The sequence below is a fragment of the Hibiscus syriacus genome, unplaced genomic scaffold, assembly GCF_006381635.1.
Source record: "Hibiscus syriacus cultivar Baekdansim isolate YM2019G1 unplaced genomic scaffold, ASM638163v2 tig00116962_pilon, whole genome shotgun sequence".
Lineage (NCBI taxonomy): Eukaryota > Viridiplantae > Streptophyta > Magnoliopsida > Malvales > Malvaceae > Hibiscus > Hibiscus syriacus.
In genome coordinates, this window is record NW_024063488.1 from 48,951 (window position 1) to 166,613 (window position 117,663).

A 117,663-nucleotide genomic window follows, 5' to 3' on the forward strand; every position below is an offset into this window, starting at 1 on the left:
CCTAAGGGGACTAGGATTTTGGAAACTAATGAATATGGACCCAAAAGAATTTGGGTACCAAAATCAAAAATTAATCTATGTTTGTAGGAAAAGGAGCATTGCTACAAGGCACGGGAAACAAATTCAAATTCATGGTACCTTGATAGTGGATGCTCAAGACATATGACCGGAGACAAAAGCCGGTTCATTGAGCTTAACGCCAAAAATGGAGGAGAAGTGACTTTTGGAGACAATTCAAAAGGTTACATTGAAGGTATTGGTACAATAGGTAATACCTCTTCCATACAAATTAAGAATGTTTTATATGTGAATGGATTAAAGCATAATCTATTGAGTATTAGTCAATTATGCGATAAAGGATTCAATGTCTTATTTGAAATTAATGGTTGTAAAGTCATTGACATTGCATCTAATCGGATTATGCTTGTTGGTCATAGAATAGGAAACATTTACATGGTGCATTTAGATTCTGATATGACTAATTTATGCCTAGTTGCTAAGGATGATAGTTGGTTATGGCATAGGAGACTAGGTCATGCTAGTATGAGTATTTTGCAACGGTTAATTCAAGGAGACTTAGTAAGAGGGTTGCCTAAGCTTAAATTTGATAATGATAAAATCTGTGATGCTTGTGCTAAAGGAAAACAAAAGCGCGTTTCTTTTAAATCCATTAATGACGTATCAACTAGTAGAGTATTACAATTGATCCATGTAGATCTTTTTGGGCCAACTAGGACTACTAGCTTGGGTGGAAAACAATATGCATTTGTCTTGGTAGATAACTATTCTAGATATACTTGGGTTCTATTTTTAAGTACTAAAGATGAAGCATTAGAACAGTTCATCACATTTTCAAAAATAATCCAAAATGAAAAAGGTTACTCTATAACTAGTGTTAGGAGTGATCATGGCACTGAATTTGAAAATCTTGGATTTATTGATTTTTGTAATTCTAATGGTATTAGCCATAATTTTTCAGCACCTAGAACCCCTCAACAAAATGGAGTTGTTAAGAGGAAAAATCGAACTTTAGAAGAAATGGCTAGAACCATGCTTTGTGAAAATAATTTGCCAAAATATTTTTGGGCGGAAGCCACAAATACTGCTTGTTATGTAAATCGAGTAATGATTAGGCCAATTTTAAAGAAAACTCCATATGAAATTCTCAAAAATAAAAAGCCTAACATTAGCTATTTTCATCCTTTTGGATGTAAATGTTTTGTTTTAAACAACGGTAAAGAAAACCTTGGCGAATTTGATGCTAAAAGTGATGAAGGAATTTTTCTGGGTTATTCCTTAAATTCTAAAGCTTATCGAGTATTTAATAAAAGAACTTTAGTTGTAGAAGAGTCTATACATGTTGTTTTCGATGATAATCCCCTTCCGAGGAAGGATTCTTGTGTGAATGATGATGTAGGTATTATAAATTCAAATGACGCTAGACATGAAGTTGGAGAACCATCATCAAAGGAAGAAACGAAAAATGAGGAAACTCATGATCCTCTTGAGAATCCAACCATTGAAGAAAGGGAAATATCTTATCCAAGAGAGTACAACTATGTCAAGGGTGGTGAGATTATAGGTGATCCATCCAAAGGGGTAACAACTCGATCTTCTCTTAGAAATATTTGTGATTATGTTGCATTTATTTCATGCATAGAGCCTAAGAATATTAAAGAAGCATTAAATGATGAACATTGGATTATGGCTATGCAAGAAGAATTAAATCAATTTGAGAGAAGTAAAGTATGGACATTAGTTGAAAGGCCTTGTAATAAATCTACTGTAGGTACTAGATGGGTGTTAGGAATAATCTTGATGAAAGTGGTAATATAGTGAGAAACAAGGCTAGACTTGTTGCTCAAGGGTATACTCAAGAAGGCATAGACTACGATGAAACATACGCTCCCGTAGCTAGGATGGAAGCAATTAGAATGTTATTAGCATTTGCATGTTTCATGAATTTAAATTATATCAAATGGATGTTAAAAGTGCATTTTTAAATGGTTTTATAAAGGAAGAAGTGTATGTGGAACAACCTCCAGGTTTTGAAGATTCAAAATTTCCGGATCATGTTCTTAAATTGACAAAAGCTCTTTATGGTTCAAAACAAGCTCCTAGAGCTTGGTATGAAAGATTGTCAAATTTTTAATTGAAAAAGGTTTTTCAAAAGGGAAGGTTGACACTATTGTTTTTAAAGCATAAAGGTAAAGATTTATTAGTAGTTCAAATTTATGTTGATGATATAATATTTGGTTCTACTAATGATATTCTTTGCCAAGAATTTTCTAAGCTAATGCAAAGTGAGTTTGAGATGAGCATGATGGGGGAGCTCTCATTTTTCTTGGGACTCCAAATCAAGCAAAGAAAAGAGGCATCTTCATTAATCAAGCTAAGTACGTCAAAGATATGCTCAAGAAGTTTGGACTGGAAAATGGGAAACCTCATGACACTCCAATGAGCTCTTCAACAAAGCTTGACTTAGATGAAGGAGGTAAATGTATAGATGTTAAATTATATAGGTCAATGATTGGCTCTTTGCTTTATCTAACTGCAAGTAGACCGGACATTATGTTTAGTGTTGCTTATGTGCTAGATTTCAATCATGTCCTAAGGAATCACATTTACTAGCTGTTAAGAGAATCTTTAGATACCTTAAGGACACTCCTAGTTTAGGAATTTGGTATCCTAGAGACTCTAGCTTTAGCTGCATGCCTTTTCTGATGCGGATTATGGAGGATGCAAATTAGATAGGAAAAGCACCTCCGGGTACTTGTCAATTCCTTGGAAATATGTTGATTTCTTGGTTTTCAAAGAAACAAAATTGGTTGCATTATCTACCACTGAAGCGGAATACATTTCAGCCGGTAGTTGCTGTGCACAAGTTTTATGGATGAAACAACTTTTTGATTATGGAATGAAGTAGGTACCAATCCTATCAAGTGTGACAATACTAGTGCTATTTGTCTCACTAAAAATCCAAACACTCTAGAACTAAGCACATTGAAATAAGACATCACTTCATTAGAGACCATGTCACTAAGGAAGATGTAGTTCTAGAATTTGTTGATACTTTACACCAATTAGCGGATATCTTTACAAAAACCCTTAGACAAGGAAAGATTTTGGACACTTAGGAGAGAATTAGGTTTGACCAACCTATCTTCACTTAGTGTTTAAATAATTTTAGCACTTTTAATAAATCTTGAAAAATGCTTATAATAATAATTTTTGATTGCATTTTGCTATTAGTTAGGGGGAGTTTGTGATTCTTAGTGAAAATTAATTTATGCTCAAAAATCGATTAAAGATTATTTAATTGTTTGAACATAATTAATTTTTGATATATGAGTTGCCAATACCACTAGAAAAGATTAATTTAGCATTTTGTGCTTAAAAAATCGGATTTTAGCATTTTGGTGCAGAGGGAATCGATCCCCCCTGAGGGAAATTCCCCTTTGAAGGGGAACCGATTCCCCCCCCACAGGGGAATCGATACCCCCTGGGGTTCTGTTAAAATCGGGCAGAACACCCCAAAATTCCCAAAACCCTTATATTTCTTCAAACCGTTTCTCACCCTCCTCAAACACTCAAATCTCCTTTCTTGCCTCAAATCATCGATATTAATCGGAATTCGCTTCAAATATATCTTCTAAACCTGTTGGAATCATTAAAATCGTGCAAACAACATCTAAATCCCCTCAATCTTCATCTTTCAAGGTAAATTTTTCTAAACTCTCTATTTCATTGTTTTTGAACATAGGATTAGTTTCAATAGTTCTAGGTTGAAATAGTGATCGGGCATTGCTTATTTAGGGATTAGAAAACTAGATGTTACAACTAATTTCATCAAAAACACAGAATTTTTCAAAATTTTTAAATTTTCGAAATAAAAAAAATGTTATTTTTCAAATTATTGTGTTTTGATTAAATTATGTTGTTGTTATGAAAAACTATACATATATTGTTTCTCAAAACCATATTTTTCAAAAGTTTTTCAAAAACTTTGCCATTAAGATTGATTAGAGAATCTTGAAATATTGAGGACTCATTTGAGTTTGGGATTAATTGAATTGCATACATTTGTTTTAAAATTGCATGTTATTCTATCTATTCTGATTTCCTTCACCATGTCAAATCCTAAATGTCCTAGGTCTTCATCTAGTCATTCTAGTCGTCAACCAAATCCTCCTCCTATTCCTCAAAATCCTATTCCAAATCTTGATCCTAACTTGACTATCCAAAATTCTTGTTTCAATCAACCGGGTCCTAAAGATTATCGTTATTGGTTTTACCAATATTTTGACTCGTATAAGATTAGGGAAGAACGTATCCCATCTCTTCAAACTATGGTTGACATTAACTTTAAATATCTCCCTATCTTGCACGAATGGAAATTTGATAAACTTTTCGAACTTGAACCCATTGTCTATCATCAACTTGTTCGTATCTTCTACTGTAATGCCGTTTGTATCAAAAATCGTGACAAAACCAAAACCATAGGAGTGCGTTCCTACCTCCTAGGTTAATATTTCCATCTTGATCCGGATTATATAGCCAATGCCTTAGGCTTGGATAATGAAGGTTTATCAAACGAAAAACAAGTTTTAGGCTCACGATATAAACGTAATGATAGTGCAAGTGTTTTAGATCTCCATGAGTGTTCCTTCATCTCATGATCACTTGGTGGTTTCGACATCCGGGGGTCGATATTCAACTCTTAGAGCTTTAGATCTTTGGTGGTTGCACTGTTTTGAAAACAATATAAAAATAAACCTCTCCGAGATTATCTTTGCTGAAATTGTTGAAACCGTTAACCTAGTGCCAAATAAGAAACTCTGTTCTTCACTAGTTTACGGTTGTATTCTTAGTAATCTCTTTTCTAAAGCTGAACTCCGAGTTGGTCTAGATGCCTCATTTCCTCTTAAGAAACAAATCAATCTTCTTTCTTTAACAAGAGCGGGATGGGTCAAAAATAAGGAAACCGGGTGCATGGGTTCGATCTTCTACTCGGGAGCTAGTTCTTCACAAGCTCCACCCGAAGCTGACGAAGATCCGAGTTTGAACAATTAATGAGGGATATTGATGAAGCTGAAGAAGAACTGAACAACCCGAGGAGCACGCACAACAATCGACTCAAATGCCTCCATATTTTCAATCCTTTATGGAGACATTTGATTTCCGTTATGCTAATGGATTCACGCTTTTCCTCTATAGAGTCTCATTTATCCACAATGGGAGCTCAACAATTAGAGATTCTTCAGGAGATGCGTGCAAACAATGAAGCAACCAATGCTCGTATTAATGAACTAACTCATGAAATGGCTGCTATGCGAGCCCGTTTTCCTCCTACCGATCCGGATGCTTGATTTTATGTTTAGCTTTAAAACTTTGACACAAAATATTGTTTCAACATTTGAATTGTTTGATTTTGTGGATTGTTGGATTTTGGATTTATGGATAATGTGAACTTATGTTTGGTGTGTTTTATTCGTTATTGCATCATTTACATCATTATTAGCAATATGACCAATTTTGCCATATCACATTATTTATGAATATTGATGAAACTAATGGCTAACCTCTCTTTTGATTGTGATCTTAGTAGCTTAAGCTTATAATTAATAAATCAATTGGCTAAATGATTTCAAAACCTTGTTTTACAATGTCTTTTTGATTTAACAAAAAGGGGGAGAAGAATAGGGTTAAATGTTTTACATAATAAATTGAAGAAGTGTTAAAGTAAGGGGGAGTAATTTCAAAACTTGATTCAAAAATCTTAAAATTACTAAAATGTTTGTTATATCAAAAAGGGGGAGATTGTTGAAACATTTTGATATTTCGATATAACAAATTAAGTTAAATGGATTTTAAGATTTTCCAAATGATTTTCTAAGTATATTCGATATAACTATTCGAATATCAAAACATTACTCCAAATATTTCTAAATCATTTTTAATCCTTAAGTGTAAAATTAAGTTTTAATCATAAAACAATTTCAAAATAATCTTACAAAGTATTTCGAACCAATTCAAAGCCAAAAATTCCAGATTGCTCAGAGGGAACCGATTCCCCCCCATAGGAGGAACCGATTCCCCCTAAATGGTTTTGGCTCCGAGATTTCCAGAATGCTCGGAGGGAACCAATTCCCCCATAGGAGGAACCGATTCCCCCCTAGACAGTTTTGTTCCGAGAATTCCAGTATGCTCGGAGGGAACCGATCCCCCCCAAGGGGGTACTGATTCCCCCTTGTACAACGGTCGAAATATTTGAATTTTACACTTAGGAACCGATTCCCTTCAAGGGGGAACCGATTCCCCCACGCTCCAAGCTTTTATTAAATGTTTTCACACTAAAACGGCTATAATATCTTCTCTAATCATCCCCAACGTTCAGAAGTGATCCAAGGTGTATTTAAGCAAGCTTAGAAGCCATTGATCAACAACAAGAAACATCAAGCAACTAGAATCAAGAGAGAATCAAAGAGAAAGCATCAAACCTCAAGTTTGAGCATTTCAAGCCTATTTTCATTCAATATTCATTTTGCTTTCAAGAACACTTTTTGTGCTCAATTGTATTCATCTTTGAGTGTTCTTTTCTTTATTCTAGAATTGTGCAAACATCTTACCTTGTGAGGTTTTCTTGTAAGTTTGCAAATTTGTAATCTTCTCTTTGAGAAAAGAGTGTTCTCAAGAGTTGGGGTATACTCTTGAGGGAATCGTAAGGTTATCTCTTTGGCCTCAAAAGAAAGAACAAATTAGTGAATTTGTTGGAAAATCCTTAGTGTGGATAGCTAAGGTAGTGGACGTAGACTTTGTTTGAGAAAGTCGAACCACTGTAAATCGCTGTGCAATTACTTTCAATTTTCTGCAAAAGCTTCCACAAAATTTTTTATTGCCAATTCACCCCCTCTTGGCCAATTTCGGCATTCGATTAACTCAACACTTTGATTAACACTTAAAGTGGATAATGATGTAACAATAATAATATTTTTTAATTTTATAAAATTTTATATATTTTATCAATTTAATCCTAATTCAAGATAATTTAATAAATTTAACAATTAATATTTAAAAATCCTATCAGTTTGATCCTTCTCATATTTCTCTTTGTTATTTTCATTCATAGAATTCATCATTGACCACCATATCAATCATCATTTGTGACTTTCATCGATGATCGTTAGATCCTAAAATCTATTGATCCTTTTTGACCTTATAAACATGAATTTAACATATGTTTCATTGAAAAATATTTAAATTTTATATTCTTTTATAAAAAAAATAAATTATAAAATAGGATTTTTCAACTCGATTAGTCAAAATTTGTTGACTTTACTCAATTCGACCAAATACTCACCCATACTTCATAGTTGAATCATTGAGGCATAATTCTTCCCCAAAAAATAGTTAGTGATTAAAATAATTTTTTTTTTGATAATTTAGTGATCAATATGTTATTTTACCCTTATTTTTCCTAATCTGTTCTTTTTTAAAATAAATAAAAATAATAATATAGGACGATAGCACTTAAAACTATTTTCTTGTGTCAACTACCTCTCTTCCCTTACCTACATCTTCTCAACGAACTCTCTCCATTCTCCACCTGCCTCTCTCCCCCGATCAATCAATCCTTCCATTTGTTCACCCTTTTCCAGAGCTTCAATGTCAGATCACAACCCCAAAGAGCCTAACATCAACACCCTTGGCATCGATCTCACTGAGCTCATCCTCTCTTCACTCCCTATCCCTTCCCTCCTCCGAGCTTCCTCGGTTTGCAATCTTTGGCGCTCTCTCATTTCCTCCCCTACTTTCACTTCCCCTACCCTTTCCTCCCCTTGGTTCTTCCTCTTCGGTCTCCACAACACTTCTTCTAGAAACAACCAGTCTTTTGCCTTCGACCCTTTATCCAATTCCTGGTTTCGTCTCCCTTCCCTCCATGACGACTCCTCTTCCTCTTCTTTTTTGGGTTCCGGTGGCTTCCTTTTCACTACCACACCTAAATTTAGCTACACCCCACTTCTCAAATCGTCTTGGCATTTAACCTCGCCGTTGAAGTACTCTAGGGTTAATCCTCTTCTGGGTGTTTTCCATGACGGTTCTTCTGGTGTCCGCGTCTTCAAATTCATCGTCGTTGGTGGGGTCAGGTTTATTGGTGGCTTGGTCGATATTGAAGATAGGCTGGCTGTTGAAATCTACGACCCGAATCACGATTCTTGGGAGTTTTGCCCTGCTTTGCCGGCCGATTTCAGGTCCGGGAACTCCAGCCAGTCCCTTTCATCAGCTTTGCTTAAAGGCAAGTTCTATGTCTTTGGGATCTACTCTGGCTTTGTTTCCTCTTTCGATTTGCAAAATCACGTTTGGAGCGAAGTTCAAACTCTGAGGCCACCTGGGGTCATTTTTTCCTTCATGATTTCGTGCAATGACATGCTTGTTTTGGCCGGGATGTGCAATGCGCCGCGTGGGCCGTCGTTCAATATATGGAGAATCAATGAAAAGACGATGGAATTGAGTGAGGTCTCCCTCATGCCTCAGAGCCTGTTATACAGTTTAGTTGATGACGAGGAAGATGACAAGTTTGCGAGCTTGAAATGCGTGGGGATGGGTAATCTTATATACGTTTTCAATGAAGAGTATCACCAAAAGTACCCTGCTTGTCTCTGTGAAATCAGTGCTGATAATGGGAAGTGCAGTTGGAGGAGAGTGCCTCAATTGCCATCACCCGTTAACAAGTTTCATAAAGTTATTAGCTTTTGTTCAACCGTTTCTTTGACCCATATTTTTCACTGACCCATTTCCAGAATTACTTGGACTTTTGGTAAGTTTGAACCTTGAATTACCTTTCCTTAGCTTATTGTATGCTTGATGAAGTGTTATTTGCATTTAGCTGTGTTATTTGAGTGATCATAATTGTGATGATGATTAGTTAAACCTTCTTTCTTTTTAAGTGTTCTTGAATGAATAGGTTAGCCATTAGTGTTGCTGAAGTGGTCTTGAATGAATCTATCAAGTTTATTAATGGATGCATTGGGTATTTAGCAACTAAAAGAAAAAGAAAAACGGTAGTTAACTAAATATGGTGCATAGGCATGTAAGTTCTAGCAACTAATTGCAGATTTGGCTTGGTAACATGCATTAAAAATCAAGTATGAATGTTCGTCATTTAAACACAAGTGAATTTTGTCAGATTCTGGTTAATTGTTTTCTCATTCTCTGGGTGACCAAGCTTAATGTGAAGTTATCAATATTAATTATAAAAAAAATATTAAAGTTCATATTGTTTTTCATACTATAGTCTTAATTGAGCCTTCCCATCTCATTCATGAGCAGTTGACTTCATGATTGTTTCATATATGTATCAATCTACTCAAGATGCCATAAAAATATCTCAACTGAAATTTCTGTGTTTTCCATTTGAGGCTAAGGTGTCTTCGTTTTTTGTCTTTCATTTCTTTTATTACCTTGGTAGGTGCAAATCTAAGGTACCTATTGAACCTTCAACCGTGAATCTAATTACTAGAGTCAAAGACAATGATGCCTCTGCCAATAGTTTATCTGAAAACATTTGATGATCAATTAGCTGATTTACTTCTAGAAATGAGTTTCTTCATTATAGCAAAAGAGAGAAAACAATGCAGGATAAAATATCTATGTATGGTATTTGCATGACTATCAATTACCAATCTATAGCCCTGAGAAATATTGTTTCTCCTAATCCAATTTTTGGCACTTTAAGCTGTTCAAATGGTTGATATTACCGGCTTTTTTATCTTTCGACAGCTTGCGCGTAGTAGCGAGTGTTCAAGAATCCAATATGGTGGCCGTGAAATTTAGAGGTTTTATGAAGAGAGGAGACGAGATTGCAGATGGTGGTACTGTATACTTGTTCATCCTCCAACCCTGGCATGTTAATATTTATAGAACACTGAGAGGGAGTCTCACAAGGAAACAAAGGTCACAAAGTCTTTCTTTGATTGATCATCCTTTGGGATTGGTCCTCTTATTACAGTTAATCATGTTGGTGTCTGTTTATATTGAAGATATGAAGTTGTTCTTAAATCCTTAAGAATATCAGTTGAGTAAAATTTGCATAGCGTTCATATTCAGAACTGATGATATGAACAATCAATGGTGCAACCAGATGTATAATTAAAACTGAATTTAAACATTAAATAAATTTCAAAAATAATAATATTCTATAAGAAATTTGCATTTGATTAAATAGTATTGCTGTTTATAAGTTGAAAATTTTAAAAATTATTTTGACTGCTGAATTCTTTCGTTGCCTCCGTTCGATTGATATCAACTTCTAAAGAGATGTAGGACTCTATCAAAGAAATATTCTCAAATGATGGTAACAATTCTTGATTTCTTTCTTTCTTTGTTTTAACAACTTGTGGACTCTTATCAGAATCCTAGGAGATACTGAATTTTGGTGAGAGTATGAGAAGTGGGAATGGGAATTTGTTTTCAGGGGATTCTTCCCCCTGATTCTTTAGCACCAAGAATTGCCCCCAAAACCACAGAAGCTTCAAGAAAACAGTCTTATGGACATGAATGAATTCTAAATGATCCAACCCCACATCTGTTAGTCCTTCACTGTTTATATCCACAACTTGACCAGCCACTAACCCTGGTGATTAGTCGGTTTTCCTCTTCGAAGATCATCGTTGTCCATGGACGGGAAATCATCATGGATCAGACATGGTGTGAATCATTTCAACAACACAAGCTGCTGGCAAAGCCTTGGATTCCTGGCTGCTAACAAGCTCACAAGCAGCTAAACAAAGCAATGGACGGACCCTTTTGTTGCCTGCTAAAAGTGAGTAGCGGATTGCTGCATAGATTTTAATAGGGTCACGCAGTGGAACAACCAAGTCCAGGGCCTGGTTTATCGTAGTGGCCTTTTGAATCATGTAAGATTTGAAATCAAAGCTTGGATTTTGAAGGTGCTGCTCTTCTTTCTTGACAGTGTCTCCTTTGATAAAGACAGCTGAAATTGAAGGAAGAGAAGTAAAGTCGTGAGCTTTTGGGGTCGAAGATGACAGATTCAAAAGGAGGTTGAATGTAAGAATCTCCAGGCAGACGAGGAAACTCAGAATAACAAACTCTTCTATAATATAAATCAGAGGAGAAAGTCGAAGGAGGAGAGGGAGAGGAGAGACACCTTATAGGCGGGGAAAAACGACTCCAGAAAAAGTTCTAATGGTTGGATGAGGAGGTCAAACTGACCAGAGTCAAAAGGGGTCGAGAAGGGATTAGAGGGTGGTATTTAGGTATTTTAGAGATTTTAATTATTAGGGTAAAATATACGAATGATCCCTCAAGTATAAAAGTTATAAAATAGTTCATGATTATAAGATGTTTTGTTGAGTCTCATAATTATTAAATGTTATAAAATTGTCACTTGACTATTCATAGATTTTAAACTCATATTTTTCATTAAAAATTGACGATAGTCTGCGGTGGATGATAACCTACTTACCAAGATATGGTAATATCACATTTTAATGATGTCCACTAATACCGCTGCATCTTTCAAGCGATGGTTCTAAAAAACAATTTTTAAGCATTGGCTCGATGACAAAATGTAAACTTTTCAAATTTTATCATATCTCAGTCAACGAGTTAATGTTCAGCTCAGACGACTACCAAAAGGATAAGTTTGAAATATATGAGTAATCAGATAACCAATTTATAACTTTTAATAATCGAGAGACTCAAGAAAACAACACCCTATAGTCAGGTGACTATTTTATAATTTTTAATAATTGAGGGACTCAACAAAGTAACGTCTTATAGTTAGTAAATTATTTTATAACTTTTAATAGTCGAAAGACTAAATAAAATAATATCCTATAGTCGCGGGACCATTTGTATATTTTACCCTAATAATTATTATTATTTTAAATTATATTTACCATTAAATATTAATAAATGTGTCATATCATAATAATAATAATAACAATCCATGATGAGTCATCAAAGTTTAATGATTAAATTAAAAAATTAAATTTCATGATCAAAATATGAGTGAGAAAATAATTTAATGATGAATGGTGTAATTTGTCATTAAATGTCACACACACACACACATATATATATATATATGAGTTAAGATCTACTTACACAATGTAAAACGAGTTTTACATTATTTATACTTTCTACACTATATATATATATATATATATATATATATATATATTTGTAACTTTTAATGTTAAGATAGATTATTGTGTTTGATAATGGATTAATAAATAAAAAATAAAAAACGAGGATTCAAAATATATATATATATATATATATATATGCAACTTTTATGTTTTATCACTTCTCTTTAACATATTAAATTAATTTTTATAATTATTTTTCCAAAATAATAGGAATATATGTACTCCCTTGTGTCGTGCGGCTTAATATATCCACCTCTGAATTCTGATCGTGGTGTCATCAGTTTCACTTTCTAAACGTCAAGTCAAAAGTTTATTTAAATATAGTAATTTAATTTTGAATGTATATGACAATATTATTGAAAAAATGACATATATAATTATATTTATGGAAAAAAATATTCGCACGATTTCAGTTCTAGGTTAGTTCATAATGCTTCATTCTTTATAAGACGACGCATCGTTTTCATTAATATTAAAAATAAAAATGAATCAACTATTAATTATTTAATTTTGAATAAATCCTTGTCTATATCAATTTTAGGAAATATTATATACAAAGTCAACATATTAAAATATTACGTTTTAATTTTTCAACAACATTATTGGGTAACCATATATATATATATATATATATTAAAGTAAGGTACACACATAGATAAAAAATTATATAATATGTCGTTACAAATGTACTTTAATTTAATATATTAGATTATTATAAATGTGAATTATTTTAATGAAAATATCAATAAATTTTTTATTATAGTTTATATTAATTTTAAATTTTATAATTTATTAAGTGATATCGATGGTAAAAGAGTGTTTTTTTAAGTTTTGGGTTTAAGCAATTGCGTTCAAGGATGAATGCATAATTTGATGTTGTGGGGGTAAACTTATAAAATTTTAGAAGATGACAAAAAATAGATTTTCAATAAAAAATACAATTAAAAAATCTAAAACATATGGTATTTTAGATTTTTGGAGGCGAATGTCCCTGTTTGCCCTTTCTCAGTCCATCTCTACATATGCCTATAAGATGTGTACATTCATTGTCAATAAATTAAGAAAACTCTAAACATATATTATTTTATATTTACCTAAACTAATAAAAATTAAAATTTTCATATTTCTAAGATTATAAATAAATGAAGAATTTATTAAAGCCAATGGTTCAAGTGTTGAAAAGTCAAGCATGGAAGGTGGCACAAGTAGGCCAAAATTCGGTGATTTAATGCACCGAATTCGGTGCTATTTTTTTAAATAGAAATAGAAATATTGTAACTTTAGTCATTGCATTTTTAGGGTATTTACAAGATTAATCTCTAAGCTTCAACTATAAATACCCTAACCCATTTAGCTTCAAAATCATCCCAAATCATTTCATTCTCCCAATACTAAAGAGTTTAGAGAGTTTTCTTGTGAGTTGTGAGTGTTTTGTAAACACCTGTAATTTTTCTCTCTTTAATAAAAGATCTGCAGCAGTCCGGAGACGTAGGCATAATTGGCTGAACTCCGTTATCAATTTCGGGTATTATTTTTTCACTTTTATTTCGCATTCTCACTAATCTGGTTATAGGAAAATTACTCATTCTCATTTTATTTCCCAACAACTACTATCATAGCTTTTGGTTGTGAATTTTGTCAATTTTTCTGTGAGGTTATTATTCATTATTATTCATAACTATTCACGTAAATAGTAAATTTCGTGAATAGTAAAAAAATTATCGACGATACGAATTTGTCGACGAAGATGTTCTAATACACGGTGGTTCGCAAGAATTGTCAGAAACGATCCAAACGAAGCCAGATTCGAGTGGGAGCCATGGTTGCAGATGAAGGGAAGGTGAAAATTGAAAAGTTTGATGGTGCGGACTTTGGCTTTTGGAAGATGCAGATTGAAGATTTTATGTACCAGAAAAATCTATATCAACCTCTATTAGGAAAGCAACCAGAGGGCATGAAGAATGAAGACTGGGCTCTTCTCGACAGACAATCCCTCGGAGTTATCCGACTGACGTTGTCCCGAAATGTTGTTTTCAACATAGCAAAGGAAAAGACCACGGCAGGTCTTATGGAGGCTCTCTCCAGTATGTATGAGAAGTCATCGGCCTCAAACAAAGTTCATTTGATGAGGCAATTATTCAATTTGCGGATGGAGGAAGGGGCACCAGTGACTCAACACCTAAATGAACTCAACACAATCACAAGCCAGTTGAGTTCCGTGGAAATTGAATTCGATGATGAAGTTCGAGCTTTAATTCTTTTGTCATCTCTACCAGACAGTTGGAATGCTAATGTTACAGCAGTCAGCAACTCATCGGGAAACAATAAATTAAAATTCGACGATGTTTGGGATCTGGTATTGAGTGAAGAAATTCGACAGAGTCTAGAGGGAGAACTTCATAAAGAAATTCAAATCGTGGCAGATTGAAATCCAGAATGGAAAAATCAAGAACGGGAAAGAAAGATTTTACCTGTTATAATTGTGGCAAGAAGGGTCACTTTAAAAGAGATTGTCGAGCACTGAAGAAAGATACCGGCAAACAGGAATCTGCCAACATAACATAGGAGACAGGTGATGCCATGATTCTAAGCGTCAACAGTCTGATTTAATCATGGATCTTGGATTCAGGGGCATCTTTCCACTCCACCCCATGCCAAGAAATCATGGAGAATTATGTAAATGGTGATTTTGGGAAGGTTCATCTAGCTGATGATGAAACCTTGAAGATCTTCGGAAAAGGAGACATCCGACTAAAGTTGCCAAACCAGACCACCTGGAAGCTGAAAGGAGTGAGACATATTCCAGGCCTCAAAATAAATTTGATTTATGTAGGACAGCTTGATGGAGAAGGATATATCACAACCTTTTCAGGCTGTGAATGGAAGATTACCAAAGGAGCACTCGTCATTTCTCATGGTAAGAAGATTGGTACTCTCTATATAACCTCAAATTTAGACAATATCATTGCTGCAGCAGACGCTGATGGAAAATCAAACCTATGGCACCAAAGGCTTGACCATATGAGCGAGAAAGGGATGAAGACACTTTTGTCAAAAGGGAAGCTGCCGAATCTAAAGAATGTAGATGTCGGACTATGCGAGGATTGCATCTTTGGCAAACAAAAGAAAGTCAGCTTTGCAAAGAATGACAAGACACCCAAGGCAGAAAAGTTAGAGTTAGTTCATACTGATGTATGTGAACCATCTCCAGTTCAATCTCTTACAGGCTCATTATATTATGTCACCTTCATCGATAATTCTACAAAGAATGTGTGGGTTTATTTTCTGAAGAATAAATTAGAAGTCTTTGATACCTTCAGAAAATGGAAGGTCATTGTGGAAAATGAGACTGATTTGAAAGTTAAGCGGTTGAGGTCTGATAATTGAGGAGAATACAAAAATAGTAGATTCAGAGATTTCTACGCAAATAATGGGATCAAGATGGAGACAACAGTTCCCATGACACCGCAGCAGAATGGCGTAGCAGAGAGTATGAATAGAACTCTGAATAAACGTGCCAGAAGCATGAGGATACATGCCGGATTGCCCAAATTTCTATGGGCTGAAGCTATCAACACTACAACTTACCTGATCAACTGTGGGCCTTCAGTTCCTTTAGATGGAAGAATACTAGAGGAAGTTTAGAGCAAGAAAGAAATAAACCTTTCACACTTAAGAGTGTTTGGTTGTATTTCTTATGTACACATAGATTTTGCTGAAATAAGTAAACTTGATGCCAAGTCCAACAAATGTGTCTTTGTTGGTTATGGTGGTGATGAGTTTAGTTACCAATTTTGGGATTACGAAAATTGAAAGATCATCAGAAGTAGAGATGTCATTTTCAATGAAAATGTGATGAACAAATACAGGGAAACCATATAATCAAGTAGCTCCAATACCGAAGCTGAAACAAAGGAATTTGCTGAGTTCGAGGAGATTTCTAGAAATGATGCTCAAATCAGTCCTGAAGCAGTTCAAGAAGAACCAGGCACACCGGAACTAAGACACTCCTCTAGAATTCCTAAATCAACCCAGCGTTATTCGCCTTCTCTACACTACTTGTTGCTGACTGACAATGGTGAACCAGAGTGCTATGATGAAGCAATGCAGGTAGAGGATTCAGTCAAGTGGGAGTCTTCTATGAAAGATGAGATGGACTCGCTTATGTCAAATCAGACGTGGGAATTAGCTGAATTACCACCAGGCAAGAAAGCGCTCCATAACAAGTAGATCTACAGGATTAAAGAAGAGCACGATGGGAGCAAACGATACAAAGCAAGATTGGTTGTCAAAGGTTTTCAACAAAAGGAAGGTATTGACTACAATGAAATTTTCTCTCAAGTTGTAAAACTGTCTACAATCAGTCTGGTGTTGAAAATTGTAGCTGCAGAAAATTTACATCTTGAGCAGTTAGATGTAAAGAAAACTTTCCTTCATGGTGATTGGGAGGAAGAAATCTATATGATGCAACTAGAATGCTTCATAGAGGCAAACAAGAAAAACCTGGTATGCAGGTTGAAGAAGAACTTGTATGGTTTAAAACAAGCTCCTAGACAGTTGTATAAGAAGTTTGATAGCTTCATGGGTAGTAGTGGTTTTACCAGATGCCAAGCAGATCATTATTGCTACATCAAGAAGTTCGACAACAACTTCATTATTTTATTGTTGTATATTGATGACATGCTTGTTGCAGGTTCAGACATGCAAGAGATTATAAACTTGAAGCAAAAATTGTCGAAGCAGTTTGCAATGAAAGATCTGGGCACTACAAAGCAGATTCTAGGGATGAGGATCAAGAGATACACAAAGTCGGGGAATTTGACGTTATCACAGGCTGAGTATGTAACCCCCTAGACCCGGTCTGTGAGTTAGACTCAAACCTAAGTTGTCACATATCCCATTCAGAGGTTTTTTTTTTTTTTATCTTACAATACATTATATTAATAATACAGATATGTCCAAAATTATAGCAAATACATGTCACCAAACATAACTGAAAAACATATAGAAATATATGTTCGTACAAAATAAGTAGTTGATTTCCACTGATGCCAAATCTACTAGCTTACTGTCTGCTACTATCTGAAAAAGGGTAAAAACTACAGAATGAGCTAAAAAGCTCAGTGTGCTCCATACAGTATATAAGAAAAATATACAGATAAAATCTTTCAATGAAATCGGTTTATGCAATATGTTTTTATTTTTATTTTTAAAACATGAACACTACCCCCATCCGTTCACATCATAGTTGTGTAGGTTCCCCAGAACCATACACCCAACCGCACATGCCATTTAGACCCTGAGCACAAAGCCGAGAAGTCTGCAGATAATCTTCCTTCAACAATACCCCCCCAAATGACAATGAATGTATTAAATTGAAAACAATGATTAATCACTTAAAACATAACAAATATTTCATACTTAGAAACCATATGCAGAAATACGGAAATCAGAATTCAAATCAATAATTCAGATATCAGATAAGCAGATCTCAGAAATCGATATGAATACCTTAATTCAGAAGTTATATCAGAATATACAGCAAATCAAATATCAAATACTCGGTATTCAGATAAATTATTTAAATCAGTAATATAATACTGTTAGGAAACACACCTGTAACAGTCTGGGAAATCAGATAGGGAAGCCTATTACTGGGTATGTCGATCACGTTCTGCTGCAGCGCTAGACCCTACGAATTGGAAAAATCCTTATTGGAATCCTAATATAAATAATCTAAATATTATTTAAATAATATACTGAAACCTACGGGTAATTCTCGTATTACGCGGTTCAGACTGATCTGACGAATGGATAACACCGGACCTAATTGATCCTTGCTCAGGTGAAACACGAGTACCTTCATAAAATATTTTGTCGAATCAATTCCTTAACCAAAACTCTTAAAAATAATCAAAACATTAAGATACTAAGCCTTTTTGAGTTCACATGCTCGATTTGGGAATTTTGGGTCAGAATTTGGCAAAAATAGACTTCGGAATCAAACTCAGGACGTTGAAAAATATAAAGTATGACCTTTCGAAATTTCGAATTCTTGGTCAAAATTAAAGTCAACGAGGTTGACTGACGATTTGGAGACTTTCGGGTTTGAATTTAGCAAAACGGACCCCAAAAACGGATTTGGAACGTCGAAAACTATCAGGATAGGTATTCTTGGTCAAAAACAAAGGTCGTCTAATAGCTGGTCAAAGCCGGTCAAAGTTCTGGTCAAAGGAGGTCAACAAACTGTCAAACATTTTACACAAATAGAACCCTTTTTAAAAAAATTACCAAAATAGCACCCATTTCGAATTAATTCCCAGAATAGCACCAAAACCGAATTAATTCCCAGAATAGCACCGGTCAACGGTCAACGGTCAACGGGTCGGGTCGGGTCAACGGGTCGGGTAAACGGGTAAACGGGTCGTGACCGGTCAAACCGGTCAAAACCGGTTCAAAACCGGTTAAACCGGTCAAAACCGGTTTCCAGCGTTCACTCGCCTGCGGCGGCGCGTGTGGGCGCGTGCGACGTCCTCCGGGGCTCTAAAAATCACGGAAAAATTTCTAAAAATTATTTTGAGCGATTTCGAGATACTTACAAAGATCGGTTCAAATTTTTGAACGGCGGAGAGCTCGATTTCGACTCGGCCGAATCTTTGACTGATCCACCTCCCCACGCGCTGCCGTCAACGGAGATCGAGGATGACACCGGCGGACTCGGAACGGCACAAGGAACACGATGGTGCGGGAGGTGTTGTAAAAGGAGCAACGATCGACGATGAATTTAGGATTTTCTAGGCGATTGAGCTTAAAAAAAAACGTCGATGCTTTGACTTGAAATTCACGACGTTTGGCAGCGTTTCGCTTCAATTAAATTGAGGGGATTGTTCCTGACTCGATAACGAACACGATGGTACTTTCAAAACGACGATCGGAATTCGGACGGTGTCAGAATCGTCGTCGGAAGTTGAGGTGCGTGGGGTAAAAACTTAGCAAATTGTTCTGGTATGAAACCAGAATCAATTTGCACGCATATAAGAAGAAGAACAATCTGCCGACACTCCTTGGCATTATTCAGTGATTGGTCACTGAATTTTCTCCACTTTTTAAAACATGCTACAAGTTTTAAAAACTTCCAATTAAATCCTCAAATTTCACCAATTAACTTAATTAAAACCTCAATTCCCAATTAAATATTATTTTAAAATTTTCGGGTTGTTACAATTCTCCCCCTCTACAAGAAATTTCGTCCTCGAAATTTACCTTATGAAAACAGATGAGGAAATTGGATCTCCATTGACTCCAATGTCTCCCAAGTAGCTTCTGAGGGGCTACTATTACTCCACTGAACTTTGACCATTGGAATACGCCTATTCCGAAGAACTCGCTCATCCCTCTCTAAAACCTGAACAGGCTCCTCCTCATATGACAAATCAGGTCTCAGCTCTACCTCATCAACCTGAATGATGTGATCTGGATCTGGACGGTATCGCCTCAACATAGAAACATGAAAAACATTATGAATACGACTGAGCTGGGAAGGCAACTCAAGCTGATAAGCAACAGGTCCAACTTTCTTCAGAATACGATACGGCCCAATAAATCGCGGACTCAGTTTACCTTTACGTCCAAATCTCAATACCTTCTTCCATGGAGATACCTTGAGAAAAACCTGATCTTCAACCTCAACTCGATATCCTTACGTCGCTTATCTGCGTATGACTTCTGCCTATCAAATGCCTCTCTTAAGCGATCACGGATCAGTCTGACAGTATCTTCAGTTTCTCGAACCAAATCTGGACCCAAAGTTTTTCTATCATGTAACTCTGTCCAACATATAGGAGTACGACATCTACGTCCATACAGAGCCTCGTACGGTGCCATGCGAATACTTGCCTGATAACCATTATTGTAAGCAAACTCAGCTAATGGCAAGAAATCTTCCCAACTACCACGGAAATCAATCACACAGCCCCGTAACATATCCTCCAACACCTGAATCACTCGCTCAGACTGTCCATCAGTTTGAGGATGAAAAGCTGTACTGAAATTCAAACGAGTACCCAGAGCCTCGTGCAAAGCTTTCCAGAACCTGGAAGTGAATCTCGGATCTCGATCAGATATGATAGACAACGGAACACCATGAAGTCTAACGATCTCAGAAATATACAACTTAGCCAGTTTATCCAGAGAATAATTAACCCGAATAGGGATAAAGTGCGCTGACTTGGTGAGTCGATCAACAATCACCCAGATAGAATCCTTTTTGGAAGGAGTTAGAGGAAGACCAGTAACGAAGTCCATCGTAATACGCTCCCATTTCCACTCAGGAATCTTAATTGACTGTAATAATCCAGATGGATGTTGGTGCTCTGCCTTAACCTGCTGACAAGTCAAACACCTCGCCACAAAATCTGAAATATTTTTCTTCATACCAGTCCAAAAGTAGCGTTCTTTGAGATTATTGTACATTTTGTCCCCGCCAGGATGCATGGCATAAGGACTACTATGAGCTTCCTGAAGAATAACCCGTCTCAACTCATCATCTTTAGGGACGCAGTAACGACCGTGAAAACACAAAATACCATCCTGATCCACAGTATACTCCGAACTCGATCCTTGCTTAACTTGTTCAATAATGGAAAGCAACGAGTTATCAAGGAGTTGTTTAGCCTTAATCTCCTCGGCCAAAGTAGGTTTAACCTGTAACTCTGCTAACAAACTATTATCATCAAATAAGCTCAAGTTGGCAAATAAGGCTCTGAGATCTGATATCGCCTTACGGCTCAAGGCGTCTGCCACTACATTAGCCTTCCCTGGATGATATTCTATCTCAAAATCATAGTCCTTTAAAAGCTCCAACCAGCGACGCTGTCTCAAATTTAATTCTTTCTGAGTAAGTAGATACTTCAGACTCTTATGATCAGTATAGATATAACACTTTTCTCCGTAGAGGTAGTGTCTCCAGATCTTTAAAGCAAAAACCACAGCAGCTAATTCCAGATCGTGAGTAGGATAGTTACGCTCATGCGGCCTTAACTGACGTGACGCATAAGCGACAACTTTCCTATCTTGCATCAAAACACATCCTAATCCAGAATGAGAAGCATCACTGTAGACAGAAAAATCCTTCCCAGATTCAGGCTGAATCAACACTGGGGCTTGAGTTAGAACAGTCTTCAATTTCTCAAAGCTAGCTTGTTGGTCCTCAGACCAGACAAATGGAACATCTTTCCTTAATAGTTTCGTCAGAGGAGCTGCAATAAGGGAGAACCCCTCAACGAAACGACGATAGTAACCAGCTAAGCCCAAGAAACTACGGATCTCAGAGACGTTTCTAGGTTGCTTCCAGTTCAGAATAGCCTCCACTTTGCTTGGATCCACCTGAATGCCATCAGCGGAGACGATATGTCCAAGAAAAGTCACTTCGCTGAGCCAGAACTCACACTTGCTCAACTTAGCGTATAGCTTATTCTCCCTTAGAGTCTGAAGAACAATTCTTAAATGCTCCTCATGTTCTACTTCACTTCTAGAATACACCAGTATATCATCAATGAATACAACTACAAACCGGTCCAAATAAGGTCGAAACACTCTATGCATCAGATCCATAAAAGCAGCAGGGGCATTAGTTAACCCGAATGACATCACTAAAAACTCATAGTGCCCATATCGAGTACGGAAAGCAGTTTTCGGAATATCCGAATCTTTCACTTTGAGTTGATAATAACCAGATCGTAAGTCTATCTTTGAAAAGATAGAAGCCCCTCGAAATTGGTCAAATAGATCGTCGATTCTGGGCAGAGGATATTTGTTTTTCACCGTGAGCTTGTTCAGTTTCCTATAATCGATACAGAGTCTCAACGTCCCATCTTTCTTCTTGACAAAGAGAACTGGGGCTCCCCACGGTGATACACTAGGTCGAATAAATCCCCTGTCCAACAACTCCTGAAGTTGAACTTTCAGTTCCTTAAGCTCCTTTGGGGCCATACGATAAGGAGCCATTGAAATCGGGGTGGAACCAGAATAGACTTCAATCACAAACTCGACTTCTCTATCAGGAGGTAATCCAGGCAACTCCTCGGGAAAAACATCAGAAAATTCCTTGACAATTCGGATGCTTTCAATATCGGATTGCGATCTCCTAGTGTCCAAAATATAAGCAAGAAACGCCTCGGAACCCTTCCTGATCATCTTCTCCGCTACCAAGGCAGACACAACATTCGTCAGAAATCCCCGTCGTTCCCCAATCATTACAATCTTTCGATTATCTGGGGTCTTCAGAACAGCTCTCTTAGTCTCAAAATCAATATTTACTCGATGTTTGTCCAACCAATCTACGCCAAGAATCAAATCGAACTCTTCAAAGGGTAACTCCATCAGGTCAGCCAGAAAAATCTCCCCATTGATCTCTATAGGGCACTCTCTAAAAATACGATCCAACACAATAGATTGACCTAAGGGACTTTGAACTATCACTGAACGCTCAGTATTCTCAACAGGAATATTTAGACCCTCAGAAACGGAATGTGATACATAGGAATTTGTAGAGCCACTATCAAACAATGCAAAGTATGGAACTGAATGAATAGTAACAGTACCTGCAGTCACATTAGGCCCATCTCGATCTTGTCGAAGTCTAGCAGTGTAAACCAATGCAGGTTGTCTAGCCTCAGATCTGACTGGACCCCTACTCTGAGATGCTCGGCCTCTATTAGCCGATCCAGGTGCTCTCTCCTGAGTACGACCACCTACAGGAGTCTGAACAGTACTCTGAGTACGAGCGGGAGTACGAGCTGGTGTTTGAACTGTAGAAACTGACACTGTGCAATCCCTTATAATATGGTCACTAGAACCACATCTAAAACATGTGCCAAATTTTCTTCTGCATTCCCCAAGATGATGTTTCCCACAGTAATCACATGTCTGCAAAGGTTGCAACCCAGAAGATTCACCATGTCTAGTAGACTGAAAAGTTGAAGCACCAGATGCAACAGGTCTGACACTCGCACCGCCTCTCTGAAAGGAATCACCCCTGCCTCTCTTGCTAGGATGTGCAGAAGAATTAACAGAACCAGAAGGCCTCCTGAATCGGGTTTGAGCTCGATCACTATCTCTCCGATGCTCCATACCCAGTCGCTCTATTTCCTCAGCAGTCTTGGCTATCTCAACCAAAGCATCAAAATTCCTCTCTCGGTGAGTAGCGACTCGACTCCTGATTTCATACCTGAGTCCATTCTCGAACCTCAAGCATCGATCTGTCTCAGTATCCACAAGTCCAGGAGCATATCGGCTCAATCGGATGAATTCAACCTCATAATCCATAACAGACATATTACCCTGCTCCAGATTCTGAAACTCCTGGCGTCGCTCCTGCAGATATCTCTCTCCGATGTAGCGACTTCGGAAGCGCGTCTTGAAAAGATCCCATGTTAATTGGTTCCTCGGAATACTACCAGAAATAGATTGCCACCATCTGAAGCTTTCTTTCTTCAACATAGTTAGGGCCCCCTTTAACTTTTGCTCAGGTCTGAGGTCCATCTCATCCATAATCCTTTCTGTGTCCTCCAGCCAATACTCAGCGTCTGTCGGAGGTCCACCAGTAATACCCTCGAATGGTACTACACCAGCAGCAACCAGAGAATTTGAAATCTCCACTGCAGTCATGTTACTAGGGGCTCTAGCAGCTCTCTGAAACATGCGGAAGATAGCTCTATTAATGGCGTCTTCATTCATCTCAGAATCCTCATCTTCAGTGACGGGAGGGTCTCTCACAGGAGTAAACTGATCATCATGAGAAAGAGTCGTATCTACTTGCTGAACAGGAGGATCACGTGGTGACATCGGATCATCTATCGTAACAGAAGGTCGAGTGACTCGCCCTCTACCACGTCCACGTCCTGTCCTACGACCTCTAGCAGTATTCATCGTTGGATCTATAAGGCTCTACAGAAGAATTTGAAACATATGTCAGATTAGCATCAGGGATCTCGATAAAACTTTAAATCATAACATAAGGTGACATTTTTTTTTTATTTCTTAAAAATTCAAAGTTTAGGACCCATATATAGTCCGAGTGTTTAAAACCGAAAGCTCTGATACCACCAAATGTAACCCCCTAGACCCGGTCTGTGAGTTAGACTCAAACCTAAGTTGTCACATATCCCATTCAGAGGTTTTTTTTTTTTTTTATCTTACAATACATTATATTAATAATACAGATATGTCCAAAATTATAGCAAATACATGTCACCAAACATAACTGAAAAACATATAGAAATATATGTTCGTACAAAATAAGTAGTTGATTTCCACTGATGCCAAATCTACTAGCTTACTGTCTGCTACTATCTGAAAAAGGGTAAAAACTACAGAATGAGCTAAAAAGCTCAGTGTGCTCCATACAGTATATAAGAAAAATATACAGATAAAATCTTTCAATGAAATCGGTTTATGCAATATGTTTTTATTTTTATTTTTAAAACATGAACACTACCCCCATCCGTTCACATCATAGTTGTGTAGGTTCCCCAGAACCATACACCCAACCGCACATGCCATTTAGACCCTGAGCACAAAGCCGAGAAGTCTGCAGATAATCTTCCTTCAACAATACCCCCCCAAATGACAATGAATGTATTAAATTGAAAACAATGATTAATCACTTAAAACATAACAAATATTTCATACTTAGAAACCATATGCAGAAATACGGAAATCAGAATTCAAATCAATAATTCAGATATCAGATAAGCAGATCTCAGAAATCGATATGAAATACCTTAATTCAGAAGTTATATCAGAATATACAGCAAATCAAATATCAAATACTCGTATTCAGATAAATTATTTAAATCAGTAATATAATACTGTTAGGAAACACACCTGTAACAGTCTGGGAAATCAGATAGGGAAGCCTATTACTGGGTATGTCGATCACGTTCTGCTGCAGCGCTAGACCCTACGAATTGGAAAAATCCTTATTGGAATCCTAATATAAATAATCTAAATATTATTTAAATAATATACTGAAACCTACGGGTAATTCTCGTATTACGCGGTTCAGACTGATCTGACGAATGGATAACACCGGACCTAATTGATCCTTGCTCAGGTGAAACACGAGTACCTTCATAAAATATTTTGTCGAATCAATTCCTTAACCAAAACTCTTAAAAATAATCAAAACATTAAGATACTAAGCCTTTTTGAGTTCACATGCTCGATTTGGGAATTTTGGGTCAGAATTTGGCAAAAATAGACTTCGGAATCAAACTCAGGACGTTGAAAAATATAAAGTATGACCTTTCGAAATTTCGAATTCTTGGTCAAAATTAAAGTCAACGAGGTTGACTGACGATTTGGAGACTTTCGGGTTTGAATTTAGCAAAACGGACCCCAAAAACGGATTTGGAACGTCGAAAACTATCAGGATAGGTATTCTTGGTCAAAAACAAAGGTCGTCTAATAGCTGGTCAAAGCCGGTCAAAGTTCTGGTCAAAGGAGGTCAACAAACTGTCAAACATTTTACACAAATAGAACCCTTTTTAAAAAAATTACCAAAATAGCACCCATTTCGAATTAATTCCCAGAATAGCACCAAAACCGAATTAATTCCCAGAATAGCACCGGTCAACGGTCAACGGTCAACGGGTCGGGTCGGGTCAACGGGTCGGGTAAACGGGTAAACGGGTCGTGACCGGTCAAACCGGTCAAAACCGGTTCAAAACCGGTTAAACCGGTCAAAACCGGTTTCCAGCGTTCACTCGCCTGCGGCGGCGCGTGTGGGCGCGTGCGACGTCCTCCGGGGCTCTAAAAATCACGGAAAAATTTCTAAAAATTATTTTGAGCGATTTCGAGATACTTACAAAGATCGGTTCAAATTTTTGAACGGCGGAGAGCTCGATTTCGACTCGGCCGAATCTTTGACTGATCCACCTCCCCACGCGCTGCCGTCAACGGAGATCGAGGATGACACCGGCGGACTCGGAACGGCACAAGGAACACGATGGTGCGGGAGGTGTCGTAAAAGGAGCAACGATCGACGATGAATTTAGGATTTTCTAGGCGATTGAGCTTAAAAAAAAACGTCGATGCTTTGACTTGAAATTCACGACGTTTGGCAGCGTTTCGCTTCAATTAAATTGAGGGGATTGTTCCTGACTCGATAACGAACACGATGGTACTTTCAAAACGACGATCGGAATTCGGACGGTGTCAGAATCGTCGTCGGAAGTTGAGGTGCGTGGGGTAAAAACTTAGCAAATTGTTCTGGTATGAAACCAGAATCAATTTGCACGCATATAAGAAGAAGAACAATCTGCCGACACTCCTTGGCATTATTCAGTGATTGGTCACTGAATTTCCTCCACTTTTTAAAACATGCTACAAGTTTTAAAAACTTCCAATTAAATCCTCAAATTTCACCAATTAACTTAATTAAAACCTCAATTCCCAATTAAATATTATTTTAAAATTTTCGGGTTGTTACAGAGTACATCAACAAAGTACTCTCCAGGTTCAACATGCAAGATGCTAAACCAATAAGTACACCTTTAGGTGTTCATTTTAGACTCTCCAAAGAACTATCACCAAAGACGGAGGAAGAACGTGCAAACATGGTAAAGGTGTCGTATGCCTCAGCAATTGGAAGTCTAATGTATGCCATGGTTTGTACTAGACCAGATATTGCTCATGCAGTGGGAGCTGTTAGCAGGTACATGAATAATCCAGGCAAGGTATACTGGGAAGCAGTCAAATGGATCCTCAGATATCTGCGGGGTACTACAAACAAAACACTTTGTTTCAAAGGTGGAGATACGATACTGACAGGTTATGTAGATGCTGACTTAGCTGGAAATGTTGACATCAGAAGAAGTACTACAGGGTATGTCTATACTCTATGAGGAACTGTAGTGAGTTGGGTTTCTCAACTACATAAGATAGTTGCTCTCTCCACAACTGAAGCAGAATATGTCGTTGTTACGGAAGCCAACAAGGAGATGGTTTGGCTCCAAAGTATCTTGGAAGAGTTAGGCAAGAAACAAGAAAATAATGTCTTGTATTGCGATAGTTAAAGTGATATCCATCTAGCAAAGAATTCGTATTTTCATTCCAGAACGAATCACATACTATTGCGATATCATTTTATTCGGTCTCTTCTGGAAGATGGGATTTTGAAACTTGAAAAGATTAGTGGAGCTCAAAATCCGAAAGACATGTTGACAAAGACGGTGACCACGGACAAATTGAAGTTGTGTTCAACTTCAGTTGGCATGCTAGACTAACAAGACCAGAAATGCTGCTGCATCGATCGAGGTGTGAAGACAAATTAAAATGAATCTTCAAGTGGGAGATTGTTGAAAAGTCAAGCATGAAAAGTGGCACAAGTAGGCCAAAATTTTTCAACAAATTTGGCTGAGATTTCGGTGATTTAATGCACTGAATTCGGTGTTGTTTTTTTAAAGATGGAAATGGTAATATTGCAACTTTAGTCATTGTATTTTTAGGGTATTTATAAGATTAGTCTCTAAGCTTCAACTATAAATACCCTAACCCATTTAGCTTCGAAATCATCCCAAATCATTTCTTTCTCCCAATACTAAAGAGTTTGGAGAGTTTTCTTGTGAGTTGTGAGTGTTTTGTAAACACCTGTAATTTTTCTCTCTTTAGTAAAAGATCTGCAGCAGTCCGGAGACGTAGGCATAATTGGTTGAAATCCGTTATCAATTTCGGATATTATTTTTCCGCTTTTATTTCGCATTCTCACTAATCTGGTTATAGGGAAATTACTTGTTCTCGTTTTATTTCCCAACATCAAGATGTAGCCAGATATAAGATATAGTTATATTATACAATATTATATAATGTAGTGGCAATGCTAATACTTATTTTGGACACGATAGGACCACTATGGAATGATATTGTTTGCATCCTCAACTTTCTTTCTTTTTCATCATATTGTTTGCATATCATTATCGTCTGTATTTTGTTGTATTATTTATGTCAAACAACTTATGAAATTGAACTCAGAAAAATATAATTTATTGAATGCTTTATTGATCTTGTAAAAAAGTAAATATGTACAATGATTTTTTGCACTTTTAATTTGGCTCAAATTTAATTAATCAATTATTTAAAGATTTTTCAGACTTGAAACCTATTTAATCAACGCAATCATTTTAAGTCATAATAAGGTTGAATCTGGTAAGTAATCTTAGTAGTGGTTAATTAGAGTGTTGTTTTATTTAAAGATTATGGATTCGAACAACTACGTCTGTAGGTGTGTATTCGTTGTTAATAATTAAGAAATATTTTGAATAGAGATATAAGCAACTATGATATATTAATATTTATTTCATACACATCATTATTAAATAATCTATTTCACAATAGTAAAACATCTTACAACTATCTCCATAAATTAGAGATCAAACCATCCCATTTATTGGGGATGGCTTTTAGTTAGAATTATAATCGTGAAAAGGTAAGAAGTAGAAGAAAAGAAGAAAAGCACCGCTTAAACAAAGCTAAGAGGCAAAAGAGAACGGAAATTGTATCGTTCCTTACGAATGTGTTTTTCCAAAACGTACGTCCGTCGCTATTTGTAAACAAACAATTTAGTTTTCAATTTTTCTCAACTGCCAACAATTCGATGACTTTGGAACACCAATTCCTCCATTACTATCTTCTATTATTTATCATAATTTATTTTTTTAGTGAAATAAATTTTTAGGTTTAAATTATGATCCTTACGTGTTGAATTGATTGAGGCAGCTGGTAGAAAAGGATCCGGAAGCAGCAATAGTTAGGGGTGAGCAACGAAATCGAGAAAACCGAAAAATCGACACGAACCGAGTAAAACGGTTCGGTTCGATTCGGTTTGGCTTTAAACTGTTCGGTTTTCGGTTCGGTTTAAAGGCTTATTTTTTGATTCGGTTCGGTTCGGGTTTTCCATATGGAACCCATTTGTTCCATATTAAACCGAATAGGCAATTCTTGTAAAAAAAATTATAGTTTCAAGTGATTTTTTCATTGAAAAACCGAAAAACCGAACCGAACCGAACCGAAAAATCCGAACCGTTAAAAAACCCGAACCGAACCGAAAAAACCGGTTTCGGTTTTTTCAGTTTTTTAACTATTCGGTTTCGGTTTCGGTTTAAATATTAAAAAATCGTTTATTTCGGTTCGGTTCAATTTTTGATAAAAAACCGAACCGAACCGAACCGAATACACCCCTAGCAATAATACTGTTCTGGAAGGCGATAAATGCGGGGGACAGAGTAGAGAGTGCACTGAAAGATATGACGGTGGTGATGAAGCAACTCAACCGGTGTGAGGAAGCCATTGAGGCCATCAAGTCTTTCAGAGGCCGTTGCCCCAAACAAGCTTAGGAATCACTTGACAATGTTCTCATCGACTTATACAAGGTATTTCCATCCTTACCGATTCTGATTCAAATATTATTAATCGTTGATAGGAAAAAAATGAGATTATTGCAATTTTAACGGTTTATCCTTTTTGATTGTAATAAAAAATCACGATGGGTTATTATAAAGGAGAAAGAAAATAAATAATTTGAAAAAGATGATGAACAATGTGATATTATGAAAGAAAATAAACGATAAATAATCAGAATGAATTAAAATGAATAACTGAACAAAGTAATTATAATATTATCTTTTTCATCAATAAATATTATTACTCAACTCCAAATTTTAATTTAATCATAAAAAATATAATTTAGTTTAATCCTATCAATTGAAACTTAGATATAATCTAGATCAGGTACTACAGAGAACCTCCCAATTCAATTTATTCCCTTTGCAAACACCACAATTCGAACCATGACCTTCAAAACAAAATTTAAAATGATACAAATAAAGGATACGAGTGTGGAAGGATCTTAATTGAAATGATCGAATAATTACATTGATCATGGCAGAAATGTGGGAGAGTAGACGAGCAGATTGAGTTATTAAAACGAAAGCTAAGATTAATATACGGGGGGGGGGGGAGATCTTCAATGGAAAACGCGCCAAGACCGCACGCTCCCATGGCAAGAAGTTTCAAGTATCAGTTCAGCAAGAAACTTCAAGATTACTGGTATGATTTCCATTTCCCTTCCCATTTTCTGAGTGTCTTTTCCTTCTCAATGGAAAACTTCAATGGTGGAATATCACAGGGAAATTTGGGGTGGGTTTACATGAAAAAATCAAACTACTTGACAGCCGAGGTGGTGATTCGAAAAGCGCAGATGATCGACCCAGATGCCAACAAGGCCTGCAACTTGGGTCTTTGCTTAATTAAACAAGGCAAATACGATGATGCGTGTAATGTGCTCGACGAAATACTCAAACGAAAAATTCCGGGTTCGGAAGACATTAGAGCCAGGAACAGAGCTACGGAATTGTTGATGGAAATCAAATCATTCGAGCCACCGGCATCGGGAATATCAGATACTCTGGGACTTGATGATGATTCCGTCGATGGGCACCGATTAGATCAAAGAGATTGCCCATTTTTGAAGAGATCTCCTCATTTAGAGGTCAGTTAGCTTGCTAATATGATTAATTATACTTGTTACAATGTATGGCTTAGTGTATTTATGGTTGGATTAGTGCTTTTAGATGTGTAGGAATAGGGTGTGCTATAAATAATGATACCATTATTTCCGAAACCTATTTGACTTTTTTTATGAAAATTGATCACATTAGTCCTTACTACTTAACTAATAAATAAAGTAAATTATTTTATATATAATTTGTATAAAATTTAACTTACATAATTTTATCTATTTTAATATTAAATCACAATGAATGGACTTAATGGTTAAAAGAAGTGTCGTTTTCCCTTAAAGTTATGAGTTTGAACAGTTACGTGTGCAGAGTATATATGTATTGCAAAATAATTAAAAAATATGAACATATATTACCTTATAATCACCTCATACTATTAAAAATAATATTAAATGACTTTTGATGATGATCTAATTTTTAGGATGTTTTCATTTTTTATAATAAAAAGAATCCTTTCAACTTAGTCACGAGAAAATTATTAATTTTTTGGTATAACTATTGATATTCTATTTATTAACCTACCAATCCGAATTAAGTATTACAGAGACAATGACGACCCTCCTGGTCCAATTTACTCCATTTAATTATTTGTCAATTTTAATCATTTGAAGCACTAGATTTCTAACAACATTAATTATAAATTATTCAGTTGGTCATCCAACTTTTAAAGTGCTTTTATTTTGGTTAACTTTTTTTTATATTTTAATCATTAAATCATTAAATCCTTTAATAAATATTAGAGTAAACTAAACATTTAGTATCTAAACTATTATTTTTGTTCTGTTTTGATACCTAAATTTTACTTTTTAAAAATCATACTTAACATTTAATTTATGTTCCAATTCGATATCTCCCCCTTTAAAAACTTAAAACTTAACAATAAGATTGACATGTCATCATAAGGTGATGCAAAGTCATCAATTGAAAAAAAATAAAAAAAAGTGTCACGTCAACAATTCTGTTAATTTTTTAACGATGAATATCGAATTAAAACTTAAACTAAACGTTAAATATGATTTTAAAAGAAAATAAAATTTAAATACCAAAACAGAACAAAAGTAATAGTTTTGATACAAACCAATTATCGTCCGATATCATAATTAGGGTTAATTCACCACAATATTGGAACCACCAAACCTACTTATCTACGTTTGTGACCCATTTTATCCGTCACCGATATAACACTTACGATGATAAAAAAATTCTTATTGTCGAAATTTAATAATCACCTTAGTTTTTTTTCTCTATGGTTTGTTTTCCTAAAATTTTCAAGCGAATCAAATTAATCGCAGTGATTTTCTTTGACTTTCATGTTTTCTTTTTTTTACTTTATGCAATTATTTTTATTAATTTTATATATATTTTCTTATATATATATATATTCTTCTTATGGAGCTATTGATATTTGAATTTCAAGTCTTTCATGGGTTCTGACATAAAATATTTTAGAAATTTAATTATTGTTTTTTATTAGATAAGACTTTTCTTCATTTTTTTATTCAGTATATTTATAAAAATTCTTAGTAGTTATTGTTTATTTTAATAAGAGTATTATGAAGAAAAAAAACTAATACTTTACCAAGTTAGTTGTTTAATTAAGATTGTTATTGGTTGTAAGTGATTAAAAGTTTGTTGTTTATATCTTCTTTTTTCCCTAAATTAAGAATGTTGAACTCCTTATAAGTCTTAGATTCGAGCAGTAACGTCTGTAATGTGTGTATTATGTTAACATGTTAAGAAATTTTAGTTTTTTTATTGTTAGCTCTTCGATCTATCTAAATATGTCAAGAAATGGATGAATTGACATATTTTTCTCAAATCCACTAAATTTACTAATACAATAAACAGTGACGGATTCAGAAATTAAAAAAAGAGAAGTACAAAATTTTAATATACATTTTTTCAGAAAAAAAATATATGCAAATTTTCATATTTTTTTCTCCTCCCTTAACATTTAAACTAATTTTTACAACTTATATAAGTGATTAGCTTTTAGACTCCTTTCTAGGCGTTTTAGGTTTAAATCTTAATCAAAGTTATTTTTTTAAATATCATTTTATAAAAAAAATTACATTAAATAATAAATATTATTACTGATTTAACTGTCGTATTTTAATGAACGTTTTCGATTTTAATGATTAAAATAAAAGTATCTAAATATTTAACGATTATAAATGTAGTTTATCTATTTTTCTTAAAAATCCATTTTCCCTTACACATCATTATTTCTGTTAAACTAATGATCAAATTTTACACGTAGTTTAATTTATTTTGTCTGTTCCCGGTGGAGTTGATGCTGTTTTTTGTCCTAAGAATCTGTATGACTATAGCAATGATAGTGGTGAGAAGCAAGAGAGTGAGAATTTGGGTTCTGGTTATGCCAGTGGGTTGGTTTCCTGTGTAGAGGATAAGGGGAATGGGCATGAAACATGGGTTAGAGTTGAGAGATTGGAGAAAGGATTGTGTGGGAAACGTAGGCCTGTTTTCTTTAGAGGGGTTGCTACCATTGTTACCAAGTTGTTTCACATTGTGGAACCTGATGTTGCTGTTTTTGGTAAAAAGGATTATCAGCAGTGGAGGATTATACAACGGATGGTGAGATTTTTTTACTCTCTTAATCTCCTTTGTTCTAATTAGATTTTGAAATGGTTAGTTCATGTTGGTGTGCTTTCATTCACTACAGGTTCGAGATCTCGATTTTGCCATTGAAATCGTGGGGTCTGAAATAATGCGAGATAGCGACGGCCTTGCAATGAGTTCACGAAATGTGCATCTCTCCCCTAAAGAAAGGGAAAATGTTCTTTGATTGTTTTAACCCTTTGTTCTATTGTGATGTGATTCTTGATTTATAGAGGTTTCCAGTGATATGTTTGATGGAGATGATATACATCTAGATGCTTAAGTCTCATTATATAGTGCCTTGCATAATGGATCAAATGCGTTAATCTAATGTGCTAACTGTTACAAATAAGATTCCATGTAAATGCGACTGACTTAGTTCATTTTTGTGTTGCAGGCATTGTCTATTAGCAGAGCGTTGTTGAAGGCTAAGTCCGCTGCTAAAGACGGTCTAGTTAAATGTAGCGAACTAAAGGATTTGACTATCCTAACAATAACTCAAGCCGGGGGAAGAATCGATTATGCTGAGGTTAGTACAATCTGTCTTCCTTGATCTTCTGTGTAGATTGGAAATATTAAGTAATTAAGTAGCCAAATGGCATTCCTATTTTGAAGCTATTAAAGAGCATGTTCAGTGATCCCTGACCCCATCTCCACCCTTAGTGCCAGTGCTGTGTAGCCCCCCCCCCCCCCCCCCCACGCCGTCTATGGTGCTGAGTCCCAATCTTAAAACATAATACAATTGCCTTATCGACCTCATATATTTCGAGTAGCATGTGTGGTTGAAAACATATCCTAGTTGATCCAAAATGCCTACCTTCTCTGATTCTGTGCATTCTTTTCTGTTTCCTTAGCATTCATTTATTCTATTGTCTTTTTCTTGTCATCATCATTACTAATTTTCTATTAGCTGTTTCGGAATAAGGTCAAGTTACTACCAACAGGTTCGTCCTGTGTCAGCTGTCAAACAGCGGAGTTCATATCCCCTGTTATCCCTCTTTAAGACCTTGACGTAACATCCAGAGGATTTGACGTTCATATTAGAAGCTTATGATCTCAGAATCCGTGTATGCATATCATGAAGTTCATATTAGAAGCTTATGACCTCGGAACACGTGTATGCACCGTGTATTTTTGTCAGTCATGTAAAAATAAACACAACAAAAAATTTAATGTGCCATTTTTTTTGTGTATTAATCCTGTCATGCAAATCGTGGTTATTCAAAATGTCGTGTTCATGTCATGTATTCATGATGTGGATGGGAAAAGTTAAGTCGGCAACTCCTAATTTCGATATATTTTTGCTTTGGATGCAGATAGTAGACCAGGACAGTTTGAAGGCAGAGACAGAGATCAAGAGTCCTGCTGTGTTCTGCATTGCTGCCTGGTTTGGCAAGGTTAGGCTGATAGATAACATGGAAATCAGCATATGAAATGAAACTACATCTTCAGCCTAGACCCACTTATTTAATTAAATAATTTTTCCATATGGGAAGAGCAATAAACAATGGTGTGGGATTAACGTGCATTAGTCTAACTTTTATAAACTAAAGTGAAATTTTTTTTGGCTCATCAGATTAAAAAAAAAATTCAAATTCAAGGATCTTTCGAATGTTGGATTAATGCCTCACACTTCTCCGAGATGTGATTTTCTCACTCACTCAATCTTGTGCTGATGATGTTACAGTTGTCTACCTTGCTTACCTCTTTTTGATACACTCAATGTGAAAGTAGATTGTGAAAAGATCTTATTATAGAATATTAGTCCTCTCAAAAGACATGTCTCATAGAATATATAATGTCACCATTTTTATATTTTGGGATCTTTTTTCTTTACGACATGAGATGAATGTTCTCTATCTTTTCAAGATGTAATATTATTGTTTTTATGTACTTTTAAAGTGAAAAGTAAACTGAATGATTATTATCGAAATATACGTTAAACATCAATGCTTAAAAATGAATTTCCACACATCAAGGAACTTAATGTAATCAAACGAACCCAAAAATACAAATTGTAATATACAGCACATTTTCTTGCAATTTACACAACGGAAAAGAAAGAAAAAGCACGTGGAATCAAGAGATGTGTAACTAGACGATCATCAATACGGTTGCGACTGCAACAATACCAATGCATGATGATGGTATTCTTCAGCAGTTGAAGCCACCACAAATGGAAAGTACAATTATGAGAATCAAGGCGATCAGGATTCCCAAAACTATCAGTTTCACCTTCATGTTCTGCCACCACATCTTTCTCCTCATCCGAGTTCCTTGTTGCCTGAAATCTTGTGCCTATAATACCAAACCAAAAAGCACCCATGTTATATAAAAAAAAATCCTTTAAATTAAGGCAAACATCCCAAATCCATTGCCTATAGTTTTGAATCGATGGTAGAAGAATCCTGGGATGAAAATTTTGGGTTTTCAAATTTGACTATCCAGCTAACTCCCTTGAACTTCTCAGAAATGGTGTTGATTAATGCTTTTAGAAACGAGGGGAAAAAATAGAGGAAGGAACAGTTGACCCGAGGACACTGCCCATATTATAAGGAAAGGCAATATGTGATAATATGTTGCTGACCTGAGAGCGAAGGTTTTCTGTTTTATCTACCAGAATGTCGATTTTTTCGCCACGGTCCAGAACCTGTAAAATAAAGTTGTTCATGAAGAAAACAAAATAAAAAAGATCCCAAGAAATTTGTGAAGTGGACTCCTAGCTAGCACACTTCAGTTATCATTTAGTAAGGCAACTATGAAAATAACAACCTTTTCAATGTTTTCTATCATTACTCCTTTGACTTCTGAAACTTGGGCTTTCACTTTGGCAATCTTACTAATCTCCTCCGGATGATCAATGCAATATTGCATATGTTCCTTTAATTTCGGCCTAGATCAATGGTAATAAATACATAGCATCAATGTACTTTATAACAAACAAGGCAATGTAGTTAATGGTCAAGAATAGAAAATACCCAAACTCCTTGCTCAGGCTGTTAGCAGGAGCAGTTGCAGCTTTTCCACCACCGTATCTCTTGGTAAAATCATCCTTAATTCTCTCAAGAAAGGCAATTGGGACCTGTCGGCCAGCAGATTCAACAGCAACCACGCAGTAGGCTGCAAAGAGGAAGGAAGGAGGCTTAATTCAAGAAAGGAATGATGTAGCCTCGTTTCGTAGTAGAGATTGTAAAAAAACTTTTGAAGTAATAGGAAAACATCATGCAAGCACCAAAAAGAAATTAACACTAAAGTAATAGGAAAACATCATGCAGGCACCAAAAGGAAATGAACACTTAAACTTTCAGTCTTTCAATATACAAGCAAACATTAAAGGACCAACCATGGCTCTTCTTCTACAACTATAGTGGGTGTGACCAAAGGGCATTAAACATTGGCTGAAGTTATGCATTTACATAACGTAAAAAGTATGTATATTAGAAACACTCAATAATAGACTCAAGTGAAATTGAAAATTTGCAAACATGTATATTTTCTGTTATGCTACAAGATTTTGTGATGCAAGTGTATTTATAATATGGATGTTCTAAAATTAATGTTTCTCGTCAAAGTAAAATAGATGTACAACTGTTGCCTTTTTAACATATCATAATTTGAGCAAAAGAAAATTCAGGGGAAATTATGGACCTGGAAGGATGAATTCAAAACGAGCAGGGTTCTAACCATTATAGCTACAGTTCATGTTGGTTCTTCAGAGCTTATGCATCATAGTTATGGAGAGGCATGCGAAAAGACAACAGACTTTAAAATGATAAAGGGGTAAAAGAAAATAAAAGAAAAGATAAACAGCAGAAAACTTTATATAGGCTTGATTACTATTTACTTTTTGCTTCTTCAAGAGTAAATGGTAAAAAGTAAAATAATATTTTATAAGAATAAGAATGACCATGTGATCAAATTATAAAACATGTACATATATGATTTGCTTATATAAAAATCTAAATTTCGGTAGTTGAAAAAAATTTACATTTCCTATTTTTAATTATTCAGAATATAATGAATTTGCTTTTGCTTCTAAATATGGCTAAGAAAGCCTTTGTCACAAGATATTTATGCAGATTCAGTTCATTAGAATCAGCCAAACATTAAATCTTTCGCTTTTTATTCCAAGTCAATTCTGGAAAGTTTCGTTTATAAGTTAAATTAAACCATCACTTTACATTTCATTAACTTTCGAATTAAATATCGCCGCAAAAGATGCATACTTCATTTAGTTTACAATCTTAACATGCTCTTTCCTTGAAACTAAAAGAATCCAAAACCGATTCTATCACTTTCCCAAATCACTTGAAACAGCCAAATAAAAATCATGTAATAAACAGAAAAAAAAAGCGCAAGCAGCGAAGAAAAATCGACCATCAACAACAACAACGAGAACAAATACAGAAACAACTTCTTCTTGGATCAAATAAGCAATAAAAAGGCAGATCAGAGAGAGAAATTAACGAAATAAGAAAAAATAACGAGAGAGAGACAGAGGAAAGTAGATTACTATAGCCGTTATCGACGAGATAGTTAAAGGTGTGGCCATCGCAGTTGTAGGTGAACTTGTTATTGGTAGCAGGAAGTTTCTGAAGGCACTGATAAGCTATGGCGGTGAAGTTGCCGGTGAATTCGGTGTAGTCGGCTATCACCACGGTGCCCCGTGCCACGAAGGCGTAGATCAGCGATTCTTGCCCCATCTCACCGACTCCTTAACCCCTACTTATGTGATGGAAACAAATGTTTGTGTATTATACAAGAGAGGAATTGAGGATTTTGCTTTGAGGGAAATGAATTCAAAGGATTTTATTGCGAGAGCTTCCTTGACTTTTTCTTTTCAAATTTTGTTTATTTAACTGGCCGGGGCTGCCATTCCACGGAGTCTCTGCTTTGAAATTCAAATATATTTTTTCAATTTGAAATATGTAAGCGTTTTTTTATTTATGGTTTTGGACCCTAAGTATGCTCACATTTATAATATAATCCCTCCAATTTTACATAATTTTATCATTTCATGTTGGCTTAAGAGTCAGATAAAAAAATAATTGAGCCCTCACGTAAAATTTGAAATCAATTAAAAATTTATCGATAAAAGAAGTACAATAAAGTCCCATACAACAACTATAAATATAACTGACATCTATAAATATAAATATTTTCAGTATCTATAATTGTAGGACGAAGATAAATCACATCCCACTCCATTCTCATATTTACTTCCAACTTATCATGCTGACATGCTTTTTTATATCGGATGTTTTGATGAACTTTTCATATAGTATTTTAACTAGAATAATTAATTAACATTTTATTAGTGTGACTGATCATAATATAGTACTTCTTCAAAAGACTCTTAATCATTTGACATTGAATATTCAAAATATTTATAGACATCGACTCGAATCCGAGACCATCATAGATAACAATCATCATTTTAACAACTAAATTCGCTTGATTCGTGTAACTATTTGAAGTAACTTAAAACAATATAAAAGAAGGGGTTGGTAAGTAATAGTACAGTTGTAGGGGCTAATACCATAATTTGACCAAATAATATATATATATATATATAAGGAGGGCAATTTAGCTTTGGGTTTGTGCTGTGTGTTTCTAGAATAAAAAGTTTTGTAGTATCTTATTATTATTATTATTATTATTATTATTATTATTATTCATTGTCAAGGGTAGGCTATTTTCATTCTCCTCACACATTTTTATCTATTCCGGTTTGAAAAGTATGTTGTCCATGGCGACGACCCTTTCTTTATTTTTATTATGTTTTTAATTCCAACAGCAAGGAAAAGTCAAAAGAAAGCACTAATTATTGCATTTTATTTATTTAGTTTAAATAAAAAAATTATTAGAGGCAGTTCTGCAAAAGATAAAAGAAGGGTAATCACAAATAGCTCTTAACAACAATGATTGAACCAACAAAGGAAAAATAAACCGTTTTCCCTCGCAAGTAGTTTATCAGCATAACAATATATGTAACCAATTAATTATGTATGCACCGAACATTTGATTTGATAAATATTAATCGAATTGGATCAAGCATGGATTATTACGAGGTTTAATGATATTTTTAGCCCATGAATTAGTTATACTTAGGGTAAATTACACTAATTTATTGAGTAAATTTTCGTTTTTTCTACTGAAGTTTCAAAAATAATAAATTAGTTACTAACGTTATCGACTTATAACAAATTAGTCACTAACATTATCGATTTATAACAAACCAATCAATATTTTTAATGAACTTAAGTTAAATTAATTTTTAAAATTAAATTTCTACGAACTTTTAATATATAATATAAATATAGACAATAAATGTTACATCTTTATTCGTGGGTTAGTGTTGCGTACATGTTTAGTGGGCCGGGTGATACAATGAAATCAAAGAGATGAAAGAACAACTCTATGGGCCTGATGACATAATGAGATTTTAATACTAAAAAGAAGGGCATTATGTCAAAAATATATTTAACATTTGATAAAATAATCAATTTGTTCCTTATTCTTTTTTTAGAATATTTTATCCCCTAATATTTTATTTCAAGAAAAAAATGATTGATGATTGGATGGAAACTGTTAGTTTATGGTTAACACTTGTCGGTAATGTGAAAAGTTCTTTGTGTCCAAAATAATGATCCGCCATGTATACATAAATGATGATTTGATATATGCCACGTATTCAAAGGGTTAGTGTGGCACATACCCAATGTGCATAAGTAAAAATATATATTACATCATTATTTTGGACATATAAAACTTGTCATGTCAGTGATAATTATTTATCGTTATCTACTAATGGTTTCCATCCAATCATAGGTATTTCACCCAAAATTAAAATGTTAGGAGGGACAAAAATGCTCAAATAAAAAAGAATATGAATCAAAATAATAATTTTATCGAATATTAAGGGTAAATTTTATCATTATATCTAAAAAGAAACCTGACCATTACCCATTAAAATATTCTAAAATTTGAAGATGAATTTCAAATATAGGCATAGAACAAAACCCGTTTGCTACAATTAAGTCCAAAAGTATAATTTTTTAAAAAAAAGGTCCAAAATATATGTGGGAGAGCCGGCTGTTCCTTAGCATCCAAGTATCAAACAAAACAAAAGCTCCAAGCCCAGTCAGTTGGATTTAAACACCAAAACCCAAATCCATTTTTATTGCAAGAAAATCTACTAGATTTATGGCAGACAAAGGAGGTAGAGAAATATCAAAAATGGAAGCTCAAGCCTGAGAACTCAGACAGACTACTACCGAAGAAGAAAAGAAAGAAAGCACATAGATAGTAGCAAGTTACAGAGAATAAGCATGAGTGGTCTGGCTTCAGCTCCAACATCCACTTCTACTTTCCCCTCGATTCAACAATCTAAGATCCAAAGCAGGCGTTGTATTAAGCCTTGTAACTCTGCTGTGATTCCTAGTACCAAGTTATGTCCCTCAGATCTCGGTCGTACAAGTTTTAGCTTTGGTGGCACCGGAGTGATTCGGAGACGCAGTGTTATCTCCGGAAGTAGCACCGGACCTGGGGCTCCTGGTTCAGGTGTAGCTCCCTTTTAGTTTCTTGCTGTAAATTCCCTTTTATGCTTTTTCTTTGGTGTTCAAATTCATCACTGTTATGTGGCTTTTGGGGTTACGATCCTAAGTATCTGGGTTTATCTTTTGCCTTGTTCGTTCCTGAATTTCATGCTCCATAAACTTTAATTTTATCGAGAATATGTATATTAACATAATAATTAAAATCTTTGATTCCTTGAGTTGAAATTGGATTTGGGTGCTGTTGTGAAAATATACAATAGAGGGTATATTTACACATGAACGAATCCCCCCTATTTTTTTATATTTACAATGTAAAAACACAGATGAACTCATCAAGATAGCATCATTAAGCTCGTTATAATCGAGGTAATAAAGCAAAAATCTTATCTTGTTTTGAAAATTAAGTACGAACGATAAATACTGGTCTAACATGGTTACAATTGTGTTCAGGCTCTGTACCTGTGGGATTAAGGCATTAATTGTGTATTTCTTGAGAAAAGTAAAGAACCATTGTAGCTATGATCCTTTTGTTTTTCTTCCATTCTTTTATGTGCAACTGAGTGAGATACTTGGTTTTGCAGGAGATAATGAAAGCAGGAATGTGCTGGATGCTTTTTTCTTGGGAAAGGCTCTAGCTGAAGCATTGAATGAGCGAATTGAGTCCACCATTGGTGAGTTTTTGAGTGTTGTTGGTAGGTTGCAGGCCGAGCAACAGAAGCAAGTGCAGGATTTCCAGGTAGTGACACTTTATTCTTTAATCCAATACTTGATGAATTGATGGTTTATGTCAAGGATTTTGTCTTTGTACGATCACCTTTCTGGGTTTATTTCAAAAGGGAATAAGCTTATTTGCTAATATACACAAATTCCACCAGTGGAGAGTTTTTTTTATTTTTAAATTTGAGATTTGGATTAAGGTACTTGTGTTCTGCTGAGCCATTGTGTCTGTTTCTGCTTCATAGTGTTATGGGAACCTTATTGGAAAAAATGACAATAATTTTAAGGCATTTAAACAGGAGGTTTCTCTCTGCTTTTGACATCTGTTCTTGGAAGCCTTACAACAAAATTGCAGTCATCATTTGTTTTAAATTCCTTCTTATGCTGGTATATTTTTTCCTTCTCTTACAAGGAAGCATTAAATGTTGATGCGAGAAACATTTTTTGAGAACTGTCACGTTCATGTTCTCGAATATATTGTATCAACGGCACTTTTGATAACCTTTTACCTCTTCTCTACCTTTACCTCATGGATAATACATTAATCCAACTTCTTTGAATCTTAGGGAAATCCTTTTTTATTTCCCAAGTAAATGCAATTGGGTATCAATATTTTCCTTCTTTTCTGGAATTTGAATTTGTGCATCTGCAAGTTTTGCTGCATTTCTCCATTGTATCCCCTTAATTCATGCACACAGGAGGAGGTGTTCGAAAGGGCAAAAAGAGCCAAAGAGAAAGCCGCGCGCGAGGCATTGGAGGCACAAGGGCTGATTCCTACATCAGTAGGCCAAGGCGCTGCACACAATGGTGCTGCATCTAAAGTTTCACCCTCAACCACCAATGATGGAGCTTCTGCCACCCCTGTTGCTAATACAGACCCTGGTCCAGAATCCAACTAGAAATGAATGATGCCGATTGCCAAGTATTTGCATATGTACCTCCTACTCATTATCAGATACAAAACAATAGATTTATATAGTACCAAATAAATATGTAAGGAGTATGACCCTTTTCTATTAAATCAATTTATATAATAATCAAATATCCTCCGAAGTTCTTTGAAGCCTCCAAAATTATGTGTCCGTCAAACAATTACATATTTTGATGAGGTTGAACATATCTACTAAGGGTGCGTTTGGTTCACGGAATATAAGATTACCTCCGGGAATAGGATTACCGGAATATAACATTACCTAATACATTATTGGAAATGTTACATTACTGTGTTTGGTTTGTTTGGCAAGAATATAAGATTATTGTGTTTGGTTGAATGAATAAAAGATTACTGAAATGTATATTTTACGAAATTGTCCTTGTTATATATTTTTTAACAAGTGGAATTTTAAATATTTAAATGAAAATATTTATATAAAAATTATTCGAGAATATATTATTTTATTATTTTTAATATATATATATATATATATTTTTTAATAAAATTTATATATAATTTTTTTATAAAATTTAAAAGATAAATGGTAGAATAAAAGAGTAAATATATTATGTATTATTTTAATTTTAATTAATATTAAATTTTACATAATTTATCTAAATATATATTAAAATTTTACATCAACATTTAAATAAATAAGCATATAAACATTTTAATAGATGAACCATTTTACTCATAGCAAAATGTACAAAGATGATTTTATTAAATGAACATTTAACTAAATAATCAAATTCTTTATCCATGTCAACCAATGAACTCTTTTTATGCTATCATCTATATTTTATCATCAAAATCCATTATTTTATAAGAGTGAGCATTATAAATATATTATATAAATTTAAATGATATTTAATTTACTAAATAATATTACAAATTTTACTTACACATACGAAAAATTATATGAGAAAATCCGCATATGTATATTGCATATAATTAAAGAGAGTTGTTTAAAATGGAGTAAGTTAGTATTATGATATTATTATATTTGTGTTCAAATTTTAGAGGGGAGATGAGAAGAAATATGAGAAAAATACGAGTTAGATTAAAATGTGTATTTTACAAAACAAAGTTTCATTTTTTAATTCTACCAAACAATTTTTTTTACATCAAACCAAAACATTAATAAAGCATTGAATGTCTAAGGATTAAGACTGTTGAAAACATTTTGATATTTCGATATAACAAATTAAGTTAAATGAATTTTAAGATTTTCCAAATGATTTTCTAAGTATATTCGATAGAATTATTCGAATATCAAAACATTACTCCAAATCTTTCAAAGATCATTTTTAATCCTTACTCAAAGTGTAAAATTAAGTTTTAAACTTAAAGCAATTTCAAAATAATTTTACAAAGCATTTCGAACCATTTCAAAGCCAAAAATTCCAGATTGCTCAGAGGGAACCGATTCCCCCCCAAGGGGGTACCGATTCCCCCTGAATGGTTTGGCTCTGAGAATTCCAGTATGCTCGGAGGGAACCGATCCCCCCCAGGGGGTACCGATTCCCCCTTGTATAACGGTCGAAATATTTGAATTTTACACTTAGGGAACCGATTCCCCATAGGGGGTACCGATTCCCCCCACGCTCCAAACTGTTTTATTAATTGTTTTCACACTAAAACGGCTATATTATTTTCTCTAATTATCTCCAACGTTCAAAAGTGATTCAAGGTGTATTTAAGCAAGCTTAAAAGCCATTGATCAAAAACAAGAAACATCAAGCAATTAGAATCAAGAGAGAATCAAAGAGAAAGCATCAAACCTCAAGTTTGAGCATTTCAAGCCTATTTTTCATTCAATATTCATTTTGTTTTCAAGAACACTTATTGTGCTCAATTGTATTTATTCTTGAGTGTTCTTTCTTTGTTCTAGAATTGTGCAAACATATTTGCCTTGTGAGGTTTTTCTTGTAAGTTTGCAAATTTGTATTTCTCTTTGAGAAAAGAGTGTTCTCAAGAATTGGGGTATATTCTTGAGGGAGTTGTAAGGTTATCTCTTTGGCCTCAAAAGAAAGAACAAATTAGTGAATTTGTTGGAAAATCCTTAGTGTGGATAGCTAAGGTAGTGGACGTAGACTTTGGTTGATAAAGCCGAACCACTCTAAATCGCTGTGCAATTTCTTTCAATTTTCTGCAAAAGCTTCCACCAAATTTTTTAATTGCCAATTCACCCCCTTTTGGCCATATTCGTCAATCGATTAACTCAACAATTGGTATCAGAGCCTAACTCATTTGAAGGTTTAATCGCCTCTTGAGTCGATTCGGGAAGAGTTATATCGATAATCAAAGTCATCAATGGCCTCCGCTTCAAACTTCGACTCCGGTCTCGACTCGATGCCCGTCAACAAGCCTCCTTTCTTCAATGGAGCTAACTATACCTATTGGAAGAATAGAATGATGTACTTCATTCAAGCAAGTGACATGGGAGCATGGAATACTGTAGAAGAATGATACATCAAACCTCTCACTAATCCAAGGTTGTGGAGTGAAGGAGAGACAAGAATGTTCCAGCTCAACTCCAAAGCCATCCATATCATTTTTTGTGCTCTTAGACCAGATGAATACGGAAGAGTTTATTGTGTACAACCGCCAAAGAAATATGGGACAAACTTCAAGTCACTCATGAAGGTACCGATGAGGTAAAGAAATCTAAAATTAGTATTCTAACGCATATCTATGAAAATTTCATGATGAAACCAAATGAAGATATCAAAGCTATGACGGATAGATTTTCAACGATTGTCAATGGTCTCAAATCATATGGAGAGATCATTTCAAATGAAAAGCTTGTGAGGACGTTAGTCTACTCCCTCCCAAAATCGTGGCAATCAAAGAAGACATCAATCATCGAGTCTAAGGATTTAACGTCCTTAACTCTTGAAGAGCTAATTGGGTCACTCCTCACTCATGAAATGATGCTCGAAGATGAGGTGGACCTCGACAAGATTGACGAGACACCAAAGGAGAAGGAGAAGAAGAAAAACATTGGAGTTGCTCTCAAATCCACAAAAGATGAGAGTGATTCGAATAATGATGATGATGACGAGGAAATGGCATTGTTTGCCAAACGATTCAGAAAAATGATGAGACCTTATCGAGGAAGAAAATTCAAACGAAATGAAGGCCTCAAAAATGAACCGAAAGAGAATAACCCAATCATTTGCTACGAATGCAAAAAGCCAGGGCATGTTAAATATGATTGCCCACAATTGAAGAAAAAGGGTCAATCAAAGAATAAGCACAAGGCTCATGTGGCTACATGGAGCGATGAAGAAAGTTCCGATGAAGAGGAACAAGAAGTAGCTAACTTGTGCTTGATGGCATTTGGGGAAGATTCTAAGGTAACCTCTAACTCATCCGATTTTGATGATTTATCCTATGATGAGTTATTAGAGGAATATAATGGGTTGGCTTCGGATTATGAGAAATTATTTTTAAAATATAAAAATGATGTTTCAAAATTGAAAAATGAAAACAAACTCATATCCAAAACCAACAACGATCTTGAAAGTAAAATCAAAGATTTGCAAATCAAACTAGAAGAGTTTGAAAAGAAAAATTTAGATTTGCAAAATTTACTTTCAAAGATCAATGATGATCATCAAAAGAAAATTGATGATCTTAAAACTTCTTTTGATAAAGTTGGAACAAAACATTTTGAAAAAGGTGGAAATTCAAAATCCAACTTTGTTAGAAAAAAGTTTTAGAAACTACAATCATAGAGGTCCCCAAAGAACCTCTAATGGAAAAATCGTTAGAAGTATGTGGGTTCCTAAAGAACTCATTACTACTAAAGATAAAAATATCCTACACAAATGGATACCTAAGGGGACTAGGATTTTGGAAACTAATGAATATGGACCCAAAAGAATTTGGGTACCAAAAATCAAAAATTAATCTATGTTTGTAGGGAAAGGAGCATTGCTACAAGGCACGGGAAACAAATTCAAATTCATGGTACCTTGATAGTGGATGCTCAAGACACATGACCGGAGACAAAAGCTGGTTCATTGAGCTTAACTCCAAAAATGGAGGAGAAGTGACTTTTGGAGACAATTCAAAAGATCACATTGAAGGTATTGGTACAATAGGTAATACCTCTTCCATACAAATTAAAAATGTTTTATATGTGAATGGATTAAAGCATAATCTATTGAGTATTAGTCAATTATGCGATAAAGGATTTAATGTCTTATTTAAAATTAATGGTTGTAAAGTCATTGACATTGCATCTAATCGAATTATGCTTGTTGGTCATAGAATAGGGAACATATACATGGTACATTTAGATTCTTTTGATATGACTAATTTATGCCTAGTTGCTAAGGATGAACATGATAGTTGGTTATGGCATAGGAGACTAGGACATGCTAGTATGAGTGTTTTGCAACGGTTAATTCAAGGAGACCTAGTAAGAGGGTTGCCTAAGCTTAAATTTGATAATGATAAAATATGTGATGCTTGTGCTAAAGGAAAACAAAAGCGAGTTTCTTTTAAATCCATTAATGATGTATCAACTAGTAGAGTTTTACAATTGATCCATTTAGATCTTTTTGGGCCAACTAGAACTACTAGCTTGGGTGGAAAACAATATGCATTTGTCTTGGTAGATGACTATTCTAGATATACTTGGGTTCTATTTTTAAATACTAAAGATGAAGCATTAGAACATTCATCACATTTTCAAAGTAATCCAAAATGAAAAGGTTACTCTATAACTAGTGTTAGGAGTGATCATGGAACTGAATTTGAAAATCTTGGATTTACTGAATTTTGTAACTCTAACGGTATTAGCCATAATTTTTCAGCACCTAGAACCCCTCAACAAAATGGAGTTGTTGAGAGGAAAAATCAAACTTTAGAAGAAATGGCTAGAACCATGCTTTGTGAAAATAATTTGCCAAAATATTTTTGGGCGGAAGCCACAAATACCGCTTGTTATGTTGTAAATCGAGTAATGATTGGCCAATTTTAAAGAAAACTCCATATGAAATTTTCAAAAATAAAAAGCCTAACATTAGTTATTTTCATCCTTTTGGATGTAAATGTTTTGTTTTAAACAACGGTAAAGAAAACCTTGGCAAATTTGATGCTAAAAGTGATGAATGAATTTTTTTGGGTTATTCCTTAAATTCTAAAGCATATCGTGTATTTAATAAAAGAACTTTAGTTGTAGAAGAGTCTATACATGTTGTTTTCGATGATAATCCCCTTCTGAGGAAGGATTCGTGTGTGAATGATGATGTAGGTGTTATAAATACAAATGACGTTAGACATGACGTTGGAGAACCATCATCAAAGGAAGAAATGAAAAATGAGGAAACTCATGATCCTCTTGAGAATCCAACCATTGAAGAAAGAGAAGTATCTTATCCAAGAGAGTACAACTATGTCAAGGATGGTGAAATTATAGGTGATCCATCAAAAGAGGTAACAACTCAATCTTCTCTTAGAAAAATTTGTAATTATGTTGCATTTATCTCATGCATAGAGCCTAAGAATATTAAAGAAGCATTAAATGATGAACATTGGATTATGGCTATGCAAGAAGAGTTAAATCAATTTGAGAGAAGTAAAGTATGGACATTAGTTGAAAGGCCTAGTAATAAATCTACTGTATGTACTAGATGGGTATTTAGGAATAAGCTTGATGAGAGTGGTAATATAGTGAGAAACAAGGCTAGACTTGTTGCTCAAGGGTATAATCAAGAAGAGGGCATAGACTACGATGAAACATACGCCCCCGTAGCTAGGATGGAAGCAATTAGAATGTTATTAGCATTTGCATGTTTCAATGAATTTAAATTATATCAAATGGATGTTAAAAGTGCATTTTAAATGGTTTTATAAAAGAAGAAGTGTATGTGGAACAACCTCCAGGTTTTGAAGATTCAAATTTTCTGGATCATGTTTTAAAATTGACAAAAGCACTTTATGGTTTAAAGCAAGCTCCTAGAGCTTGGTATGAAAGATTGTCAAATTTTTTTAATTAAAAAAGGTTTTTCAAAAGGGAAGGTTGACAATACATTGTTTTTGAAGCATAAAGGTAAAGATTTATTAGTAGTTCAAATTTATGTTGATGATATAATATTTGGTTCTACTAATGATGTTCTTTGATAAGAATTTTCTAAGCTAATGCAAAGTGAGTTTGAGATGAGCATGATGGGGGAGCTCTCATTTTTCTTGGGACTCCAAATCAAGCAAAGAAAAGATGACATCTTCATCAATCAAGCTAAGTACGTCAAAGATATGCTCAAGAAGTTTGGACTGGAAAATGGGAAACCTCGTGACACTCCAATAAGCTCTTCAACAAAGCTTGACTTAGATGAAGAAGGTAAATGTGTAGATGTTAAATTATATAGGTCAATGATTGGATCTCTACTTTATCTAACTGCAAGTAGACCGGACATTATGTTTAGTGTTTTCTTATGTGCTAGATTTCAATCATGCCCTAAGGAATCACATTTACTAGCTGTTAAGAGAATCTTTAGATACCTTAAGGACACTCCTAGTTTAGGACTTTGGTATCCTAGAGACTCTAGCTTTAGCTTGCATTCTTTTTCTGATGCGGATTATGGAGGATGCAAATTAGATAGGAAAAGCACCTCCGGTACTTGCCAATTCCTTGGAAATATGCTAATTTCTTGGTTTTCAAAGAAACAAAATTGTGTTGCATTATCTACCACTGAAGCCGAATACATTTCAGCTGGTAGTTGTTGTGCACAAGTTTTATGGATGAAACAACAACTTTTTGATTATGGAATTGAAGTAGGTACCATTCCTATCAAGTGTGACAATACTAGTGCTATTTGTCTCACTAGAAATCCCATCCAACACTCTAGAACTAAGCACATTGAAATAAGATATCACTTCATTAGAGACCATGTCACTAAGGAAGATGTAGTTCTAGAATTTGTTGATACTTTACACCAATTAGCGGATATCTTTACAAAACCTTTAGACAAGGAACGATTTTGGACACTTAGGAGAGAATTAGGTTTGACCAATCTATCTTCACTGAGTGTTTAAAATAATTTTAGCACTTTTAATAATAAATGAAAAATGCTTATAATAATAATTTTTGATTGCATTCATTGCTATTAGTTAGGGGGAGTTTATGATTCTTGATAAAAAATTAATTTTATGTTCAAATATCGTTTAAAGATTAATTGAATTGTTTGAACATGATTAATTTTCATTATATGAATTGCCAATACCACTAGAGGAAATTAATTTAGCATTTTGGGTGTTTAAAATCGGATTTTAGCATTTTGGTGCAGAGGGAATCGATCCCCCCTTGAGGGAACCGATTCCCCCTTTGAAGGGGAACCGATTCCCCCCACAGGGGAATCGATACCCCCTTGGGTTCTGGTTTTAACACGGGCAGAACCCAATATTTGCTCAAACCTCTCTTATTTTCCTCTCTTCCGCCGTTCCCTCTCAACTCTCTCCCTATCTCCATTCTTGCCTCAAATCATCGATTTTAATCGGAATTCACTTCAAATATCATCTCCTAAACTTGCAATCATCATTAAAATCGTGCAAACAACATCAAAATCCACTCAATCTCATCCTTCAAGGTAAAATTTTCTACTCCCTAATTTATTGATTTTGAACATAGGACTTGTTTTAATTAGTTCTAGGATGAACTTTAGATCGGGCATTGATTGTTTAGTGATTAGAAACTAGATATTACAACAAATTTCATCAAAAACACAAGAATTTTCCAATTTCTTTTAAATTTTTGAAATTAAAAAAATGTTAATTTTCAAATTATTGTGTTTTGATTAAATTATGTTGTTGTTATGAAAACTATACATATATTGTTTCTCAAAACCATATTTTTCAAAAGTTTTTCAAAACTTTGCCATTAGGATTGATTTAGAGAACCTTGAAATATTGAGAACTCAATTGAGTTTTGGGATTGATTGAATTGCATACATGTGTTTTCTAAATTGCAGGTTATCAATTCTATTCCGATTTCCTAAACCATGTCAAGTCCTAAACGTGCTAGGTCTTCATCTAGTCGTTCACACCGTCAACCAAATCCACCTCCAAATCCTCCACCTATTCCAATTTCTAATCCTAATCCGGATATATGATTCAATGTTTTGCTTTGAACTCCAAACTTGTTGTTTTAACATTTTGAATATTTTGGAATGTTTAAATTTGTGGATTGATTGACTTTGAATTTGTTTGGACTAATGAATAGTTAGAAATTATCTATTTGGTGTGATTAAATTTATTCATTATTGCATCATTTACTTCATGATTAGATATATGACCAATTTTGCCATTTCACATTAATTATGAATATTGATTATGAAACTAATGGCTAACGTTTCTCTTGCTTGTGATCTTAGCAACTTATATTATATATAATCAATTGGCTAAATGATTTCAAAATCTTGTTTAAATTCTTTAAAATGTCTTTTTGATTTACAAAAAGGGGGAGAGTGTTAAAGGTGTTTTTAAATGATAAATGGGAGAAGTGTTAAAGTAAGGGGGAGTAAATTTCAAAACTTGATTGATTTCAAAATCTTAAAATTACTAAAATGCTTTGTTATATCAAAAAAGGGGAGATTGTTGAAAACATTTTGATATTTCGATATAACAAATTAAGTTAAATGATTTTTAAGATTTTCCAAATGATTTTCTAAGTATATTCGATAGAATTATTCGAATATCAAAACATTACTCCAAATCTCTCAAACATCATTTTTAATCTTAAAACAATTTCAAAATAATTTTACAAAGTATTTCGAACCATTTCAAAGCCAAAAAATTTCAGATTGCTAAGAGGGAACCGATTCCCCCCATAATGGTTTGGCTCCGAGAATTCCAGTATACTCGGAGGGAACCGATTCCCCCCAGGGGGTACCGATTCCCCCTTGTATAACGGTCGAAATATTTGAATTTTACACTTAGGGAATCGATTCCCCATAGGGGGTACCGATTCCCCCCACGCTCCTAACTGTTTTATTAATTGTTTTCACACTAAAACTGCTATATTATTTTCTCTAATTATCCCCAACGTTCAGAAGTGATTCAAGGTGTATTTAAGCAAGCTTAGAAGCCATTGATCAAAAACAAGAAACATCAAACAATTAGAATCAAGAGAGAATCAAAGAGAAAGCATCAAACCTCAAGTTTGAGCATTTCAAGCCTATTTTTCATTCAATATTCATTTTGCTTTCAAGAACACTTATTGTGCTCAATTGTATTTATTCTTGAGTGTTCTTTCTTTGTTCTAGAATTGTGCAAACATATTTGCCTTGTGAGGTTTTTCTTGTAAGTTTGCAAATTTGTATTTCTCTTTGAGAAAAGAGTGTTCTCAAGAATTGGGGTATATTCTTGAGGGAGTTGTAAGGTTATCTCTTTGGCCTCAAAAGAAAGAACAAATTAGTGAATTTGTTGGAAAATCCTTAGTGTGGATAGCTAAGGTAGTGGACGTAGACTTAGGTTGATAAAGTCGAACCACTCTAAATCACTGTGCAATTTCTTTCAATTTTCTGCAAAATCTTCCACCAAATTTTTTAATTGCCAATTCACCCCCTCTTTGGCCATATTCTTCAATCGATTAACTCAACAAATACCTACTAAGCTGAAAGACCACCAATTTTCTTATCCCATTTTATTCTTCCTTACCTAAACTTGTATCAACAAATCCAAGTGTATATTTTGTAAAATAAGAAATATATTGTCAAGTGCTACACGTAGCCGAGTGCTTCAAACGCGTAGGAACCATGTAACACCCCCAACCCGTATTAAAACCGAATATGAGTCCGAGGTGTCACATTGACTTTTCCAAAACATTTACTTGTATAAAATAGTGAGTAATTTAAATATAACATATAACTTATTCAAAACGTTTACAAAACTATTCAGAGCTTATACAATATATTCTTTTGAATACATGACAACTAGAACTTTATATATTAAAATACATATTATTCACCTCTCTTCTGATCTGACTTTAAGTAAGGAGAACTGACCTGTCTTGTTCCCCATTGTTCTTCACTATTCTTGAAACCTACATGTAAATCACTTACACGCAAAGTCTATGACTTAGTGAGGCAATAAATATATAATATAAACTATAACTTATAATCATGCATGAACAATTACTGCTATCACATCATACCCAAACATATATCCATTCATATATCAAATCCACACATGCATATAATTATCTTCTTTCTTATCATTATTATATTAATACCATTTATATTTCTATTATCTTGTTTATATGATTTATTATGTTCATATCATATATCTTATAACATATACAATAATCACTAACACACATATATTCTGTCATATAATTCATATCCCAAAACATACACTGTATTCAATATCATCTCTTATTAGCCCATGTACACATGTGAGAACTGTAGATATGTGAGTCTATTGAGGTTGTGCACTATGTTGTCACCACAGCTCGTATAATTCCCACTAGGGGCACGTAGAATTTGTCCCGAATAACCACGTAGATGTCCAAAAGGACTACATATAACACATATGTCCCGAAGAACCACGTAGACACTCGACTCTTGGCATGCCAACTATACCTCTAGCTCTCAATACACAAAATATGGGCATTTTCACTTATATCATTTCACATATACACTTTCATATCACCTGTTCATATAAGCTCATAACTTCTTTCATATATACATGTAGACATATAACTTCTTTTCATGTAATTCATATCACTTTTCATATAATTCACATGTTCACATATATCTTTTCATATTCTCATAGGATCACATATCTCATATATATATCACATAGCACATACTTCTCATAGACATATAAAAACATAGATCCTTATCACATAACTTATATTACATGTTCATATAATCATTTATATCTATACCACATAGCTTATATCACTTTCTCTTGTCATTACATAAGTCATTATTATTTACATAGTTTATGATCATATAACTTATATTACAGAGTCACATAATCACATAAATCATATCACATAGAAAAGAACATAACAATACATATCCACATACTAACGGCTACCAACTATACTTATTTTCATGCATTCATAAAATAAGGACATGGAAATAGACTCATTGCAAGTCTAATTTCTATATAATAATATACTATAATCATATGCACTCACCTTAGCCTTGTTTGATTTGAATCAATCCTAATCCTTCGATTGTTTCGGAACAAGATTTCCTTTTATATCTACATAGTAATACATTGATACATAGTAGTATCCAATTGATATATTCTAATCTATCATTTCTTAGACCAAAAGAAATGTCTATTTCAATTTCCCCTTGAAGTGCATCGATACATTCTACAGTGCATCGATGCATTCTTTAACATGTGCATCGATGCACTACCCATGCATCGATACACCAATCACCTTCGATGTTTTCATTTTAAGGGGGGTGCATCGATGCACTAATTGCATTCGATGTTTCCATTTTTAATGGGTGCATCGATGCACTTCCTGTGCATTGATATACACTGAACAATTTTTGGAAATACCCTTGATGCATCGATACACATTGAATGTGCATCGATGCACATAGCCCATAATTCATTTTTATGCCCAAAAACCATCAACTTTTCACTCAATTCTTCTATTTTAAGCCCTATCATGTCATTAAACTCAATTACCATTACATAAACTAACTTATATCCATATAAACCATCTTTATCTTCCATGTCTCATCATGATTCTCAAAATTTAAGAATCTTGCTAAACTTTCAACTTTGTTATTAATCCTTTCTAACTTCATATATCTATTATTCTTAGTGATGACAAGTCAAATTCCTTCTCAAATTTCATTTATTAACTCCTTTCCAGAAATTCATCTAAAAACTCATTTTCTTTAATCTCTTTTATATCTTTATCTTGTTGTTTTAGAACAAATTAAGCTTTCCTTAAGCTTAATTATCATCTAATGATCATAACCCAACCTTAAATCAATAATTAATCAACAAACAAAGAACTCACATTTGAGTCAAACCTTCACGTATGAAGAAAGAAGAAGAGAAGAGAACTCTGGAACCTTTCTCTCTTCCTATGTGGTTCCAAAAAATCTTCATTGTCAAATGACCCTTTTGCCCTTCAATTCATCTAATAATTACTAACAACTTTTATGATTTAATTCTAAATAAATCATTGAACTAATCCAAGATTCTACTCTAGTCACCAAATTCTGAAAATTTACAATTTGATCACTAACCCGGTATTGATGTTGTTACAAATCTCCCCTCCTTTAAAGAAAATTCGTCCTTGAATTTTCACTGAACATATCAATAAGAACATATCTTCTAATGTTCTCATGCTACTTCCTTTACTTAATCTTTCATTCCTTTATTTCTTAAATTATCTATTTCCTTTATACATTTATCTATTATCACTTATCATATACACAGTAACTCATAACCTCAATCTATTTATGTCTTTTATCTCTTTCGATTCTGCATTTTCCTTTGACCTTTCTAAATTCCATATAATGTCACTCATTAAGATAATAATTCATTTTCACACTCAACATCTAAATCCATCTCTAACTACCTTATAATACCAATTCGTTTTCCATCACCATTACCAAGACGACCTTAAATCTTCTTTAAATATGATTCAACATACACTTTAAAGAATCTTTTCACATCACCTTGCACACTTTTCTTACTTTTATATCAAAATTATCATCTACACTTCCATATAACCTTTATCGTATATGATCCTTTAATTCAATCCCTTTCATTTCTTTATTCTATTTTTGGTTATCATATCCTAACAATATCTTACAATCTTATACTTCCAGTACATTCCCATCACATATTCTTGTTAGCCAACGCTAACTTTTTCCTTCTAAAATGCAATCTCTTATCATATCCACACTTTTGCTTACGTACAACAATATTCTTTGTTTCAACTCATAAACTTTGGCTTTCTATATCTTATACTCTTGTCACTGATGCACTTATTCTTGAGCTCTTCTATAAGTACTAACCACGTCATTTGATCTTTTAACATTCTTATGGTGACACTGTTCCATATTATCTTATCCACATACTACAAAACTAATTCATCACTTTTCCGATTCAAACAATAAAGATCTTCTATCACTATTCTAATATGATTTCAACTTTCTGAAATCAACCTTTAATCTTATAAAACACTTTCTGAGGTTTTCGCTCTTCATTCTGCCTGGCCAGGGCAGGTGAATTGCTATCACCATCAGATTTGTCAGCTATCGATTTACTTTACTTTGATAATTTCTATAATTAATTCCTACTATATCATACAAATCTTATTCTATTAGCAAGACATCATACTCCTTACACTACCATATCAGAATTTTTCACTTTTAGTTGGCATGTATATATTTCTAAACCTCATTTAACTTTGATTTAAGCCTAGAATCGGCTAAACCATAGCTCTGATACCATTAAATGTAACACCCCCAACCCGTATTAAAACTGAATACGAGTCCGAGGTGTCACATTGACTTTTCAAAATATTTACTTGTATAAAATAGTGAGTAATTTAAATTTTTTATAACATATAACTTATTCAAAACGTTTACAAAACTATTAAGAGCTTATACAATATATTCTTTTGAATACATGCCAACTAGAACTTTATATATTAAAATATATATTATTCACCTCTCTTCTGATCTGACTTTCAGTAAGGAGAACTGACCTATCTTGTTCCCCATTACTCTTCACTCTTCTTGAAACCTACGTGTAAATCACTTACATGCTAAGTCTATGACTTAGTGAGGCAATAAATATATAATATAAACTATAACTTATAATCATGCATGAACAATTACTGCTATCACAATCACCCAAACATATCCATTCATATCAAATCCACACATGCATATAATTATCTTCTTTCCTATCATTATCATATTATTACCATTTATATTTCTATTATCTTGTTTATTGATTTATTATGTTCATATCATATATCTTATAACATATACAATAATCACTAACAAACAGATATCCTATCATATAATTCATATCCCAAAACATACATTTATTCAATATCATCTCTTATTAGCCCATGTACACATGTGAGAACTGTAGATATGTGAGTCTATTAAGGTTGCGCACTATGCTATCACCACAGCTCGTATAATTCCCACTATGGGAGCGTATAATTTGTCCCGAAGGACCACGTAGATGTCTCAAAGGACTACATACAACACATATGTCCCGAAGGACCACTATGTCCCGAAGGACCACGTAGACCCTCGACTCTTGGCATACCAACTATACCTCTAGCTCTCAATACACATAACATGGGCATTTTCACTTATATCATTTCACATATACACTTTCATATCACCTGTTCATATAAGCTCATAGCTTCTTTCACATATGCATGCAGACATATAACTTCTTTTCATGTAATTCATATCACTTTTCATATAATTCACATGTTCACATATCTCTTTTCATATTCTCATAGGATCACATAGCTCATACATATATCACATAGCACATACTTCTCATAGACATATAAAAACATAGATCCTCATCACATAACTTATATTACATGTTCATATAATCATTTATATCTATACCACATAACTTATATCACTTTCTCTTGTCATTACACAAGTCATTATTATTTACATAGTTTATGATCATATAACTTATATCACAGAGTCACATCATCACATAAATCATATCACATAGAAAATAATTACATGAATATCATACGGCGTACTACTATACTATATTCATGCATTCATAAAATAAGAACATGGAAATAGACTCATTGCAAGTCTAATTTCTATATAATAATATACTATAATCATATGCACTCACCTTAGCCTTGTTTGATTTGAATCAATCCTAATCCTTGGATTGTTTCGGAACAAGCTTTCTTTTTATATCTACATAGTAATACATTGATACATAGCAGTATCCAATTGATATATTCTAATCTATCATTTCTTAGACCAAAAGAAATGTCTATTTCAATTTCCCCTTGAAGTGCATCGATACATTCTACAGTGCATCGATGCATTCTTTAACATGTGCATCGATGCATTCTTTAACATGTGCATCGATGCACTACCCTTGCATCGATACACCAATCACCTTCGATGTTTTCATTTTAAGGGGGTGCATCGATGCACTAATTGCATTCGATGTTTCCATTTTTAATGGGTGCATCGATGCACTTCCTGTGCATCGATACACACTGAACAATTTCTGGAAATACCCTTGATGCATCGATACACATTGAATGTGCATCGATGCACATAGCCCATAATTCATTTTTATGCCCGAAAACCATCAACTTTTCACTCAATTCTTCTATTTTAAGCCCCTATCATGTCATTAAACTCAATTACCATTACTTAAACCAACTTATATCCATATAAACCATCTTTATCTTCCATATCTCATCATGATTCTTAAAATTTAAGAATCTTGCTAAACTTTCAACTTTGTTATTAATCCTTTCTAACTTCATATATCTCTTATTCTTAGTGATGACAAGTCAATTTCCTTCTCAAATTTCACTTATTAACTCCTTTCCAGAAATTCATCTAAAAACTCATTTTCTTTAATCTCTTCTATATCTTTCATCTTATTGTTTTAGAACAAATTAAGCTTTCCTTAAGCTTAATTATCATCTAATGATCATAACCCAATCAATAATTAATCAACAAACAAAGAAACTCACCTTTGAGTCAAACCTTCACGTATGAAGAAGGAAGAAGAGAAGAGAAGAGAACTCTGAAACCTTTCTCTCTTCCCATGTGGTTCCTTATCTTATATAAAAAATCTTTCTTTTCAAATGACCCTTTTGCCCTTTAATTTATCTAATAATTACTAACAACTTTTATGATTTATTTCTAAATAAATCATTGAACTAATCCATGGTTATACTCTAGTCACCAAATTCTAAAACTTTACAATTTGATCACTAACCCGATATTGAGGATGTTACAAACCATAATTCATAGGATTAAAGTTGGTGGACTTAAGTGAAAAAGAATAACAATAAAAGCTGAGGTTACTCTTATAAAAGATAAGAAACACTTAAGAAGATCAATGATGCACATCAATGTTATAACATTTATCATTCCACAAATCTAAACATCCAGTTTAGGCCAGGAGAAGTAAAATATAAAAGCTGAGGCTACTCTTATAAAAGATAAACACTTAAGATTAATGATGCACATCAATGTTAGAACATTTATCATTCCGCAAATCCAAACATTCAGTTTAGGCCAGGAGAACTTTATTTTACCTAACAGGGCTTCACCTTACAAGAACCAAATCATACAATATTAAACATGACAAGAGAAATATACACATTTCTTAGTTTGATAAAAAAGAATACTCCTTAGCAATACACTTATGTCGTTATATGAAGCCTCAACCTACTACATGGTTGTTTTATTCCTTTCCAAGCAGCTTCTTTGGAAGCTTATCGAAAGAGGTAAATTTTAGCAAGAAAAGACGGGTAGCTCGCTCTTGCAATGTACTACCACATTTAAGCCCGCGTTCTTGCAGTTCAGATTTCAGCCGCTCCAATCCAAGAACCTTTAAAAATGATAAAAACAGTTAATGATGTATCATCGTTAAACATTATACAAGCAACTGCATCACCACGAGGCCCATGACAATTCAATTCATATGTTGATTTTAAATTTCACTCCATGATATCTTTTCTTCAATTATTCAATTTGTCTGGTCCAATAACTTTGTACACAAGAACATGAAGACAAAGCTAAAATAATATCAAATAGCTATGGCCAAATTTACTTGCACTAAAGGAAAGCATTTGATAAAATTGCAACTACAAACCGTTGAATATCCTATATCATCTAGGTATGCAATCATTGAGTTAGTTGAAAGCAGTATTTTTTCTAACGATGTATCAATGATATTGATCTTTATTAATATTAAGCTCAGGAAAAAGGTAAAGAACTTCAAGTGTTAAACCATACCTCCATCTCTTATGAAGAATTGAAGTCGTTAAAGTTCAATGGCTTTTCTGGTTCTGTAATGTTAGCATTTGAAACTACTGTTTCTTTTTGAACTTCTGATTCTGGTTTAGAAGTGCAATTGACCTCATTATTTAGTTCACTTCCAACTCCTCCATTTTCTGCAAGTAGAAAACTGGAATGTTTACCAAATATTTCCACTGGATCTTTCATTTTAGTTCCATTATGTTCCAGCATCCCATCAGTTTGAACTGCTTCACTTCCGCAATGGCATCTGCTTCAACCATGGCAGGAGCATCTTCACCACAAGATTCTGAGCTTTGCTGTAGAACAACCTCTTTCTCTTCCTCAGAGCCAGACTCACTTGAGGCTCCACCTAAAAATTCCATATCCTGATCCCCCCCGAAACCAAACCAGAACTCCCCTCAGTTCCCTTGCTAGAATCAGAATGATTCCCATTGTTTAAAACTACATATTTCTCATTCTCTTCTTCATCCAGACCGCTATCATCATTATCACTATCACTATCACTCTCATCCACTTTCCTTTTCTTAAAATTTTTGGGGTCAGTTCCTCCTGGCACCTCCTTCCGCTTTCCATTTTGGCACGCTACCCTAACGGACTCTTCAACCACCGCCACACACATTGCTCCCTATACTTTGCCACATACTTCTCAGCCTCTCCATCTCCAACTCTTTTTTTTTTCCAGTTTTTGCTTTCTTCTTAATAAAGTCTTCCGCGATCTTCTCTAACCTCCTCTGTTCCTCATCCGCTTTCCACTCCTCCAACCTTTTTTAATTCCGTTCACATGCCTCAGCCTCCTCCCACTCATGTCTCGACACGCCTCGAAATTGCTCGTCTTTTTTTGCCCGACCTTCGTGGTTGCACCACGTAACAGCGATCCGAAACCTCTATTGCCACCAATAAGTCAGAGCAAGAGATTGAGGGTAGCGTTGGAGTGGGAAATCTATGAATCGTCATTGAGTTAATGGCTTCCAATCAGGCACTGGAGGTTGATAGGGATTTTGGTAATTTCATAAATTCGGTGCTTGACATCACCGACTTGGATTTGAGGGGTTGGGAATTAGAGCGACATAGTCCCACCATTTATAAGTTTAACGAATAAATGTAGTTGCCTTGGGTTAAGGTTCTTGTTGTTGATATAATTTCCGCTAATTTGATGAACTTCCATAACTGATACGAACAATGTGATCTTTGAAATCGGAAGAGGAATTATACTCTGAGAGATTCTCTCGCCAAATCGAAGAAGACATTTTTCCTTCGCAGAATCAAGCTTACTGGAGAAGGGTATTTTAGCCAACAGAGACGGGAAAAAACAAATACCTAAGGGAGGGGCGGGACTAACATTCCCAGTAAAACAGAACAAAAGTATTATTGTTGGTATTGAAGTTTTACATTCGCTTGGGAATGTGATCTATCCAAACATGGGTATTTTAACCCAGAAAAAAAGATTCCTCTCAATAATGCAAAAGTCCGTGAACCAAACACCCCTAAGAGTCGGTATGGAAATCAACTTGTACGAGGACTCTTTTTTCTTTCCGAGCACTTTATTGTTCATTTTCTTGAGCTCTTCATTCTTTATCTTTTACACAAAAATCGTTAATTTCGATTCTCTATTTAAACCATAAGACCTGAACTTTGGAATTAATAATTGAAAGCAAACCAAACTGAAACAAGTGCTCATTCTTGTAGTTTATGCTAATATTTTATAGAAACCCATTAATTGAAACCATCTAAAAAAAATCCAAATTATAATACGAACAAGGACTTGTTCATTGTGGACTTTCGGATTTGTTGGCCTGATAATCATAGCCCATTGGGTCTTACGTGATTTAGAAGCTCTTTTATATAAACCCTAATTTTCTCTTCATCTCCTCCAGCAAACCCTAGTGCCACTCGCTTCCTATCTACAGGTCCCCTTCTCTCCTCCAGCAAACCCTAGTGCCGCTCGTTTCCTCCTCCACCTTTTTCATTTGTTTTGTGTTTTTATTTTACTGATTTAGGGTTTAGAAGGGGTTGAGGCAACAGTAAACAATGGCTCCCAAAGGTATTTGGATTTTAATATGACTATATTTCTTTGCTCTTACTCCTTTTCCTTTTTATATTGGTAATGCTTGTTCTAGTTTTGATTCGTTTACTTATTCTCTGTTTGTTTGTTGATTGCTACAATGAAAATATCTTCTATCTTCTTTACCGTTTTACTTTATAAATAATCGAAATGAGCTTCAAATTACTTTATTTTGTGCCGTATAGTGGTGGTGGTTGTTGTTGTATTTACTTTTATGAGCTTTCTGCTATTGTTAATTCTGATTTGATTTATTATCCTTTACCTTCCTTCTCGTGTTGGGTATACGGGTATAGAATATTGCTAAATAACTTGCTTTTCCCATAACATGAGTTTTCATTTCATTGCTCTGGGAAATTTTGATTTCTCCCTTAATAGGTTAACCGTTTTCATTTGAACCGATATGAACTTAGTGATGTCTCTCAAGCTAAATATATCACCTTGGCTTAGTTATATATTGAATGATCATTTGGTTGTTATGGTTTATTTTTTGCATTCCACTGAGCCATTTGAATATGTCAACTGAGACAGTTATTTAGAATTTATTTTAAGTTGTATTTAGGATAAAGTTTTCTCCCAATGGTACTATGGACACATTGCTTAAATTTCTGCGAGAATTAGAACTTAATCTTATCATTGCATTTATAGTATCTGCTAGAATTTATTTGTTCTGTTTAGAGATTGTTGTTCTTTTATTGCTATTTTTTGTAAACTCTCGTTATATTCAACAAAATCCTAACACTCCAAGTAAAATTTATATGTGAAATAACTTAAAATGCTATATGAAAAACTGATGAACCAAATCAATCTAAACCTAATTGATCAGTTTTTGTTATGCGTTCATGCTGCAGGTTCATATCAGGTATATAATAATCAAATAAAGCCATTACCATGAAAAAAAATCACGTAGAACAAAGTTTCTCACATCATGCGTGCATCAATTACATTCAGTGTCTACATTCTCACCAAGTATAAAAGCAAAGAACTACAAACATAACATTTTATAGGCATTTTTATTTCTCGTCACTCATCAACATCAACACTGGAAATCGGCACTCCTCCAGTAGTTTGATCTTTTCCCTTGACATATTCCACACCAAAGTCATAATCCTCATCATCATTCATAGCATCATCCCCTAAGCTTAATTTATTTTTTGTTTTTCTCCTTTTCTTATTCTCTGCTCATTTCATCTTTATGTTGAGCATACCTTCTACATAGTTTTTTCAGGCAAAATGAGAAACTATATGTGGTAGAAAGTATGCTCAACACAAATATGGAAAGAGAATAAGAAAAGGAGAAAAGTCATAAATAAAATATAATGCTAGATATAAATTTTACATGTTAGAAAAAATATAAACAAAAAAGTTCAACCATCAATCTAAGGCGGCCTCTCACTCTCAAATCCTAAGTTCAAACCAAGCCGCCACACTCTGCATATGAATCCACCACTTCTATTTCTCTAAAAAAAACAAAAATAGTTAACTAAAGAACACAATTTTTTTTTTACTTTCTGATTGCTTCAATCAAATGGCAGGTAAACACCCATTGATAATAACAGGCAAAGATGAGATGAGAAAGTGGTCGAGACAGATGAGATCCCAAGGCAAAACAATTGGATTAGTTCCCACCATGGGTTATCTTCACCAAGGTCACCTCTCACTCATCCAAGAAGCACACAACCACAGCAACCTCATAGTTGTCTCAATCTATGTAAACCCAGGTCAGTTTTCTCCTTCCGAGGACCTTTCAACATACCCATCTGATTTCCATGGTGATATGCTTAAGCTTAAGTCTGTTCCCGGTGGAGTTGATGCTGTTTTTTGTCCTAAGAATCTGTATGACTATAGCAATGATAGTGGTGAGAAGCAAAAGAGTGAGAATTTGGGTTCTGGTTGTGCCAGTGGGTTGGTTTCCTGTGTAGAGGATAAGGGGAATGGGCATGAAACATGGGTTAGAGTTGAGAGATTGGAGAAAGGATTGTGTGGGAAAAGTAGGCCTGTTTTCTTTAGAGGGGTTGCTACCATTGTTACCAAGTTGTTTCACATTGTGGAACCTGATGTTGCTGTTTTTGGTAAAAAGGATTATCAGCAGTGGAGGATTATACAACGGATGGTGAGATTTTTTTACTGTCTTAATCTCCTTTGTTCTAGTTAGATTTGAAATGGTTAGTTCATGCTGGTGTGCTTTCATTCACTACAGGTTCGAGATCTCGATTTTGCCATTGAAATTGTGGGGTCTGAAATAATGCGGGATAGAGACGGCCTTGCAATGAGTTCACGAAATGTGCATCTCTCCCCTGAAGAAAGGGAAAAGGTTCTTTGTTTGTTTTAACCCTTTGTTCTATTGTGATGTGATTCTTGATGCGTAGAGGTTTCCAGTGATCTGTTTGATGGAGATGCTATACATCTAGATGCTTAACTCTCATTATATAGTGCCTTGCATAATGGATCAAATGCGTTAAACTAATGTGCTAACTGTTACAAATAAGATTCCATGTAAATGTGACTGAATTAGTTTATTTTTGTGTTGCAGGCATTGTCTATTAGCAGGGCGTTGTTGAAGGCTAAATCCGCTGCTAAAGACGGTCGAGTTAAATGTAGCGAACTAAAGGATTTGGCTATCCTAACAATAACTAAAACAGGGGGAAGAATCGATTATGCTGAGGTTAGTACAATCTGTCTTCCTTGATCTTCTGTGTAGATTGGAAATATTAAGTAATTAAGTAGCCAAATGACATTCCTATTTTGAAGCTATTAAAGAGCATGTTCGGTGACCCGTGACCCCATCTCCACCCTTAGTGCCAGTGCAGTTTAGCCCCTCCCCCCCACCAAAACACACACACACACACACACACACCATCTATGGTGCTGAGTCCCAATCTTAAAACGTAATACAATTGTCCGATCGACCACATATATTTCGAGTAGCATGTGTGGCTGAAAACATAACCTAGTTGATCCAAAATGCCCACCTTCTCTGATTCTGTGCATTCTTTTATGTTTCCTTAGCATTCATTTATTCTATCGTCTTTTTCTTGTCATCATTATTACTAATTTTCTATTAGTGGTTTCGGAATAAGGTCAAGTTATTAGCAACAGGTTCGTCTTGTGTCGGGTGTCAAACAGCCAAGTTCATATCCCCTGTGATCCCTCTTTAAGACCTTGACGTAACATCCAGAGGATTTGAAGTTCATATTAGAAGCTTATGATCTCATAATCCGTGTATGCATATCATGAAGTTCATATTAGAAGTTTGACATCGGAACACGTGTATGAATCGTGTATTTTTGTCAGTCATGTAAAAATAAACATAACAAAAAATTTTATGTGCCATTTTTGTGTGTATTAATCCTGTTTTGCAAATCGTGGTTATTCAAAATGTTGTTTTCATGTCATGTATTCATGATGTGGTGGGAAAAGTTAAATCGGCAACACCTAATTTCGATATATTTTTGCTTTGGTTGCAGATAGTAGACCAGGACAGTTTGGAGGCAGTGACAGAGATCAAGAGTCCTGTTGTGTTCTGCATTGCAGCTTGGTTTGGCAAGGTTAGGCTGATAGATAACATGGAAATCAGCATATGAAAACTACTTCTTCAGCCTAACCCCACTTATTTAATTAAATATTTTTTCCATATGGGAAGAGCAATAAACAATGGTGTGGGATTAATGTGCATTAGTTTAACTTATATAAACTAGAGTGAATAAAATTTTGGCTCATCAGATTTTAATTTTTTTCAAATTCAAGGATCTTTCAAATGTGGGATCAATGCCTCGCACTTCTCCGAGATGTGATTTTCTCTCTCAATCTTGTGATTAGAGGTGTACAAAAAATCTGAATATCTAATTTTATGCAAAAAATATTCGAAACCAGATTTGGTAAAAATCGGTTTTTTTTAAACCGGATTGGATATTTTAAAACCGGATAGTATAATCGGTTTGGGAAAAAATTGGACGATTGGATTTTTTACCGGATTAAAAACCGGTTTGAAAAAAATTGGATAAAAAATTAGTTTTTTATCCGGAAAAAAAATTCGGTCCGGGTTTAAAAAATTGGATGATCGAATTTTTTACCGGATTAAAAATCAGTTTTTTTTAAAAGCTGATTTTTTTTCAAATCGAAATCGATTATACCGGTTATATCATCTGGCCCTTCAAATCGGTTTTTTTATAAATCGATTTTTTAATTTAGTGAAAAAATTGGATCGATTTTTATCCGATTTAGATCGAATTTAAATCCGGATCTCTACTTGTGATGATGATGTTACAGTTGTCTACCTTGCCTACCTCTTATTGAGACACTCAATGTGAAAGTAGAATATTACTCTTATCACAAAAGACATGTCTAATAGAATATATAATGTCACCATTTTTAAATTTTGGGATTCTCTCATCTCAAAAGACGTCTCATAGAATATATAATGTCACCATTTTTAAATTTTGGGATTTTTTCCCTTTTCGACATGAGATTAATATTCTCTATCTTTTCAAGATGTAATATTATTATTTTTATATAGTGAAAAGTAAACTGAATGATTATTATCGAAATATACGTTAAACATCAATGCTTAAAAATTTCGAACGTGCAGTCGTATTATATGTGATAAAAATTCAGTTTCATAAGATGGGAAAATGAATTTCCACACATCAAGGAACTTAATGTAATCAAACGAACCCAAAAATACAAATTGTAATATACAGCACATTTTCTTCAGATTTACACAACGAAAAAGAAAGAAAAAGCACGTGGAATCAAGAGATGTGTAACTAGACGATCATCAATACGGTTGCGACTGCAACAATACCAATGCATGATGATGTTATTCTTCAGCAGTTGAAGCCACCACAAATGGAAAATACAATTACGAGAATCAAGGCGATCAGGATTCCCAAAACTATCAGTTTCACCTTCATGTTCTGCCACCACATCTTTCTCCTCATCCGAGTTCCTTGTTGATCTTTTATACTTGGTCAGAATGTAGACACTGAATGCATGCATGATGGCAGAACATGAAGGTGAAACTGATGCGAGAAACTCGTATGAGGAGAAAGATGTGATGGCAGAACATGAAGGTGAAACTGATGCGAGAAACATTAAACGACTGATGATGATCCGAGTTCCTTCTCTTACAAGGAAACATTAAATGTTGATGCGAGAAACATTTTTTTACAACTGTCACGTTCATGTTCTCGAATATATTCTATCAATGGCACTTTTGATAACCTTTTACCTCTTCTCTACCTTGACCTCATGGATAATATATTATCCAACTTCTTTGAATCTTAGGGAAATCCGTTTTTATTTCCCAAGTAAATGCAATTGGGTATCAATATTTTCTCTTTTCTGGAATTTGAGTTGTGCATCTGCAAGTTTACAGCATTTCACCATGGTATCCCCTTAATTCATGCACACAGGAGGTGTTCGAAAGGGAAAAAAGAACCAAAGAGAAAGCCGCGCGCGAGGCATTGGAGGCACAAGGGATGATTCCTACATCAGTAGGCCAAGGCGCTGCATCTAAAGTTTCACCCTCAACCACCAATGATGGAGCTTCTGCCACCCCTGTAGCTAATACAGACCCTGGTCCAGAATCCAAGTAGAAATGAATGATGCCGATTGCCAAGTATCTGCATTTGTACCTCCTACTTTTTATCAGATACAAAACAATAGATTTATATATTACCAAATAAATATGCAGGGTGTTTAATCCCTATGATCCTTTTTTATTGAATCAATTTCTGCTCCCTTTATATTCAACAAAAACCCAACTCTCCTAGTAAAATTTATAAGTTAAATTTGTGAAATAACTTCAAATGCTCTACGAAAAACTGATGAACCGAATCAATCTACACCTAATTGATCAGTTTTTGTTATGCGTTCATGCTGCAGGTTCATATCAGGTATATAATAATCAAATAAACCCATTACCATAAAAAAAATCACTTAAAACAAAGTTTCTCACATCATGCATGCATCAATTGCATTCGGTGTCTACATTCTGACCAAGTATAAAAGCAAAGAACTACAAACATAACATTTTATAGTCATTTTTATTTCTCATCACTCATCAACTTCAACACCTGACATCGGCCCCCTCCAGTAGTTTGATCTTTTCCCTTGACATAATCCACACCAAAGTCGTAATCCTCATCATCATCCATAGCATCATCCCCTGAGTTTAATTTATTTTTGGCTTTTCTCCTTTTCTTATTCTCCGCTCTTTTCATCTTTGTGTTGAGCATACCTTCTACCGCATATAGTTTCTCATTTTGCCTGCTTGTAGCAGATTTCGACTTTGCTTTTTCAGTATCCTCTTCAGAAGCCATGGGTTCATCATCATTATCACCCTCATCAAATGTTTCATCTTGCTTTTCATTACCTTCAGTTGATGGCAAGGGTTGGGCATTATCCTGAGTTCCACAAAATATCCAACACATTTAAACAAAAAACAACCTAGATTCAAGCTATTCGAACTATTAACATGCAAAAAGCTAAGATCAACTACAAAAGAGTCCAGAAAGAGAGCAATTACAAACCTCTAGCATAGTCTCATCAAACTTGAGAGGGTGGCTGGGAGGAACCTCAATGGAATGGAAATCATTGGTCGACTTGAGACTTCCAATGAATGAAGATTCTGTGATATAAACCTCATCAACGTTAAACTCCTTCCCAAGTTCTGTAACAATCCTTGCCTCTGAAGGTTCTTCTTGGTTTCTAACCGGAGGCATGGTGTAATATGGAATTTTACCTGAAGTATGCCGGAAAGCAATGTATTAACTTGGTACAAAAATCTACTTTTCCTCATTAATTAATTTTTCATCTTTTGGATATTATAACAAAGTTAATGGAGAATACCTTCATTCCAGTCATGCAAAATGATCCTTGCAGCAGCTTCAACATCCACAATACCACCCTTTTTTAGCTTACCCCTTACAGTGGCAACATTCTGAAGGAATTCATCTACTGATTGAAAACCTGGGATCTTGTATATTGTTACCAAGAGTCTTTCTGGACAAAGCTTGAGAATCTCTTTCACTGTTTTAGAACAAAGAAGAATTACTAATTAGTATTGCTAGCTCATATTTGTCAAGACAAGTCAAGATATTGCCAATAGTTGAGATCAAACAATCTCCTAGGCAGGAATTCCAGCCTCTTGCAATGCACTTGAATTTCCGTTAACGTATTTCATCAGACAATCTTAATATTGAAGGAGAATTTGATGTCGGTTTAATGCCACAACTAATTCAAACTCTCACCTAACTTTTATTTTCTCCTATGTTGCCTCTTCTCAAGAATATTAGACCTTATTTTACAGCTTCATAACAAAGCATTTCTCTTCATCAAACCCAAACCATAATCAATTTTATTCATCTTCTACAAAATGAATGCATCAGAAAAGATGTATTAATTTTAAAATCGCTCCCATTAAGATATGGTTTGGAGAAAGTCTAGCTTGTAATTCTTTTAAACAAGTAGAAAAATTTGTAGGCTCTCCACCACAATTATCCAATTTCCAAATTAGTCAGTCATTGCAATGAAGCAGTTCTCCAACTAAGATCACATCAATAAATTACGCTTTAATCCCATGTTATTTGCAGTCAGCTATCTGATACAGAAAATTCACTGGTTGAAATACCTGGACCAGCTGGATCATCCAGCTTCTCAATTCTTTTGCAGTTTCGAAGAGCTATTGATGAATCATTCCCTTCAGATCGAAGCATAACAACACCAGGGCAATCCAATAATTTTACACTCTTATCCAATTGAACCTCTTGCATTGATCTTGTCAACCCTGGAGTAGAACCAACATTGACCACATGGCATCTTTTCAAGCTGTTAATTAGGCTGCTCTTGCCAACATTAGGCAGGCCAATAACACCGACAGTTATAGACTTCTTTATCTGCAAAAACAAGTTACACAAAGAGATCGATATTTCTATTAAAACAAGGGACAGTTCTAAATAATTTGAACAAGCAGATGAGCATCAAATATAGAGTACAGAATTACGGCTAAGCATCAACAAAGAGAAAGTCATATTGCAGTCCAGAAACAGCAATTACATGTACCTCATGACTTCTTGAGTAATTTTTTAGCAACTTAATGAGAGTTTCTGCTCCAAGACAATCACTAGTTTGCAGAAGATTGCTAGGCTTCGCTGCCTTTGAAGAAGATTTCCACCCTAAGTTTGATCTCTGCTCTTGAGTGCTGCACTTAAAGGCAACAGCCGGTAACTCTTCCCTAAGATATTTGAGCCACTTTTCAACAGCTTCTCGAGGAACGAGATCTGAAAAGCAAGTTTCTCATTAAAAAGAGTCAAGGCAGAAGCAAAGGAAAAATATAAAGAAAAAAAAAGTACTGGAAGGAAGCAATGCCCTGATTTATTCATTGAGATTGCAAAACCCAACTAATAGAATGATACTTGTGTGAAAATTCACCCTTCTATCTTTAAGACAGAGTTAGGATACCTAGATTCTAGAATCTCTAAAACTTGACATATTCCTTTTAGTAGGAAAAATGTTGAGTACACTGGGAAGTGAAATAAAGAACTTACCAATCTTATTCAAAAGCAACACCAGGTGCTTATCAGGGCCCGATTTCATCACCATCTTTTCCATATCAACACAACGGGTACCAAGGGGATCTCTTGCATCAAGAACTTCCACAATGACATCTGATGCTTCAATTACTTTAACCAACTCCTTGTAGAAAGCTCTATCCGAGTTATCTGCAAATAAAAAATGTAAAAAATATGAACCATCCACCTATCATACTCTATTTTAATATCAACTTACCTCTGGCTTTTGGAACAGTAGAATCATTAGTGCCCTTTCTCTCTTCAATAATTTGTTCTTTTTCATCATCCTCTAGTAAACCCATCTTCCTTTTCTTTGCCTAAAAGATTATAAAGATTCAATAGAAGTAAAGTAAACAATTGAAACTTCATAGGAAAACTTAAAATAGTAAACAACTCATCAGAAAAATCGATACCAGCACTAAAAAACATTATAAGTTACTGAACAAAGACTTGCGTAGTCAATGGTTAGCTTATAGGCATGATTTTAGCCATATGATCAACTACAAACCAGAGACTACGATAACAACTCAAAAGTAAACTTCCTAACAATCCACCTCGTCATGAAACTCATTCCTTCACTATACCACTATCGATGAAGATTTTCAATTTAAAACACAACCCAAAAACCAAAAACAATAATAAATCCAAAAAAGAAAAGCTCTTTTTTATTAAAGAAAAAACAAAAAAGACATTGAAGCAATACCCTCTCCTTTCGGGCAGCTTTCTTTTGCTCCAATTCCTCGAGCGCCCGAGCTCGACGAGCCTCGAGAGCCTTGAGCTCTTGCTCCTTGAAAGGCCAATCATTGGGGATACCTGGGTCTTTCTCCACCTTTCGCTTACGATTCAATCCCAATTTCTTCGCTTCCTTAGCTTTCTTCTTGTGATGCTCCTTTACTTTTCTTATAACCTTGTACTTCTGCTTCAGTGAAACCCTCTTGCTCTTGCTCTCTGCAAAATCATATTGATATAATTATAAGTTTAAAACCAACACTTAAAATAAGGGGAAGGAAGGAAACGGAAAATGTAAAGAATTGTTATCTGCTTACTTTTGCTCCTTTTCACCATTGTTATTTTTCTTTTATGTTGAAGACAATTTTTGTTGGAAAGAAGCAGCAGCGCCCCCTTTGAAGGTTTTTAGGGTTTGGGGAAAAGAGGATGAATGAAAGGAAATTCTTCTAAAATATATTTAGGGTTTTGGAAAAGGGGTCGGTGATGCTCGACCCGTTTCACAAATAGGAGTTTTGTAATTGACCCACTTGTTTATAGAAGGTAGTTTGTCTTTTTAAAAGGCCTAGTTCTATATTTAGTCACCAAACGATGAATTATTTTTATTTTAGTCACTAGCTTTTGAAAATTTATGAAATATTTAATGAATTTATGAAAAAATACATTTTGATCATGTAATGTTAAATGTCGTTAAAAAGATGGCGTGACATGATAACTAAATAGTTAGTATATAATTGGCCATCAACTAGATGTAACAAAATGAACTCAAACTTAAAAATTCGACTAAAAAAACTCAAATTTGAAAAAGTCCAAACCTGAAAAAAATAAACTCGAAAAAAATTCAAACCTGAGATAGTTCAAACCCCTAAAAACTCAAACAAAAAAAAGCCACGAGCCCAAAAAATAACCTAAACATGAACTTAATATTTAAAAACAATCTAATTAATATTGACTATTAATTTTTTTTATGTAAAATAATATATTAATCAAAATTTATTTAACTAATAATTTTGATTGGAGTGACATTCAATCTGACTTATCAAACCCTTAGTCGCCACGATAGCGTGCACCATTTAGTCTGCCTTCTATTGTTCAACAAATTCTTATGTTAACATTACAATCTAAATGAGCTTCTCTGTTTCTTCCATCAATATATGCATTTTTTAATATGGTCTCTTGATTGATGCCTTATAATATACGATTTTAACCAATTTTTTTTTATTTGCAAAAATAATCAACGAATTTGCAACTTAATTTCGAATTCGCAACACGAACTCCAATTTCACAACACAGTTTCCAAATTCGCAACACAAAATTTGGAATTCGCAACAAAGAAGTCAAATTCGCAACTCGAATTTTACAATTTCGCAACACGAGTTTCCTTTTTCGCAACAAGATATTCTAATTCGTAACGCGAGTTTCATTTTCGCAACAGGAATTTTGTTTCCACAACTCGATTTTTTGAATTCTCAACGCGAATTTTAATTTCACAACACAACTTTTAATTTCGGAACACAAATGTTTTGGGTATATAAACTACGCAGCAACAACAACTCATAACCTAAACCCCTAAATCGTAACTCAATCCATCTCCATCTCTCACTCTCTCCTACGACATCCGTCCCCATATCCGACAACATCCTTCCCCATCTCTAATTTTTTTTACATAATTTTATTTCTATATATTTTTTCAATGATTTCTCTCCCAATTATCAAGTATCAACTTAATAAATGTATGTTTTTCTCTAAGTTAGTGATGATATCTAGTTTATAGTTTGTTTGTTTAGTAAATTACTTTATTTACAATTTGTAGAATGCAATCATCTAATGTTGATCATGTTTGGATAGATTTGTGTTATGGAGGGTCATGGGAGAATGTTAATAGTGTTTTACAATATATGCCTTTACCCATGAATCTTCAACTAAAATTGCCATTAAAAAAGTTAACTTATGAAAATCTAATGTTACGTGTTTCAAAGAAATTGAGTTTAGAGCCTCTAAGTGGATTTAGGTTATCTTATCAGAGAAAGGGTAAAGTTTATTTGTTAACCGACAATGAAGATGTTGGACGATTCATTGCTTACATTAGTGTTTTGCAAGATGATGTTACATTGTATGTTGTTGAACCTAGAAGTAATGAAGTTGGGTCAGTAACGGGTAGTAATCAACTAAGTTCTTCGACCCCAGTTTATGGTGCTCACAATGTACAATGTTGTTATTAACCTCAAAATTTCATGGTTCCACAATAATTTCATCACCAAGAAAATTTTGTTGCACCACATTTCTAATACCAAACACAATCTCAAAATCCACAACTTTCCCTAATCCAAATCCAAATCAATTTACAGACCCAAATTCTGGTTTTCGTATTGACCAGTTAGACGATGATGAGCCAACAGATAAAAATGTGAGTACAAGTCAGTATTCGAAATTTGATCTTGGTCAATACCCGGACTTTGATCTTGGTCAATACTCGGATTTTGATGATGTTTCAGATCAGATTTGGGGTAAAAATAAAGAAGAATAAACTTACCCTGCTTATTACAATAATAATTTTGATATTGGTCGATACCCGAATTTTGATGATGAAACAACCGCTGCCGAGGAAGATGTTGATGATAATGAGGAGGAAGTTACGGCTGTGAATGAACATGTTGAACATCCATTATGTAATTCATATAACCCTGAAGAAAAAGAAGAAGAAGAAGAAATCCCCAAAAAATAGAAGAAGAAGAAAGAGCCACGGGAGTATAACTGAAATATGCTAGAATTACTTCCGATACCGAAAGAAGAGTTGGTAAAGATAGCAGTTGATTGTTACACAAAAGTTATTCATATCAAGTTAGATGATTGTTTTGATACAAAGGAAGACTTGAAGATAGCTTTGTATACGAAATGTGTGGAAGATGGATATCAACTAAAAGTTAACAAATCAAGCAAAGATCGTTTCGAAACAAAGTGTAGGATTGACAAAAACTATACGTGGCGTATGATTGCAAAGAGGATAAAAGATTGCGAAATGTTTCAAGTTAGGACTTTTATTGATAAACATACATGTTTAAGAACCCAAACTTTTCCTCACCATAGACAGGCAAACAAAAATGTGTTGGGTGGTTTTCTGGTTGAGTTGATGTTTTTGAATGGTAGGGTATATCGGGGTCATGAAATTATGATTGACATGAATGCTTGGTTCAAGATTAGTATCTCATATTCTCAAGCTTGGAGAGCCAAATGTTATGCATTGGAATTGTTGAGGGGATCGCCAGAAGCATCGTTTGCCCAACTGCCGGCTTATTGTCACAATTTAAAGCTGAAAAATCCTAGGTCGGTAACTCATATCAAAACAGATAGAGATGGACGTTTTGAGTTGTTGTTTATCGCCATTGGTTCTGCAGTTAGTAAATCAATATAATTTTGTTGACTCTTTTTTGATAGTTACATGCATTTCACATTTAAATGGTTATATTTTTTGTGTATATTATTTTGTAGATTCGTTCGTTTATTACTTGCATGCACCCAGTTATTATAGTTGACGGAGCACATTTGAAAGGTTGATACCTTGAAACAAACTTATTAGCAGTAACCATGGATGCTAACAATGGGATACTGCCAATAGCTTACGGGGTTGGCAAATCTGAAACATCTGATTCATGGACATGGTTTATGGGGCATATTAAGGATTGTATAGGTCCTGTTAGCAATCTGACAATCATATCCGATAGGGCAAACTCAATTGATAACGCTATTAAAAGGTGTTTCCCAGATGCTTTTCATGGACTTTGTGGTGTTCATTTGTACAGAAATCTAAAATCAAGGTCTGTTGGTATAAAAAATCACAAATGGACATACTGAAAGGCTGTAAAAGCTTATTGGGAAGTGGATTTTAATAAGCATATAAATTGTTTAAGACGTGTTTTGCCTCAATGTGCTCAAACACTAGAAGATGTCGGTTTGAAAGATGGTCAAGAGTACATCAACTTGGAGTAAGATATGGTTTCATGACGTCTAATAGTGCAAAATAAATCAACGCTCTAAGTCGTCATTCCCGAAAATTACCCATTACTATGTTAATAGAGTTTTTTCGAGCCTCTATTCAACAGTTGTACTATAAGAAAAGAAACCATGCATGTATTATTTCTTTAAATTCGTAACTTATCATATTTAATAGATTTTACTAAGTATTATTTATTTAAAATTACAGGAACATTGGAACGTCGTGTTGCACCATGGACTGAAAAAAAGATAATGAAACGTGTTGTGAAGTCAACGTCATGGAGAGTTGAACCATGTTCAAACACTTTGTTTGAAGTCTTGGATTATAACTTAAATGGGGTTGTCGATCTAAATGCAAAGACGTGTAGTTGTATGAAATGACAAACATCTGGTTATTTGTGTGGCCATGTTATAAAAATTGCTCTTCATCTAAACCAAGATGATTCAAGCGCATACGCTATGGATTGCTACACTACAGAAGTATATCGACAGACTTATGCCGAGATTGTCTACCATATTCCACATCATTCTGAGTGGGACATACCAGATGACTTACAAACAGTTTTGCCACCAGTCATTGACAGAAGGCTACCTGGCGGACCAAAAAATCACGATCGTATACCTTCTAAGGGTGAAGAGAAGAATATATCGACATGTAGTCGGTGCAAGGAAAGTGGTCATACAATGTTGACATGTGGATCACCAGTGCCATCATAATCATATTTTCCTCCACCAAAATATGGATCTTCATCAAAATCCAAAACTCATATGGTGCCAAGTAAAGGGAAATCAAAATCGCAATCAAAATCAAAATCAAAATCACAATCACAATCACAATCGCCTTCACCTTTTGGGACTATTAACTTAGGTGATTTTTAGATGCAAACGTTGTATTATGCAGACATGAATCTGTGGTAAACTTTTACTTGATGACTCATAAACTTCTTAGATTTGGTTTCTAATAGTAAATATATGTTAATGGAATTTTTATCTTATGGAGATTCTATTTTCATTCAGTATACTGTTACAGACATAGCTGATTCATTGTTCTTACAGACATATCGCAACTCAAATTCGCAACTCGAAAATAAAATTCACAACTCGAAAATCGAATTCGCAATTCGAAACTCAAATTCGCAACTCGAAACTCAAATTCACAACGTGAAAATCATAACTCGAAAATAAAATTCGCAACTCGAATTTTGAATTCGCAACTCAAATTTCATTTTTGAGTTGCGATTTTCGTTTTCGAGTTGCGAATTTCGTTTTCGAGTTGCGAATTTCATTTTCGAGTTACGATTTTCATGTTGCAAATTCAAGTTTCGAATTGCGAATTCGATTTTCGAGTTGCGAATTTGATTTTCTTGAATAAATTATAGCAAAGTCCAGCAATATGCTTTCGCTAAACAAATTGCACAAAGTATTTCAGACAAGCAGATTCATAAGAATGTCTCATTCTTATTGCAAAAAGAAAATAGTGAAGTACGATTTTTTTGCTACAAGCCTACCTAAGGCATTTCTCAGGTTCTGTTTGGTTTACATTTGTTAACAAATACAAATCTGGATTTCAACAAATGAGTTTTCTCCATCTTGAATTCGAGAAATGGCCGGTGAAGTACCTAAGTCATTGAAAGAACCTTAAGAGCAAAGATTACCAGCATAGTCCCACTTCCATCTGCCACTTTGCAGCCAGACATTAGAAAAGGTCGTTTGGCATCCTTGTGAACCTATGTCTAGATCAAATAATAATTTCAAAAATGCAAGTGTACGAATTTCATTGAATAACGCGACAGGTAGTAAATCTTACAATATCACTCTCTCCTGTCATACTAGATTCATCTAGTGCAAGTGAATGACCAGAGATTAGAATTCCATCAGCAGGGACCTAAAGAGCAGATTTAGAACTTCAGACAAAATGCATTCAAAATAAACTAATTTAAAAATAACTTGATAAAGCCACATACATGATCACTAATATTGAGGGGTACAACATCACCAACAACAATATCGTATATTGAAATTTCAACTCTTCTGCCTCCTCTAACAATTTGACATGTTGCATTCAAGCATAAATTCCAAAAGTATATTGTTCATACTCAATTAAATGGTAAACTAGTGGATACCAACCTCCAAGTGTATGTTTCTCTTCTCTTCATCTAGTTTTTGGAACTGAATAGATTGTTTATAATCACCCTCTGGCTATTGACGCTTGTTGTGGCGTTGTCTCGTCTCTCATTATTATAACTTTTAACTTATTCGGCTTCTCATTTCCTGAATTAGTCCAATAATCAATCACATACAAGTATTTAGACAAAAGATCTGTCCATCCCCTACAAATAATATCTTTCAAAGCAGACAATGATATGTAATTCAATATGCTGTCATATATTATCGTCTTCAGTGATGGGAGCTGAAGCTCGATGAGAATCCAATGACCACGTTCCATAACAGGGATAAACATCTGCAATATTAAATGAATAATACTTCAACTGTGCACATCAAATAAATTTGATGAACACCTTTAAATATGCAAAAATAAATACTAACCTTATCGACCTCCCACCACTCAGGATAAATGATAGCTTTGTCATTACCTAACGCATATGAAGCGTCTCTCTGATCCTGCAAGTGAGTTGCGTGAAAAGACAAAGGCATAATAGTCCATCGCGTCTTTTTGAGTTTCTTCAATTTCCTTAAAATCAGAAGTTGTGTTACCATGCATCAATATGCTGTTTTATAAAAAAAATACATATATTAGTGAATTTAATAAATTAAAAAAATACTCAAAATCAATATAAAAAGAATATAATACTTACTCACCATTCGAAATAACAATTTTCTTCAACCCCTAATAAAATACCCCACCAAGACCGCTCAAGAAATAAATGTGTATGGTAGATTTTGCATATGTCGGTGAAGCACCCCTTGCTTCGCTCATGTAAATAAAAATCAACTGCGGTCTTAGCCCAAACGGTATTATCCTTAACTGTGTCTGGTAGTGTGCATATCTCGTGCTGAGGAATGGTACTGACCGGTAATTGATACGAAAGCCATACCATATACATCATACCAGGCACAAGAGGGGGTTTACCAATATATCTACATAGTATGGAATGTGGATCCTGAACAATGCGGGGTAGATCCTAAACGATGCGGGGTGGATCCTGAACGATGGGAGGGGCCTCTTGAACGATGGGAGGTGAATCCTGAATAATGGGAGGTAGACCCTGAATTTCATTTTCGAGTTGCGATTTTCATTTTTGAGTTGCGAAATTCATTTTTGAGTTGCGATTTTCATGTTGCGATGAATAAACTACTCTTCTTCTACAAATTGAAGCTTGAATGAAGTGCATTACTTCAACCAACAAAACATAGGGCGATGACATAATGTAAGTCTATTTACCAAATACTAACTTCACAGGGTTAAAAACTAAACAATTGTTTAGCAGTATTGACAACAACCGAATGAATTTACTAAGTAATGTAAGTGAAATGGTTAATCTATCTATATTATATGTAAAATGTTATATTGAATTTAAATTACGAGTAAATTTAACATCAATTTAAATATGAAAATGATTAATTATCTAATAATAATACAAAAATTTCAAAAGAAAACTAACCCTCGGTGGTTGATTTTTCATTTGTGGCCGTGAATGGTTGTAAGAGGGTGTTTGTGAGAGATGGAGATAGAGGGGGGTCGCCGGAGATGGGGACGAATGTCGCCGGAGAGAGTGAGAGATGGAGATGGGACTGAGTTGCGATTTAGGGGATATACCCAAAACATTTGTGTTGTGAAATTAAAAGCTGAGTTGCGATATTTTAATTCGTGTTACGAATTCTAAAATCGAGTTGCGAAAACAAAATTTGTGTTACTAAATTGAAACTCGTGTTGCTTAAAGGAAACTAGAGTGACGAATTTAAAAATCGAGTTGCGAAAAAGAAATTCGTGTTGCGAAATTGTCAAATTCGAGTTGCGAATTCGACTTATGTGTTGTGAATTCCAAATTCTGTATTGCGAATTCCAAATTCGAGTTGTGAATTCTAAATTCGAGTTGCGAATTCGGAAACTGTGTTGCGAAATTGGAGTTCGTGTTGCAAATTCGAAATTGAGTTGCAAATTCGTTGGTTATTTTTACAAATCCAAAAAAAGTTGGTTAAAATCGTATATTATAAGGCATTTTCGGTCATTCAAGTTATTTTCTCTTTTCTAAAATATATTTAAGGTTTTGGAAAAGGGGTCGGTGATGCTCGACCCGTTTCACAAATAGGAGTTTTGTAATTGACCCACTTGTTTATAGAAGGTAGTTTGTCTTTTTAAAAGGCCTAGTTCTATATTTAGTCACCAAACGATGAATTATTTTTATTTTAGTCACTAGCCTTTGAAAATTTATGAAATATTTAATGAATTTATGAAAAAATACATTTTGATCATGTAATGTTAAATGTCGTTAAAAAGATGGCGTGACATGATAACTAAATAGTTAGTATATAATTGGCCATCAACTAGATGTAACAAAATGAACTCAAACTTAAAAATTCGACTAAAAAAACTCAAATTTGAAAAAGTCCAAACCTGAAAAAAATAAACTCGAAAAAAATTCAAACCTGAGATAGTTCAAACCCCTAAAAACTCAAACAAAAAAAAGCCACGAGCCCAAAAAATAACCTAAACATGAACTTAATATTTAAAAACAATCTAATTAATATTGACTATTAATTTTTTTTATGTAAAATAATATATTAATCAAAATTTTTTTAACTAATAATTTTGATTGGAGTGACATTCAATCTGACTTATCAAACCCTTAGTCGCCACGATAGCTTGCGCCATTTGGTCTGCCTTCTATTGTTCAACAAATTCTTATGTTAGCATTACAATCTAAATGAGCTTCTCTATTTCTTCCATCAATAATATGCATTTTTTAATATGGTGTCTTGATTGATGCCTCATGTGAAAGTCGTAAGCATTGATTAGACCATTACTTTCAAAGGCTTTTGAGTGATACACCAATATTTAATCAGGCAAGGAAGTAAATTTGAGATAAATACTTGAAATATTTTGAATGTTGCATTTAAACGAGATATCTTTTGTGATAGATGTTGACGAGAAATTAGTTTTGCTTTGTATTTTTTTCCTCAGTCGCATCTATTTTTTTATATTCTTTAATGTTTTTCAATACTTGATCCTCTTCTGATTCGATTGTATTAATCCTGATCAAGTGATTGATATTTAATTTTTGGATTTTGATAGACTTAGCTCTTTGTTTTGAATTCCAAAACGCCACAATTTAGAAGGTTTTAAGTTTGATGCTAAAGTTAATACACCTTTTGATAGAGTGTCATTGAACTCCAACATGATATTTGTAGTGAAACTTTTTTATTGTACCATTTTTGGATACGAAGGCAGTTAAGATTTAACATCATTTGATGCAATCAATCGAACTGAGTAATTTGAGTACAACTCAATGTATGAGAAATGAATAAGATCGAATTGAAAATCTTTAGATTTCATCTTGTTTATTGTTATCGTCGGAACCATCATAAGTAATTGTAAGACTTCGGAAAAATCAACATTAAAAGGCCATTGTGGACAAGATATGATGGCGATTCCGAATATGATATTGCTATTGAGATGATTGGACACCCTTTCTTCTTATTTCTCTTTTCTATCCTATTCAATTAATACAAGTTTACAGTCTTAAAATGTATATATACCGGAACCTATTTAACAAGGTGAATATGGCATTTTCACCAAAATACAAGAATATCACAACATAACATGGCATCTATCATATAGACATAGATTGTAGAATTTCATACTCAAATGGATCATCATGTAGCACCAATTCGAATATCATAGAACAAACCATATTAAAATATGAATTCATGTATTAAACTCAATTAGACAAGACTTTTGTACATGTCACTTTACAACGAGGACTAAAAATGGTTGACACATACCGTTTACTAGAGGTAATCGTGACTCGATTGATGATGCAACATTCTTGATCTAACTGCAGACTTCACGAATGATACTTATGCATGAGAAAAAAATCACACGCCGAGTTTCAAACTCAATGGTGCATAATTTCAACTAATGAATAATAAGCAATACAAATATATAAAACATGCTTTGTAATTTCATAACCACCATCAAGTCCAAGACACAACTTATTACAATTTGGTATTTTAGCTCTATGGCATTCAATACTGAGATAATACAATTTATCCAAATTTTCATTTTAATAATTATGTTAGATTCACAAGTAAGTTTGAGTATACATCACATTTTCAATTGCTTCTTTCTTATGAATACAACTAAGGTTTTATGTCATTTTAAGGCACTATATAAATCTTTTCTAGTCAGCTTCACTTATTATCGTCTTTTATAATCTGTACTATTATCAAGTTACCTCATTTATCAAATCAAATCAAGATCAAGATATATAGCAAAGGTCCGTCAAACATCAAGTTGCCTCACATATTCAATTCCTTCTGCAATCGAATTTTTTCTTAAGAAGTTGTGCATCAGAATTCGAACTTCCGGACTCCGCAAAGGTCCGTCAAACATCGAGCTATATTTTCGGTGTGCTGCTTTGTTTCTAGTATGTGTTTCTATGGAAGCCATAAAGTTATCTGGCTCTCAACATGGAGAAATTGGAAGGTTTATAACCCTTCTTCTCAACATTGAAAGTCCCTGCTTCAGGAAACTGAAATACTTCGGATGCATCTATGCAGGCTAATGAATGGATGGATATTGATGAAAAGATACATACGTATCTGTATTCAACCTCCTATTTTATGTTACTTGAAGAGGTATGACCGTTCCTCATCCGATTACTCTCATTTATCTATTAGTTTGATGCATGTATGTATGCCAATGAATGGAGATTGATGACAAGGCATATGCGTATATGTATGGAACCTCCTATTAAATCATGTTTGAAGATGTATGATAAGTCTCTTATTTATTGCTGTTGGCTTTAAACTCTTTTCTTCTAGTTTAAACCCCTTAACCACCACTAGGAATCTATTTATTGTTGGGTTTTCAAAGTGTATGAACAAGAGGCTTGAGATACTTCCAAGGAAATGAGCCTGGATATTTCCAAGATGTGGGATCTAAATGATGTTGAGGGCCCTTTATGCTAGACAACATATTAAAAGTGACATTTTGGAAGGAGCTGTGATAGGGTTGAATGTTTTCTTTGTTCTTTCCCCCGTGAATACTTGCTTCCATCTGTTATATATCACGGTCTCTTTTCTAGATGTAGATTACCTTAGATTACCATTGAAAATTTTCATATATGAAGAAACTCTATAGCACTGAAATATGCCCCTCTTCTATGGTGTCTTTGAGAGTATGCATATTACCTCTTGCACTTTCCATGTGCATAAAGGTGTTTTATCATCACATGGTGTGGACAGAATGAAAACTGTGCAATTAAACATGATTTGGTGGAGTGAATTCATGTTGTCGATGAAAAAAATATTGTCACAAGTGATAAATGTTTGTTTGTATCGATATTCAGGGGTACACAGATTGAGTAAGTTTCATGATGATGAATGCTAACATGGATAATTGCAGAAAAAATGGCACAAAATGTGAGGGTACATGGGTGGCAGAGGCTACTGCCTTGATAAAAGTATGCTCTCATAGATGCATGAATGCTTAAATACATACCACTAAACCTTGTGCCTGCATGCTTATGCTTGTTTCCGATCGATTTCATTTTCATCCCAATGACTATATCTAAACTACCTGGGAAGCTGCGCATGGAGCATTAACTTTCTCAATTTGATCTGTTATGATAGTTGAAGTTTGTAAACCTTGTTCCTCTATGTAACCTGTAAAATATGATTTTTGCATTGTTACAGTAAAACATTACTTTATTTGCCATGGTGCAGCCTGCTACTTCTCTAAATCTTTTATTCAATAAATTATGAGTCGTTGATTCGGTTATATTTTAAAAACACTTTCATGTGTGATTCTAGGGATGGGCATGGGTCGGATTTGGGTTGGATTTCGGTCAACCCGACCTGACCCGAAAAATATATACCATCCACCCGACCTGAAACCGACCCGAATTTTTGAGATAAAATCCGAACCCGATCAGACCCGACCCAAAATAATAAAAAAATATTTTTTATTCAATACAAACATTGATTTAATTGAAAAAATAATATATAAAGAGATATTATTGTAATTATTCATAAATATATAAGATAAAATTATGTTTTTTCGGGTCATGTCGGATCGAATATTTTTCACTCTAAACCCAAATCCGACCCAATCGAAACATCACATTTTAAAAAAACTCAAACCGACACAACCCGAACTCAATTTTTTTATTAAAAAAACCCAACCCAATCGGGTCAGAACCCGTCGAGTTCGGTCCCATGCCCATTCCTATGTGATTCTAGCAGATAGTTACAATTCCATCTGTACCAATTAATGTTGAATTTTTCCTTCCATTAGTTCACTTCTCTCTGTCTTGTTTCTTGTGGCTTGTAGGTGGAAACTACCCCAGGCTTTATAACCCTATATGGTCATCAAATTGCTTTTAACATGTGTAAATGCGGACTGCATAGTGATTTTTATTTATATTCGAGCTCGAGATAGAAGAAGATTCGAGTCTTTTTCACTGCTGTATGGGGGACTCTTCTTTGGACTAATGTATCTTGGTTAATGTGACATGAATGGCAATTTTTAAATTTTGTAAATGGATGGTATGCTTGAATAAGGTAAGGGGAATTTGCATGATTTGGTTGAGACTTTGTAACTAAGTCTATGAACCCAGTTTTGCCATTCATAAGTTGGAACTTTAGGGTTTAGTTTTATAGTCAAAGTGCCTCAATTGTTTGCAGTAAATGTTAATCTTTGATACATTATAAAGATGCCTTAAGTCCCAGGTCTCAGGTCCTTCATACTAATGGTTGAATAATCTCTTGGTTTCCCATTTAAACTCAAGGTATGTAATCTCTTGGTTTCAGGTCGTTGATCATTGCAGCCGTGCTTATCTTGTTGTTAGTATTTGTAATCACGTCAAAGTTTCTTAATGTTGAATTCTGTGTATTGAATTTTCTTAATGTTCATGAAGAAAATGGTGGGAACACAGACATGGGAAAGTGATGGACTATAATACTTTTGAAAGGATTTCAAAAGCAAAAGCACAGTCCCTACCATCTTTACATGAAAATCTCTTTTGCTTAGTAACTTCTTATTCTCCATTAATCAACTCATTGTGTCCATAACTTTGTACAAAGCAAAGTTTTCTTCTTATTTTTTCCCCTTTTACTTTTAGGTATGTAGAGTGCACAGCTTGGAAATAGAGAAGGAGCTGCAGATATTGGAACATTGTTTAATCTATGCAACCATTTCTTATTCAAGGACTTGAGGTTGAGAAAATGCTGAGGAAAATGAAAATGAAAAAGGGTTGATGATGATGAAGCATCACTACCCAAAACTGAAGAAAAATGTGGTGAAAACTTTATTTATGTGCTATCATTGTAGAATCATCAGATATGGAAGATATGATTATTTTATTTTCTGTGTGGACCTTTTGGCCACTTGGTGATTTGTATTTTTATTTATATTTTCTGGGCTGGTGAAAGGGACCTTTCATCTAATTTACACAGGCAGCAGGCAGCTGGAACTGTTGTGATTTGTTTCTGATTATGAAAGTGATTTCATTGAAGAAAAAGAAGGATCAGTTGCCTTCATCTCAAAATCTGTCATTGTCCTTTCTCTTCAGCCAATTCTGGATTTAAATGTTTTAAGATTATCTTTTAATTTCCATTGATGAGTTCATTTTAAGAATTAGAGAGTGCTTTCAAGAACATTCAAATCATGTTTCCAATGTCAAAAATCATCTCTTCATTTTTTCATACTATAAAAGATCAAACTAGCAGAGAAAACATATCATCTCTATGGAAAAAAAGAAGAAGATAATAATGACAAAATTAATCCCAAATGTTTACTTAAATGGTCACTTAGGTCCTTATTTTTTTAGTATTTTACCCCAATGTTTTTTTTCTTTCAAAATAGCCCATCTTGGACGGAAAATGTTAGTTGACTAACGTTCAATGTATGTTGCTAACGTGATATTTCTACATGTGTTTAATTGGTGACATGACATATGCCATATCATCAGTTTGGTGATGTGACATGAGACATGTCAGAAATTAAACACATATAAAAATGTCACGTTAGTAATATGTATTGACCATTAGTAAACTAACGGCTTCCATCCAACATGGACTATGTTGATAAAAAATTGAAACGTTGAGTGTTAAAATGCTTCAAAAAAATAGAGGCCAAATTGACTATTTCGACAAATATTGGGGGCTAAATTTGTCATTATGCCAAAAAGAAACAAAAGATTTATGAAAAGATGGGATGGTAGGTGGAAGTCATTGTTATGGAACGTGCAAAGGGTACCTTGTTTTCTTCATTGTTATGAAAGGGTATTCTTTTAAAGGACCAAAATGTTTGAATTATTGTGAATGGAGTTCACAACTAAAACAGCAAGGCCTTTTGGTTCCCTTGGTTTTCAGAAGTAATGTTTCTGTCTTGTTACTTGTCATCTTCCACAGTTGCATGAGCTATACTTTTCAAGCTACCATGTCTTTAATATGTCAAATCAAGGGCTGTTCTTTCTTGCCGTATGCATACATGCATGCATATTGCACTCCGAAAATGGTTTATCAACATTTATAGTGTAAACATACTGTATAGTTTGTCAACATTTCACAGTAAAACTAAATCAGAACTCAGAAATTATTAAAGAAATTGCAGGGATCACTTTTCTTTTGAGACAAACACCACACATGGATTTAATTGGTATGAATCATGAGAGAATAACATTATTTGTCATCAATCATACATCAAAGATATTGTATAAACAAAAGCATTTGCGACGTCGTACGAAAATGGTTTATCTTCTAAATTATATAACCTTTAACTTTTACATGCCTTTAGACTACAGGTTTCTTTTTATGCTTTTTTCTCCATTTTCTAACCCTTTTTCTCACTCACTCTTTTTATATATATGTATATATACATGTTGTTGGATTGTATTACGTATGATTTATTATCTTATTATCCAACTTTTATCACTCAAATCCTCTTTATTTTTACATTTATTGAGCCTTTAAACAGGATTTCTTTATACATACGTTTCTCCGAAGAAGAAAACAAAAGTAGAGTCTAATTTTAGCCTAGCTATACGGTGACTTCATCTGCATATTTGAATTTGTTTGAGGTTATTTGATGCTTTACCTTGGGTAGAGGTCTAAATAAACATAGTGTTCAATGAACTGTTCGTATAACGTTCGTTTATATTTATATAACGTTTGTTTATGTTCGAACACGAACAGTCTTGTTCGTTTAAGTTCAGGCCATCAACTGAATTCCATAATTTGAAAACACATGCATTGACCAGCTTCCCCTTCACCCCTTTTGTTTGTTTCTTTGACATGAATCACATGATATGTAGTTTCAAATCTCTTTATTCACTTTCAATAAAAAAAGTTTCGTGATAAAGCTTTCAAACTTGCTGCAATTCATTGTTCAGAAGGCTGCATATTTACTTTAGAAGAAAAGGCTGCCAAAGATGAGCAAGGGGGATTTAATTCTGAACTTATATATATACACTCATACATATGTGGTCTTACAACTTTTTTCATATAGCTTTTATACATTTTATATATATATATTATAATATATTGAATTTGCATGAGAGAAATCAATGGAAAGAAAACTTATCCAAAGTTAAAGTAGCCATATTGATATCATAATGCTTTTCCTTTCCGCTGCAATTTTGACTATGTTGTATATGAACCTGGAGATGATGCAGAACTTGACCCACGCACCCAGAAATTAAGTAAAGGAAAGAAAAGAACAAAAACACCTTTGGAAGGTTAGAGAAAATAAATGATTCTTTGACTGATATCCTCAAAGTAATTTCAAGGCATTATAATTATTAATAATAGCAAAACTGTGATTTGGGAGGTTAATTAATTCAATGGTTGAGGTGATGGCACATCAGTTAAAAAGTCTTATAAACATATGCAGGCCTAGCTTGCTACATGTCCCTCTAGTTATATCCTACATTTGCTTTACAAATTACATGAAGTTCATAGGATCATGTCTAATTAGATCAAATTTTAACACAAGTTAATCGGATTTGATCAAGTTGGTGTTAAAACCGATAAATTTAGCCTTTTGTATGCATGAGTAAGTGGATTTTTATACTTCTGCAAGCTTTAAAATATAAGAAGGCAAATGATATTTGTTATCAAGTTTGTTCAATGATTCCACCATGGCTGGATGAACTTGAAGTTCATCAAAGGCTGAGCTGAGAAAGTGCAGCTGGTAAGGCTTACTTTATGTGACAAATACTTGATGTCACCCATTACTAACTTCATGCAGGATGACCCTACAACCGATATCTTGTTGTTGGATGCATGTAAATAAGGAAAATCAAGCCAAAAGTTTCATTATATACTTGCATTCAAAAACATGATTTTCTTTTTTCTCTTCTCATGACTATAAGGCTTTCATTAACTGGAAAAGCAGAAGTATATGAAACCTGAAAAAGGAAAAAGGGGAAAAAAAGTTGACACGATTGGAAAAAGATGAGTGGGTTGCAGTCATTTTACCAACTAAAACAATAAACATTTTTTTTTCTTGAATGTTAAGGAATTTATATATATGTATATAATATTATTGTAATTTAAAAATATAAAAATTTTAATATATGGATGTTGACTTTATAAAAAGTTAGTATACATGGAGATTAAAAAATCGTCTGAAATTTTGCAGTGGTTTATATTTTTTATTAATATAGAGGGATTATATAATAATATCTATTTATTGACAATGAATATATATAATGAAGTTGTTGGATGAATTCTTTGAAGTGGATTATTTTATTTGACATCAAGCTGATGACAATATAATAAGTGGGAAAAGAATATAACGGAAAATTTTCCCTTTCCACAATTCTACTTTAGGGTGCGTTTGGTTCACGGAATGTAAGATTACCAGTGTAAATAAAAGATTACCAAGGAATAAGATTACTGGAAATGTTGTATTTTGTGTTTGGTTGGTTTAGCAGGAATGTAAAATTATCGTGTTTGGTTAAAGGAATAAAAGATTATTGGAATATATATTTGACCAAATTGTCCTTATTATATATTTGTATAATATTACAAATCGTAAAATATTTATATATATTTTATTTAAAAAATTAAATTCATAATATTTATATAATTTTTTTACAAAATAAAAAATATAAAAAAGGTTTAATGAAAGGGTAACTTTTTTTTAACCCCTGAACTTCATATAAAATTTTAATTATAGACTTTTTTTTTGTAAATCTAAAATAATTTAAGGATAAATTTGTAATTTAACATTCGTAGAATTTTTATTATTCAATGACAGAAGAAGGATATTTTTGAAAAAAATAAAAATTTAAGGGCATTTTAGTCCAAAACGCCGGTAATGTTACAATACATAAGGGAAGGAAGGTAATGACATTCCCGGTAATATATCCTAAAAAAATCTACTAATGGTAATAAAACATTACCGGGAATGAGATTCCCGGCCAACTAAACATGGGAATGTGAGATTCCCATCCACAATCTTTGAACCAAACACCCCCTTAATGCTAGGAATCGGGTTTTCTACTCACTGGTGGCAACAAAAGGAGGGAAAATAGCAGAAAAAGGAGGGAAAATAGCAGCAAATTCTCTCTTTCCTTTGATAATTTCTTCCCCAGTAATGGCCATTAATAAGTTGCTATAATGATGAATTTATTAAGTGATTTTAATAGTAAAAGAAAATATTATTTTCTTTGAAAATATCACATTCGAATAATTATATCTGCAAAATATACGTACATTATAGGAGACTAATTTTTTTAAAATAAATATTATTTTATAATCATTCAAAATTATTCATGAATTTTTTTTTGCAATGGTGACCATTATGCAACATTCAATAACCTTTGAAATGTTACTGAAATTCCTAATAATGTGTACTGATAGTGAAAATAATAATAAAAATAAGGGTAAAGTATATAAATGGTCACCGAACATTTCAGATGCTTGCATTTAAGTCCCCCAACTTTTAAAATTGGCAATACAGTCATCAAACATTTAGTTCGTTTGCGATATGGTCTCCGACAAAACAATCGTTTCATTACAATTAGAGTAAATTATATAAATGGTCATTGAACTTTTCAGGCTCTTGCATTTAGGTCCTCCAACTTTTAAAACTTGCAACATAGTCATCAATTACATTCTAAAACCTAAATTCCAAAATACTTCAATTAAATTCTAAACCTCAAATTCCAAAAATACTTCAAATACATGACCAACCCCAAATTCATAATCAATTCTCAAAATCTATCATAACAAACTGAACTTGAAACATCAACCTAAACCCTCAAAACATAACCCTAAATGCTAAATTTTCCCACCAATTAACCCAATATAATCAACAACATTTAGTTTATTTTGGGTCCAAAACAATAAGTGATTATGTTGGGTTTAGGATTTAAAAGTTTGATTTAACCATCTATAAGTGAACATGCAGTACTCAATTTGATTCGAAAAAATTATTTTTCGACTTGAATTGATTCAAAAATGTTGATACAAATTGACTTTGAGTTGTAATTTCATAAACTCAACTTAAAAAAATTCAAGTTAAAATCGAGATGTAAAATACAACTCAAATATCTCAAAATTTTTAGTAATTAGTGAATTAATTTTTAAGTTTGAGATAAATCCCTTGACTTTGTATGATATATGTATATTACATATGGAAAAATATAAAGAAATATATGTATTGTATATGGTTAAAAAACTATTTAAATTAGAATCAAATAATATTATAGTATTATAAATATTTATAATTAAATTTAGAGAAAATAACTTCAGTGACCGAAAATGTCTTATAATATACGATTTTAACCAACTTTTTTTGGATTTGCGAAAATGACCAACAAATTCGCAACGCGAACTCCAATTTCACAACTCAGTTTCCAAATTCGCAACACTGAATTTCAAATTCGCAACTCGATTTCTGAATTCGCAACGCGGATTTTGTTTTCGCAACTCAATTTTCGAATTCGTAACACGAATTTTAATTTCGCAACAGGTTTTAGTTTCGCAACACAAATGTTTTGGGTATATAACTACGCAGCAGCAACAACTCATAACCTAAATCCCTAAATCACAACTCATTCCATCTCCATCTATCACTATTTCCGGCGACATCAGTTCCTATATCCAACGACATCCTTCCCCATCTCTAATTTTTTTACATAATTTTATTTCTATATAATTTTTCAATGATTTCTCTCCCAAATTATCAACTATCAACTTAATAAAGATATGTTTTTCTCTAAGTTAGTGATGATATGCAGTTTATAGCTCGTTTGTTTAGTAAATTAATTTACAATTTGTAGAATGAAATCATCTAATGTTGATCATGTTTGGATAGATTTGTGTTTTGGAGGGTCATGGGAGAATGTTCATGGTGTTTTACAATATATGCCTTTACCCATGAATCTTCAACTAAAACTGTCATTAAAAAATTAACTTATGAAACTCTAATGTTACGTGTTGCAAAGAAATTGAATTTAGAGCCTCTAAGTGGATTTAGGCTATCTTATCAGAGAAAAGGTAAAGTTTATTTGTTAACCGACAATGAAGATGTTGAACGATTCATTGCTTACATTAGTGTTTCGCAAGAAGATGATGTTACATTGTATGTTGTTGAACCTAGAAGTAGTGAAGTTGGGTCAGTAGCGGGTAATAATCAACTAAGTTCTTCAACCCCAGTTTATGGTGCTCACAATGTACAACGTTGTTATCAACCTCAAAATTTAATGGTTCCACCATAATTTCATCACCAAGAAAATTTTGTTTCACCACATTTCCAATACCAAACACAAAATCAAACACAATCTCAAAACCCACAACCTTTTCCTAATCCAAATCCTAATCAACTTTCAGCACCAAATTTTGGTTTTCGTATTGACTAGTTAGACGATTATGAGCCAACAGAAAAAATTGTGAGTGCTAGTCAGTATTCGAAATTTGATCTTGGTCAATACCCAAACTTTGATCTTGGTCAATACTCGGATTTTGATGATGTTTCAGAAGAAGAAACAGACCATGCGTGTAATGATTTTGATATTGGTCAACACCCGAATTTTGATGATGAAACAACCGCTGCCGATGAAGATGTTGTTGATAATAATGAAGAGGAAGTTACGACTGTGAATAAACATGTTGAACATCCATTATGTAATTCATATAACCGTGAAGAAGAAAAAGAAGAAGAAGAAGTCCCCAAAGAAAATAAAAAAAAGAAAATGCCACAGGAGTGTAACTGGAATATGCCAGAATTACTTCAGATACCAGAATAAGAGTTGGTAAAGATAGCAGTTGATTGTTACACAAAAGTTATTCGTATCAAGAAATATGATTGTTTTGATACAAAGGAAGACTTGAAGAAAACTTTGTATACGAAATGTGTGGAAGATGACTATCAACTAAAAGTTAACAAATCAAGCAAAGATCATTTCGAAACAAAGTGTATGATTGACAAAAACTGTACGTGGCGTATGATTGCAAAGAGGATAAAAGATTGTGAAATGTTTCAAGTTAGGACTTTTATTGATAAACATACATGCTCAAGAACCCAAGTTTTTCCTCACCATAGACAGGCAAACAAAAGGGTGTTGGGTGGTTTTCTGGCTGAGTTAATGTTTTTGAATGGCAGGGTAAATCGAGGACATGAAATTATGACTAACATGAATGCTCGGTTTAAGATTAGTATCTCATATTCTCAAGCTTGGAGAGCCAAATATTATGCCTTGGAATTGTTGAGGGGGTCTCCAGAAGCATCGTTTTCCCAACTGTCGACTTATTGTCACAATTTAAAGCTGAAAAATCATGGGTAACTCATATCAAAACAGATAGAGATTGACGCTTTGAGTTACTGTTTATCGCCATTGGTGTTGCGGTTAGTAAATCAATATAATTTTGTTGACTCGTTTTTGTTAGTTACATGCATTTCACATTTAAATGATTATGTCTTGTGTATATTATTTTGTAGATTCGTTCGTTTATTACTTGCATGCACCCAATTATTATAGTTGACGGAGCACATTTGAAAGGTCGATACCTTGGAGTAAACTTTTAGCAGTAGCCATAGATGCTAACAATTGGATACTGCCAATAGCTTACGGGGTTGGCAAATCTGAAACTTCTGATTCATGGACATGGTTTATGGGGTATCTTAGGGATTGCATAGGTACTATTAGCAATCTGACAATCATATCCGATAGGGCAAACTCAATTGACAACGCTGTTAGAAGGTGTTTCCCAGATGCTTTTCATGGACTTTGTGGTGTTCATTTGTACAGAAATCTAAAATCAAGGTCTGCTGGTATAAAAAATCACAAATGTACATACTGGAAGGCTGTAAAAGCTTATCGGGAAGTGAATTTTAATAAGCATATAAATTGTTTAAGACGTGTTTTGCCTCAATGTGCTCAAACACTAGAAGATGTCGGGTTTGAAAGATGGTCAAGAGTACATCAACTTGGAGTAAGATATGGTTTCATGACGTCTAATAGTGCAGAATCAATCAATGCTCTAAGTCGTCATTCCCGGAAATTACCCATTACTATGTTAATGGAGTTTTTTCGAGCCTCTATTCAACAGTGGTACTACAAGAAAAGAAACCATGCAGGTATTATTTCTTTAAATTTGTAACTTATCATATATTTTACTAAGTATTATTTATTTAAATTTACAAGAACATTGGAACGTCGTGTTACACTATGGAATGAAAAAAAGATAACGAAACATGTTGTGAAGTCAACGTTATGGAGAGTTGAACCATGTTCAAACACTTTGTTTGAAGTATTGGATAATAACTTAAATGAGCTTGTCGATCTAAATGCAAAGACGTGTAGTTGTATGAAATGACAAACATCTGGTTATCCGTGTGGCCATATTATAAAAGTTGCTCTTCATCTAAACCAAGATGATTCAAGCGCATACGCTATGGATTGCTACACTACAGAAGTATATCGACAGACTTATGCCGAGATTGTCTACCATATTCCACATCCTTCTGAGTGGGATATACCAGATGACTTACAAACAATTTTGCCACCAGTCATGGACAACAGGCTACCTGGCCGACCAAAAAATCACGATCGTATACCGTGTAAGGGTGAAGAGAAGAGGATATCGACATGTAGTCGGTGCAAGGAAAGTGGTCATACAAGGTTGACTTGTGGATCACAAGTTCCGTCACAATCATATTTTTCTCTACCAAAATATGGATCCTCATCAAAATCCAAAGCTTATATGGTGCCAAGCAAAAGGAGATCAAAATCGCAATCAAAATCAAAATCCCAAACATAACCGGCTTCACATTTTGGGACTTATTAACTTAGGTGATTTTTAGATGCAAACGTTGTATTATGTGTATTTTATGTGTGAATGCATACATTTCAGTTATACATTCATTATTAACTTGAGTTTGAACATTGCTATGATCTGTTCAGCTGTTATCACTTATCAGATTATTGTCTGTTATCTTTTTGAAGATGTTTTCCTTGAATTCGCAACGCGAAAGTCAAATTCACGTTACGATTTTTTGTTGCGAAAGTCAAATTCGCGTTCGATTTTCGCGTTGCGAAAGTCAAATTCGAAACGCGAAATCGCAACGCGAATTTGACTTTCGCATTGCGAAAGTGTACCTTCAATAGGTCTTTTTTGCCTTCAACATATTGCGGATTGAAAATTAAAACAACAAATCAACTTTTACAAATCAATTAAACAAGCAAAAAATAAGAATTATTTGCACATCAATTAAACAAATCAACTTTTACAAATCAATTAAACAAGCAAAAAATAATTCTTATTTCCTCATCAATTAAACAAATCAACTTTTACAAATCAATTAAACAAGCAAAAAAAGTGTACCCCAGACATTTGTTTATGCACAAATACATCAATTTCACGCAGCTCACTTCAGGATTAACCTGCAGAAAACAAATATTTGCTCAAACAATACTTTTTACATATCTAAAACCAACAAACAACAAATTATTGAATTCTAGGTACTTAACCAAACATTTTCAAACCAACAAATAGTATATATGTTAACAACACTTGTTCAAACTTACCAATTGTTTATGCACACTTTCAGCACGCGGATGCAGGTAGGCAACGTCTCGCATATATCGCTCGAGCCATAAAATGCCAAAACCACAACCCTACTGCACCTCTATCTCTATATGTGAGAGGTAGAAACTGTTTACTTCCTGTCGTCAAACGTTCCAAGCACATGCATACAAGAGGACCACAATCCCCTCTGGCTCCCTCCGTTTGTTGTGGCGCAGTCTCGTCTCTGATAATTGTAACTTTGAACTTTTTTGGCTTTTTGTTTCCAGAATTAGTCCAATAATCAATCACATCCAAGTATTTAGCCAAATGAGCTCTACATCCCTTACAAATAATATCTCTCAAATCAGGCAATAATATGTAATTCAACATGCTGTCATATACTATCGTCTTTAGGGATGGGAGATGAAGCTTGACGAGAAGCCAATGACGACATTCCAAAACAGGGATAAACACCTGCAATCATAAATAATAATTCAATTGCGCACATCAAATTTTATTTATGAACACCTTTACAATATTAAAAAATAAATACTAACCTTATCGACCTCCCACCACGCAAGATAAAGTTTAGCTTTTCCATTACCCAACACATATGAAGTGTCTCTCTGATCCTCCAAATGAGCTACGTGAAAAGACGTCAGCATAATAGTCCATCGCGTATTTTTTATTTTCTTATTATCAGAAGAAGTGACACCCATGCATCAATATGTTATTTTATAAAAAATACATATATTAGTGAATTTCATAAATTGAAAAAAATTTAATCAAAATGCAATATAAGAAGAATATAAGACTTACCCCCCATTCGAAATAGCCATTGTCTTCAACCCCTAATAACACACCCCACCAAGACCGATCAAGAAACAAATGCATATCATCGTCGAGTTTGCATATGTCAGCGTAACACCCCTGGCTCCGCTCATGTAGATAAAAATCAACTGCGGTCTTAGCCCAAAGGGTATTATCCAGAATTGTGTCCGGTAGTGTTCTCCTATCTACTTTAGATACCGGAATGGTACTGACCGGTAACTCATACGAAAGCCAACTCTCATCCATCATGTCGGGCACGTGAGGGGGTTTAACAATATGTCGACATATTATGCCATGTGAATCGGGCTCTTGAACGGTGGGAGAGACCTCTTGAACGATGACAAGAGCCTCTTGAAGGGTAGGATGGGCCTCTTGAAGGATTATAGGGGCCTCTTAAACAATAGAAGAGTCCTCTTTAACGATGACAGGTGAATCGGGCTTCTTCTTACAGAGTCTTGGCACTATTGGGGTGAACGGAGACGTAATGGCACGAGCATGACGTCAGATGCGTGAACCCCGTCGTGCAAGAAAAACCTGACGTAAAACATCTACCTTATCATACTGTTAAAAATAAATTAATACATAAATCAGTAAATAAACAAATAAATAATGTCGAAAAAAGGTTATTTGCATTTTTAGTATAATATTAAACAAACTTACCTCATTGCGTAGAGTATGAACCTCATTCTGCAACGATGCAACAATCTCACGTAGAGCGGCTACCTCATCACGTAAAGTAGATACCTCACCACGTAAAGCACCATTGTCATCACGTAAAACCTCTACCTCACCACGTAAAGATCGTACCTCATCACGCTATGCACTATTGTCGTCACGTAAAGTACCGACCTCCTCACGCAAAGCATTGACCTCATCACGTAACTCCCCTAACTCATCCCGTGGAGGTAGAGAACAGGGAGATAAATGTCGTGACATATTTGTCGGTCGCCTATCATGAGGTGATGGTGGAGAAGAGGCTCGATGATGTGATGGAATAGGTGATGACTCTTGTTGTGGAGGTGATGGCTCTAGGTGTCAAGCTGTAGAATCGGCTCGATCAGGTGATGACTCTCGAAGTGGGGGGGTGCTCATCATCCGTGCCATCAAAAAAATGCTTACTAGCTTGCCACCAATCAGTGGCAAGCTCAGCCTCTGTGGGTGTCAGCCTCTGTAATGGATAGTTGGCCTCATAACAATATAAAAGCTCAAACAAAGTTAAACGTCTACTAGTAATAACTTGTTTATATATGGTAGTATTTGTGTTAACTTACATAATTCATCGTCGTATATGGTAGTAACTCTTCCCAATCCAACAACCGGATCCTCCTCCAGGAAATAACCATAGGAATATCATTTGAATTTTTGATTGCATATGTCCGCATGATGGGAAAAGCCTCAAATATCCAAATCTACAAACAATATAATACACAAACATTAGTAATTGTTAAATAATTAATTATAATTTTGGAAACATTATATAGAAATTCTTACATGTCCAAATAAAGTCTGCCAAAGTGTATTTGGAACCATGGCCATGCAAACTTTTTCGGTCCTCAAAAGCAGATGACAACTTTTTCCATGTAGCTTTCCATAGATATGAACCCCACGGAAACACGTTCCATGCATTTAGGTCCTCTACCAATAATATTAGGTCCTCAGAAATAGGTTGTCTGTCCTCTTTGCCTAAAAAGTCGGCATGCAAAAGTAATAAAAGGCATACTCGGACAACATCGAGGTCATCCATCCGAGTAAAACCATCTTTAACAAGTAATCTTTTCAATTCGTCGATGTATAAACTCGGCTTCACCTTTGCCAGCTCAGGAAAAACCCGAGATAACCATGATGAGCGGGCGATATGACTAGTGTACAGACCTACTTCATCGTGTTCGAAGCGTAGACCAGTGATTAAGCAAAACTCCTCCCACCTAAAACAAGTATACGCCGGAGGAAAATGAAACCATATCTCTTCATTACCACGTTGTATCCTCTCGGGTAGATCGTTAGTTATGGTTTGAAGAAACAAATGGGTCAACATAGCATCTCCACCTGGATGTTGTACTTTCAGCCATGGCCCGAAGCAAGTATCCTCAAACAAATTTCTTTGTACAGGTGTAAGCGTCGACGTAATTGTAGTGGCTAGGCTTAATTTATTCCTTAAGGTCAATGAAGTCGAAAAAAATTTCTACAAAAAACATAAACATACCAAGTTAGATATACAAAAAACTACAAATTATACACTATAAACATACATCATATTAAATAGTGAAAACAAAGCCAAATATGTTTCAAACTTGCACGGTATTAACCCAAGTCATTATTCTATCATAGTTCATAAAATGCATCAGATAACATTCCAGAAGTAAGCACTTATATAAACATTTAAAAGGACAACATATAGGTTTAGTGCAGGTTCAAGGACAACATAAAGAGTAGTAGTTTATTCTTGAAACTTAAATTCGCAACACTGTGAAGTTAGTATTTGTCTTTGTTTTTTGGTTGAAGTAATGCAATTCATTCAAGTTTCAATTTACAGAAGAAGATAGTTTCTGAAACTTAAAATCGTAACGCGAAAATGAAAATCACAACGCGAAACTAAAATCACGTTACGATTTTCATTTTCGTGTTGCGAATTTAAGTTTCAAATAGTCTTCTACAAATAGAAACTTGAATGAATTGCATTACTTCAACCAAAAGCCAAAACAAAGACAAATACTAACTTCACAGGGTTAAAGACTAAACAGTTTAGTAGTATTGACAGCAACCGAATGAATTTACTAAGTAATCTAAGTGAAATGGTTAATCTATTATTGAAATCACCAGTAAATTTATCATCAATTTAAATATGAAAAATCTAATAATAATACAAAAATTTCTGTAACATCCTCAATACCGGGTTAGTGACCAAATTGTAAAGTTTCAAAAATTGGTGATCAAAGTAGGATAAATGAATAGTTCAATGATTTATTAGAAATATGATGAAGGTTATTTAGTAATTATAGAATGAATTAAATGGTAAAATCATCAATTGACAAGTAAGATTTTTATTTTTCCCTTTATAAGATAAGGGAACCACGTGGAAGAGGAGATAATTCTCCAGAGTTTTCTTCCTTCTTCCGTATCTCCAAGCTCAAAGGTGAGTTTAATTTCAGCTGTTTAATTCTTGGATTTATAAGTTGATTTTGATTCTTTGAGTATTATATAAGCTTAAGGAAACTTATATAAGCTTTAAATATCAAGAATAGAAAATTAAAAAGGAAATTATATGAAGGGTATAGAAATGGACTTTTGTTATAGAAAGGTTTTTGAAGTTCTAAAGCTGGATTTGACTTGTCAAGGGTCTAATTAAGAAGTTAGAAGCAATTGAATGGAATTTGGAACATGTTAGAAATTGAGTATGATTCTTGAATTTCATAAGGAAGATAGGATTTTGAGGTTAAAGATGATTTACATGGATATAAGTTGGTTTAAGTAATGGTAGTTGAGTTTAATGACATATTAGAGGCTTAAAAATAGAAGAATTAAGGGAATAGTTGATGATTTTCGTGCTAAAATGCAAATTCTGGGCAAGGTGTATCGATGCATATTCAATGTGCATCGATGCACTCTTTAAAGAAGAAACATCGAATGCAATTGGTGCATCGATGCATAAGGAGTGCATCGATGCATCCCCTTAAAATGAAAACATCGAAGGTAATTTGTGTATCGATATATGGGTAGTGCATCGATGCACATGTTAAAGAATGCATCGATGCACTGTAGAATGCATCGATGCACTTCAAGGGGAAATTGAAATAGACATTTCTTTAGTCAAAGAAATGATAGATTAGAGTATATCAATTGGATACTGATATATATCAATATGTGATTATGTAGATATCGAACACGAACAAGTTCCGGAACGATCATCAAGTTAAGATTCGATCGAAAGAAAGGAAAATCATAAAAGTGGATTGAAACTTAGTGAGGCTCAGGTGAGTGCATATTAGTTAGTTTATGGTGCTAAATGGAAACAAGACTTGTGACAAGTCTATTCCCTATGTTAGAATGCATGAATATATGATTATATGTATATGTATGACATGAATTATATGTATGCATGATTATATATGTTAACATGCTTTTGAATGTAATGATATGAGAAGTATGTGCTATGTGATGTATATATATGAACATATGTGAAACTGAACTATATGACTACATGAGAAATATATGAGCCATATGACATGATATATGTGAACATGAGAAAAAAAGTATAAGATATGAGCTATGTGATCCTATGAGAATATGAAAAGAAGCTATGAGCTTATATGCCATGTGATATGAAAGTGTACATGTGAAATGATAAAGTGAAAATGCCCATGTTATATGATACGAGAGCTATAGGCATAGTTGGCATGCCAAGAGTCGAGGGTCTACGCGGTCCTTCGGGATATTTCATAGTGGTCATTCGGGACAAAATTTCATAGCCCCTAGTGGGACCCCTTACGAGCTGTGGTGATAGCATAGTGCACAACCTCAATAGACTCACATATCTACAGTTCTCACAGATGTACATGGGCTAACAAAGAGATAACAATAAAAATATATTACATGTAAAGTATATGCTTTTGTGATATGAATTGTATTATATGATTGATATGATGAATGATGTGTATATTTGATATATGAATGGATATATGTTTGGGTATGAGTTGATAGCAGTAATTGTTCATGCATGATTACAAGCTATAGTTTATATTTTATGCTTATTGTCTCACTAAGTCATCAACTTATAGTGTGATTGTTTCACACGTAGGTTAACGAAGTTAGAAGAGTAAAGAGCAATGTGGAGCAAGACATGTCAGTTCTCCTTACCAAATGTCAGATCAGAAGAAAGGTGAATAATATGTATTTTAATACATAAAGTTCTAGTTGGCATGCATTCAAAATAATATATTATATAAGCTCTAAATAGTTCGATAAAGGTTTTGAATAATTTATATGTAATAATAAATTTTAAATTACTCACTATTTTATGCAAGTTAAGGTTTTTGAAAAGTCAATCTGACACTTCGGACTCTGATCCGGGTAGGATACGGGTTGGGGGTGTTACATTTAATGGTATCAGAGCTAAGGTTTAGCCGATTCTAGGCTTAAACCAAAGTCCAATGAGGTTTAAAAAAAGTGTACATGCCAACTAAAAGTGAAAATTTCTGATCTGATAGTGTAAGGAGTATGATGTTTTGCTAATAGAATAAGATTTGTATGATGTAGTAGGAATTGATTATAGAAATTTTCAAAGTAAAGTAAATCGATAGCTGACAAATCTGATGGTGATAGCAATTCACCTGCCCTGGCCAGACAGGATGAAAAACGGAAACCTCAGAAAATGTCTTATAAGATTAAAGGTTGATTTCAGAAAGTTGAAATCATATTAGAATAGTGAAAGAAGATCTTTATTATTTTGAATCGGAAAAGTGATATGGATTAGTTTTGTTAGTATGTGGATAAGATAGAATATGGTGAACAAGTATCACCATAAGAACGTTAAAAAGATCGAATGACGTGGTGAGTACTTATAGAAGAACTCAAGGATAAGTGCATCAGTGACAAGCGTATAAGATGTATAAAGTCAGAGCTTATGAGTTTGAAACGAAGTGATAGTATTGAGCATAAATAAGAGTATGTTTATGATAAGGGTTTGCAGTTAAGATGGAAAGAGTTAGCGTTTGCTAATCAGAGTATGTGATAAAAATGTACCAGAATTATAAGATTATAAGATATTGTCAGGTTATGATAACCAAATATGAAATGGATCTGGATACAGTTGTATATTTGGATCATAGTAATGTGGTATAGTAAAGGAAAATGAAGTAAGGATTAGTATATTTAAGTAAAGTTGAGGATTGATAAGAAGAGTTTAAGAATGAATATATCGATGATTAGATTATAAGACAAAGGAAGTCATAATGTTGAGTTTGAGCAACGGAAATTACGGGATGTATATGATTGGTTGATTAGGGCTTATGCCCTAGATTGGACAGATGTTATTGACTAGTTGACAGAGTAAAAGTGATAGAGTTATAAGATTGAAGGAAAAAGATAAAGTTGAGTTAATCAATTATGATGTGAATATGAATATAATTGTGTGTTCTGATCAAATAGCTATGATGTAGAAAGGAGATAAGTGTTTGCATGGAACCTTAAGGAAGGAAAATACAAGTATAGTAAATGATAAAGAATGAAGTTCTGTATAAGTAAATTGGGTTATCAAAGTTATGAGGATGTAATAAAGATTGGTACATAGAGATGAGTATAGATGATAAGATAAGAGTATGTGAACATGAAAGGAAAGATATGATTTGTGTATAAGCAATAAATAAAGGAATAATGGAATAAAGAAATGAAAGGGATTGAGTTAAAGGATCAGATACGATAAAGGTTATATGGAAGTGTAGATGATAATTTTGATATAAAAGTAAGAAAAGTGTGCAAGGTGATGTGAAAAGATTCTTTAAAGTGTATGTTGAATCGTATTTAAAGAATATTTAAGGTCGTGTTCTTGGTTAAATGATGATGAAAAACGAATTTGGTTATTATAAGGTGGTTATAGATGGATTTATGATGTTGAGTGATGAAAATGAACGATACTGTCTATATAATGAGTGACATTATATGGATTTTAGAAATGTCAAAGGAAAATGCAGAATCGAAGGAGATAAAAGACATAAATGGATTGAGGTTATGGGTTAATGTGTATATGATAAGTGACAGTAGATAAATGTATAAAGGAAATCGGCAACTGAAGAAATAAAGGAAATAAAGATTAAGTAAAGGAAGTAGCACGAGCACATTAAAAGATATGTTCTTATTAATATGTTCAGTGAAAATTCGAGGACGAATTTTCTTTAAAGGAGGGGAGATTTGTAACATCCTCAATACCGGGTTAGTGACCAAATTGTAAAGTTTCAAAAATTGGTGATTAAAGTAGGATAAATGAATAGTTCAATGATTTATTGGGAATATGGTAAAGGTTATTTAGTAATTATGGAATGAATTAAAGGGTAAAATCATCAATTGACAAGTAAGATTTTTATTTTTCCCTTTATAAGATAAAGAAACCACGTGGAAAATGAGATAATTCTCCAGAGTTTTCTTTCTTCTTCCTTCTTCCGTATCTCCAAGCTCAAAGGTGAGTTTAATTTTAGCTGTTTAATTCTTGGATTTATAAGTTGATTTTGATTCTTTGAGTATTATATAAGCTTAAGGAAAGCTTATATAAGCTTTAAACATCAAGAATGGAAAATTAAAAAGGAAATTATATGAAGGGTATAGAAATGGACTTTTGTTATAGAAAGGTTTTTGAAGTTCTAAAGCTAGATTTGACTTGTCAAGGGTCTAATTAAGAAGTTAGAAGCAATTGAATGGAATTTGGAACATGTTAGAAATTGAGTATGATTCTTGAATTTCATAAGGAAGATAGGATTTTGAGGTTGAAGATGATTTACATGGATATAAGTTGGTTTAAGTAATGGTAGTTGAGTTTAATGACATATTAGAGGCTTAAAAATAGAAGAATTAAGGGAAGAGTTGATGATTTTCGTGCTAAAATGCAAATTCTGGGCAAGGTGTATCGATGCATATTCAATGTGCATCGATGCACTCTTTAAAGAAGAAACATCGAATGCAATTGGTGTATCAATGCATAAGGAGTGCATCGATGCATCCCCTTAAAATGAAAACATCGAAGGTAATTTGTGTATCGATATATGAGTAGTGCATCGATGCACATGTTAAAGAATGCATCGATGCACTGTAGAATGCATCGATGCACTTCAAGGGGAAATTGAAATAGACATTTCTTTTAGTCTAAGAAATGATAGATTAGAGTATATTAATTGGATACTGATATGTATCAATATGTGATTATGTAGATATCGAACACGAACAAGTTCTGGAACGATCATCAAGTTAAGATTCGATCGAAAGAAAGGAAAATCATAAAAGTGGATTGGAACTTAGTAAGGCTTAGGTGAGTGCATATTAGTTAGTTTATGGTGCTAAATGGAAACAAGACTTGTGACAAGTCTATTTCCTATGTTAGAATGCATGAATATATGATTATATGTATATGTATGACATGAATTATATGTATGCATGATTATATATGTTAACATGCTTTTGAATGTAATGATATGAGAAGTATGTGCTATGTGATGTATATATATGAACATATGTGAAACTGAACTATATGACTGCATGAGAAAGATATGAACCATATGACATGATATATGTGAACATGAGAAAACAAAGTATAAGATATGAGCTATGTGATCCTATGAGAATATGAAAAGAAGCTATGAGCTTATATGACATGTGATATGAAAGTGTACATGTGAAAAGATAAAGTGAAAATGCCCATGTTATATGATACGAGAGCTATAGGTATAGTTGGCATGTCAAGAGTCGAGGGTCTACGCGGTTCTTCGGGATATTTCATAGTTGTCCTTCGGGACAAAATTTCATAGCCCCTAGTGGGACCCCTTACGAGCTGTGGTGACATCATAGTGCACAACCTCAATAGACTCACATATCTACAGTTCTCACAGATATACATGGGCTAACAAAGAGATAACAATAAAAATATATTACATGTAAAGTATATGCTTTTGTGATATGAATTGTATTATATGATTGATATGATGAATGATGTGTACATTTGATATATGAATGGATATATGTTTGGTATGAGGTGATAGGAGTAATTGTTCATGCATGATTACAAGCTATAGTTTATATTTTATGCTTATTGCCTCACTAATTCATCGACTTAGTGTGTGATTGTTTCACACGTAGGTTAACAAAGTTAGAAGAGTAAAGAGCAATGTGGAGCAAGACATGTCAGTTCTCCTTACCAAATGTCAGATTAGAAGAAATGTGAATAATATGTATTTTAATACATAAAGTTCTAGTTGGCATGTATTCAAAATAATATATTGTATAAGCTCTGAATAGTTCGATAAAGGTTTTGAATAAGTTATATGTAATAATAAATTTTAAATTACTCACTATTTTATGCAAGTTAAGGTTTTTGAAAAGTCAATGTGATGCTTCGGACTCGGATCCGGGTCGGATACGGGTTGGGGGTATTACAATTTCAAAATAAAAATAATTAAAAAATCTAACCCTCGGTGGTTGATTTTCCATTTCTGACCGTGAATGGTTGTGAGGATGGCTCTGAGAGATGGAGATAGACGGATTTCGCCGGAGATGGGGATGGATTTCATCGGAGATGGGGATGGATGTCGCCTTAGAGAGTGAGAGATGAAGATGAGATTGAGTTGTGATTTAGGGTTTTAGGTTATTGTCGTAACCGTTTTTCGCCTAGAAGGGGAAAGACCGATACCGATGGGGTTTTCTCTTTGAAAATCATTTCGAAAGGTGAAGAGTCGCCACCAATCATTTAAGGTGAGATTGGAACACCGTAAAAACCAGGTGATTTTAATAAAACATTTTATTTTAATAAAATATCGAGTTTTGGGGTCTGCAAAAATCCATAAATCAGGTTCGGGAGTCAGTTACGCGTGGGGAATGATTAACACCCCCACAAGCGCCCAAAAATTGGTACCTAGTTGATTACCCTGTATTTAAAATCAGAAATTTAGAGTTCGATCTTTATTTAATTTAAAAATCATTAAGGATGCAAAGTTGAAAAAGGTATTCGTTTATCAAGACCGATAGCATTCACCCCCGAGCGTAAATGCGGGAGATCAGCTATTGTGCCTAATAACCGAATATTTTCTCATTTTTTAGAAAACATGATGTATTTTTGAAAAGGATGTTGATTTATTCGGGGAATTACCAGTAGTTACCCCCTGAGCACAATCGCGGGAGATATACTATTAATTCCTTAATAAGTGAACAGTGCCTTAAATTTTAAAAAAACAATGCAATCAAGCAAAATTTTATTTAATCATAATTATACTAAAAATAAATTAAGGTTTTTTCTAACTTAAAGTTTCAAATTATGAAATTTAAGGAACCTAGGAGCTCAAATTTAAAATATAAGTTCTAGTATTAATACTTAATGCTATAAAAAATGGATTAAATATTTACGTATTACAAAATTTCTTTTGATAATTATAAAATGATCGAATATTATCCTTAGTCGTTTATTTTGATTTGAGTCAAAAATGCTATGAGGATATCATGTCATAAAAACGTCATGCAAATCATAAATAAATTAATTACATACTTGTAAATACATTCGCATAATAAATATATGAAGAATAAAATGTATTTTGTGTTAAATTATATGTATATAGATATTTATTCAGTACATAAAAGGGATATACAACAAATATTTATTAGATATCATGTATTGAAATATATGTATGTAATATATAAAACATTTATTATACAAGGAAAGCCTAAAACTATAACCTACATATAATGATGCGCATGTATATAAAAAATATATATACTTAAATAAAGGGCTAAAACACAAGTATGAAGTCATTTAAAAAAATGTAAACAAAAGGAAATAGGTATACCTGATAATTACGAGGACCAAGTAATATTAATAAATACTTGGATTTCCCTGCTCTGGCGTATGCAACAAAAACAAAAATCCTCCTCCGGTGTAGAAACTCCATACTCCTCCATTTATAGTTGCTTCGTTTGGATGCAGTGGATTTTTAGTGCTATCTTGAGTGATGTAGTGGATTTTCCACTAGAATGATGATAAGGTGGAATACCTAATTTCTAAGATTTTATTTGGTTTAAAAAATATATTTAGTGGATATCTAATGTTGTGTCTATTTTTTATTTTCTGAGTGAGTGGGACTATGGGGTAGTTTATTTATTTGTGGTATTTCACGTGGGGGAAATGGTATTTAATTGAGGGGTAATGGAGAATGGTGGAAAATGAGTTGTCTACAGCTGCCCCTCTTTGCTCATTCTTGTGTCAATCAAGAATTGAGCAAAGATGAAGAGACAATGCATTTTTTGCCCGGTCAACTTCATGATTTGAAATATGATAAGGGGTCTGTTCCGCTTCTTCTGAGGGAATATCAGATCTGTGAGGTGTAGGAATTGGCAAGACTTGTTCTGCTGTCACTCAGGGAATATCAAATCTTGAAAAAGAGGGATTTGTTATGCTTCTTCTGAGGGAATATCAGATCTGTGAAAGTTGATCAATTGAATCGTGGAAAGACTTGTTCCGCTGTCACTCAGGGAATATCAAATCTTGAAAAAGAGGGATATGTTTCGCTTCTTCTGAGGGAATATCTGATCTTGGATTTGCTTCACTACTCTTTGGAGAAGGCTTAAGATTGATTTTCTTCACTACTCTTCGGTGAAGGCTTAAGATTGCCCGGGGGACTTAATCATCATGCTCGGAAGACTTACTGATGGATTTGCTTCACTACTCTTCGGTGAAGGCTTAAGATAGATTCGCTTCAGTGTACTATTCCCTTCATCGTGAAGTTAAAACCGTGGATCCGTGGGTACAATATCCTCCGTCGTGGAGTTGAAATCGTGGATGACCCATTCGTCGTAAAGTCGAGCCTTGACTTGAATATCCTTCATCGTGAAGTTGAATTACAAGCTTATGATGTTTCGGGTCCAATATCCTTCGCCGTGAAGTTGAAATTAACTCTGGAACTGGAAAATTTATTGACATACACTCTTTCTTCGAGTTGGATATCCTTCGTCGTGAAATTGAAATCCAATCTAGAGATGGATTTTGCTTGTGTGTACGATTCCCTTCGTCGTGAAGTTAAAATCGTGGATGTGTGGGCACGATATCCTCCGTCGTGGAGTTGAAATCGTGGATCCATTAGTACGATATCCTCCGTCGTGGAGTTGAAATCGTGGATGGTGCCTTCATCGTGAAGTTGAGCCTTGACTTGAATATCCTTCGTCGTGAAGTTAAAATCCAAGCTTGTGCTGTTTCGAGTCCAATATCCTTCGTCGTGAAGTTAAAATTGGCTCTGAAACTGGAAAGTTTATTGACATACACTCTTTCTTTGAGTTGGATATCATTCATCGTGAAGTTGAAATCCAATCTAGAGATGAATGCTGCTTGTGTGTACGATTTCCTTCGTCGTGAAGTTGAAACCGTGGATGTGTGGGCACGATATCCTCCGTTGTGGAGTTAAAATCGTGGATCCATTGGTACGATATCCTCCGTCGTGGAGTTGAAATCGTGGATGGCGCCTTCATCGTGAAGTTGAGCCTTGACTTGAATATCCTTCGTCGTGAAGTTGAAATCCAAGCTTGTGCTGTTTCGAGTCTAATATCCTTCACCGTGAAGTTAAAATTGGCTCTGAAACTGGAAAGTTTATTAACATACACTCCTTCTTTGAGTTGGATATCCTTCGTTGTGAAGTTGAAATCCAATCTAGAGATAGATGTTGTTTGTGTGTATGATTCCCTTCGTCGTGAAGTTGAAACCGTGGATGTGTGGGCATGATATCCTCTGTTGTGGAGTTGAAATCGTGGATCCGTTGGTACGATATCCTCCGTCGTGGAGTTGAAATCGTGGATGACCCCTTCGTCGTGAAGTTGAGCCTTGACTTGAATATCCTTCGTCGTAAAGTTGAAATCCAAGCTTTTGTTGTTTCGAGTCCAATATCCTTCGTCGTGAAGTTGAAATTGACTCTGAAACTGGAAAGTTTATTGACAGACACTCCTTCTTTGAGTTGGATATCCTTCGTTGTGAAGTTGAAATCCAATCTAAAGATAGATGTTGTTTGTGTGTACGATTCCCTTCGTCGTGAAGTTGAAACCGTGAATGTGTGGGCACGATATCCTCCGTCGTTGAGTTGAAATCGTGGATCTGTTGGTACGATATCCTCCGTCGTGGAGTTGAAATCGTGGATGGCGCCTTCGTCGTGAAGTTGAGCCTTGACTTGAATATCCTTCGTCATGAAGTTGAAATCCAAGCTTGTGCTATTTTGAGTCCAATATCCTTCATTGTGAAGTTGAAATTGACTCTAAAAGCTGCAAAAAATATGTATAAAAAATGATGAATGTGATGATCTTAAGTATGTCTAAGATGTCTGCAACATGAATTAGTTTTATCTCCTCGTGCTTTGTCCGCTTGTTCCTACATGTGGAGGAAATGCCTTCAGAAGATCTGATCATTTGCATCAGGATGTTGAATCCCCAAATATGCCCCAATATTCAATGTTAAATCTCCAAATATCCCCTAACATATATTGTTGAATCTTTGACGATGCCCCATTGTTCCTCATTGTTTGCTTCGGCACTGATTCTAAATATGAGCTTTGTGTCTGAGAGTCACATATCAAATACCAAAATCCACTCTAGAGAGATTGTCTTGTTTGAAAAGTGTTTTTCTTCTTCTTTTATTTTCAAGATCTGAAAACATCAAGTCGAAGAGTTTTGAAAAATGTTTGATCAAAAAGTTTTGAAAATATTACCCCTTTCTCGGTTTCATAAATGAGACGAATCATAAAACTAGAGTTCATTGGACGTCAAAGAATTAATTACATTGTTAATCCTTCAATAAATTATAGCTATTTGACAGGTGTCAAGATCAAAGTTATCTTTGAGAAATGGTTAAAGAAACGATAAGAAAGTCTCAGGTTATTGTGTTTGGTCAATGGTTTGGCCTTCTTATTTCTTTGATGTTCACTGATCTGATGAGGTAGCTTGTATGCTCATCTACTGGAAGTGTTCGCCGGCTCCCAGCTCTCATGGTCACGCATTGTGCAATGCCTTATCAAGGAATTTGTGCGATCGCCTTAGTTGCACCATATTTTTATTCGAGCCGCCTTTTCAGGTTATCAACTCAAATCCTTCTTTGGTTTCAAGACGTCATTCAAAATTTACATCTTGAACCCCCCTTTGTTATTTTTCTCTATCATGCATTAAAGTTTTAGAAAATGTTTTGCAAATAAAGATTAATCCTGACGGGCGGGATGAAATCTGAAGATAGTCTCTTCTGATCAGAAATCCATGTATGATTAGAAGGGAATTTTAAGGCACGTAATGTAGGCCATGGTTCACGGTTATGAAAAAAAAGGATAAGTAGGCCCAAACAAGTATTTAAGGGTATTGAACCAATGATCAATTCCTTCTGATGCTTTCAATCCTTGCTTGCTTAATTTGAATCTGCTCGTACGTCTCTCTCTTGATGCTCTATGATCTTCGAGTGAAGTGATTCTGGAATAATTTTGCTTGATCAATCTCGTAGTTTGAAGCTTGATGCAATATTTGACTCGATTATCATCCCTTTTTTTTTCTTTTTTTTCTCTTTGTTTCTCTTTTTTTCTTTTCTTTAATTTCTTTTTTATTTTTTTTATTTTTTTGCTCTGTGTTTTTTTGTTCTAATTGGATCTTCACACTTGGCATTTGGTTCACCTTTTGGCATCTCCTCTAGATTGATGTCTTCATTCATGTGAGCAAATTTATTTCACCTTGCCACTCAGTGTGGAGGGTGATCCTTGGTTAGGGTTGAATCAGAAGAAAAAAAAATATTATAGGCTCAAAAGGGGACAACAATGTATATATATATATATATATATATATATATATATATATATATATATATGGATAAATGAAACAAAGCCGTTCATCATCTCATACACAGAAGTCTTTGAAAAGAGGTATCCACAGGGGGATAGATTTTCAGGATTAATTCTATTCACATAAAAAATGTAATTAATGCATGATAGAATTATTTCGAAGTAATTCTCCTTTCTGCTTCTTGCTCCCAGCATGTCTCAATTGTTTAGGTTCATCTTCAGGAAGTCGATGCGAGATGCCCCACGTTGTGTCTTATGATAGGAAGGTTCATGCTCAAGTGAATAACTCAATGCCTTAGGTTTTATTGGTATACAGATGTCAGTGTTGCGTCTAAAAAGATAATGGTGTGACTTTATTGACTCAAATGTATCGATATGACTCTTTGTATCTCCATGAATTATTCTGGGTAAAAATCGAGGGATTTTTTTTGAGAGGATAAGAAATGTCTAATCTTGTCATATGTCAAAAATCTATAATTCTTGAAGAATTAAAAGAATCTTTAATTCATTCAATATTCAAAGAACTAAAGATTAAAATTTTCTCAATTACTCAACCTTAGAAGGTAACATAAGTTCAGTCGTTTAAAAGATTAAACAAATATGAAAGACAAAAAAAAATTCAAACAAAACAATGCTCTCAATGCTACTGGTAGATGTAATGCCCCCATTTTCTTCAATTGTCCATGCCCCTGAATCAATCAAGTTCTGGATCTTGCGCTTCAGTGCCTCATAGTTCTTGGAGGAATATCACGAGCTCTCTATGTGGTAATTGTACACGAGATCAACATCATAGCTTTTAGGATATGTGGACTCTTTTCTCAGATCATTCTGAAAGGCTCAATCCTAAAACCAACTAAACAAGTTCCCAATGTACTGATTTTAGCTTCTTGCTTCCATGTGGTATCACGTGTTTAGGACCACTTCATCGAATCCTCCACAGATTAATTACATGTTTATGAGTGATTATGCAAAATGCTTGAATAAACAAATGCAATGCAAATGCATGTATGTAAAAGGTGTTATTCCAGAGTGGTCATCTATTGAACACAAAGGTTTTGATACTTCAAACAACTTTACACATAAGGAATAGCTTTAACTCCTAACTTCTATCTCTCTCAAAAGCCAAAGTAACTTCCACTCATGCTCGGGGGTTGAGTTGTCAATCTGATTCAATTCTCTTGCAAAGCTAGCTAAATCAACCAATTTGTGAGCCACATCGCTTGCTTGGGTCATAACTTCTTTCATGACTTTGCCCCATTTCTCTATCTTACGTGTCAATTCTTGGAGCTGTAAATGAAGTTGTTCATTTTTTCTCGTAAGAAATTCATTGTGGTTATGAAGCTCTTGCATATGATCGCTACAATCATCCATAATCTTCATCAACTTTTTGTTCTTGGCTTTAGTGGCTTCTAGCTCAGCTTCATTATCTCGTTTGTGGCGTTGATATGAAATTTCCATGTTGGCTATGGACAAATTCAACGTTTGATTTTCGGATTGATATTTTCCCAAATTATCAACAACTATATTGCGCCTTCTTTCTGCAATCTGTAAATCATGAGAAAACTTCTCGGCTTAACCTTCGTGCACTTTGCAATTCTTTCTCCATTGTTCAACGGCATTTTTCAGTTTAGTGACCCCTGTTATCCACTCATTTGGGACATTTCCTATACCAGCAAATTTAAATGCTTGACTGATCCTTCGAAAAACATCTCGCATGGCTTCCATCTCGCTGCTCAATTTATTATTTTCGCTCTTTAAATGACGAATTTGAGCTTCGTATTTTGGAAAACAATCCTCTTCCTGAATGCTGTCACTGATACCCTTACCTTTGGTCACTTCTGGTTCAAACTCAACAGGATAATCCGTTACCAAACCGAGTTGTCTTTTCGATTCAAACTCCAATACTCCATGATCTAGAAGAAGTTGGACTCGCCGTTTGAAGGTAGAACAATTCTCAATAGAATGTCCTTGAACTCCAGCATGATATTCACAACGAACGTTGATGTCATACCAACTTGGATATGGAGGCTGCAGAGGTTTCACATAATGTGGAGCCACTTCTCGGACTTCTATCAGTGTATCATACAACTCCTTATATGATATTGGGATGAAATCACAACGAGAGCCACCTCTCAACTTGGGTTGGGCTGGAGTTTCCAGTTTTACTGCCCCTGATGTTGGGAGTAGACTATTAACCACCAACAAGTTCTGATCGCATGGCTTCATTTCATCCTTCTGAACTTCTATAATTTTCACTATTTCCTTGGCATTTCCAAATAGCTTGTTGATACGAACAATGATAGTGCGTAGCTTTTCATACTGGCTAGAATCAACAGGTTCTAAAATAGTCTCTTGCGTATTCGACACCTCAAGATCGAGCTCTTTCTTTTCTGTTGTATAAGTCTCACTTCCTTTGGCCAAAGCATTTATTCTATCCATCATCCTGGACATCTGCTCTTTTATCTCTCTTTGCTCTTCGTCAGACATGTGACCTTTGTGTGAACAATTATCCATCATTCTCGAAGCTTTCTCAGGATGCCACTTCTTGACTGTGTTATAGCTTGCTTGATCACGAAACCCTTTATCTGTCATGAAAACCTTTTACTATGATGACCACTCACAAATCAACACCTTTTGATTATGTCATGATCATGCAATGCAGACAAAAAACAACATAATAAACAAGTTAATGCATATAAGATGACAAAAAGTAAAAATAGCAAAATAAATAAATTAATAAGTTTATGCAAAATAAGAATGCAAATGCAAATGCAACCCGATATTGATTCCAAAATAACTTAGTTTATATAGAAAGTACTCAACAACACATAATGTCTAAGCACTTAGGCAAAGAGAATACATTAAGCGTAGAATCTTTCCTCATTCACTAATCTCTCGAGCTTTATCATCAATCCCATGATGCGTCATTCTTCCTCTGTTTCTGGAAACACGAAAACTCTTAAAGTTGTCGCTTCTTCAGATAATTCGTAGACTTGGCGATCTACATCGCGGGCCAGATTCATTGCTCTCTCCATTACTTCATGTTGTCTTTGAATGATGTCCTGAGCCTCTTGTGCGAATGGGTGGATCAACCATGCTCCTAGCTCCACTATCTTCTTCTTTAATATCTCATTTTCTTTTTGAGGAAGGAACTCATTGCTATTGTAAGGGTTCTAAAAAGTCTTATCCAAACAGATGTGCTTCGAACTGCTTAATTTGTACTCGCCTTTGTGATAATTCCTGGTTAGCCTCATCTCTTTGATCTCTCAGTCTCTGAGCGTACTACCAGGCTCGGATAATTACCTTCTCTTGCAAAACTGATTCTTCGGTAGTGACAAGGATGTCTCTGAACTGCGTCTTCCCATACTCGAACCAGGTCTGAACACTTATTGCATTCTCAGTCCTATCGGAAGACATTGTTGCCTTAAGCTCTTTTTATAATAACTAGGTAATCTGGGAATCAATACCGTTTATGAAATGATGTGATATGACAATGATACATGCAAAAATGCAATAAGAGCATACAAAAGAAAATCAATGTTAGTAGAAACAAGACAACAAAAATCAAGTTATTTGAAATGATTAGTAATATATATATATATAATCTTAAATATGACTTAAACTTGAGACTAAAAAAATAAAGCATACAAAGGAAATTCATGGTCCTAACCGCATGCATTCTAGTTCTCCTAGGTTATCCACATGGCTCTAACGAGGTAGACTTACTAAATTCTCTATATGAGGCTGGGTTCTAGCAAATGTTCCCAAGCTATTTTTACAACCTGATAAGGTTGACCCCAATTCTGGCCCATTACAGACTTGCGAATCGGGTTCAGCTCAGGGGATCACACCACTAAAAGCGTACCTCAGAACTGATATCCGGATAGGCAACTTAGGGTGTTTTCCAGAGATACTTTGTCAGACCCACACAAGGAAGCCCAATGCTCCTCGTGAGGTGTGACGTTTCTCCCTACTTAGGTAAACCGGGATTAAGCTCGGGTTTAGAGCTATGATATGCAACAATTCTAAATATTTCACAGAAGTGTAAGCATTAATCAGAGAGAATCTCTTTTTTTCTTTTTCTTTGAAATAACATAATGAACTGTAAATTAAACAAGATCGAACTCGTAATTTCTAAATAATAAATATAGGGTAACTAACTCGTGGCTCGACTCTCAATTTGTTTAAAAAACAAAAGTCCCCAGCGGAGTCGCCAAGCTGTCGTAACCGTTTTTCGCCTAGAAGGGGAAAGACCGATACCGATGGGGTTTTCTCTTTGAAAATCATTTCGAAAGGTGAAGAGTCACCACCAATCATTTAAGGTGAGATTGGAACACCGTAAGAACCATGTGATTTTAATACAACATTTTATTTTAATAAAATACCGAGTTTTGGGGTCTGCGAAAATCCAGAAATCAAGTTCGGGAGTCAGTTACGCGTGGGGAAGGATTAACACCCCCACAAGCGCCCAAAAATTGGTACCTAGTTGATTACCCTGTATTTAAAATCGGAAATTTAGAGTTCGATCTTTATTTAATTTAAAAATCATTAAGGATGCAAAGTTGAAAAGGGTATTCGTTTATCAAGACCGATAGCATTCGCCCCCGAGCGTAAATGCGGGAGATCAGCTATTGTGCCTAATAACCGAATATTTTCTCATTTTTTAGAAAACATGATGTATTTTTGAAAAGGATGTTGATTTATTCAGGGAATTACCAGTAGTTACCCCCTGAGCACGATCGCGGGAGATATACTATTAATTCCTTAATAAGTGAACAGTGCCTTAAGTTTTAAAAAAACAATGCAATCAAGCAAAATTTTATTTAATCATAATTATACTAAAAATAAATTAAGGCTTTTTCTAACTTAAAGTTTCAAATTATGAAATTTAAGGAACCTAGGAGCTCAAATTTAAAATATAAGTTCTAGTATTAATACTTAATGCTATAAAAAATGGATTAAATATTTACGTATTACAAAATTTCTTTTGATAATTTTAAAATGATCGAATATTATCCTTAGTCGTTTATTTTGATTTGAGTTAAAAATGCTATGAAGATATCATGTCATAAAAACGTCATGCAAATCATAAATAAATTAATTACATACTTGTAAATACATTCGCATAATAAATATATGAAGAATAAAATGTATTTTGTGTTAAATTATATGTATATAGATATTTATTCAGTACATAAAAGGGATATACAAAAAATATTTATTAGATATCATGTATTGAAATATATGTATGTAATATATAAAACATTTATTATACAAGGAAAGCCTAAAACTATAACCTACATATAATGATGCGCATGTATATAAAAAATATATATACTTAAATAAAGGGCTAAAACACAAGTATGAAGTCATTTAAAAAAATGTAAACAAAAGGAAATAGGTATACCTGATAATTACGGGGACCAAGTAATATTAATAAATACTTGGATTTCCCTGCTCTGGCGCGTATGCAACAAAAACAAAAATCCTCCTCCGGTGTAGAAACTCCATACTCCTCCATTTATAGTTGCTTCGTTTGGATGCAGTGATTTTTTAGTGCTATCTTGAGTGGTGTAGTGGATTTTCCACTAGAATGATGATAAGGTGGAATACCTAATTTCTAAGATTTTATTTGGTTTAAAAAATATATTTAGTGGATATCTAATGTTGTGTCTATTTTTTATTTTCTGAGTGAGTGGGACTATGGGGTAGTTTATTTATTTGTGGTATTTCACGTGGGGGAAATGGTATTTAATTGAGGGGTAATGGAGAATGGTGGAAAATGAGTTGTCTACAGTTATGATTTGCGATTATAATGTTTACATTTGTGTTGCGAAATTAATATTGTGTTTCGAATTTGAAAATAAAATTTGCGTTGCGAAAATAAACGTGCTTTGCGAATTTGACTTATGTGTTGCGAATTACAAATTCGAGTTGCGATTTATAGATTCGCGTTGTGAATTTGGAAACTGAGTTACGAAATTGGAGTTCGCGTTGCGAATTTGTTAGTCATTTTCGCAAATCCAAAAAAAGTTGGTTAAAATCGTATATTATAAGGCATTTTCTGTCACTGAAGTTATTTTCTCTTAAATTTAAACAGAAACTCAAAAATTCAATTCAATTCGACTTGATTTAAAATTTATAAACTCAAATTAAAAAAATTTTGAGTCGACTATTTTATAAATTGAAATGAATTAGAATCAAATAATATTATAATATGATAAACATTTATAATTAAATTTAAACAGAAAACTCGAAAATTCAATTCAATTAGACTTGATTTAAATTTTATAAACTCAAATAAAAAAAAATTCAAGTCAACTATTTTCTAAACTGAATTGAGTATTTAGGTCCAACATAACCCTAAACCCAACATAATAACTTATTGTTCACTTATAGTTGGTTAATTTTTTTTCGAAACGATTATGTTTTGAGGGTTTAAGGTTGTTGCTTTAAGTTTAGATTATTATGACATATTTTGAAAATGGATTATGAATTTGGGGTTGAGTATGTAATTGAAGTATTTTAGAATCTGAAGTTTAGAATGTAACTGAAGCATTTTGGATTTTGGGGTTTAGAATGTAATTGATGAATGTGTTGTAAGTTTTTAAAGTTGGAGGACCTAAATACAAGCGCCTAAAATGTTTAGTGACCATTTATATAATTTTCCCTAACGGCAGTGAAAAGGTTGTTATGTTGGGGACCATATTGCAAACGGACTAAATGTTGGAGGACTGTATTGTATGTTTTAAAAGTTGGGAGACCTAAATGCAAGTCTCAAAAATGCTCAGTGACAATTACTAGACTTTACCCTAAAAATAAAGGCAAAAAAGATGGGGTTGAGAGCTTACCTCAATTAGTTGACATATTTGGTGAGAATAGTGTGGTCTCGAGTATGCTGAAAAGCAAGAAAATTACTCACCTACACAAGAAAAAAAAATGCATTAATAAATAAAGGGTATCTTATCTTAAAAAGATCATGAAATTATTCCTGCTTTATTGCCGCTTAAACAGCAACTAAAATAAATGCTTTTGTTCATTGACTTTGGCCATCCTTGCATCCCATGCACATGCTATTTTTATTTCAGCATAATGTTAAAATAAGTTTATAAAATTTGATCGTATATTTATTTTAATCTCTATTTTTTAAAAATTATTTTAATTTTAAATATTTCATTAAAAAATATCATGATTAGATGAAATTCTTCAATTAATAAATAATCAACTTTTATAAATCTAAATATTAGGTTTTGAATATGGAATATTCTATATTTGACTTGATGTGAACAAGCAAAATATAAAAACTTTCATAATAAATACGAGAGTTAATCGTGCTACAAGAACAAATAGACATACTAATAAATACGAGACTTTCATATTCTATATTTTATAAAAACAATTACGTTAGAGTTTTTTTTACAATTAATTCTTTTAAAATCCAAATTTAAGTAGTTGGATACATACATTTATGAAATAGAAAATTTAAATATAATTGTATTCCACCAATTGAATATATTTAAAAATTAAAATGTTATATATTTTTATTAAAATATAATTATTAATTTAATAAGTGTGATTTTATACAATTATTATATTATGTCAAAACTCAACCTTAATTTTTATCTTTTTAAAATTTTAAAAAGAAATTACGATAAACTTGGCATATGAAGTGATTCATGATGTACTTTGCATAGCTTCCTTTAGCTAACTAAAGCAACAACATAAAATAATTTTTTTTCCTTTGAAAAAATAATTGAAAAGCAAAAACTTTATATTTGAGATTAATTTGAGAGGGCAGCAGGTAGCAAGTTCATTTCAGTAAGGTCTAATCAGTCATCTTGCTTCCTCATAATTATGACTATATAGCCAACTTTAGTCTTTTCTATCATGGAGCTAAGGCCCGCCTTGCTTATATCAATGCATCGATTTAATTTGCTATCAAAATAATCATTCTTATTAATATTATTAGAATATAGCAAACCCACTTCATAATAAAAAAGTGAAAAAAGAGAGAAAAAAAACCACATTTTTACTCCTGGAATTTTAAATTATTAATATAAATCCATCAATATACAACATTTTATAACATAATTTATGAAGTTTAAAATTTTTCATACGATATCAAATGTTGTATAAACAATAGTAATAT

General features: G+C 34.1%; 6 protein-coding genes, 1 long non-coding RNA gene and 3 pseudogenes across 8 annotated transcripts; 5 read left to right on the forward strand and 5 right to left on the reverse strand.

The window, feature by feature from the left end:
- Positions 1 to 7,577: 7,577 nt before the first annotated feature.
- On the forward strand, positions 7,578 to 10,066 carry LOC120190786 (F-box/kelch-repeat protein At3g24760-like). The gene is made up of 2 exons (XM_039193840.1): positions 7,578 to 8,818; positions 9,781 to 10,066. The coding sequence occupies exon 1, from the start codon at positions 7,666 to 7,668 to the stop codon at positions 8,788 to 8,790; it is 1,125 nt and encodes a 374-aa protein (XP_039049771.1). The 5' UTR covers positions 7,578 to 7,665; the 3' UTR covers positions 8,791 to 8,818; positions 9,781 to 10,066.
- Positions 10,067 to 10,470: 404 nt separating this feature from the next.
- On the reverse strand, positions 10,471 to 15,082 carry LOC120190110 (annotated as a pseudogene).
- Positions 15,083 to 18,002: 2,920 nt separating this feature from the next.
- Positions 18,003 to 57,227, reverse strand: LOC120190790 (vesicle-associated membrane protein 722-like). Of its 2 annotated transcripts, XM_039193842.1 has the most exons (10): positions 57,217 to 57,227; positions 56,285 to 56,292; positions 37,884 to 38,084; positions 36,349 to 36,490; positions 36,143 to 36,263; positions 35,958 to 36,020; positions 35,497 to 35,668; positions 28,722 to 28,733; positions 23,169 to 23,172; positions 18,003 to 18,013 (listed from the first exon to the last, which is right to left on the reverse strand). In XM_039193842.1, the coding sequence occupies exons 3-7, from the start codon at positions 38,071 to 38,073 to the stop codon at positions 35,525 to 35,527; spliced, it is 660 nt and encodes a 219-aa protein (XP_039049773.1). In that variant the 5' UTR covers positions 38,074 to 38,084; positions 56,285 to 56,292; positions 57,217 to 57,227; the 3' UTR covers positions 18,003 to 18,013; positions 23,169 to 23,172; positions 28,722 to 28,733; positions 35,497 to 35,524. The 2 variants fall into 2 exon arrangements, with proteins under 2 accessions (XP_039049773.1, XP_039049774.1); XM_039193843.1 differs by lacking the exons at positions 56,285 to 56,292; positions 57,217 to 57,227 and having other exon boundaries at positions 37,884 to 38,148.
- On the forward strand, positions 28,430 to 30,854 carry LOC120190111 (annotated as a pseudogene).
- On the forward strand, positions 33,023 to 34,895 carry LOC120190112 (pantoate--beta-alanine ligase-like; the record flags this gene model as incomplete). Its single annotated transcript, XM_039193242.1, has 4 exons — positions 33,023 to 33,346; positions 33,435 to 33,548; positions 33,768 to 33,899; positions 34,687 to 34,895. Coding segments are annotated over 4 exons (687 nt in total), but the record flags the coding sequence as incomplete, so codon positions are not given.
- Positions 40,587 to 42,667, forward strand: LOC120190791 (uncharacterized protein At4g13200, chloroplastic-like). Its single transcript, XM_039193845.1, has 3 exons — positions 40,587 to 40,933; positions 41,511 to 41,665; positions 42,345 to 42,667. Exons 1-3 carry the CDS (start codon positions 40,702 to 40,704, stop codon positions 42,543 to 42,545), a joined length of 588 nt encoding a protein of 195 aa, XP_039049776.1. The 5' UTR covers positions 40,587 to 40,701; the 3' UTR covers positions 42,546 to 42,667.
- A 1,790-nt stretch (positions 57,228 to 59,017) lies between the features above and the next one.
- Positions 59,018 to 60,763, reverse strand: LOC120190789 (annotated as a pseudogene).
- A 719-nt stretch (positions 60,764 to 61,482) lies between these two features.
- Positions 61,483 to 65,246, forward strand: LOC120190787 (pantoate--beta-alanine ligase-like). The gene is made up of 5 exons (XM_039193841.1): positions 61,483 to 61,636; positions 63,190 to 63,767; positions 63,855 to 63,968; positions 64,188 to 64,319; positions 65,122 to 65,246. Exons 1-5 carry the CDS (start codon positions 61,624 to 61,626, stop codon positions 65,236 to 65,238), a joined length of 954 nt encoding a protein of 317 aa, XP_039049772.1. The 5' UTR covers positions 61,483 to 61,623; the 3' UTR covers positions 65,239 to 65,246.
- A 2,336-nt stretch (positions 65,247 to 67,582) lies between these two features.
- On the reverse strand, positions 67,583 to 71,385 carry LOC120190523 (guanine nucleotide-binding protein-like NSN1). The gene is given in 10 exon segments (XM_039193596.1): positions 67,583 to 67,743; positions 67,746 to 68,061; positions 68,188 to 68,399; positions 68,507 to 68,686; positions 69,288 to 69,552; positions 69,719 to 69,936; positions 70,204 to 70,377; positions 70,445 to 70,544; positions 70,931 to 71,175; positions 71,274 to 71,385. Coding segments are annotated over 10 exon segments (1,761 nt in total). The 5' UTR covers positions 71,293 to 71,385; the 3' UTR covers positions 67,583 to 67,711.
- Positions 71,386 to 76,597: 5,212 nt separating this feature from the next.
- Positions 76,598 to 76,991, reverse strand: LOC120190478. The gene is made up of 3 exons (XR_005522622.1): positions 76,911 to 76,991; positions 76,754 to 76,831; positions 76,598 to 76,673 (listed from the first exon to the last, which is right to left on the reverse strand). It is a non-coding gene; the product is annotated as an uncharacterized LOC120190478 (long non-coding RNA).
- Positions 76,992 to 117,663: the final 40,672 nt, after the last annotated feature.

What these genes read in the sequence shown, in the direction of transcription:
- LOC120190791 (XM_039193845.1), top strand. Translation starts at nt 40,702, where the DNA reads ATGAGTGGTCTGGCTTCAGCTCCAACATCCACTTCTACTTTCCCCTCG. An exon ending in ACCTGGGGCTCCTGGTTCAG is followed by an intron (nt 40,934 to 41,510) that starts GTGTAGCTCCCT and finishes TTGGTTTTGCAG; the next exon opens with GAGATAATGAAAGCAGGAAT. An exon ending in AGCAAGTGCAGGATTTCCAG is followed by an intron (nt 41,666 to 42,344) that starts GTAGTGACACTT and finishes TCATGCACACAG; the next exon opens with GAGGAGGTGTTCGAAAGGGC.
- LOC120190787 (XM_039193841.1), top strand. An exon ending in GGAGGATTATACAACGGATG is followed by an intron (nt 63,768 to 63,854) that starts GTGAGATTTTTT and finishes CATTCACTACAG; the next exon opens with GTTCGAGATCTCGATTTTGC. An exon ending in CCCCTGAAGAAAGGGAAAAG is followed by an intron (nt 63,969 to 64,187) that starts GTTCTTTGTTTG and finishes TTTGTGTTGCAG; the next exon opens with GCATTGTCTATTAGCAGGGC.
- LOC120190790 (XM_039193842.1), bottom strand. Translation starts at nt 38,073, where the DNA reads ATGGGGCAAGAATCGCTGATCTACGCCTTCGTGGCACGGGGCACCGTG. An exon ending in AGCCTGAGCAAGGAGTTTGG is followed by an intron (nt 36,264 to 36,348) that starts GTATTTTCTATT and finishes CCATTGATCTAG; the next exon opens with GCCGAAATTAAAGGAACATA. An exon ending in CAGAAAACCTTCGCTCTCAG is followed by an intron (nt 35,669 to 35,957) that starts GTCAGCAACATA and finishes TTGGTATTATAG; the next exon opens with GCACAAGATTTCAGGCAACA.
- LOC120190786 (XM_039193840.1), top strand. Translation starts at nt 7,666, where the DNA reads ATGTCAGATCACAACCCCAAAGAGCCTAACATCAACACCCTTGGCATC.